This window comes from Phacochoerus africanus, chromosome 2 (genome assembly GCF_016906955.1).
Source record: "Phacochoerus africanus isolate WHEZ1 chromosome 2, ROS_Pafr_v1, whole genome shotgun sequence".
NCBI lineage: Eukaryota > Metazoa > Chordata > Mammalia > Artiodactyla > Suidae > Phacochoerus > Phacochoerus africanus.
This window is the reverse complement of record NC_062545.1, coordinates 265,172,500-265,316,678: the sequence shown is the minus strand read 5'-3', so window position 1 is coordinate 265,316,678 and position 144,179 is coordinate 265,172,500. Positions and strand designations below refer to the sequence as shown.

The window sequence follows — 144,179 nt, the reverse complement described above, 5'->3', positions numbered from 1 at the left end:
TGTCCATTGGTTTTTCTGGGGACAATACCCAGTTAACGTGTGTGTTTGATGTGTTATTGGAGCTGGAATTGGAAAGACCAATTCATTCACCAGCAATTAAGGGAAACAAAGGGAAAGGTAGCAAAAATTAAGACTTTTCATAGGACAGAGGACATGATTAAAATATTATGGCATGTTCATTGACATTCTCCACTTTCCCCAATTCCCAGCTGAGGGAAGAACAGCATGAGTAGGGAGAACCAGAGCCACGTGTCCCAGTTTCTCTCCCTGGGGCTTCCAATCCGGCCAGAGAAGCATGGCATGTTCTTTTCCCTGTTACTGGTCATGTACCTGACGATGGTACTGGGAAGTTGCTCATAAGGCTGGACCCCCACCTCCACACCCCCATGTTTTTCTTTCTCAGTCACTTGGCCCTCACAGATGTCGCATTTTCATCTATCATTGTTCCAAAGATGCTGATGAACATGCAGACTCAGGATCAATCCATCCCAAATGCAGGGTGCATTTTCCAATTTTTTTTTTCACAATTTTTGGTTGTCAATAATTTTCCTCTCAGATTGATGGCTTATGACAGCTTTGTGTGCATTTGTCAGTCTCTCCAATACATCACTATCATGAGGCAGGAACTCATGTGTCTCCTTTAGTAGCTGTGTCTCCTTTAGTAGCTGTGTCCTGGTTCCTCTGTAGTATTCATTCCCTGTTGCACAACCTCTTCTTTGTTCAACTGTTGAGTGTGAACAATAACATCCCTGACATCTTCTGTGACCTAACTGCCCTCCTGAAGTTCAGACACCTACTACAATGAACTGGCCATTTTATTATGGAAGAAAAACTTTTCATCCTGCCGTGAGTAGTATCCTGGGCTCGTATATTCATGTAGGGACCACAGTTATGAAATTCCTTTCCACCAAAAGATTCTTTAAAGTTTGTTCCCCTGTGGTTTCCATATCTTTGTGGAGTGTTTATACTAAAGGAGACTTGCCAGTGTTTACATTTTCTCCTCATCATGGGACACCGATGACAAGGATACAACTGCTTCTGTTGTGTATGCAGTAGTTGTTGCCATGCTGAAACCCTTCATCTCCATACTCAGGATCAGAGACATAAAACAGGCCTTAGAGTTATTTGTCAGGAGGGAAAACTTCTTGAAGTTATAATCACTATATCCTCTTATTGCAATCATGAACACAGTGAGATACTCTCCTAAAATTATCATGTGGTTGGCAACACTGTAACTTCAAATGAAAATTTATTCATATGTTACATATAGTGCTAATATGTCAAAAGGTCAAAAGGTCCTATTTGTTACTTACATTATTAATAATTAATTATCTTTAATTTTTTCTGCTTCATCATCTCATAAAATGTCAAAATCCTATATAAAACATACCACATAATTATGATTGTGCTTTTGTCGTTTCTCCTATTAGATACATAAATTTCTGCTTATTTATTTTTGATACAATGTTTTTGAGAACACATCAATTTAGATCATGTTCTGCTCCTTGTGGGCTGATTCTTCTGTGCAATATGTGCTGAAATTGGCTTGCATTGGCTTCAAGCTGATCATGAACATCTCTTTTCAACTCCACAGTCAATGACACCATGATGGTGGATAAAAATCAGTCACAATGGGCATAATTACACAATGGAAATTGGCTAATGCTACAGAGTAATGCACTCCTATGACAGCAAGCCATTTTTTATTAATTGAACATCACACCAGTGTATTTATAGCTGAGGGGAGATTTCTCTTTAGCCATGGCTCCTACCCACACATCTCATTTACTTCCTCTGATATTAGTTTAGATATGCCAGCTTACTTTTAGATTATGTTTACATGTATTTCTTTTCCAACACTTTAAACTTTGTCTTTATATCTGGAAAGTGTTAGTTGTCAACAGTGTAAAGTTGCATTTTGTTCTTTTTACATAGGTTGAACATTATTGTATTTCTGGAGAATTTGAATTATTAACATCCAATATAATCAGGTTGTATTTGAATTTATGTTTTCCATGTTTCTATATGTTTTCTACTTGAAACATCTGATTTCATATTTCTACTTGCTTCTCTTTATCACCTTTGCTTAAATAAATATATATTTTGTTATTCCATATCCCTTCCATTAACTTATTAATCATACATTATTACTATTTTATAATTCATTTCTATGCTTTCTGAAGAGATGATGTCTTGCATTTTTTTAATAAAAACTTATTATGGTAGGTATAATGTGATATCCAACATGAAAATTTCCATTTTAACCCATTGAGGTATACAATTAGGTGGTATTTAGTTAATTCATTACTGCTAATTTATTCTAGGGCTTCAAAAGGGAGCTATGGAATATCAATGCAATTAAGTAATTCACACCTATGAAAAAATAATGACAAACCTACCACTGAATCAATATGGAGGGTTTTCCATGATAAATTGTTAAATGGAGAAAAAGGAATGCATAAAAGAGCATCCATAGCATGCTACTTCTTATGTGAAAATGAAGGGAAAATAATATGTACATGTATCTTCCCATGGAGCAAGAAGAAACACACAGGGAATCAATTTGAAACTAATAAGATTGCTTTTCTATAGGAGTGGGGTAGGAATAGGATAGAAAAAATGGAGAGATGAGTCCATTTATTTGTATTGTTTTGACTATGTTATTTTTACCTACTAAAAAATAAAAAAGAAGGTGATGGAAAATAAAGCAAAACAGAATAAAACAAAAATGAGCCTATCTATATTTTGAGTTAGTACCATAATCACACTAAATGGGAAAATAAAATAATTAAATTAATTATTGAACACCAAATTTTGTCTATAAACTAGTCTCACACTGATGGAAAAAATGTGAGTACATTTTTTGGTAAGTAAATTTGTTGAGCTGAAATTATTTTGTTATTAATAATGGTTTCAGTTCAAGATTCTGAAATTATATGTATTAAAAATGTAGTAAATAAGTGAACTTGTCCTGGAAAAGTTAATATCTCCTGAAAGGTGTGATGTTCATGAAAAAAGAGCGGCTAGAAAGAGCACTAAAGTGTCAATCTTTAATTGAAGATACCAGTTTGAACTCATGGGTTGTAATGTGTATAAACAGATTGAAATTATATATCAATATCTGTCTGGTCCCATCTCCCATTCTTCCTGTCAAACTCCTTACCCATCTCTTATGGATAAATATTCCTTTAGTTTGCTTGTTTATAGTTTCTACATCCTGTGTTTCTTTTATATATGTTTCCTGGCTGTATTCTCTGAGATCACTTAGAAGCCTTGTAAACCAAAGACACAGGTAATGTCAAATTTGATTTTTGAAAATCATTGTCTTCTAACAGGAACCAAAGTGACTTAGAAAAATGTCTGATTCTAGGGATGGGTCCAGGACAGGGCAAGACCAGGGAAATATTGCTGAGCTTGAAAATGAAAAGTTCTCAAAGAATCATGGGTTTCTCATTTGCACTAGCTATATTTCAAGACTCCAGTAGTTACAGGAGATTGTCCTGCTGTATTGGACAACAAGGAGTTCCCATCGTGGCTCAGCTGTAATAAATTTGACTAATATACATGACATGGATTTGATCTCTGGCCTCGCTTAGTGCATTACATTTGCAGCATTGCCATGAGCTGTGGCATAGGTCTCAGAAGCTGCTCAGATCCCACTTTACTGTGGCTGTGGTATAGGCAGAAAACTACTGATAATATTCCACCTCTAGCCTGGGAATTTCTATATGCCTTGTGTGCAGCCCTAAAAAATTAAAATCAAATAAATAAATGATTAAAAAATAATAATGGTGTGGGGAGAAAGAGTGCTGGGGTGGGGTTCATCATTTAGCACCATGTGGTCTAGGTAGAGCTCATTGGGAAAGTAACATACAAAGATGTCAGTCAGGACAGTGAAGTGAGCCATGAGGATACCTGGGCAAAAGCATGGAGATTAGCACCTACAAATATTCTGAGGGGAGATGGTGCCCAGCCTATCCAAGGACATTAATATTGAGCCTCTGTTCCTGGACAGGATTAAGTCAGGAGGAATGGTGGGTGATTAGTTCAGAGATATTAGTGGACTAGATTCATAGGGCACTTAAGTCCATAGTAGGTGTATTAGTCAATATTTTCCAGAGAAGGAGAACAAATAGGGTGTGTGTGTGTGTGTGTGTGTGTGTGTGTGTGTGTGTGTGTGTTTATAGAAGAGAGAAAGATATGGAATTCCTATTGTGCCATTATGGGATGGTGGTATCTCTGCAGTGGGTTAAAGGATTCTATTGCAACAGCTGTGACATTAGTTGCTACTAAGACTCTGGTATGTTCACTGGCCTGGGAAATTCTGCATGTCATAGGATGGCCAAAAAAGAAGAAAAAAAGAGAAAGAAATTTCTTTTAAGGAATTGGCTTTGAGTTCCTGTTTGGCTAAGTGGAAATGAATCTGACTTGTATCCATGAGGATGTGGGTTCAATACCTGGTGTTGTTCAGTGTGTCAGGGATCTGGTGTTGCTGTGAGATGCAGTATAGGATAAAGTTATTGCTCTGATCCTGCATTGCTGTGGTTGAGGCATAGGCTGTCAGCTGCAGCTAAATGTGACTCCTTGCTTGGGAAATTCTATAGATCATGGGTGTGGCCTTAAAAAGCGAAAAAAAAGGAGGAAAGGAAGGAAGGAGAGTAGGTTGGCTGGCTGGAAACCCAGGGAAAATTTGCAATTTGAGTCTAAAGGCAGGCTGCTGACAGAAATGTCTTTTCTGAGCAAGTTTGTTCCTTTTGTTAAGGTCCTTAAATGATTGGAGGATGCCAACCCTCACTATGGAGCATGGTCTGCTTTATTTAGAGTCTTCACATTACAATGTTAATCTCATCCACAAATATAGCTTCATGGAAATATATAGAATTATGTTTGACCAAATATCTGGATACTGTTGCCTAGCTAAGTTGACATATAAAATTAAACATTATAGTTGAGTTTTTGGTTCTCAGTCTTCTTTGGGAACCTGCTGGAAGGGATTGTATAGATTATAACATGACAATACTTGATCTTGTTATTGTTTCTTTAAAATAACCCAGAAATGACATACAATAAACTTCACATAACTACAGTATACCATTTGACTCAGAAAACTTCATATAGAACTACCATATGATCCACCCATCCCACTCCTGGGCATATATCCTTCTAAAACTACAATATAAAAAGATACCTCCACCCCTACGTTCATAGCAGCATTGTTCACATTAGCCAAGACTTGGAAGTAACCTAGATGTCCATCAAGAGATGAATGGATACAGAAGATGTGGAACATATAGAGGATGGAATACTACTCAGTCATAGAAAAGAATGCAGTAATGCCATTTGCAGCAATATGATGCAACTAGATAGTCTCATACTAAGTGAACTAAGTCAGAAAGACAAACCTCATATGATGTCACTTACATGTGGATCTAAAATATGGCACAAATGAAACTATAATATAGTAGCAGTCTCATAGACATATATCACATCCCTGTGCTTGCCAAGGGAGAGGAGAGGGGAGTGTGATGGATAGGGAGTTGGGGTTAGTAGATGCAAACTCTTACATTTGGAATGGATAAGCTATGATGTCCTACTGTATAGCAGAGTGAACTATATCCTGTCTCTTGAGATGGACCTTGATGGAAAAGAATTTAAGAAATAGAATGTATATGTATAGGACTGAGTCTCTTTGCTATGCTGCAGAAATGGTCACAATATTGTAAATCAAATTTAATTTTAAAAAATGTAAAAAAATAAAGTATATCATTTGACTAGTTTTTACATAGGTATATACCCATGAAATTACCACCACAAGCCATAAAAATCATGAGTTTACCTGATGTCTCTGCTCCTGCCCTCTCTTTGCTCCTCCCATCTGCCCTCAAGTGAATCACAATTCAGTTTCTGTCACATGGATTAATTTTCATCTCCTAGAAATTTATTTCAGTGGAATCATACATTGTGTATTCTTTTCGTGTGGTCTGCTTTCACTGTGTCAAAGTATTTTAAGATTTATTCATGTTGTACCATTCATCAATAATTCATTCTTTTTAATAATGAGTAGTATGCCATTTTAAATATATACTACAGCTGTTGCATCCATTCATATTTAAAATATCATTTTTTTATTATTTAAATTTTTGAGTTTTAAAAATTTCTATTTATTTTTACTTTCAGTAGAATTTATTTTTTTATTGAAATATACTTCCTTTACAATATAGTGTTAGTTTCAACTGTGGAGTGTTATTCAGTTATGAATACACTTGGATTTTTTCCCTGATAGGTTGTTAAAATATATTGAGTATAACTTCCTGTGCTGTATTGTGTGTCAATTCGCTTATTAACAGTAAGTCTGTTGATGAACATCTGTGGTGTTTCCAGCTTTTGGCCATTAAATAAAGCTCTTATGAACATTCTTGTATAAATCTACATATAACTGTATACATTGTTTTACCTTGGACAAATGCCTAGTCACATGCTAAGTATTTGTTTAACTTTTTAAAAATGTTCAAACTTTTGTATTCCATGAGCAGTGTATGAGTGTTCCAGTTCATCCTATCTTCAGTGACACTGAGAGCAGCAGTCTTTTCAACTTTAGACAGTCTAATAGGAGTGTAATTATGTAAACCATTTTACAGACCTGGAGCCACTTGATTGAAGGGGTATCTATGTTGCTTTGGGAAAAAAATCCTGTTTTTTTTTTTTTAATTTCTGGAGTCTTCCTAGCTCTCTGCATAATTTTCATCACTCTGCAGCACTTGGCACCATTTACATGCCATTCCTTTTGCCTTATTTATTTATTTATTTATTTATTTATTTATTTATTTTTTGGCATTACCTTCCACTTGGATGTGTGTTGTAAGATCGGGAGTTCTGATTATATTATCTGTGATGTCTCTAGAGAATATATCAGTATTACATTTGTGAGAATCTAAATGAGTATTTAAGGGAATGAGTGAATTAATGAACAAATGAATGCTTTCGACAGTTAGGAATCACAATTGCCTGTTGTTAGCCATAGCTGATCTCTAGTGATACAAAGACATTGACCTTAGTAAACTTAACATTTAGTAACATTTAGTAAGCTTGCATTAGGTGCTCATAAAACCATTCTTCAAAATCACACAAAGACTATGATTATTATTTCCACGTTAGAGAAAGTTGTTAGGCCTTGGAAAACGTGCTCAAGATGATTATTTAGCAGGGGATGAACCCAGAGACTTTTGTCCAGAGTTTTATAATCAATCCTTCTCCAGAGCAAGGCATAGACTGTACCCTACAAAACCTTCCAGGGGAGTGGGAAGACATGTACATTTCAAGGGGTTGTGTTTTAATGTAAGCCCTTGTCAGTGTTGGAGGCAGAAGCCATTCCACTGCCTGTGACATACACTGCCCTTGGGAGAAACTGTGCTATGACACAGTTTTCACACCCGGAGACTTGACCAGACCTAAGATAACACCCATATCAGGGACACTTTCTCCTGGGAAACCAGGGGCAGTTCAGCCCCTGTTGACACTAATCATCCTCCTTCCCTAGGGGCCAGGAGGGAATTGGCCAATTGCCCAAGTGGACTGCTTTAGCTCTAGTCAGGGACTGGGGTGAATTCCCTCCAGTGTCCCTATAGGATTGAGAAAAGAAGATATCCTTGTGCATGGTTTTGAACCTGAAGAAAGGACATGAGACTTTGTAAAGGTCCTCAGGCCACCAAGGTTTGCTCTTTTTTTTTTTTTTTTTGGATCCTGGGTCTCCTGGACAGAAAGTGAGGATTCAGGTAACAGAATGAAGCAGAAGGTATTTGAACTCAGAGGACAGGTATAGCTCAGAAGGAGCCCAGAAACCCCCAAAATGGGCATGTATCTATGTGTAAGCATGTGTTTGACCATCAGAGAAGTCATGTATATTTGTGTGTATGTATGTGTTTTATTGTATGAGTTTGTGTGTGTGTGTGTGTAACTGACAAACACATTGAATGACACACACTAGGATATACAGAGGTCAGAGAAGCCTGGACATTTCCTCTGTGGGTGCTTATTCTATGTGCATCTGCTGCTTGTGTGCTGTATGTAAGACATTGTGCATTGCTTGTGATTAGAATATAAATGATTTCTTGTGTTGACAATGCCTCTGGTCTAGGATGCTTGACAGTTCTGTGTGTATAACTGTTGTGTACATGTGTATTTTGTTGTTGAATCTTGCATAGATTTATGTGAAGCTGACTTACAGCCCTATCCATATGTTCTGTCTCAATCCTCCACCACTAGTTCACACACTGTCTCCTCTTCACTATTGAGCAATTTCTCAGCCACCTCTTTGCACATGGTGCTGATGGAATCAAAGTACCATATTTATATGTTTCTCTTCTGATCACATTGCAGCTCCTGGGTGTCATTAGGAGTTCTGGGTCTCCTGCAGGAGATCTGTGAGATCCTGGGCTAAGTCTGACCCAGCAACTTTCAATGAGAAGTCTGTGCTTGGCAAGAGAGTCAAGTGCCTGGTCCCTCCTTGTGCCCTGTGAACTGAGTCAGTTAATAGCCCCAAACAACTCCCTAGTCTGGAGTAAACATCTACTGACAGAATCTTACTCAGTATTAATATTATGTTCCTCTTCCAGGCATATTGTAACACATTTCACCTTAACATGTCTACCCTCCATAAAAAGAAATGGGTGGAGTCTCTGTAGTAAAAAAAAAAATCAGAAAATCCATGTTTGAGAACAGATTGCACTATACAATATCTATGTGAGCTTGTTTAAGCAATTTAACTACTCCTGTTTGTAAAATGCAGGGGAAAAACACTGTCCTCTGCTTCCCAAACAGAAATAAATTATGATGGATTGAATGATCTTGAAGGCATATGAAAGCCACTGGCAAACTAAAGGGCTGAAAGATTATTAGTGTGGACAGTTATCTGAGCAGGAGCACTCCTTCAAATCCAAAAATATTTCTTAAGGTCTTTCCTGTTGTCAAACTAAAGAGAGGGAAGAACAGTAGGTTCATAGAAGCAAAGTTTCCAGTATATATTTAAAAGCTTGTGAGAGAAATATGTCTAGAGCTGTTACTAACCTTGTGATCATGCTAATTTCCTAATCCTTCTGAGTATGTTGATAGTGCATTTTTGTATTTTTTAATTTTTATTTTTTAAGGCTGCACCAGCAAATGTGGAAGTTCCCAGGGTAGGGGTCAAATAAGAGTTGCAGATGCTGGCCCACACCACAGCCATAGCAATGCCAGACCCAAGTCCTGTCTGCAAACTACACTGCAGCTCATGGCAATGCTGTATCCTTAGCCCACTGAGAGAGGTCAGGATTTGAACCAGTATCCTCATGGACACTAGTTGTGTTCTTAACCCACTAAGCTAAAACCAGCATTCCCAATAGTGCATTATAATATCACATCAATCCTAGGACTCTTAAAGTTCAGTGAGCCAATGATGTTAAAATGCATTTGTCTGACTTAATGTTCATTAACTGTCAGTTATTATGAGTGTGAAGATCAGTATTGGGCAATAGTGCTGGTCAATCAGGTAACAGACTTCTAAGAGACACCCCAATCCTTCAGTGTTACTAAGCTTATAGAAGACAGATCTCAAGTTTCTTCCTAGCAATGAATATCCAGATGTCAGACAACTTGGAGTTTCAGATAGAGATGCAGATAGATGGAGGTACATGCACTGAAGTAAGGTTTCTTTTTGGCAAGAAGATACACATGCATTAAGACAAGTTCAAGCAGAGAACTTAACCCAGTTACACCTGAAAAGTGTGAGAGCTCAGATAAGTTAACATAAATTTTAGGTCACCTTTTTTGTTGCTTTATGGTGTCCACCTCATAATACTGTTTTATTAAATGCCTGAACTTAATATGTTTTGGGAGGTATACAGAAAAACTCATAAAATAATGTATGTAATTTATGGTGTTTATTTTATTCAGGAAAGTTTTCTTAGTTATTAATATCTAATGTACTAGAATCCTGTTTGTTAACTCTTTGAAAGTGTGATATTGGAATCCTCACATTATGGAAGCATAAGGCCAAGAGAAATTTAGCATCCATGTCCTACAACAAGAAAGTGTTGGAACCAAAATCATAACACAGGGAATCTTGCTTCAGGTTCCAATTTAGTTTGGCCTTGGTCAGGTGTGTCCATGAGGGATAGTCTCCTGAGGGAAGTGGTCCTGTATGTCTTCATCATTTTTGTGTGTTTAGAAGGTTACTGTCAGAAACATGGTGGATTAAAAAGAAAAAAAAATAATGAATTCCCTGGTTTCCATTGAAAGGAATCATGGCGAATGTTCAGGGATTCTCACCTGCTTTCACGACACTGTGTGATAAAAGAAAAGCAGGAATATATTATTTTTCTCCATGAGAAGATGATAGACATAGTGTGGTGGCCACAATAATCCATCCAATGTCTCTGACATTTCCTAATCCTCTCTTTCCCCAGAAGATAGAAGAGGAGCATGAGGACTGAGAACCAGAGTAGCATGTCTGAATTCCTCCTCCAGGGGTTCCCTGTCTGGGCAAAACAGCAGGACATTTTATTTGCCCTGTTCCTGTGCATGTACCTGAGCACATTGCTGGGGAACCTGCTCATCATCCTGCTCATCAGGCTGGACCCTCACCTCCACACACCGATGTACTTCTTCCTCAGCCACCTGGCCCTCACAGATGTCTCCTTTTCATCAGTTACTGTCCCTAAAATGCTGATGAACATGCAGACACAGGATCAATCCATTCCCTATGCAGGGTGTGTAACACAGACATATTTTTTCTTATTTTTTGCTTGCATTGATAACCTTCTTCTTGCAGTGATGGCCTATGACAGATATGTGGCCATTTGTCACCCTCTACACTACGCCATCAAAATGAGGGAAGAACTGTGTCTTTGTCTATTGGCTGGATCCTGGCTCTTCTCCTGTTCCTATGCCCTGACCCACACCCTTCTCCTGGCTCGACTTTCCTTCTGTGATGACAATATCATCCCCCACTTCTTCTGTGACCTTGCTGCCCTACTTAAGCTGTCCTGCTCAGACACCTCTCTCAATGAGCTGGTCATATACACTGCAGGGGCTGCAGTTGTCATTTTCCCATTGAGTGGCATCCTGATCTCTTATGGCCGCATTGGGCTCTCCATCTTGAGGGTCCCCTCTACTAAAGGGATCTGCAAAGCCTTGTCCACCTGTGGCTCCCACCTCTCTGTGGTGTCTCTATTCTATGGGACAATTATGGCGCTATATCTTTCCTCCTCATCAGGCCAGTCCCATGACAAGGACATCATTGCTTCTGTGATGTACACAGTGGTCACCCCCATGCTGAACCCTTTCATCTACAGCCTGAGAAACAGAGACATGACATTGGCTCTGGGGATTCTTTTCAGAAATATTAACCTGTTTGTCAAGTGAGAATCACCCAATCATATTCTTATTTCACTTAATGCCCTTGTTAGAGAAGTCTTAAAAAGTTTTTAGTTGAGCATCCATGTCTCTAGCACATTTCCTCTCTGTCCTTAAAATGGTCATTGTTATTGGATCAATGTCTTTCCCTTAGGTTATATCACTTGTCCATTTATTCCTCCATAACCCACAATGCACATTCAAGTTTTCATCTTCAAAGCATCAAACTCCTCAGTGTATATTTGTGTGTTTAATTTTGTTTTTTTCAACATCTTATATTATTACTACATTTGGCTTTTTTACAGTTTTTTAAAGTATATATGTATTTAAGTCTTCTTAAAATCATCTATTGGGCCTGGTTTTTAAATTGTTTTGGTTATTTATTTTTTTTCTTATGAAGTAGTCTTGATTGTAATCATTATTTACCCAATACATTATTTTTTTCCTGCTGTACAGCATGTGCCCCAATTACACATACTTGTATACATTCTTTTTTCTCAAATTATCATGCTCCATCATAAGTGACTAGGCATATTCCCAGTGCTACACAGCAGGATCTCACTGCTCTTCCATTCAAAGTCAATAGTCTGCATATGTTAACCTCAAGCTCCCAATTCATCCCACTCCCTTCCCCTCCACCTTGGCAACCACAAGTCTGTTTCTAAGTCCATGATTTTTTTTGTGTGTGGAAAGGTTCATTTGTGCCATATATTAGATTCCAGATATAAGCGATATCATATGGTATTGGTCTTTCTCTTTCTAACTTATTTCACTCGGTATGAGTCTCTAGGGCCATCCATGTTGCTGAAAAATGGTTTTTAAAATTTTAATTAATCCCTTAATTAATTTGATATATATTTGACTAACAATGTTTTGTTAGTTTTAGGTGTAGAGCATGTGATTTCAGTTTTGAATATATTACATACTATATGTATTTTACAGATTTTTTCCCCTTATATGTTATTACAAAATATTGAGTATATTTCCACCTTTTATACAATTAGTACTTGTTAGTTATCTATTTTATGTATAGAAGTGTATAGATTTTGACCCAAAGCTCCTGAGTTATACCTCCCCCCTTTCCCCTTTTTTTTAACCCTGTTTATTTTCTATGTCTGTGAGTCTATTTCTTTTTGTGTATAAGTTCATTTGTATCATTTTCTTAGATACCACATATAGGCAATTTTATATGGTATATGTTTTTTTTCCAGCTGGTTTCCTTGATTTACTCGAATAACCTCTAGCTCCATCCATGTTGCTACAAGTGGCATTATTTCATTCTTTACATGGCTGAGTACTATTCTATTAAATATATGCCCCACTTCTTCTTTATCGTTTATCTGTTGAAGGACATTAAGATTGATTCCATGTCTTGGCATCTTGCCTTACAAAGCTACAATCATTCAGTTAATATTCTATTGTTTACTTTCAGAGAAGTCACAAATGCTTATCATTTTGATGCATAATCAAAGTAATAAAGTACATTTGATAGTTTGCAGTTTTGTGATTCCACCTGGTGCACTTAATTGCGTGTATCTGTGCACATTTAAATAATGTATAGTTTTGGTTTTGTATGGTTAAAAAGTGAATAATAATATTTGTTGGGCTACTGTTAAAATATAATTTGAAAGTGCATGTAAAACACTTGAAACAGAGCCTGGAACTATTGACATTGGCATGGAATCCTGTATTGGACATTTTTGATAAAAGGGGATTTTTAAGTGACTCAAAACAGTTAGGGTGCAGCGAACTACATTGAAAGCCATTGACATAGCTTCAATAATTATCTTAAAATGTAAAGACTTTCATATTCCTTTTAAGAGGTACCTCTTACTTGGTGTCTTTTCCCATTTCATCTTAGCAAATTAAAGAGGTTTGAACCTGGCTTCATCTTAGCAAATTAAAGAGGTTTGAACTTGAACACAGAGACTTCTCAGTTCTTTTTGACTCCTATGTAATCAGCGTGTGAGAAAGCAGTGGTTCAATAAATATATATTGAATGAAGAATACATGTCCATTGGTTTTTCTGGGAAAATGCTTGATTAATATGAGTGTTTGATGTGTTATTGGATTCAGAGTTGAAAAGACTGATTTATTCACCAACAATTAAGGGGAACAAAGGGAAAGTTAGCAAGAATTAAGACTTTTCATAGGTCAGAGAGCATAACTGAAATATTATGGCATGTTCATTGACATTTCCCACTTTCTCCAGTTCCCAGCAAAACAGCATGAGTAGGGAGAACCAGAGCTGATTGTCTGAGTTCCTCCTCCTCTGGCTCCCCATTTGGCCAGAGCAGCTGGTTGAGTTCCTTGCCCTGTTCCTGGTCATGTACCTGACCACAGTGCTGGGGGATCTGTTCATTATCCTACTTATCAGGCTGGACCCTGACCTCCACACCCCGTCTTTCTTCCTCAGTCACTTGATGCTCACAGATGTCTCCCTTTCAATTTTCACTGTCCCTAACATGCTTATGAACATTCAGACTCAGCAACATTAAATTACCTATGCAGGGTGCATTTATCAGATGTGTTTTTCCTTAGTTTTTGGTTGTCTTGACAATTTCCTACTTACAGTGATGGCATATGACTGGTAAATGGCCATGTGTCAGCCTCTCCACTACAGCACCACCATGAGGCAAGGGGTGTGTGTCTCCTTAGTAGTAGGGTCCTGGTTCCTCTGTTGTATCCATGCCCTGTTGCACACACACTCTTCTTGGTCCAACTATTTTTCTGTGTTGACAAAACCATCCTCCAATTTTTCTGTTACCACACTGCCCTCCAGAGTTTAGCTGTTCAGAAACATCCTTCAATGAGCTGGTCATGTTTACTGTGGAAGGAAGTTTTTTCATTCTGCCTCTGTGTAGTATCTTGGGCTCATATATTCATATAGGAATTTCTGTTCTGAGTGTCTCTTCCACCAATAGACCCTTTAAAGTTCATTCCTCCTGTGACTCCCATCTCTTTGTGGTGTCTATATACTATGGGACACTTGCTAGTGTTTCCTTTTTCTCCTCATCATGGGGCTCCAGTGACAAAGACATAATCACTTCTGTTGTGTATGCAGTAGTTGCTCCCATGCTGAACCTCTTCATCTACAGCCTCTGGAACAGAGACATAAAACAGGCCTTAGAGATATTTGCTAATAGGGCTAACTTCTTGAAGTGACAATCACTAAATCCTCTTATTGCAGTCATCAGCACAGTGAGGTAATCTCCTAAAATGATATGGTTGGCAACTCTATAACTTCAAATGTATATGCATTCATCCATCATTTATAGTTTAAATATGTCAAGAAGGACCAGTTTGTTACTTGAATTGTTAATATTCCTTATCCTTAATTTTCTTCTGCTTCTTCAACTCTCATAAAATATGTCAAAAATCATATATAAAATGTCACATAATTATGATTGTGCTTTTTTATTTTTCTCCTTTTAGATATGTCATTTTCTGCTTATTTATTTTTGATACAATATTTTTTGAGAACACACCAATTTAGCATCATGTTCTGCTCCTTGTGGACTTATTCTTCCCTGTAAGATGTGCTGAAATTTGTTGGCATTAGCTTCAAATTTATTGTGAGCATTTATTTTCAATTCTACAGTCCTCAACAACATTCTGGTGTATTGCATTCAGCCACAATGGGCATAATTACACTATGGAAATTGGCAAATGCTACAAAGTAATGCTCTCCTATGATAGTGAGCCTTTTCTTATTCATTGAACAGCACACTATTACATTTATAGTTGGGAGATTTCTCTTTAGCCATGGCTCCTACCCTCACATCTCAAATACTTCCTCTGATATTAGTTTAGATATACAGCTTTATTTAATGTAGTGTTTACATGAACTTATTTTTTAATATTTTAAACTTTCTTATGTCCTTATATCTGGAAAGTGCTAGTTCTTAGCAATATAATGCTGGGTTTTTGTCCTTTTACGTACGTTGAACATCATTGTATTTCTAGAGAATTTGATCTATTAACATCCGATAAAATTGGATTGTATTTCAATTTATGCTTTCCATGTTTCTATATGTTTTCTACTTGAGACATCTGATTTCGCATTTATACTTTCTTCTCTTTATCTCTTTTGATTATACAATACATATTTTTTTATTCCTTATCCCTGCCATTAACTTATTAATCAAACATTATTACTATTTTATATTTTTTTCTGTACTTTATGTAGAGATGATGTCTTGCTTTTTATTTTTTTATTTTTTTTTGTTGTTGTTGTTGCTATTTCTTGGGCCACTCCCGCGGCATATGGAGGTTCCCAGGCTAGGGGTCGAATTGGAGCTGTAGCCACCGGCCTACACCAGAGCCACAGCAACGCGGGATCCGAGCCGCGTCTGCAACCTACACCACAGCTCACGGCAACGCCGGATCATTAACCCACTGAGCAAGGGCAGGGACCGAACTCGCAACCTCATGGTTCCTAGTCGGATTTGTTAACCACTGCGCCACGACGGGAACTCCCAGCTTTTTCTTAATAACCATATTGTGGTAGGTATAATGTGCTCCCAAATATGAAATTTGCTATTTTAACTTTTTGAAGTATATGGTTATGGGGCATTTAGCATATTCATCTCTTCTATTTTATTCTAGGACTTCAGTGGTAACTATGGAACATGAATTCAATTGAATACTTCACAGCTATGAATAATAATGAATGGCAAACATACCTATGCATCAATATGAAGGCCTTTGAAAAATATATTATTATTTGAAAAAATCAGTGCATAAAGGAGCATATAAAGCTTGCTACTTCCTATGTGCAAATGAATGGAAAATAATATACACATGTATCTTCCCATGGAGCAAGAAGAAACACACAGGAAACTAATTTGAAACTAATGAGACTAATTACCTCCAAGGAGTGGGGTAGGAATAGGATAGAAAAAAATGGATAGATGAGTGTATTCATTTGTATAGTTTTCATTATGTTATCTTTTACCTTCTCAAATATAAAATGAAGGTGATGGAAAATAAAGCAAAACAGAATAAAATTAAAAATGAGCCTAACTATATTTTGAGTTATTACCACAATAAGTCTAAATGGGAAAATAAAGTGATTAAGTTATTATTGGACACTGAATTTTGTCTATAAACTAGTCTCACAATGATGGAAAAAAGTGTAATCATATTTTTTGGTAAGCAAATTTCTTGAGCTGAAATTGTTTTGTTATTAACAGTGGTTTCAGTTCAAGATTCTGAAATTATATGTATTCAAAAATTTAGGAAATAAGTAAACTTGTCCTGGGAAAGAGAGTGACTCATGAATGGGGGAAAGGTGTGATGTACACGGAAAAAGAGAGATTAGAAAGAACTCTATGGTCTTGAGCTAGAATAATATAACAACTTGAACTCATGGGTTGTAATGTGTATAAACAGATTGAAATTATATATCAATATCTGTCTGGTCCCATCTCCCATTCTTCCTGTCAAACTCCTTACCCATCTCTTATGGATAAATATTCCTTTAGTTTGCTTGTTTATAGTTTCTACATCCTGTGTTTCTTTTATATATGTTTCCTGGCTGTATTCTCTGAGATCACTTAGAAGCCTTGTAAACCAAAGACACAGGTAATGTCAAATTTGATTTTTGAAAATCATTGTCTTCTAACAGGAACCAAAGTGACTTAGAAAAATGTCTGATTCTAGGGATGGGTCCAGGACAGGGCAAGACCAGGGAAATATTGCTGAGCTTGAAAATGAAAAGTGCTCAATGAATCATGGGGACACATAAGCCAGCTGAAAGGGGCTCCCATTGTCCAAATCTGGAGTAATTAGACCTTCAAGATGAACAACATCAGTAATGGGTTATAACTCAAAGAGTAAATACAAATTCATGAGTCCATGATGATATAAATAAATCAATGAAAAAAAATGAATGAATGTAGAGCAAGGGAAAACTCTTTCCCATAGGAGTATACAGGCAATCAACATAGAGGAAATGATCAAATTAGAAAATTACCATTTGACCACCACATTTGCAATTGTTTATTTAATATAGTGATATTTATTTTTTCCATTATAGCTGGTTTACAGTGTTCTGTCAATTTTCTACTGTACAGAATGGTGACCTAGTAGACAGACATGTGTAGATTATTTGTTCTCAACATTATCATGCTCCGTCATAAGTCACTAGATATAGATCCCAGTGCTTCATAGCAGGATTTCTTTGCTTATACATTCCAAAGTCAATAGTCTACATCTGTTAACCCCAAGTTCCCAATACATCCCAATCCCTTCCTCTCCCCCTTGGCAGCCAGGAGTCTATAATCCAAGTCCATTATTTTTTTTTTTTCTGTGGAAACTTTCATTCAAAGAACACAAGTATTTAATGAAGCTGTAAAATTTTTGAAAAAATCTGGGAATATAAGGATTATGTTTGGTATTAATTAGGAAACATGGGTAAAGTCCTTAGCCTAGGACCCAAATGTTCATAAAAATTTTCAGCATTACAAAAAATAGTTTGTGGACTATTCCCACTTCAAGCAGCTTACTAAATTATTTATTGAAATATAAATATGATGGAGCATGATAATGTGAGAGAAAAGAATGTGTACATCTATGTATAATTGGGTAACAATGCTGTACAGTATAAAATTAACAGAACACTGTAAACAAGCCATAATGAATAAGAATACAAAATTACATAAAATGTAAAAATATTACTTGGAGGTCCTGGGCATCTCAGTTGGTAAAGCATCACACTTTTAATCTGAGGGTCCAGGCTTCAAGTCCCTGTCCAGGCACTTTGTGAAATTTAGTTTGCAAACAATATTATGTTAATTTCAGGTGTACTATATGGTGATTTAACACTTTCATACATTATGAAATGATCACCATAATTATTAATGAGTAAATCTCTGTCCCCTTAAGTTTTTACATTATTATTGATCTTATACTTAATGCTGTATATTACATCCCAACGTTTCTTTATTTTATGATGGGAGATTTGTTCCTCTTTGTCCACATCACCTATTTCATCCCTCTCCCCCAGATACTGTTCCCTCTGGCAACAACTTACTTCTCCTCCATATTTATGAGTCTGTTTTCATTTTGTTTTGTTGATTTGTTCTTTTGATTTTTAGGCTCAGGTATAAGTGAGATACCATGATATTTACTATTGTCTTTCTGCCTTATTTCACAGATAATAATAGCTGCTAGATACATCCATGATATTGGAACATGGCTGTGAACTGTCAGATGCACTTGAATAGCTTACATTGGCTACATTGTTGCTAATGAAGGTGACATTTTTGTCCCCATAATGGGATGGCACAGACAGTTGTTTTCACTTTTGGGGATTCACTTTCATGCATCTGTGTGTGGATAACCAGTTTCCCAGCTGCATTTATTGAAGAGACACACATTTTCCTTTTGTGCTTTTTTTTGTCTCCCTTGTCAAAATCAGTTGATCATATATGTGTGGGATTATTTCTAGGCTCTGTATTCTGCTTCATTTTTTATATGTGTACATTAATGTCAGTAACATACTGTGTTGATTTCTAAAGGTTTTATGTATAGTTTACAATCAAGGAATGTGATGCCTAGAGTTTTGTCCATTTTGCTCAGGATGGCTTTGGTTTTGTGGGTCTTTTGTGGTTTCACATGGATGCAATAAATGATGGTGATGGGATGTGAATTCCAACAAATTTCAGTGTCAGTGGTATGGGATCTCAGGATCTGGTGTTACTCTGTTTGTTCCTTTCTGCAGTAAATGGAGTGGCAGATTCCATTATAGGTTCTTCAAAGTTCAAGGGTGTTAATGGCCTCTCCTTCTCATGAGTAGGTTGAGGGAAGACCAATGTGTCACTGACATTGGAGACTCCTTCTGGTACACCTGTAGTTCACTCCTTTCTGTCCCTGCACTGTATCCATCTCCAGAGGAAGGCAAGAAATTGGACAATTAACTCAGTTGTATTCTCTAATCAGAAGTTTGGGTGTATGTTCCCTGGGGTCACAATCCCTTTGAGAAATATGGGTCCTGCTCATTGTTTATGTTGATGTAAACAGGTGGGAAGTGCTAAATATCCTTAGACTATGGAGGCATAAGCAATGCATCCTCAGGTCTGGACCAGCACAGATCTGAGCAAGGTGGGGAAACATCACTGGGCCTAGATGTGTGTGTTGATGTGAGGACTAGGAAAAAGATGCAGATGAAATGTTTGTTTAAATTGCTTTTATAAACATTTGTTTAAGTGGTGGATTCACACACTGACCTACATGGTGCCACCAGGCTCCAGTGGCCATAACATTAAAATTAATTAAAATGGCCTGAAATTATAATTTGGGTTTCTCAGTTGCATTAGCTATATTTCAAGTCTCCAGTAATAACAGGATAATGGTGCTACTGTATTGGACAACACAGCTATAGAGTATTTCCTTCCTTATTGTACAGTGCTAATAATAGACCATGAAGGCTGGAAATCTGCTATACACGTATGTGTGTGTTTGGATTGCTGTGTGCAGGTTGCTTTTTTTATGTTATTTGTGTGTAAGGTTTGACCAAACATAATTCTTAGAATTTGTAGTGGATTTTTTTGTGTGTAAGTGTTTATGGTTTCTGAGTTGTGTGAGCAATTGGATGTGGTCTTTGCATATTTTTTAAACAGCTTGTGAGGTGTAATTGATATACAAAACTTGCACATATTTAATTTACATAATTTTAGGAATCTGAACATGTGCACACACTTGTGAAGCTACCACGACCTTCAAGATAATTAACATATCTATCTCCTATCACAATGTCCTAGTGTCCATTTTTATGTGGTAAGAAAACTTAACATGAGATCTACTCTATTAAGGAATTTTTAGGTGCAGAGTATAGTATTTTTGTCTCTAGGCATTATGCTGTATAGTTGAATTCTAGAACTAATTCATTTTGCATAAATGCAATTTTATTTCAATTAAATAGCAACACTACTTTTCCCCCTCCCCCTAGCCCTTGATTACTGCCATTTTTCTCTGCTTCTATGAGTGTCTCAATGTGACATTATGCAATATTTGTCCTTGTAGGACTGGCTTATTTCACTTAGCCTAACACCGTCCTGTTTCATATATGTTGTCACAGATGGCAGGATTACCTTTTTTTAAGGCAAAATGGTATTCTATTGTATTCATATATTACAATTATCCATTCATTTTCGATGGGCTAGCAGCTTGTTTCCATAGCTTATCTATTGCGCACAGAGCTGCAATGCATATGGGAGAGTAGATATGTCTCTGAGATCCTGATTCCAGTCCTTTCTGGTCTACACACAGAAGTGGGATTACTGTATCATGTGGTAGTTATATTTTTAATATCTTGCAGAATATCCATACTGTTTTCCATATTGTTGGCACAAATTTACATCCCCACCAACAGTGTAAAAAGTTCTTTTTTGCAAGCTTTTTAAATCTTGCATGACAAAAGATTTCATTTTAAAGTTTTAAGCATGTTGGTATGAATCCATGCAAAACTCACTTCTGACTAGAATGAGTTTGGGTTGGAGATGGCCAAAGAAGCACCTGGGGTTTTGTTTTTTTGTCACTATGTGTCATGCTTGGTGTCTGTTTCTGTGTACTAACATACTTACAATCTACTTCTCTTCTCATTGGATGGCTGTAGAGCAGAGAACACTTCATGAGGGGTTGGAAATATGTGTATGCATTTGATCTTGTCAGTCAGCCTCTTCCTTTGTCTCAGCTCTAGACATAAACAGGCAACAAACAAAGTCCTCTTTTTGCTAAGTTGGTGGCACTATGTCAAAATGGTTTGAAGGATGCTGAAGATGTTGCAGTGTTCCTCATTGATGCTTACTGATTTCCACATTTCCATTCTGGGGAACAGTGTGGGATCAATTTTGGAACCATGTATAGTTAATCAGATGACTGTGAATTCTGATATAGGTCCTTGGTCTTACAGCATCTGTAATATCTTGGCTCTCTGGTCACCTCATCAGGAAAATTCTCATGTCACTCATTTTGCACATATGCTCAGAACTGAGCAATTTTAAAGCCATGGTAATGGGAGGGGAGAGCTTGACAATGGCAGATATGAAGGAAGCTATTTATTGGAAAATTTATAAAAAATGCAGTGAGTCAAGTGCTGTGGACCAACTAATCTTCATGGGCCATTCATTGTCTGGGCCTGTACTGTTTCCTGGATGTGAGAGCAAGACCTCAGAAGTAAACACACACTTCCAGCAACCTACTTGATCTTGCTTGATGGTCTCATATATCTTTGTCATCTTTAGTTCCTGATATCTGCTTACGCATCCTGCCCAAATAATGAGCTGATTTATTTATTTTTGTGGTCAGTTTCTTTTTGATTGCTATTTTAGTCAATATTTATTGACATATGTTTCCTAAATTAAATTTTTTTATTGTGCTAAAATATATGTAAGAAAATTTAACATTTCAAAAATTTTGTTTACATTTCTCTGGAACTGAATAATTCATTTTTTTTTGTCTTTTTGCCATTTCTTGGGCCACTCCCATGGCATATGGAGTTTCTCAGGCTAGGGGTCTAATTGGAGCTGTATCCACCAGCCTATGCCAGAGCCACAGCAATGTGGGATCCAAGCCACATCTGCAACATACACAACAGCTCATGGCAACACTGGATCCTTAACCCACTTAGCAAGGCCAGGGACCAAACCTGCAACCTCATGGTTCCTAGTCAGATTCATTAACCACTGCTCCACAATGGGAATTCCATTCACATTTTTTTAAAACAATCACCACTATCCATCTGCAGAATTTTTTATCTTCCCAAATGGAAACTCTGTACCCACTGAACAATAACTCCTACTTTTCCTTGCCACACCAGCCCCTGGCAGTCACCATTCCATTTTTTGTTTCTTTTAATTTGATTCTTCTAGGAATCTCATATGAATGGAATCTAACAGTATTTACAATTTTGTGGATGATTTTACCTACCATAATGTCTTCAATGTTCCTTCATGTTGTGGCTGTATCAAGATTTCTTTCCATTTTAAGGCTGAAGTGTCTTTCTCTGTAGGTATAGACCACATTTTATTTATTCTTTTTAAAAAAATGATTTTTATTTTTTCCATTATAGCAGATTTGCACTGTTTTGTCAATTTTCTTCTGCACAGCAAGGTGACCCAGTTACACATACATGTATACATTCTCTTTTTTTTTATCACATCCTAATGCTCCAGCCAAGTGACTAAACATAGTTCCTAGTGCTATACAGCAGAATTACATTGCTTATCCAAGCCAAATGCTGTTTCCTAAAGGACATGGGTTGTTTCCACCTTTTGACTACTGTGAATAATGCTGTTTTAAATATGGGTGTATAAATACTTCTTTGCCACTGCTTTCCATTATTTTGGGTATATAAGCAGAAGAAAAATTCCTCTATCATATGTAAATTCTATTCAATTTTTTTGAGGACCTTTCTTAATATTTTTCTTTTCCTTCCCTGCTCTTCATCCCTCTCTTACTCCTTTCGTTCTTTCCTACCTTATTTCCTTCCTACCTTTTCTTTCCTTCCTTCATTTGTGGCTTCCTCCTTCTCTTTCTTTCTTTTGTATTTCTTATAGACATTTTAATAATAAAAAGTAAGTTTATGTGTTGAACTTTATTTTTTACATGGTACATTAATCTTCCAAATAATGCTTTAAGTGGTATGTGTCTGTGTGTGTATGAGTGTGTGTGTGTGTGTGTATGTGCATGTGTGTATGGCAGACATAATACATAAGCAGTCTGAGAGTAGAGCCAAGGAAGGGACTGTGTTTATTTATTACTACCTCCCTAGTGCCTATCATGATGTCTCTACTCTGTACAAAAGAGAATGAGCTGTTCTCTATTTCCAGTGAAGGGTTTGATTGAAGTCTTACACTTTCTCCATGTGACTATGTCATTATTCAGACAGACCAAGTTGTATTCCTCTCACCAGACTGGATGTTGTACCAGAGTGTGAGTGCAGTGCAGTGAGACCTGTCTGTACAATGACTCGGTCAATCAAAGAAACATGTAACCACTTGGTAACTGATTTGCTCAGTACTTCTAAATTCAAGGGATTTCCCATTTCTCTTCACTCCCAGAAGAGAGAGAAGCAGCATGAGGAGGGAGAACCAGAGAAGTGTATCTAAATTCTTCCTCCTGGGGCTCCACATACAGCCAGAGCAGCATTGTGTGTGCTTTCCCTGTTCCTGGGGATGTACCTGACCACTGTGCTGGGCAACCTGCTCATCACCTTGCTCATAAGGCTGGACCCTCATCTCCACACCCCCATGTATTTCTTCCTCAGCCACTTGGCCCTCACAGACATCTCCTGTTCATCTGTCACTGTCCCTAAGATCCTGATGAACATGCAGACTCAGGATCAATCCATTCCCTATGCATAGTATGTAACACAGATGTATCTTTTCAAATTTTTTGTTGCCATTGATACCTTTCTTCTTGCAGTGATGGCCTATGACAGATATGTGGCCATTTGTCAACCTCTATGCTACGCCACCATCTTGAGAAAGGAGCTGTGTTTATGTCTGTTGGTCATGTGTTGGCTCCACTCCTGGACCAGTGCCCTGACCCACACACTCCTCCTGGCTCAACTGTCCTTCTGTGCTGACACCATCATCCTCCAATTCTTCAGTGAACTTGCTGCCATACATAAGCTGTCCTCCTCAGACACCTCTCTCAATGAGCTGGTCATAATCATTGTAGGGTCTGCAGTTGTCATTTTTCCTTTGAGTGACATCCTGGTCTCTGTGGCTCCCACCTCTCTGTCATGTCTCTATTCTATGGGATAATTATGGCAGTATAGATTTCTTCCACATCATGCCAGTTCCATGACAAAGTTATCATTGCTTCCATGATGTACACAGTGGTCACCCCATGCTGAGCCATTTCATCTACAGCCTGAGAAGCAAAGACATGGGGATTCTTCTCAGAAAGAGTAAACTTTTATCCAAGTGAGAATCAAATAACCACATTATTCTTTCACTCAATTCCCTTGGTAGAAAAGCCTTTAAAAGTTGTGTTTGTTCACCCATGTCTCTAGCACTTTTTCTTACTGCCTTTTAAAAAAAATTATATAGTGATTTTTATATTTTTCCATTATAGCTGGTTTACAGTGTTCTGTCACTTTTATACTGTACAACATGTTGACCCAGTTACACATAAATATATACGTTCTTTTTTCTCACATTATCATGCTACATCATAAGTGGCTATATATAGTTCTCAGTGCTACACAGCAGAATCTCATTGCTAATTCATTCCAAAGGCAATAGTCTGCATGTGTTAACCCACACTCCCAATCCATCCTACTCCCTGCCCCTCCCACTCTCCCTTGGCAACCAAAAGTCTATTCTCCAAGTCCATGATTTTCTTTTCTGTGGAAAGATTCATTTTTGCCATATATTATAATTCAGACATGACTGATATCATGTGTTATTTGCCTTCTTCTTTCTTTTTTTTTTCTTTTGTCTTTTTGCTATTTCTTGGGCTGCCCCTGCAGCATATGGAGGTTCCCAGGCTAGGGGTCGAATCGGAGCCATAGCTACCAGCCTACACCAGAGCCACAGCAACACAGGATCCGAGCCGTGTCTGCAACCTACACCACAGCTCACGGCAACGCCGGATCGTTAACCCACTGAGCAAGGGCAGGGACCGAACCCATAACCTCATGGTTCCTAGTCGGATTCGTTAACCACTGCGCCACAATGGGAACTCCTGCCTTCTTCTTTCTTACGTCACTCAGTATGAGAGTCTCTAGTTCTTAACATGTTGCTGCTAAAGTCATTATTTCATTTTTTTTTATTTCTGAGTAGTATTCAATTGTATATATATACAACATCTTCCTAATGCAATCATCTGTCAATGGACATTTTGGATGTTTCCATTTCTTGGCTATTGTGAATAGTGCTACAATGAACATGAGGGTGCATGCGTATTTTTCAAGGAAAGTATTGTCTGCAAATATGCTCAAGAGTGGGGTTGCAGTGTCATATGATAGCTCTATGTATAGATTCCTAAGGTACCTCCATACTTTTCTCCATAGTGACTGTACCAGCTTATATTCCCACAAACAGTGCACGAGGGTTCCCTTTTCTCCACACACCCTCCAGCATTTGTTGTTTGTGGACTTATGAATGATGGCCATTCTGACTGGTGTGAGGTGGTATCTCATGGTGGTTTTGATTTGCAATTCTGTAATAATCAGGGATGTTGAGCAATTTTTCATGTGTTTGTTGGCCATCTGTATATCTTCTTTGGAGAAATGTCTATTCAGGTCCTTTGCCTATTTTTCCATTGGATTGTTGGCTTTCTTGCTGTTGAGTTGTGTAAGCTGCTTTTATATTCTAGAGACTAAGCCCTTATCCATTGCAACATTTGAAACTATGTTTTCCCATTCCATAAGTTGTCTTTCCTTTTTGGTTTCCTTTTCTGTGCAAAACTTCTCAGTTTGATTAGGTCCCAATTGGTTTATTTTTGCTTTTCTTCCTATAGTTTTGGGAGACTGATTTAGAAAACATGTGTAAGGTTGATGTCAGGGAAATTTTTGCCTATTTTCTTCCAGGAAATTGATGGTGTCTTGTCTTATATTTAAGTCTTTCAGCCATTTTGAATTTATTTTGGTGCATGGTGTGAGGGTGTGTTCTAGTTTCATTGATATGAATGTAGCTGTCAATGTTTCCCAGTGATACTTGCTGAAATGACTTTTTCCCATTTTATGTTCTTGCCTTCTTTGTCAAATTATTAATTGACCATAGGTGTCTGGGTTGATTTCTGAGTTCTCTATTCTGTTCCAATGGGCCATATGTCTGTTTTGGTACCAGTACCACACTGTCTTGTGACTCTAGCTTTGTAATATTGCTTAAAGTCTGGGAGAGACATACCTCCTGCTTGGTATTTGTTCCTCAGAATTGCTTTGGCAATTCTGGGTCTTTTGTGCTTCCATATAAATTTTTGGATTGTTTGCTCTCATTCTGTGCAAACTGTCCTGGGTAATTTGATAGGGATTCCATTGAATCTGTAGATTTCTTTGGGTAATATGGCCATTTTTACAATATTAATTTTTCCAACCCAGGAGCATGGAATATCTTTCCATTTCTTTACATCTTCCTTAATTTCCTTGAATAATGTTTTATAGTTCTCAACATATAAATATTTTCCCCTTTGGTCATGTGTATTCTCAGGTATATGCTTTTTTTGTGTTCAATGTAAAAAGGTATTGTATTTTTTATTCCTTTTTCTAATATTTTCTTATTAGTATACAGAAATGCAACTAATTTCTGAATGTTAATCTTATATCCTGCTACTTTGCTGAATTTGTCAATCATGTCAAGCAGTTTTTGGGTTGAATACTTAGGGTTTTCTATATATAGTATAATGTCATTTGCATACAGTGACAGTTTTACCATTTCTCTTTCTATTTAGATGCTTTTTATTTCTTTTGTTTGTATGATTGCTGTGCCTAGGACTTCCAGTATTATGTTGAATAACAGTAGTGACAGTGGGCATCCCTGTCTTGTTCCACATTTTAGTGGTTAGAATTTCAGCTTTTCTCCATTGAGTATTATATTTTCTGTGGGTTTGTCATAAATGGCCTTATTTATCTTAAGGTATGTTCCCTCTACACAGACATTAGTAAGATATTTGATCATCAATGGATATAGAAATTTGTCAAATGTTTTTTCTCATCTATTGGGATTATCCTGTGGCTTTGATTTTTCTCTTGTTAATACAGTGTATCACATTGATTGATGTTGTATATTTTGAAGCATCCTTATGCACCTGGGATTTATCCCACCTGGTCATGGTGTATGTTTTTATTTTATGTTTTTTGATTTGGTTGCTGAAATTTTGTAGTGAATTTTTGCATCTATATTCATCAAAGATCCTGTCCTACAGTTTTAATTTTTGGTGGATCTTTGTTTTGTTTTGGAATTAGGGTGATGGTGGTGTCATAGAATATTTCTGGAAGTGTTCTTTCTTAAACCATTTGGAAGAGTTTAAGAGAAAGGTTATAGATTCTGCTTTGCCTGTTTGGTAGAAATTGCCTGTGAAGCCATCTGTTTCTGGACTTTTATTTGTAGGAAGTGTTTTTATGACATATTCAATTTGATTTCTAGTGACCAGTCTGTTCAGGTGATCTATTTCTTCTTGATTCAGTATTGGCAGGCCTCATGTCTCTAGAAAGCTGTCCATTTCTTCTAGGTAGTCAAATTCTTTAGCATAGAGTTTTTGGTATTATTGCTTTTTTTTTTGTATTTCCATAGGATACATTGTGACTTCTACTTTTTCTATGTTTTCACCCCCACCCTTTGTTTTGTTGCAATATGTGTATCTAGACAAAGTTCTCAATGCTACTCAGCAGGATCTCCATGTAAGTCTAAACTAAGTTGTGTCTGATAACCCCAAGCTCCCAATCCCTCCCACTCCCTCCCTCTCCCATCAGGCAGCCACAAGTCTTTTCTCCAAGTACATAATTTTCTTTTCTGAGGAGATGTTCATTTGTGCAGGATATTGGATTCCAGGTATAAGTGATATCACATGGTATTTGTCTTTGTCATTCTGGCTCATTTCACTCAGGGTGAGATTCTCTAGTTCCATCCATGTTGCTGCAAATGGCATGATGTCATTCTTTTTGATGGCTGAGTAGTATTCCATTGTGTATATATACCACCTCTTCCAAATCCAATCATCTGTTGATGGACATTTGGGTTGTTTCCATGTCCTGGCTATTGTGAATAGTGCTGCAATGAGCATGCGGGTGCGTGTGTCTCTACTGAGTAAAGTTTTGTCTGGATATATGCCCAAGAGTGGGATTGCGGGGTCATATGGAAGTTCTATGTATAGATTTCTAAGGTATCACCAAACTGTTCTCCATAGTGGATGTACCAGGTTCCATTTCCACCAACAATGCAGAAGGGTTCCCTTTTCTCCACAGCCCCTCCAGCACCTGTTATTTGTGGAGTTATGAATGATGGCCATTCTGACTGGTGTGAGGTGGTATCTCATGGTAGTTTTGATTTGCATTTCTCTCACAATCAGCGATGTTGAGCATGTTTTCAAGTGTTTGCTGGCCATCTGTGTATCTTCCTTGGAGCACAGTCTATTCAGGTCTTTTGCCCATTTTTCCATTGGTTGATTGGCTTTTCTGCTGTTGGGTTGTATATGTTGCGTATATATTCTAGAGATTAAGCCCTTGTCAGTTGCATTATTCGAAACTATTTTCTCCCATTCTGAAAGTTGTCTTTTTGTTTTCTTTTGGGTTTCCTTTGCTCTGCAAAAGCTTTTCACTTGGATGAGGTCCCATGGGTTTCTTTTTGCTCTAATTTCTCTTGCTTTGGGAGACTGACCTGAGAAAATATTCATGATATTGATGTCAGAGAGTGTTTTGCCTATGTTCTCTTCTAGGAGTTTGATGGTGTCCTATCCTATATTTAAGTCTTTCAGCCATTTGGATTTTATTTTTGTGCATGGTGTGAGGGTGTGTTCTAGTTTCATTGCTTTGCATGCAGCTGTCCAGGTTTCCCAGCAATGCTTGCTGAATAGACTTTCTTTGTCCCATTTGATGTTCTTGCCTCCCTTGTCAAAGATTAATTGACCGTAGGTGTCAGAGTTTATTTCCGGGTTCTCTCTTCTCTTCCATTGGTCTGTCTGTCTGTTTTGATACCAGTACCACACTGTTTTTATGACTGTGGCTTTGTAGTATTTCTTGAAGTCATACGGTGTGGTTTCTCTTCAGATCACATAAATCTTTTGGTTTTCCCTCTTTCTTTCTTTCATTCTTCTTTCTTTTTTGTATTTCTCACATTCACTCTAATGATAAAAATGAGATTTTTGTTTAGCACATTACAATGTACATGGTACATTAATCTTCTGAATAATGCTTTAAGTGTGTGAGTGTGTGTGTTTGTGTGTGTTAGACAGACACAAGCACATATGAAATCTGACAGTAGAGCCATGGAAGTTATTCTGTCTTATTTATTACTCCCTCCTGACTATCATGATGTCTTCATTTTGTAAAAAAGCTAGTGATCAGTTCCTGTTTTTCATTGAAGCATTTGATTGAAATCATACAATTTCTTCATGTGACTGTGTCAGTATTCAGACAAATCACATTTCATTCCTCTCACCAGACTGGATGCGGCACCGGTGTGTGAATGCATTGCAATGGGATCTGTCTGCACACTAACACTGTTACTCCAAAAAATCATCTGATCATATGGTAACTGCAATGCTCAGTACTTCTACGTTCCATGAAATTCTGATTTTTCTTCATACCCAAAGAGATTACATCAGCATGAGGAGGGATAATGAGAGCCATGTGGCTGAGTTCCTCCTCCCGGGGCTCCCCATCCAGCCAGAGAAGCAGGTTGTCTTCTTTGCCCTGTTCCTGGGCATATACCTCACCATGGTGTTGGAGAACCTACTCATCACCTGCTCATCAGGCTGGACCCTCATCTCCACGCCCCCATGTACTTCTTTCTCAGCCAGTTGGCTCTGACAAATATCTCCTTCCCTTCTGTCACTGTTGCTAAGATGCTGATGGACATGCAGACTCAGGATCAATCCATTCCCTTTTCAGGGTGTGTTACATAGACATACTTTTTCATAAATTTTGCTTTCATTGATAACCTTCTTCTTTCAGTGATGGCCTATGACAGGTATGTGGCTATTTGTCACCCTCTATGATATGCCATCATCATGAGAGAAGACTGTGTCTTTGTCTGTTGGCTGGATCCTGGCTCTTATCCTGTGCCTATGCCCTAACCCACACACTCTTCCCACTCAATTGTCCTTATGTTCTGACAACATCATCCCTCACTTGTTCTGTGACCTTACTGCCCTGATGAAGTGGTCTGCTCAGACACGTCTCAAAATGAGCTGGTCATATTCACTCTAGCACCCACAGTTTTCATTTTTCCACTGAGTGGTATCCTGGTCTCCTATGGCTGCATTGGGGTCTCCATTCTTAAGGTCCACTTTACTAAAGGGATTTGCAAATTCTTGTCCACTTGTGGTTCCCACCTCTCTGTGGCATCTCTATTCTGTGGAACAATGAAACCCCTGTACATTTCCTCCTCATCAGGCCAGTCCCATTATAAAGACATCGTTTCCTCTGTGATGTACAAAGTGGTCACCCACAGGGTGAATCCTTGCTTCTAAAGCTTGAGAAACAGACACATGGCTTTGTCTCTGGGGATTCTTTTGAGAAACAGTAACCATTTTGACAATTGAGAATCATGTAACCATGTTCTTATTTACTCACTGACCTTGTTAGAAATGCCTTAAAAAGTTGTGTGTTGGTCACCCATGTCTCTAGCACTTTCCTCACTGTCCTTTAAGTGGTCATTGCTATTGGATAAATCTCTTTCCCTTTAGTCATAGCTCTTGTAAATTTATTTTTCCATAACTCTAAATATGACATTACCCACAATACACATTTTACTGTGATCTTCAATGCAACAAACTCCTTTGTGTACATGTGTAAATACGTTTAATTTTTTCCATATATTGTATAAATATTAATCTTGGCTGCTTAACAGCTTTTTAAAGTATATACATATTTTAAATTTTATTGTGGTTATCTGTACCTGGGCAGTGGTTTTTCAACTTTTTAATTGATTAAACAAGTAATTATTTGGAAGTAGAGTTGACCTAAAATTTTGTGTTGGTTTCAAATATAGTTCAAAGTGATTAGATCTTTTATATAGTATGTAGTATATATGTATGTTTTCACAATATGAGTACAGTTCATGGGCTATACAATTAGTCCTTGTTAGTTATCTTTTTTATATACAGAGTGTGCATATGTTAATCCCAAACTAATAATTTGTCCATCCCCCCTTTCCCCTTTAGTAACCATAAGTTTGTTTTCTATGACTCTGTGTCTATTCCTGTTTTGTGTTTAAGTGCATTTGCATCCATATATATATATATATATATATATTTGGATTTTTAGGGTCACAACTGCAGCATATGTAAATTTCCAGGCTAGGGATCAAGTCAGAGCTTTAGCTGGCCTACCCCACAGCCACAGAAACATGGGATCCAAGACATGCCTGTGACATATACCACAGCTCAGGGCAATGCTGGATCCACAACCCAATGAGCAAGTCCAGTGATTGAGCATGCATCCTCATGGACACTATTCAGATTCATTTCCCTATTGCCACAAGAAGAAATATACGTATCATTTTTTTTCATATAACACATATAAGCAATATCATATGATATACGTCTGTCTGTGTATGGTTTACTTTGTTTAGTATCATAGTCTCTACATCCATGTCACTATTTCATTCGTTTTACAGCTGAACAATATTCTATAAAATAGCTGTACCACATCGCCTTTATCATTTATCTGTTGGTGGGCATTTGGGATGCTTCCACATCTGGCTTATTGCCTCCCAAAGCTAAAAACATTCAGTTAAGTGTCTAATATTTTGTTTTAGTATACTAAAGTCCAAAATGCTCATATTTTCAATGCCATATTAAGTACATTTGGTACTTTTGATGGTTTGCTAAACCAAAATAAACTTTAGTTTGATTGTGCTTTTGACAGTAAGGGAGCACAGAATAGTCAAGCCAATTACCAAATTTCCCCATCACAGGAAGACTAAATTTCTCCCCATAAACTGGATGTTTGTGTTGAGACCAGCCTACAGGTATTGGATTTATTTTAATATTGGAAATGAGTGTTGTATTTTCATCACATATTTCACTTCTAATTTGAAAAAGTGTTAAATGTCTTATTTTACAATTTTTGCACACAAAAATAGCTATTGCATTACTACTAAACGCAGGCAATTTTCTATATTCCGAGAATACAAGTTTAAAAAAGTATCCCCTTGTAGAGTTTACATTCCAGCACTCCTGATCCAGCTCATCATGCTCCTTTTTTTTCCATAGCAAGATTTAAACTTCTAACACAATGTAAACATAACTTATTTTTAAAATATGTCATCATAGAACTGGGCTGAATGTTCTATAATATATGTATTTCTATGTATGAAATGAAGTCTGCATTTGTGGTATGTAAAAATCTATAAATAAAGATGGCCTAAAAGGGGGAGCAAGAACTTCCTGTTGAGGCTCAGTGGTAACATATCTGACTAATATCTATGCGAACACAGGTTTAATCCTTGATGTCACTTAGTGGGTTAAAGATCCAGCAATACAGTGAGCTGCAGTATAGGTATCAGCTGTAGCTTGGTTTCAATTTGTTGTGTCTGTGGTGTAGTCAGAAATCTAGAGCTTGAATCCACACCTAACCTGGGAATATCCCTATGCCCCAAGTGTGGCCCTAAAAATAGAAAAGGGGGCAAGAGTGCTGATGTTGGGTTAATAAATTCACACTGTGTTTTCTACATAGAGCTTATTGGAAAGGTAATATCCAAAGACATTAGTGAGGACAGGGAAGTGAGCCAGGGGTGCTGCCTGTGCCAAAGCATGGAGATAAGCACATAGAAATATTCTGAGCAGACAGCACCTCCAGCCTCTTAGAGGAGACTCTGCAGCCCAGAAAAAGCTAGAACAAGCTTGGCTGGACCGTGAAAAGATCTGCCTAAATCTCAGACAGTCCTTTCAACTCAGGCTGCCCTGGGGAAGAGCCTCTTGGGTTCGCAGAGGCCCAGGTAGTATTTGTTGTATGTATCTGGGTGTTCCTGTATTTGGGGCATATATGTTGATGATAGTAACATCCTCTCCTTGGATGGATCCCTTATTCATTAAATAGTGTCCTTCTTTGTCTTTCTTTATGTCTTTTGGTTTAAAGTCTATTTTGTCTGCTATGAGTGTTGCAACTCCTGCTTTTCTGTCATGTCTATTGGCATGAAATCTTTTTCCCACCCCTTCACTTTCAATCTATATGTAACCTTTGTCCTAAGGTGAGTTTCTTGTAGGCAGCATATTGAAGGATTTTGCACTTTTATCCACACAGCCACTCTGTGTCTTTTGATTGGAACATTCAGTCCATTGACATTTAAGGTGATAATTGATACATGATTATTTATTGTCATTTTGAACGTCGTGTTCCAGTTGATTCTATGGTTCTCCATTCTTCCATTCTTTTTTTTTGTTTGTTTGGATAGTCTCCAGATATTATCTGCTTGAGTGTTTTTTTTTTTCATATTTTGCAAATGCAGTGTTTGCTTTTGGCTCGTGGTTGCCCTGTTTTTTAATTATGCTAATCCCTTCCTAAAATTGAGTGTTTTAGCCTGATGAAATTGAAAAAAAAAGAAGTCCCAGAGTCGTATTTCTGTATACCCACAATGAAAGATTAGAAAAGGAATGAAAAACACAATACATATTCAAATTGCACCTCACAAAATCAAATACCTCGGAATACACTTGACCAAGGAGGGAAAGAGCTTATATGCCAAGAACTATAAAACTTTAATCAAAGAAATCAAAAAAGAAGTAAAGAAATGGAAAGATATTCCACGTTCATGGATTGGAAAAATCAACATTGTAAAAATGGCCATACTACCCAAAGCAATCTACAGATTCCATGCTATCCCTATCAAATTACCCAGGACATTTGTCACAGAACTAGAACAAACAATCCAAACATTTTTATGCAACCAAAAAAGACCCAGAATCACCAAAGAAATCCTGAGAAACAAAAACCAAGCAGGAGGCATAACTCTCCCAGACTTCAAGAAATACTACAAAGCCACAGTCATAAAAACAGTGTGGTACTGGTATCAAAACAGACAGACAGACCAATGGAAGAGAAGAGAGAACCCGGAAATAAACTCTGACACCTACGGTCAATTAATCTTTGACAAGGGAGGCAAGAACATCAAATGGGACAAAGAAAGTCTATTCAGCAAGCATTGCTGGGAAACCTGGACAGCTGCATGCAAAGCAATGAAACTAGAACACACCCTCACACCATGCACAAAAATAAAATCCAAATGGCTGAAAGACTTAAATATAGGATAGGACACCATCAAACTCCTAGAAGAGAACATAGGCAAAACACTCTCTGACATCAATATCATGAATATTTTCTCAGGTCAGTCTCCCAAAGCAAGAGAAATTAGAGCAAAAAGAAACCCATGGGACCTCATCCAAGTGAAAAGCTTTTGCAGAGCAAAGGAAACCCAAAAGAAAACAAAAAGACAACTTTCAGAATGGGAGAAAATAGTTTCGAATAATGCAACTGACAAGGGCTTAATCTCTAGAATATATACGCAACATATACAACCCAACAGCAGAAAAGCCAATCAACCAATGGAAAAATGGGCAAAAGACCTGAATAGACTGTGCTCCAAGGAAGATACACAGATGGCCAGCAAACACCTGAAAACATGCTCAACATCGCTGATTGTGAGAGAAATGCAAATCAAAACTACCATGAGATACCACCTCACACCAGTCAGAATGGCCATCATTCATAACTCCACAAATAACAGGTGCTGGAGGGGCTGTGGAGAAAAGGGAACCCTTCTGCATTGTTGGTGGAAATGGAACCTGGTACATCCACTATGGAGAACAGTTTGGTGATACCTTAGAAATCTATACATAGAACTTCCATATGACCCCGCAATCCCACTCTTGGGCATATATCCAGACAAAACTTTACTCAGTAGAGACACACGCACCCGCATGCTCATTGCAGCACTATTCACAATAGCCAGGACATGGAAACAACCCAAATGTCCATCAACAGATGATTGGATTTGGAAGAGGTGGTATATATACACAATGGAATACTACTCAGCCATCAAAAAGAATGACATCATGCCATTTGCAGCAACATGGATGGAACTAGAGAATCTCACCCTGAGTGAAATGAGCCAGAATGACAAAGACAAATACCATGTGATATCACTTATACCTGGAATCCAATATCCTGCACAAATGAACATCTCCTCAGAAAAGAAAATTATGTACTTGGAGAAAAGACTTGTGGCTGCCTGATGGGAGAGGGAGGGAGTGGGAGGGATTGGGAGCTTGGGGTTATCAGACACAACTTAGTTTAGACTTACATGGAGATCCTGCTGAGTAGCATTGAGAACTATGTCTAGATATGCATGTTGCAACAGAAGAAAGGGTGGGGAAAAATGTAATTATAATGTATACATATAAGGACAACTTGATCCCCTTGCTGTACAGTGGGAGAAAAATAAAAAAAAAGAAAATAAAAATGAAATACTCTGAGGATAGATGATACCTGGCAAATTCCAGGGACATTAATTGGGCCTCTGTTGCTGGACAGGATTAAGTGAGGTAGGGGTGGGGGTGATTACTTCATATATATCAGAGGACCAGATTTGCAGGGCACTTAATGTCGTGGTAGGTATATTAGTCAAGATTCTCTAGAGAAGTATAATTAATAGGGTGTGTGTGTGTGTGTGTGTGTGTGTGTGTGTGTAAATAAAGGAGATTTATGTAGATCCTGTTGTGGCATTATGAGATTGGTGGTGTCTCTACACTGGGTTAAGGATCCTGTTGCCACGGCAGTGAAGTAAGTGGCTATTGAGGGTCTGATCTGATGCCTGGCCTGGTAACTTCCATATGCCACCAAAGAAAAGTAACCTAAAAGAGAAAGTTTTATTTTACAAAATTGACTAACGTAATTGTGGAAGCTATCAAGTGTAAATTCTTCAGAGTAGGTTGGCAGGCTGGAAACCCAGAGAAAAGTTGCAGTTTGAATCTGAAGGCAGGATGCTGACAGAAGTGCCTCTTCTCTGTGGGAGGTCATTGTTTTTCCTAACTGACTCTATAATGAGCACCCTCATTATGGAGGACAGTTTGCTTTATTCAGAGTCTTAAGATTACAATTTTAATCTCTTCCATAAAGATACTGGCATGGAAATACTTGATGTGTGTTTGACTGAATATCTGGGTACTGTATCTAGCCAAGTTGACATATAAAATTAAGCATTAATAGTTGAGTATTTAGTTCTCAGTCTGATTTGGGAACCCACTGGATGGGATTCCATAGGGGAATAACATGGGCATACTTGATTTTGTTATTGTTTCTTTAAAGACACCCAGAGTTTTGGAAGTATAAATGACATAAAATAAACCTCATATGGCAAAAGTATACCATTTGACTCTGAAAACTGAATATAGAACTACTATATGATCTAGCCATCCCACCCCTGGGAATATATCATGATAGGACTACAATACAAAAAGTTATATGCACCCCTATGTTCTTAGAGGCACTGTTCACAATAGCCAAGACTTGGACATAATCTCCATCATGATGAATGGATACAGATGATGTGGTACACATAGAGAATGGAATGCTACTCAGATATAGAAAAGAATGCAGTAATGGCCTTTGCAGGAACATAATGCAACTAGATAGACTCATGCTAAGTATAGTAAGTCAGAATGACAAACATGATATGATATCACTTACATGTGGAATCTATAATATGGCACAAATGAACCTATCTACTGAGAGGAAGCAGACTCATAGACATAGATAAGAGACTTGTGGCTTCCAAAGGGGAAGAGAGGAGCATGGGATGATGGGGAATTGGGGTTACTAGATGCAAACTTGAATTTAGAATGGATAAATGATAAGCTCCTACTGTATAACACAGTGAACTATATCCAGTCACTTGGAATAGAAAATTATGAAAGATAATTTAAGAAAGTTTATATATATATATATATATATATATATATATATATATACACACACACACACAGAATGTGTCACTTTATTATACTACAGAAATTGGTACAGTATTGTAAATCAACTGTATTTTAATTTTAAATGCAGTTAAAAAATTACACCATTTAACCATGTAACATATGTTTTGACATATATACACACCCGTGAAATTATCACCACAGTCATCTAGATCAGGAATTTCCCTGATGTCTACTCTCCTACCCTCTCTTTGCTCCTCCCAATGTCCTTAGGGGAACCATTATTCTGTTTCTGTCACATGGATTATTTTGCATGTCCTAGAGCTTATTTCAATGGAATCATACAGTGTGTATTCTTTTATTGCTGTCTTCTTTCACTGAATGTGACATTTTGGGATGCATTCATGTTCTACTGTGTTCCAGTAGTTCATTCTTCATATTTCATTGTATGGATTTACCGGGGCTGTTGCATCCACATACATTAATTTTTTTAATTATTATATTATTTAATTTTTTTTGTCTTTTTGCCTTTTCTAGGGCTGCTCCAATGGCATATTGAGGTTCCCAGGCTAGGGGTCTAATCGGAGCTGTAGCCGCCAGCATATGCCAGAGCCACAGCAACGCAGCATCTGAGCTGTGCCTATGACCTACACCACAGCTCACAGCAACACTGGATCCTTAACCCACTGAGCCAGGAATGGGATTGAACCCACAACCTCATGGTTCCTAGTTGGATTCGTTAACCACTGAGCCACGGCGGTAACTCCTTATTTTAAAATTTTTAATTATTTCATTTTTGTTTCTGCTTAACTTTTTAAAACTTTCATTAGACTTTATTTTTAATAAAAGTGTAGTTCAATTACAATGCTGTGTTATTTTCAAATAAAAAACAGTGATACAGTTATACACACACACATGCATATACTTCTCAGATTCTTTTCCCTGATAGGTCATTACACTATTGAATATAGTTTCCTGTGCTACATAGCAAGTCCATTCATTACTAAGAATAAATTCATTGGCAAATATTTGGTGTGTTTCCAACTTCTGGCTATTAAATACATTTCTTATGAACGTTCTTGTATAAACCTATGTATAACTTAATTTAAACTTTTACCTTGGAGAAATACTTACTCACATGTTAAGAATATGCTTAACTTTTTTCAATTGTTCAAAATGTTTTGTATTCCCATGAGCATTGTATGAGTGTTGCAGTTCCATCACATCTTCAGTGACACTGAGAGTAATATTCTTTTCAATTTTAGCCAGTCTAATAGGTGAATAATGGTGCAAACTCATTATATACCTGAAGCCAATTGATTGAAGTGGTGTCTGTGATTCTTTGGAGAAGAATCCTATAGCCCTTGAGTATTTTTTAACTCTTTCAATCTCCCAGCACCATGCATGATTCTTATCATTCTGAAGCACACATCCCAATTTACCTGCCATTCATTTTGCCTTAATTTCTTTTCTGCATCACCTACCACTTGTATGTGTGTTGTTAGGGATTTCTGATTTTATTATCGGTTTTATCTCTAGAAAATATATCAGTATTACATTTGTGAGGCCTTAATGATTATTTCAGTGAATGAGTGAATAAATGAACAGATGAATACATTCAACAGTTACCAAACACAATTGCATCTTGGGAGCCATATCTGATCTCTAGTGATACAAAGACATTGACAATAAACCTTAATATTTAGTAAGCTTTCATTGGGCTCTCATTTAATCATTCTTCCAATTCACACAGACTATGATTACTATTTCCACTTTATAGAAATTGAGTCACAGTGGCCTTGGATAAATTGCTCAAGTATGCTCACTTAGTAGGGAATGAATACAGCACCTTTCTTCCAGAGTTTTATATTCAATCCCCCTTCTCCTGAACAAGGAATAGACTGTGTCCTACATCTTCCAGGGAAGTGGGGATATATGTACATTTTAAGGGGTTTTGTGTTCTAATAAAAGTCCTTGTAGGTGTTGGGGAAACTGCACAAGCCCTTGCACTGCTGTTGGGAGAAGCTGTCCTCATTAGACAGAGGCCATAGCAAACTCCTCCTGCTTCTCATCTGGAGAACTGTCCAGAAGCCCAGAATACTACTGATATCGAGGACACTTTTTCCTGTGAATCGTGGTGCAACTCATCACTTGTGGTCCTTAATCGTCCTGCTTCCCCAGGAGGTAGAAGAAGTTGGGCAGTTGCCCCAGTGGACTGCCTCTCTAGTTGGGGACTGGGATGGATCCCCTCCAGGGTCTCTTTAGGATAGAGAAAAGGAGATCTCTTTGTGCATCATTTTTAAGCTGGAGAACCAACATGAGATTCTGTAAGGTGCTCAGGCCACCAAGGTTTGCTTGTGTTCTTTGGACTCTGGGTCTTATTGATAGAAAGTGAGGATTCAGGTAACAGAATGAAGCAGAGGGTGTTTGAACTCATAGCACAGGTGTGGCTCAAAAGGAGCCCAGAAACCACCATAGCTGTGCATGTGTGTCTGTGTGTAAATCTGTGTGTGACCATCAGAGAAGTTATGTGTAGTTTTGTGTGTGTGCATTGTGTTGTTCAAGTCTATGTGTGTATGTATAACTGACAAACACACTGAATGACAGACACTAGGATATACGGAGGTCAGAGAATCCTGGAAATTTCCCCATTGTGTTCTTATTCTTCTTGCACCTGCTGCTGGTGTGCTATGTATAAGACCTTGTGCACTGCTCATGATTCAGATATGAATTTCTTGTGTCAACAATGTCTCTGGTCTAGGATGCTTGACAATTCTGTGTGCATAACTGTGTTATGCATGTGTATTTTCTTTGAGAATTTGTCATAGATTTGTGTGAAGCTGACTCACACCCTGACTGTATTTATCTACTGAGAGTATAAGCCAGATAAATCCATAAATAATTCTATAAGTATATAAATAAATCTATAAATATATAAATAAATATCCACTTGACCATTCTATGAAGACTTTTGTATAAATATCCCACACCTTGACTTCTTCACACCAAATATATAAGCATCTGTGTGTGTGAGATATTCTCATATTTTTACTCTTCACCTGCCTGAGACCAGAATCCACACAGGTAGCTCCACAGGAAATGTAATTTGTGGAGATATTGGCATCCATTTTTCTTTGTTTGGATGACTCCTAAAGAGCCCAGTATTTTGAAACTCTGCTTCAATTTTGGTCAGTTCATTTAGAAATGAAATGCTCATTTCTGGAATCACATCCTTCGACACTCAGATATTTACCATTTCCCCACTTACTATCTTGGTGGCCTTGGGTTTGTCAGTGCTGAGTCTCAGAATCCGGTGCTCTTACATGGAATCATGCCTTTGCTGTAAGATCTTATCTGCAAGGTTCCGAGGAAGCTAGGCACATTGCAAGCACCTAGAAAACTGTAATCTGGTGGAGACCCAAACCCCTGACTCTCCATGTCCTGATTGTGCAAGGGATGGTATTTGTTTTAAGAAAGTAAAATCAGCCCCATCCATACGCTCTCTCTCTCTTTCACTCCCGGAAGTCACACACTGTCTCCTCTTCACTACTGAGCAATTCCCCAGCCACCTCTTTGCACACAGTGTTGATGGAACCAAATTTTCCTGTCTGTATTCACCTCTTTTCACATTGCTGTTCCTGGGTGTCATTAGAAGCTATGGTTCTCCTGCAGGAGATCTGTGAGATCCTGGGCTAAGTCTGACCCAACAGCTTGCAGTAAGAAGCCTGTGTTTGGCAGGAGGACCAAGTGCCTGGTCCCTCCTTGTGTCCTGTGAACTGAGACAGTTATTAACTCTGAGAAACTCCCTGGTCTGGAGCCAGCATCTACTGACAGATTCTTACACAGGGTTAATGTCATGTTCCTCCCCCAGGCATATTTTAACATTTACCTTTTCACTTTTAACATTCCCCCTTAGCTTCTCCAGCCCCCTTAAAATGAGATTGGTGGATTCTCTGTGGTGAAACATGATCAGCAAATCAACATCTGAGACCAGGTTCCATTATGCAATATCTATGTGAGATTGTTAAGTAATTTCACTACTCCTGTTGGTAAAATGCAGGAAAAAAACACATCATTCTCTGCTTCCCAGAAGGAAATAAAGGATGTTGGACTGAAGGATATTGAAGGTATATGAAAGCCATTGTCAAACTCAAGGGCTGCAGGAATATGAGTGTGGACAATTATCTGTACAGGAGGACTCCTTCAAATCCCAAAATATTTATTCTTAACTTATTGCCTATTCATGTAACTAAAGAGAGGGAGGAACAGTAGAGTCATAGAAGCAAAGATTGCAGCATATATTTAAAAGCTTGGGAGAGTAATGTGCCTAGAGCTTTTACTAAATTTATGATCATGTTCATTTCCTACTCCAAGTATGTTGATGGTACAGTTGTATATTTTTTAAATTTTTATTTTTTTTTAGGTCTGCACTTGGAACATATGACAGTTCCCAGGCTAGGGATCAAATCTGAGCTGCAGCTGCTGGCCTACACCACAGCCACAGCAATGCCAGATCTGAGTTCTGTCTTCAGCCTGCATTTCAGTTCTTGGCTATGCTGGATCCTTAACCAACTGAATGAGGCCAGAGTTCAAACTGGTATCCTCATGGATAGTAGTTGGGTTTTTAAACTGCTGAGCTGCAATGGCAACTCCCAAAAGGGAAGTTTTAATTGCATCCCTTCTAGGACTAAGGAAAACTTTCAGTGAGGCAATGATGGAAAAATGTATTTGTCTGCCATTGTGTTCATTAACTGCCAGTTATTATCAGTATGAAGATCAGTATTGGAGATAGTGCTGGTCAATAAGGAAACTGAATTCTAAGAGACACCCCAATCCTACAGTATCTCACAACTCTCAGACCTCATCTCAGATCTCAAGTATCTTCCTAATGATGAACATCCAGACCAGTGCAAACTTGGAGGATCAGATGGAGATGGAGATAGATAGAGGTCCATGCACTGAAGTAAGGTTTATTTCTTGGCAAGAAGATAAATATGCATTAAGACAAGTTCCAGAAAGGAACTTACCCCAGTGATAGGATATGAGCTCTGAAACTCACCTGAAGAGTGTGAGAACTAAGATAAGTTAGTATATATTTTAGGTCAGTTTCTTTTTGCTTTATGGTGACCACCTCATAATAATGTTGTATTAAATTCCTAAACTCGATACTTTTGTGGGTTGTATACAGATATTATATTAAAATAATATATGCAAATTTTGGTGTTTATTTTATGCAGGAAAATGTTCTTAGATATTAATGCCTAATGGATTATAATCTTTTCTTTTTAAATCTTTGAAAGTGATATTGGTATCTTCACATTTTAGAGAGATAACATGAGGCCAAAGGAGAATTAGCATCCCAAGTCCTAGAGCAAAAAAGTGGTGGGAAGAAAATCAAACACAGCAAATTTGGCTTCAGTTCCTAACTTAGATAATCCATGGTCAGGTGTGCCCTTGAGGGTTAGTCTTCTGAGGGAAGAGGATCTATATATCATATTTATTCGTCTATATCCAATTAGTGGCTTAAGTCAGAAACATGGTTAAAAATAAGAAAAAAACATGAATTCAGTAGTTTTCATCCAAAGGAATCATGCTGAGTGTTGACAGTGTGTCACTTGCTTTGGAAAAACTATGTAATAAAAAAATGCAGGCAGTTATTCTTTTTCTCCCTGACAAAATGAGAGACCTAGAGTGGTGGCCACAATCATGAAAATTGTGACTTCAATATCAATGACATTTTCCACTCACTTCCTTCCCCAGCAGACAGGAGAGGAGCATGAGGTGGGAGAATCAGAGCAGCATGTCCATGTTCTTCTTCCTGGGACTCGCCATCCAGCCAGAGCATTTTCTTTAACCTGTTCCTGGACATGTACCTGACCATGGTGCTGGCCAACCTGCTCATCATCCTGCTCATCAGGCTGGACCCTCACCTCCACACTCCCATGTACTTCTTCCTCAGCCATTTGGCCCTCACATACATCTTCTTTTCATCTGTCATGGTCCCTAAAATCCTGATGAACATGCAGACACAGGATCAGTCCACTCCCTATGTGGGATGTGTGACACAGATATATTTTTCATATTTTTGCTGGCCTTGATAACTTTCTTCTTTCAGTGATGGCCTATGACAGATATGTGGCCATTTTTCACCCTCTACACTATGCCATCATCAAGAGGGATGAGTTGTGTCTGTGTCTGTTGTCTGTATCCTGGCTCTTATCCTGTGCCTATGCCCTGACCCACACTGTCCTTCTGACTCAACTGTCTTTCTGTGATGACAACATCATCCCCAAATTTTTCTGTGACCTTCCTGCCCTGCTTAAGCTGCCTTGATCAAATACCTCCATCAAAGAGCTGGTCATGTTTACTGCAGCGTCTGCAGTTGTCATTTTTCCACTGAGTGACATCCATCTCTCTTATGGCCACATTGGAGTTTCCATTCTGAGGGTCCCCTCTACTAAAGGGATCTGCAAAGCCTTGTCCACCTGTGGCTCCCACCTCTCTGTGGTGTCTCTGTTCTATGGGACAATGATGGCAGTGTATTTTTCCTCCTCATCAGGCCAGTCCCATGACAAGGACATCATTGCTTCCGTGATGTACACAGTGGTCACCCCCATGCTGAACCCTTTCATCTACAGCCTGAGAAACAGAGACGTGACATTGGCTCTGGGGAGTCTTTTCAGAAACAGTAAACTTTTAGCCAAGTGAGAATCACCTAAACTTGTGCTTATTTCACTCACTGACCTTGTTTGAGAATCCTTAAAAAGTTGAGTTTTGGTCAGCCATGTATGTAGCACTTTCCTCTCATTTAAATTTTCATTTTATTGGATTAATATCTTTCCCTTTATTCCTATCTCTTGCCCATTTATTCCTCCACAACCCTAAAAATAACTTTTCCCACAACACACATTGAATTTGTTGTCTTCAAAGCGTCAAACTTTTTTTGTGTTTTATATATATATATATGTGTGGTTAATTTTTTTCAGTGTGTTATATTATCATTACATTTGCCTTTTTATAGATATATATATATATATATATATATATATATATATATATATGTATGTATATATATTTGGTCTCCTTATGGTCATCTATTGGGCATTATTTTTTCAATTTTTAATTTAATTATTAATTTGAAGTATAGTTGAATTACAATATTGTTATAATTGCAGGTGTAGAGAAACGTCATTCATTTTTAGCATATCATATAATATATATGTTTTTAAGGGTGTTTTCCTTTAAATATTATTACAAAATATTGGGTATATTTCCACGTTCTTTATAATTGGTTTGTGTTAGTTATCTATTTTATTTATAGCAGTGTGTATATTTTAACACTAAATCCTAATTTTCACCTCCGCCTTTCCCTTTTTGGTAACCATAATTTTGTTTCTGTGTCTATGTGTCTATTTCTGTTTTGTGTTTAAGCTCATTTGTACCATTCTTTTTGGATACGACTTATAAGTTATATAACATGATGTAAGTATTTTTCTATCTGGTTTACTTCATTTAGTAAGCTAATATCCAGCTCCATCCATGTTGTTACACATGGCATATTTCTTTCTTTATATGGCTGAGTACCATTCTATGAAATACATCATTCACTTTATCATTCATCCATTGATGGACATTTTGATTGCCACCATGTCTTTGCTTTGTGCCTTCCAGTGCTACAAACTTTCACTTAAGATTCTAATGTATACTTTTAGTAAAGTCCTAAATGCTTATCTTTTCAAGGTAGTGTCTGCTTTATAAAGTACTTTTGATGGTTTGCTATGTTGTGATTCTATCTGTTGCACTTAATTGTCTGTATCTTTGCATATTTAAATAATGTATACATTTGTCTTCTTATGGTTAAAATGTGCGAAAGAATATTTACTTGGGTAGTTCCCATCATGGCTCAGTGGTTATAGAGTTCCATTTGTGGCTCAATGGTTAACAAATATGACTAGTTCCCATGGAGATCAGTGTTCAATCTCTTGCCCTGCTCAATAGGTTAGGGATGTGGCTTGCCATGAGCTGTGGTGTGGGTTGCAGATGTGGCTTGGATCCCACATTGCTCTGGCTGTGGTATAGGTTGGCAGCTGCAGCTCCAATTCAACCTCTAGCCTGGGAATCTCTTATGCCACTCGTGTGGCCCTAAGAAGAAAAAACACATACACACAAAAAAGAATATTTATTTGGGCCAATGTGAAGATTTAATTTGAAAGTGTGTATAAAAACCTGAGAACAGTGCCTGTAAATATTTAAGCTGGTTTTGAAGCCTGGATTGGACATTTTGGATAACAGGGGATTTTAAATGATTAAAAGCAGGTAGGATGTACAACACTGTACTGAAAGCCCATGATACAGTTTCAGCACATAGTTTCAGCGACTCTCTTAAAATGTAAGGAGTTTCACATCCATTTTAAGAGGAAAGGAAGGATCACTAACTCTTACCTGGTGCCCTTTTCCCACTTTACATTTGGGCCAGTAGCTGAGGAATAGCAGGCATCCAACAGAGAGAGGTTGCCCGGGAAGAAGTACATGGTTGTGTGGACCTGGGTGTCCATGCAGATCGGCAGCACCGTCCCCATGTTTCCCAGAAGGCTCACCACATAGATGGGCAGGAAGCCCAGGAAGGGAGTGACACTCATGGCCCAGTGATCTGTGATGCCCAGAAGGATGAATTTCAGCAGGGGCACCCCTGGCCCAGGTGAAGTTCTCTGGCCTCATCCTGAAGGACAGAAAGTGAGGAGGGACAAAGCAAAGGGAGGTAAGGGCAAGGTCATGACCACCATGGGGGAGAAAGCACTTTGTCCAGATATCAGGACTTGGGTGTTAGTCCTATTTGGTAACAAAATTGCTGTGTGATCTTGGACAAGCCATATCACCTCTCAAAACCTTAGTTTCCAATGTTGAGAAATCTCTGCCATTTAAGCTTCATGAGGGAGGAAATCTTGATTGTTTTAATCAATTTTGTATCCACAGCACTGAGAACATAGCCTGGTACATAGTAAGTACTCAATTTTTATTGCACTTTGCTTTATTAAATTTGCTTTATAATGCTTTATAGGTAGTGCATTTTTTTACAAATTAAATGTTTGTAACACAATCTTTCTTTTTATATTTAAGTAGTTTTTAAAAAGTTTTATTGAAGTATAGTGAATTTCTGCTACACAACAAAGTGATTCAGTTAGACATATACACACATCCATTACTTTTCAGATTCTTTTCCCATATAGATTATCACAGAATACTGGGTAGAGTTCCCTGTTCTGTATAGGTCCCCATTGGCATGGCATCATTGTTCCAAGAACACTTGCTTACTTTGAGGCTCCTTGTCACATTTTGGTAATTCTCACACTATTTCATTATTATTATCTTTGATATTGGTGATTTTTGATCAGTGATCTCTGATGAACCACCTTCAGTTTTTCCTGGCAGGCTTAGAGGATGGTTAGTATTTTTTTAGCAATAAAGAATTTTATTTATTTATTTATTTGCATATGGATTATCCCAGGTTATGGGCTGAACTTGGAGCTACAGCTGCTGACCTATGCCACAGCCATAGCCACAGCCACAGCCACATCAGATATGAGCCTTGTCTGTGACCTACCCTGCAGCTGTGGTGATGCTGGAACCTTAACACACAGCGTGATTCCAGGGTTCAAACCTGCATCCTCACAGAGACTATTTTGGGTCCTTAAACTGCAAAGCTCAAGGGGAACTCCCAAAGCTCATGATTCTATGTGCCTTCTCCTCTCCAGATTCCCAATGAGGAAAAGAGGCAATGAAATGTGCCGAGTTTCCTGATATAAAAAGTAACTAGGTATGGGTGTTGAAATATGCTTGGAAGTCATATTCCCACCGGAGTAAGAGGTGGGAAGGGATAGTACAGTAGTGGATGGCATCTGGGGAAGATGGGCAGGAGGGGAAAGAATAAATTTTAAAGTATTCCAGGACTGATCTCTTCTTCTTTCCAAGCCTCAATTTTCTCATGTGTTTAATTATGAAAACAAAGCTGTAAGGATTGGATGAGATAATGCATGTAAAGCATCTCACACAAAGCCTGGCACACAGCAGGGTTTTCATGGAGGATCAGTAAATGAAGTGAATTGAGCTATATGTTTTGCCTTGATCCTGGAAGGAAGCAACTTGACGGCAACCAGAGGTACTCTAGTTTCCAGAAAACATAATGTTGCTTCACCCTCCTGTGCCTTTTTGCTTGTTCCTATTGCCTAGAACCCATTTCCTCCTTTCGTGTTTGACAAAAACTATCTTGGATGTAAAGCCTTCCTGCAAATGAATCAGAGGAAAGTAAACATCTCCCTTCAGTGTGCTGGCTTCACTGGAGTTTATGTCTATCACAGTGTTTCCTCATTCTATTGTAAATATTACTTATATGACTTTGTGGACTGTGATCATTGAAGTATTTGGTTCAATATGGATTCAAAAACTTTTTTGAGTCCTTGTATGTGCTAAGTATGGCCCTGTGATTCATTTTTCTCCCTCCAGGGTCTGGTATGTGACCAGTGCTCATAAATATTATTTTAATATATGAAATTGAAAAGAATGTGAAAATTAATAGCATGCAGACTTGGCTGTAAGTCTTGGTTCCTCCACTTTAGGTGTGTAACTTGGGGCAGGTCACTTCACCTACTCTAGGCTGTTTTCTCTTGTCAAGTGCAAGATATAATATCTCTGAAAGAGACAAGCAAAATGTGCAGCACCTGGAACTGAGTAAATTATCTTTCTCCTTCCTTTAAGAGGAGTTTAGGAGTTCCTTGGTGGCTCAGAGGGTTAAGAACCTGGTGTTGTCACTGCTTTGGCTTAGGTCGCTGCTGTGGCACAGGTTGGATTCCCAGCCTGAGAACATCCACATGATGCAATTGTGGACAAACAAACAGACTAGTTTAAATGTTTGGGACCTTACCAGTGGCTAGTGAGAGTGACAAAGAGCTTCCAACAGAGGACAATGTGGATAAAATTTTGATTATATTGAGCTCCTATCATGGCTCAGAGATAACAAACCCAACTAGTATCCATGAGGACTTAGGTTTTATCCTTGTCATTGCTCAGTGGTTTAAGTGTCTGCTCTTTCCATGAGCTGTGGTGTAAGTCACAGACATGGCTTGGATCCTACATTGCTGTGGCTATGGTGTAGGCTGGCTGCTGTAGCTCTGATTCAACCCTTAGCCTGGGAACTTCCATACACTATTTGTGTACTTATAAAGATAGATAAAATATTGTTTATATCATATATCAGTGAGGTTTTGCTGGTAGAATATAAAGTGAGAAATTTGGAGGAAAATTTGGCAATGAACTTCCCAAAACCATGCATACCATATGTCTTAGAATGCTTGGGATGCTGTCAGAAGTTTCTATAGACTGGTTGGCTTAGGAAACCGACATTTAGGAGTTCCTGTCATGGCTCAGGAACTAACAAATCTGACTAGGAACCATGAGGATGCGGATTTGATCCCTGGTCTCACTCAGTGCATTAAGGATCCAGCATTGCCAGGAGCTGTGATGTAGGTTGCAGAGGCAACTTGGATCTGGGAGTTGCTTTGACTGTGGCATAGCCTGGCACCTACAGCTCTAATTAGACCCCTAGCCTGGGAACCTCCATATGCCACAGGTGTTGCCATAGAAAGACAAAAAGAAAAAAGAAAAAGAAAAAAAAAGGAAACAGACATTTATTGCTTGCAATTCTGGAGGGTGGGAAACCCAAGATCAGGGTGGCAGCATGGTTGGATTCTGGTGAGATCTCAGTTACAGACTTGCTGATGGCTTCCTTCTGACTTTATCTCATTTGGTGGGGAGAGACAGAGCAGGTTGTCTAGACTCTTTTTCTAAGGTCACCAGTTCCATCACGAGGTCCCCATGCTTCTGACAGAATCTAAACATAACTATCTCTCAAAGGCTCCTCTTCCAGATACCATTACTTTGGGGGTTAGGGCTTCAACATATGAATTTTGGGGGGGTGGGGACACATTCAGTACATAATAGCTAGTAACTCCACTTCTTAGTGTTTTTAAAACTCTCCCACATGTACACAACTGGAAATATGCACAAGGGTGCCTGCAGTCTTCGACGGTTTGTAATGGCCAAACACTAGCCAAACTTAAATATTTGTCTGCAGGATCATGGGAGTTAAATGTTGATTAAATATCTATGTATCAATGTGCAGAAATCTCATAAACATATTGAGATAAAATCCTAATTTGTGGGAAAATATGTAGATTAAAGTAAAAGCACAAAATAACATATGGCTGTCTTTGTACATCTAATGTACTGCTGGTTGCTCCAACCAGAGATGGGGTCCCAGTTTAAAGGGCCTAAGGGCATCTCAAAGGGTTGCACTAGCTTTGACTCATCCCTATATTCATAGCTGATCCTTCTTAACTGTTTTCCTTTTGTTTTATGGCCACATCTTTGGAATTCAGAAGTTCCCTCTTCAGGAGAACCATGCCACAGTAGTAACTTGAGTCACAGCAGTGACAACTCTGAATCCTTAACTGCTAGGCTACCAAGGAGCTCCCTTCTTGTCTTTTAAGAGTCAGCTCAGGGGTCATCATCTTTTCCCAGGAGACTTTATCTGAACATCCAACCACATAGCCACTCATTATGAAATCCAGCTCACTGGGTTCTCTCTTTATAACCCTGCTTTATCATTTTATAATTACTTATGTGATGTTCTCTCTCACCTAAATGAACATTTGTGACCGTGCCCAATTCTTTCCTCTACTCTTCATGATGCAGAATTTTATAAAAAAAATTTTAGGGGTCCTTCCCTCCACCTTGATGGGGATCACTGCTAGATGTGAGACAGTGTCTGGGGGTAGAAAGCTGTGGACCTTCATCTCCACTCAACCTCACCTTCTCCATGAATGAAATCAGCTTGCTGGCTGAAGTCCTGCATCCAGAACCCAGCTGGTAGCAAAGCCCTTGTGTGTTTCCATATATTCGCATGGAAGCGAACACTACTTACTGTCACAAAATGAGGAGCAGGATTGCTTTAATCACAGCTCCACTTCTTCATCTGGAAAATGAGGACCATGAGATTTCAAGGCTTTGAAATTGCTTTGAAATTTGGGGGTGCAAGGATCCCAAAACATTAGATAAGCCGTTACTATGGAGTGTGTGTGTGTGTGTGTGTGCACAAAACATAGTGATTTCTCCAGTAATTTCTCTCTGTTACCTAATGCCCATGAGGAGTAATCCTGACATTCAGGAACATAATTATTTTTTTCCTTGAAGGAAAGAAGATGGAATTCCAAAGAAGGAAGGAGATAAGATACACAGTTATGAAGATGTGGAGTTGGGACTCGAACTCAGATCTGGCTTCAAACCCAATTTTCTTTGTCTCTAGGCAGAGACCCCAGTTAGATCTGTTACAAGATTACCAAGTTAGTGTTGCCACTCTCTTGCCTCAGTCCTCTCATCTTCAAATGAAGCAGACTGGGCCAGATCAATTATTTTTGGTATACTCTGTGGACCTCTGTCACTGGAATTACTGGTGGAGCTTTGTCAAAAATTGTATGGGTCTACACACTGGTCAGAAACTGATCTAAGCTGCATCTGTGACCTACACTGCAGCTCACGGTAATGCCAGATCCTTAACCACTGAGTGAGGCCAGAGATCAAACTGACATGCTCATGAACCCCATGGTGGGTTTTTAACCTACCAAGCCACAGCAGGGACTATACAGGATATTACATCTTAAGATTCTAGCTTGCTGGAGGGTTCTCAGCCTCCTCCTCATAGCTCCTTTCTCTCTACTTATGACTTTGTTTACACTTCTCCCCCCTTCCCAGGCCCTACTAAACTCATGAACACTTTTTTAGTCTAGTGAGGCTGGACTCCTAGTATTTATCAGGATGTGGCCTCCCCAGTTCCTGAGGAGCCCCTGTTCTTAACTCATTCCCCCTCAGCACACAGACATTTGATATGTCTCAGGCTGCTGTTACCATGATGGTGAAGGATTAGGGGGTTTGTAGGACATTCCTAGAAGGTGGAGGTGAGTACGGCATTCTTCCCACAGAGCAGCTTCAGTTCAGCCATGGGGTGATGATGGCAGGGGGAGGTGGAAGGGACATGGCCGACCCCAGATGTAAGAACTTGGGGCTTCTATTCTCCTTGGGCCCTGATGGAATTTTCTCTATTTTCCTGCCAACCCCTATTTCACCCTCTGCTTTCCTGAACTCCAGGGAGGCTCCCTCTCCACAGCATTTGAGGACTCCATGATAGCTGGTGGCAGGGGAATGCCATACATAATGCACTCTTTGGAGCCTGGGAAGGTTGGAAAAGTGTGGCTGGGTAGATCCCCAGGCTCTAAGTGGGGATAAGAGTAATGCTGCTGGTTTAGATGCATCCCAGGGCTCCTTTTCCCCACCTGAGCTACCCATCCCACCCCCTCTCCAATCCATTCTTGGGACTCCATATTTTCTTATTTGTTATGACATTTTACCCAAGGAAAATTCTTTCTGGGGGTCTCCTAACACTTCACATTTTCCTCTTGCCTGGAATACCCAGCCTCTTTCTTTTTCTTTTTCCTTTTTTGTCTTTTTAGGACCACACCCATGACATATGCAGCATATTGGAGTTCCCAATCCAGGGCTCTTATCTAAGCTGTAGGTGTCAGATTACACCACAGCCACAGCAATGCCAGATCATTAAGCCACTGAGCAAGGCCAGGGATCGAACCTGAATCTTTATGTATACTAGTTGTGTTTGTAACCTGCTGAGCTACAATGGGAACTCCAATGTTGTGTTCATTCCTAAGTAAAGAAAAGTGATTCCGTTATACATATATACACATTCTATTCCATTAGTTTATCACAGGATATTAAACATAGTTCCCTGTGGTATGCAGTAGGACCTTGTTATTTATCTATTCTATGTATAATTATTTGCATCTTCTAATCCCAAACTCCCAATCCATCTTTCCTCTAGCCACTTCCCCCTTGGCAGTCAAAAATCTGTTCTCTATGTCTATGAGTCTGTTTCTGGTTTGTAGACAAGTTCATTTATGTCACATTTTAGGTTCCACATTTAAGTGATATCACATGGTTTTTGCCATTCTCTTTAGGACTACTATTGATTCATTTGATATTACCAGTATTGATCCAGAAACCTGGCCGGGGGCACACACAATCAATAACTTTCTGCATGAATATTCTTTTTATGTCAATCCTAGTATACAGACAAACCCCCAAACTGCTGACTGGGGAAGTTCCATGGTGGTTCATCAGGTTAAGCAACTGACTTTGTCACTGCTGTGGCATATACCAGGCCTTCCCCCCCCCCATAAAAAATGATGGCCTGGACAACATTATCACTACCTTGCAAAGAGGCACTTGTGCTGTTATCCAGAGTGTTGTGTTTTTATACTTGATGAGTATATAAATGTATCAATTTATTAAATCACATGAGGGCACAAGTGACTATCCTGAGTTCCCAGGCTGTGGGACTTGGTATGTGATTAAGATCATGGGCTTGTGGTGGAAAAAATTGTTACTTATTTGGGAAATCATCATCCTAAATTGTGTTTTTTTCTTGCATGACCCTGCACTTTTGCTGTGAAACCTGCCTCCAATTGAATCCAGAAAACTACCAAACCAGCCACCTCCAAGCCAGTGACACCCCTTGCTGGCTATTCAGGGAACATTGCGGAAGAGGGAGACATGTGAGACCATAGGAGCTTGTCACCAGAGTGTTGGCGTCACCAAGCCAAATTTCGGTATGTTCACCTGCGTGCAGTAAACCATCTCCTGACACTGGGTTGTGGTGAAGGAAAGGAAAGCATTTTTTGCAGGGAGCCAAGGTGGCTAATGCTAAAAATACTTAATGGCTTTCATGGAATGTTTTTTAAAGACAGGGTGAGGGAGAGGGTTGCAGGTGCAGAATTAGATTGACCAGCTGGTGGACATTCCTCTGATTGGTTGGTAGGGAGGTAATCAGGAGTCAACATCATCAGTCCTTGGGTTCCACCCAGTCCATGTGCTTGTGGTTAGCAAGCAGTTAACACTTTCCACCTGGTAGGGGTTTCAGTTTCTTGCCAAACAGCTTAAAGATTAAGGCTCAGAATATTACCTGCAGCCCTTGAGGAGGAATTAAAAGTTCTTGACTTTGTTTTGTGGCTAAATTATTCTTTATTTCTCAAACCAAAAGATTGGCTTGATTGCTTCCCTTTCTGTATTTTTTTTCACTTAAATATATTCTTTGTAACTCGGGGAAGCCCTAGGAGGCTAACATTTGTCTACAAACCAGCAGCAAGCCTAGGGCCTGGGGAGGAACAAGGGAGGTTGTGGCGTTTCCTGGGAAGACCCCTTAGGGTCCTGTTGAGTTACATCCAGAGAGGTTAGGGAGAGAACAGGGAAGAGGTAACTGCTGATTGACCTGCAAATTGGACTTGGCTGATTGGAGGAACCTTGACCTTTCCTGTGTCCTTGAAATGTACACTCTGCAGTACATTGGTTGCCATGCTGGGAGCCATTTTTGAGGAGGCAGCCTTGAAGGAACTGTGTGTCTCTGAGACTCTCTGGACAACATGCGTGTCTGAACCCACTGAAGACCTCTGTAAAGGCTTTCAAGATCCTGGCCAGCAGAGGTGGAGAGCTGCTTTTGGCTACCAAGACAAGCCTGGTAAGTAAGTTTGCTTGCTTATTAAAACTGCCTTCTATCATTCAGGGGTGGGGGGATGGTGGCTGGCTCTTTTTTCAGGGGCCTGTTTGTGAACAGACAGCTCAATTTTCTGCCCCCATCCTCCATGGCAAGTGATTTATGCTTTTTGTGAATGGAGGGGCTTGTGTGTTGGTGTCTTTCCTATGCTTTTTATATTTCATAAGCATTTTCTGTAACATATTTTTCCCCTAATTAGGCTTTGGCTTTTGTTTATTGTGGGCCTGAACTGATACTACAGTTAACAGAAAATTTTCAGCAATCGTCTGCTTTATTGCGTGGTTTTCCTCTCTTTGGTTATTAAGAATAATGCTTCTATGAACCTTCATGTACAGGCTTTTACATGGATGTAGATTTTCTTAGTTATATGCCTATGAATGGAATTGCTGCGTGGTTTGGTAAGTCTGTGTTTGATGATTTTGAGAATCTTCCCACGTTTTCCAAATTGGCTGCATTATTTTAAGTTCTTACTCCCAATACAGAATGGTTCACCCTCCTCTCATTCCTTTAACATTTTTATATTGTGTGGTAAATTTTTAAAAAAATGTAACCACCCTAGTAGAAGCAAAGTGGTATTTAATTGTAATTTTGATTTGTATTCCCTGATGATTAATGATGTTGAGTATCATTCATGTGATCATTGGCCAGTTGTATTTTTTTAATTTTGAAATATGTCTATTTAAATCCTTTGCACTTTTTAAAATTTAGTTTTTTGTCTTTTGTTGAAGTGTAAGAATTCTTCATATATTATGCAAATATCATATCAGCTATATGATTTGCATATATTTTCTACCTTTTTGTGGGTTGTCTATTCACTCTCCTGATGGTATCTTTTGAAGTACAAAATGGTGATCTTGATCAATTCCTGTTGATCCATTTTTTCTATTACTTCTTGTGCAGACAAGCGGTTTGGTGTCATATCTAAGAAAGCATTGCCTAATCAAATTCTCACTCCCATGCTTTTCTCTAAGTGTCTTATAATTTAAGCTCTTACATTGAGTCCTATCATCCTTTTGAGTTAATTTTTGCATGAATTGGGAGATGAAGGTCCAGATTCAGTCTTTTCTTCTGGCTATTTATTTGTCTCAGCATGGTTTGGTTTGTTGAAAACACTATTCCTTCCCCCTTGAATTGCCATGGAAGCCTTCTTGAAAACAAATTTCCCATAAATGTGAAGAATTATTTGTGGACTCTCACTGTTATTCATTTGTCTAGGATTATGCTAGTATGGCATTGTCCTCTTAAATTGAATTCTAGTTTCTATATGACAATTATATAACTTACAGGTGTACAATATAGTGACTCATCATTTTTAAATGTTATACTCCATTTAGAGTTATTATAAAATATTGGCTATATTCCTCATGCTGTACAATATGTCCATGTGGCTTATTTTATACCCAATAATGTGTTACTCTTAACCTTCTGAACTTTTCTTGCCCCTCCCCCTTCCCTCCCCTAATTTGTTCTCTATATCTATGTCTGCTTCTTTTTTGTTATGTTCACTACTTTGTTGTGCTTATAAGAGATATCATATATTAGTTGTCTTTTTCTTCCTTTTTTCATTTATCATAATGCCCTCCAATATCATCCACGGTGATGAAATTGGCACAATGTCATTTTCCTTATGGCTGAATAATAGTCCACCTGTTGATGGAGACTTAGGTCACTTCCATATCCTGGCAATTGTAAATAATGCTGCTATGAATACTGTAGTGCATATATCTTTTTGAATTAATGTTTTGCTTTTGTTTTTTTGGGGGGAGGGATTATACACCCAAGAGTGGAATTGTTGGGTCATATGGTAGTTCTATTTTAGTTTTTGGAGAAATTACTATATTGTTTTCCATAGTGGCAGTACCAAATTTCAGTCCCACCAACAGTGTACCAGGGTTCCCTTTTCCCACGTCACTGCCAACATTTGTTATTTATGTTCTTTTTGATGATGGCCATTCTGACAGGTGTGAGGTGATATCTCATCACAGTTTTATTTGAATTTCTCTGATGATTGGCAATGTTGAGCATCTTTTCATGTGATGTACTAAGCATGAATTAATACTTAGTTTGCAGTAAGTTTTGAAATTTGGAAATGTGAGTCTACTAACTTTAGTCTTCTTTTTCAAAAATGTATTGGTTATTATGGTTCTACTGCATTTCCATGTGAATTTTAGGATCAGCTTGTTATTTTATGCAAAATATAAAGCTGAGATTTTTAATGGGGATTGTATTGAATTCAGGCTGTTTATTATTTCTACTAGGTTTTTTGGGGGGTTGATTTCTTAAGAATTAAAAAATATACAGTATCTTCCATTTGTAAGTAGAGATAATTTTCCTTCTTTACAATTCTGAGGCCTTCTTTTCATTTTCGTGGATGTGCTTGTTGGAACCTCTAGTTCAATATTAAATGGAAGTGGTAAAAGTTATTGTTATTCTTGATCTTAAAAGGGAAGGAATAGGAAGACTAGCTAAAGGGATAGTGGAGCTCTCAAGAAAATGAGATCCTGTCTGATGAATAGAGTGGGATAGTGTGAGAGGGTACTATTTGAAGATCACATGGCACGTAAATTAGGTGCGCTTGCTGTAAGGTGCCACAGAGGAGGAAATAATAGTATAAAGGCCCTGAGGGAAAATGCACATGGTATATATGAGTGAATGAGAGCTCCATTGTAGTCAGCATCCTGGTTTTGAATAATTATGGGACCTGAAATGGAGAGGAAACTCTTTTTACTTTGGCCACACCTATGGCATGTGGCAGTGCCTAAGCCAAGGACTGAAGCTGTGCCATAATTGTAACCTGTACCACAGCTTTGGTAAAGCCAGATCCTTAAACCACTGCACCATGAGGGAAGTTGCAGGACATTCTGGAAGAGAGATGTGTAAGGAGGATAACCACTTAAATATTTAATATCATTCTAAAAGTCATGTACTGTTTCAGTAAATAATAATAATAATAATAATAATAATAATAATAATAATAACAACAACATGCTGGTGTTCCCTGGTGGCACAGTGGGTTAAGGATCCAGTTGTCACTGCTGTATCTCACATCACTCCTGCACCATGGGTTTGATGCCTGGCCTGGAAACTTCTGCATGCTGCAGGTAAAGACAAAAATAAATATAAAACACACCACATACCAAAAGCCACAGAATTATAGATATTAAAATGAATTTTATGGTGTATGAATTACATCTCAGTAAGACTTCTTAAAATATAACACATCTTACTGAAATGAAAAAAAATTATTACTCAGATGAACTTTACACAGAGAAGAATTTCCAATGATAACTGGCAGAAGAATCAGAAGGAGGAATTTTTTTATCAGTTTAATTTTTATAAATTGAAAACCCACTTAGGTAAACAAATCAAAGTGAACCTAAAAGATCAAAGGTGACTGGGGACACTTTGCACTAGGAGTAGGAGAGTCCAAAGTTTAAATCTTTAATAAAAAGTTTACAGTCTTTAAAAGAGTCAAACATGAATAAATGACTAATAAGAATAAACAAAATGTATTTACAGGGATTTCCCATCATTATACAGCAGAAACTAATCTGACTAGGTACCATAATGTTGTGGGTTTGATCCCTGGTCTTGTTCTGTGGATTAATGATCCAGCATTGCCGTGAGCTCTGGTGTAGGTCTCAGACGTGGCATGGATCCTGCATTTTTGTGGCTGTGGTGTTGACCCCTAGACTGGGAAGCTCTGAATGCCACCAATGTGGCCTTAAAAAGAAGCAAAAATATAAAAAAAAATGTATTTGCAAACTTAGGAAAACAATCAGTAAACAAAAAATGCAAACAAAGAAAAGCCCATGATTTTCTTTTCTGCGGAAAGGTTCATCTGTGCCATATATTAGATTCCAGATATGTGATATCATGTGGTATTTGTCTTTCTCTTGGGCTTGTAGAATATACTTGTCATTGCAAAGGGGGAGGGGGAGGGAGTGTGGTGGGGTTCTTGGGGTTAATAGATGCAGACTATTGCCTTTGGAATGAATTAGCAATGAGATCCTGCTGTGTAGCACTGGGAAATATATCTAGTCACTTGTGATGGAGCATGATAATGTGAGTTAAAATAATGTATACATGTGTGTGTAACTGTGTCACTATGCTGTACAGTAGAAAATTGACAGGACACCGTAAACCAGTTATAATGGAAAAAAAATAAAAATCATTAAAAAATAAAAAAAGAAAAGTTGCACCATTTTTGACTTATGATAATTGCAACAGTTTAGTCAAAAATTGAACACAAAGAATGCAGAGAAATTATCACTCCCATAAGACCATCAGTTGGAATGTAAATCGTTAACTGTTTTTTTTCTTCATTAACAGTTTTGTAAACTATTTTAGAAACATGTATCATGAGACTGAAAAATGCTCCACACAGCAACTCCATGTCTTCAAATTTATTGTGAGGACATGGGAAAATCTCTCTCTCTCCATGTTTTTTTCACATTGATCTTCACTGCATTATTGCTTATAACATTGCTGATAAATAAAATGATCTAATTACCCCAAATGGAAGAAGATTGTATTAAAAACATAAGCTGCTTCTGCTATAGTATTAATTATGAATTTGATTGTAAAAACTTATACCAGTGTGGATAACAATAGTGTAGAAAACATTCATGCTTTAAGATTATGTGAAAAATTATCATCTTAGCAATATGAAATAAATGCAATAAGGACCATAAGAATTTGTGTATAGTATGCACACTGGTTTCTTTCAAGAAAGGATTTGAAAAAAAATAGTTATTTATTTATTTATTTATTTATTTTTGCCTTTTGCCTTTTCTAGGGCTGCTTCCCAGGGCATATGGAGGAGATTCCCAGGCTTGGGGTCTAATCGGAGCCACAGCCACAAGCCTACATCAGAGCCACAGCAATGGGGGATCCAAGCCGTGTCTACAACCTACACCATAGCTCATGGCAATGCTGGATCCTCGACCCACTGAGCAAGGCCAGGGATCAAACCCTCAACCTCAAGGTTCCTAGTCAGATTTGTTAACCACTGCAACACAATGGGATCTCTGTAAAAAAAGTTCTTTATATTTTAGACATTCATGATAATGACATGAATGATTTTTTAGTTGGAGGAAAAAAAAATGAACCAGAGTTTAAAAGAAAAAAGATTGATCACAGCTAACAAAAAACAAAATCACTTACCAGAGACAAAGATCTAAACACAGATATACGATCTTGGATACATCTCTTCATCTTTGTTTCCTTTTCTAGACTATTCTGGCCCACCCAGGCCACACATAGATTCTACCACTCAGTGTGATATTCTCCATGTTGATGCAGGTCCTATGAGTGAGTTTCTTCTGAGGCAGGGTCAGAATTTGTTTCAAGCCCGGTGAGTTGGCTGAGGTCCTGACATGCCTAGTCTTGCCAGAATTTGTGGTCTTGGGGAAGAATTTATAGTCCTACACGGTGCTTCTATTGGGCTTTCTTCTAGAAGCCAGCTGTTTGCTGTCATTTTGATGTTCCCAACTCTGGGTTGAGTCTTCCTGGATACATATACCTAAGCATCAAGTCAGCTGGTAGGGACTGCTGTTCACTCCCTCTCTTCAGAATGCAATTCTGGCCTTGGTCATTTGGCCCTATTTCAGTCCTGTGAAAGTCTAGGACTTCATTTGCTTGCATTTCTTGGAAGGCAAAACATCCTCTCTTGAATGAGCTTTTCACATTTATAGTGGACACATGGAGGAAAGAAAGCACACTGAAAGTCTTGGCCTCTCATTTAGGGAAGGACTTTTTATGGGGGGGAACATCTTCCACACCCAAAAAATATGCACAAGTCCTCCATGTCCCTCTTCCTCAGGCTATAGATAAAGGGGTCAGCATGGGGGTGCCTGTCATGTATACCACAGAGGCCACCATTCCAGTGTCTGCAGAGTAGGAGGAGGAGGCCTGGAAGTACACCAGAAAGAGGGTCCCGTAGAAGAGAGGGATGACTGTCAGGTGAGTGTCACAGGTAGAGAAGATTGTGTGTGTTCCCCAAGGAGAGGGGACCCTGAGGATAGGGTGGATGATGTGGGCATAAGATACCAGGACACAGGTGAGAGGGACCATGCCTGAGAGTGATCCTGCTGCAAACATCATTACTTGAAAAATGTGGGTGTCTGAACAGGCAAGTTTGAGGAGTGGGTGAAGATCACAGAAGTGTAGGATGGAATGAGAGGATCAGAAGGAGAACCGAGACATGAGAGTGAGTGAGCAGACCATGGGATGGTTGCAGAATCAAGATGTGGTGACCAGCATCAGGCACCACTGGGAAAAATGGTCAGGGTGTAGTGGAGAGGCAGATGGCCATGTAGTGGTCATATGACATCACAGCCAGCAGGAAGTCACCCAGCAGGGTCAATGCTATGAAGAAGTACATTACATGAGGAACCCAGTGTAGGAGATGGTGTGGTGCTGTGTCTGGATGTTGACCAGCACCTTGGGGACAATGGTTCAGGAGAAGCAGGTGCCAACAAAGGATTGGATGGCCAGGAGTAAGTACATGGGGGTGTGGAGGTGAGGGTCAGAGCCAATGGCCAGGATAATGATCGGTTCCCCAGTACAGTGACCAGGTACATGGCCAGGAAGAGCCCAAACAGGAGAGGCTGCTGGTCTGTGTGTGGAGAGAAGCCCAGCAGCAGGAGGTGAGAGATGCTGGTTTCATTTCTATTTTTGTTCTAAGTTAAAGAAATTAGAGCAGAATCTTTCTTAAATAAAGATAGGCTGTCAATGTTAGCATCCAAGGACATTGATTTATTTTTCTCTTACCCTTGAAAAGGTCACTGAGATTCACTAGTATGTATAACTTTTTATTTGCAAAATATACAAACAGTACAGTGGACTCTGATAATAATTCATCAGGGTAGAGTGTAATTTGAGGTTTGGACTCCTGTAATATGGAAGGTTTTCCCCATGGATGTTCTGAGTGAGACTGGCCTGGTGTTCATCTGGATAAATGTTTCCAAATTCAATTCACTTTAAAAAACTTATAGAACACTCATTTAAATATCTTTTCTTATTGCTATGCTCACCTGTGGTTCATGTATATACTATGATTTGTTGGGCAAAATCAGAAGCTGTGTGTATGTGAATGTGTGTTCACAAGCACACACATCAAGGGAGATGGAGGAAAGAATAGTTTCTTCAGAGAGGAGCCAGCTGGGTCTTAGTGGTCTCTGGCTGTGCTGGGAATGCTCTGGCCCCCTTTGCTCTGAAGACCCTTCCCGTGAATATGTGTGGCTAGGAGAACAGTGCGAACTGAAAAGCACTTTATCATGAAAGGCACACCATTTTCATTTTTATCATCAACTTCCTCCTCCTCATATTTTGTTTGAATACCTAGGCTTTGGCCTCTGGAGATGGGATGGGAATCATTTTTCCGTTCCTTATATTCATTCTGTCTTTGGTTAATTACTTCCCACTGAATCTCTGATTCTGGATTTGTACCATATGTATCTACCTCGTAGACTCACTGGCATCATTCCTGAGATAATGCATGTGGAGGGCAGGCCGTGAGCAAGGACAGTGATGTTACTGTCACTGTTAGTCACAGGTGATGAAATGTGAATGAGGGACACAGGATGTGGTGACAAATCTCTGGCTTACCTGCTCTACTGCTCTGTTCCTCATGTTCCTTTTCAATTGGGGGGAAGTTTTAGTCCCTTTGAAATTTGCTTTTCTCCTCTGTAAGATGTAGATAATATCCCTACCTGATAGGATTGCTGAAGAGACCAAAGGCTGAAACTCATGTCAGTTTCTTCATGAATCATGATTGCAGTTAAGATGTGGAATTCAAATGACCTGTGTGATGGTGTGGGGGGATAATGTGATCAGTCAGTGGTAGCCATGTATGTTTAGGGTTGTGAGTTAAAATGTAAGATATCTCTGGAGTCTGCAAGTTTCCATACTCTTTACACTTGAGATCTTGAGAAAGTTAGAAATTTTTCAGGTTTAGTTTCTTCATTGGCTCAATAGAATAATGCTGGTATTCATTGTATAGATTGATTATGAGGAGTAATTTGATAATGATGATATAATATTTAGATCAAGACTGACAGTGGTTAAGGAATCCGACTAGGAATGATGAGGTTGTGGGTTTGATCCTTGGCCTTGCTCAGTGGGGTAGTATCCAGCATTGCTGTGAGCTGTGTTGTAGGTCATGGATGCAGCTCAAGTCTGGCATTGCTGTGGCTCTGCTGTAGGTCAATGTCTACAACTCTGTTTAGATCCCTAGCCTGAAGCTCCATACACCACAGGAGCAGTCCTAGAAAAGGCAAAAAGATTTAAAAAAAGCAAATACTAAGCACTCATTAAATATGATCTATTATTACTATTTATTATTGGAAAATATTTTAATATTATTAAAATACTTAATAATTGAAATATTTAATTATTATTATTATTAAACATTTTTTAAATTAAGCTCTTCTGTCATTTTTGTGGCCCTGGTCACTGCATCATCATCACCATTGTCATCAGCCCATCAACACCACACTGGAAAGCTTTAGACCCTACTTGGAACTATGCATCAAAAAGGATTATTTTGGCATCAAGAAACCAAGTCACATTTACTGGGTTGAATAACATAATTATAAGAGACTCCAACTTATTAAGTATATCATAGGAATAAATAACTCTATCTTAGATTGTTATTTGCTAGATCAAATTTTAAGAAAAAGAAAGGATGTGAATGAATTTGATAAATGTTAAATATAAGTAGAGGCATAAGTTAGTGGTATTGACTTGGTGTGGTGGCTGAGAGTGATACTGGAAAGCATGCTTTTTCCACTGGACTGAGAGTGAATTATGCTCTGTGATTGCACAGGTGCCATGTCCTGTTCACTGATGGGACTCATGGAAGAGTGGTCTGAGACCCATTGTCCACAAAGTTCAATCCATGTTGCTTCAAATGGCATTATTTTGTTCTTTTTATGACTGAGTAGTATTGAATTGTGTATATATACCACATCTTCCTAATACAATCTGTCAGTGGACATTTGGATTGATTCCATGTATTGGCTATTGTGAATAGTGCTGCAATGAACATGCTGGTGCATGTGTTTTTTTAAGGAAAGTTTTGTCCAGATATATGCCCAAGAGTGGGACTTCTGGGTCATATGGTAGTTCTATGTATAGTTTTATAGTGTACCTAAATACTGTTCTTTATAGTGGTTGTACCAGCTTCCATTCCCACCAACAGTGGAGGAGGGTTCTGTTTTATCCACACTCCCTCCAGCATGTTATTTGTGGACTTATTAATGATGCCCATTCTGATGGTGTCAGCTGGTATGTCATGGTAGTTTTGATTTAAAATTTTCACTGATTAGGGATGTTGAGCATTATTTCAAGTGCTTGTTGGCCATCTGTATATCTTCCTTGGAGAAATGTCTATTTAGGATTTTGCCAATTTTTTAATTGGGTTGTTGGATTTTTTGCTGTTTAGTTGTATAAATTGCTTGTATACTTTAGAGACTAGGCCTTTGTCAGTTGCATATTTGAAATTATTTTCTCCCATTCTGTACATAGTCTTTTTGTTTTCTTTTTGGTTTCCTTTGCTGTGCAAAAACTTGTCATTTTGATGAGGTTCCATTGGTTTATGTTTGCTTTTATTTCTGTTGCTTTGGGAGACTGACCTGAGAAAACATTTGTGAGGTTGATGTCAGAGAATGTTTTGCCTATGCTCTATTCCAGGAGTTTGATGCTGTCTTGTCTTGTATTTAAAACTTTCAGCCATTTGGAGTTTATTTTTGTGCATGGTGTGAAGGTGCATACTAGTTTCATTGATTTGCATGCAGCTGTTCAGGTTTCCCAGCAATTCTTGCTGAAGAGACTTTCTTCCCATTTTATACTATTGCCTCCTTTGTCAGAGATTAAGTGATCAAAGGTGTCTGGGTTTATTTCAGTGTTCTTTATTCTGTTCCACTTGTCTCTCTGTCTGTTTTGATACCAGTATCACACTCTCTTGAAAACTGTGGTTTGTAATACCACTTGAGGTCTGGGAGAGTTATACCTCCTACTTGGTTTTTGTTCCTCAGAAATGCTTTGGCAATTCTGGTTCTTTTGTGGTTGAATATAATTTTTTGGATTGTTTGATCTAGTTCTGTGCAAATTGTCCTGGGTAATTTCATAGGGGTTGCATTGAATGTGTAGATTGCTTTGAGTAGTATAGCCATTTTTAAAATACTAATTTTTCCAAATCAGGAGCATGGGATATCTTTCCATTTCTTTACATATTTTATTTCCTTGATTAATGCTTTATAGTTCATGGCATAGAATCATTACCTCCTTGGTCAGGTGTATACCCAGGTATTTGATTTTTTGGGGTGAAATTTTAAAGGGTATTGTATTTTTGTATTCCTTTTCTAATATTTCATTTTTAGTATTCAGAAATGTGACTGATTTCTGAATGTTAATCTTATATCCTGCTACATTGCTGAATTTGTTGATGAGTTAAAGTAGTTTTGGGGTTGAATCCTTAGAGTTCTATGTATATATTATCATGTCATCTGCACACAGTGACAGTTTTACCTGTTCTCTTCCTATTTGGATGCCTTTTATTTTTTTTGTTTGTCGGATTGCCATGGCCAGGTCTTCCAATACTATGTTGAATAATAGTGCTGAGAGTGGGCATCTGTGTCGTGTTCCATTTTTTACTGGGAAGCCTTTGTCTCCATTGAATACTATATTTACTGTGGGTTTGTCATAAATGTATTTGATTATCTTGTTATATTCCTTCTATACCCACTTTGGAATGAGTTTTTTATAATGGAGGGATTTTGGACTTTGTCAAATTCTTTTGCTGCATCTATTGAGATTATCCTGTGGTTTTTGGCTTTTCTTTTGTTAATGTGGTGTATGATGTTGATTGATTTGCTTATGTTGAACCCACCTGGTCATGATGTATGATCTTTTTGATATGTTGTTGGATTCAGTTGGCTAAAGTTTCATTGAAAACTTTTGCATCTATATTTATCAAGGATATTGGCTGATAGTTTTCTTTTTTGGTGGCATCTTTGTCTGGTTTTGGAATTAGGGTATTGGTGGAGTCATGGAATGTCTTTGGGAGTGTTCTTTCTTCTTCAACATTTTGAAAAAGTTTAAGAAGGATGGGTAGAAATATCTCTTTGTATATTTGGTAGATTCACCTGTGAAGCCATCTGGTCCTGGACTTTTATTTGTAGGGAGTGTTTTTATGACATATTCAATTTCGTTTCTAGTGATGGGTGTGTTCAGTTGATCTATTTCCTCTTGATTCAGTTTTGGAAAGATGAAGGTCTCTAGAAAGTTGTCCATTTCTCCTAGGTTGTCAAATTTGTTGGAATATAATTGTTGATAGTATTCTCTTATGTTTTTTTTTTTTTTTTGTATTTCTGTGGTATCCATTTTGACTTCTCCTTTTTCATTTCTTATTTTTTATTTAATTTTTTCCCTCTCTTCTTGGTGAGTCTAGCCAGAGGTTTCTCAATGTGTTTTTACCTTTTCAAAGAACCACCTCTTGGTTTGATTGATTTTGTCTACTGTTTTTTGAATCTCTGTTTTATTGATTTCCTCATTGATCTTTATGATTTCTTTCCTTCTGCTGACTTTAGCTTTCCTTGATCTTCTAAGTCATTTAGGTGGTGGGTTAAGTTGTTGATTTGAGATTTTTCTTCTTTTTTGAGGAAGACATATATTGCTATGATTTCCATCTGAGCACTGCTTTTGTGGCCCCCATTGATTTTGATTGGTTATGTCTTCATTATCATTTGTCTAAAGGTATTTTTTAATTTCTTTCATGATTTCCTCATTGACCCATTGGATTTTTAGTAGCATGCTGTTTAGTCTCCATGTAGTAGGTTTTTTCTCACTTCTTGTCCTGTGGTTGATTTCTAGTTTCATGTCACTGTGGTCAGAGAAGATACTAGAAACTCTTACATTTGCTGAGGTTCACTTTGTGCCCCAGGATGCGATCAGTTCTTGAGAATGTTCCATGTGCACTTGAGAAGAAAGTGTATTCTGATTTTTTTGATGTAATGTCCTGAAAATGTAGATTCAGTCTAACTTTTCTATTGTTTCCTTTAGGATCTTTTTTCCCTCATTGATTTTCTTGCTAGAGGATCTGCCATTAATGTGAGTGGGCTGTTAAAGTCTCCTAATATGATTGTATTCCCATAAATTTCTCCTTTGTTGTCTGTTAGTATTTTTTGTAGGTATCTGGGTGCTCCTATATAGGCACATATATATTGACCATTGTAATAGCCTCTTCTTGAATGGATCCTTTAACCACTAAATAGTGTTTTTCTTTGTGTTTCTTTATGGCCTTTCTTTTAAAGTCTATTTTGTGTGATGTGAGTATTGCAACTCCTGGTTTCCTGTCTGGTCCATTGGCATGAAATTCCTTTTCCCATCCCCTCACTTTCAGTCTGTAAGTGTCCTTCCCCTAAAGTGAGTCTCTTGTATGCAGCAGATTGAAGGTTTTTGCTTTTTTATCCATTCTGCCACTCTGTGTCTTTTGTTTTGAGCGTTAAGTCCAGTGACATATAAGGTGATTATTGATAGATATTTATTTATTGCCATTTTAAACCTTGTTTTCCAGTTGATTCTATGTTTCTCTTTTCTTCATTTCTGTTTTTTGTTGGATGATTTCCATTTATTTTATACTTGAGTACTTTTATTTTCAGCTTTGTGAATGTATGTTTGGTTTGATTTGTGGTTGCCCTGTTTTGTATGTATGTTAAACTCTTCCTATATCTGCTTGCTTTAGCCTCATAGTCATATAGGCTCAAATACATCATTAAAAAAATTAAAAAATCTATTTTTTTCTTATTTCATTGCTCAAAGTTTATGATTTTGACGCCTTTTTTTTTTAGCATCTGCATGTTCCAATCTGTATGCTGGCTTATTTAAGTGTCTGGTTTCCAATTGTGGTTTCCTCCATCCTAGATATTCCTTTTTTTTAGTGTTAATTATAAGGGAACACCAATAAGACTATCATATTAGCTGATTTCTCTACAGAAACACTACAAGCCAGGAGGGAGTGGCAAGATATATTTAAAGCACTGAAAGGAAAATATCTGAAACCTAGAATGCTCTGTCTGGGTAGAATAGGATTAAAAATAGATGGGAAAATGAAGAATTTTTCCAACAAACAAAAACTAAAATAGTACAGCAATACATAACCCATTCTAAAAGAAATACTGAAAGGGCTTCTCTAAATACTTAGTTTTATTTATTTTTATTTTTTTGTCTTTTCTAAGGCCACACTCAGGGCATATGGAGGTTCACAGGCCAGTCTATCAGAGCTGTAGCCACTGGCCTATGACACAGACACATCAGAGCTCAATCCAAGCCTCATGTGTGAACTACACCACAGCTCACGGTAATGCCGGATCCTTAACCCACTGACCATACCAGGGATCAAACCGACAACCCCATGGTTCCTAGTCATGTTTGTTAACCACTGAGCCACGACAGGAACTCACAAAATTATTTAAATTATAGTTAATTTACAATTTTCTATTTCTGCTAAACAGAGAAGTGATCCAGTAATACATGTACATATACATTATATTTCTTATGGTATCTTCCATCATGATTCATCACAAATGATTGATATATCACCCTGGGCTATACAACAGGACCTCATTGCTTATCCATTCCAAAAGCAATAGTTTGCATGTACTAACCCCAAATTCCCAGTCCTTTCTCCTCTCTCCCCCTCCCCCTTTGGAACCACAAGTTTGTTCTCTATGTCCATGAGTTTGTTTCTTCTCTGTAGAAAGTTTAATTTATGCCATGTATTAGATTCCACATAAAAGTGATGTTATATGGTATTTGTCTTTTGCTTTTCTGACTTGTTTCACTTAGTATGGTCTAGTTCCATCCTTGTTGCTACAGATGGAATTATTTCATTCTTTTTATGGCTGAGTAATATTCCATAGTGTATATGTAATACATCTTCTTAATCCATTCATCTGTTGATGGATGTTTATGTTGTTTCCATGACTTGGCTATTGTGAATAGTGCTGCAGTGAACATAGGAGAACATATATCTTTCTGAATGAAAGTTTTATTGGTTATGTGCCCAGGAGTGTGATTTCTGTGTCATATTGTAGTTCCATGTTTAGTTTTCTGAGGTACCTCCATGCTGTTTTCCTTAGTGGTTGTACCATTTACATTTCCACCAACAGCATAGGAGTTTTAATTTTTCTCTACAACCTCTCCAGCTTTTGTTATTTATAAATTTATTAATGATAGCCATTTTGACCATTGTGAGGCAGTACCTAGTTGTAGATTTTATTTTCCTTTATCTAATAATTAGTGATTTTGGACATTTTTTCCTGTGCCTGTTGGCCATTGGAATGTCTTCTTTAGAGAAATATCTATTCAGGATTTCTGTCCATATAATAATTGTTTGTTTATTTACTTGTTTGTTTTCTGCTATTGAGTTTTATGGATTGTTTATATATTTTGGAGATTAAACCCTTGTTTGTTGCATCATTTAAACTAAACTATTTTCTTCCATTCTGTAGGTTGTTTTTTTGGTGTTTTTAATGGTTTCTTTTGCTGTGCAAAAGCTTGTAAGTTTGAGGAGGTCCCATTGGTTTATTTTTGTTTTTATTTCTGTTGCTTTGGGAGATTGACTTAAGAAAACATTTGTATGGTTCATATCAGAGAATGTTTTGCCTATGTTCTCTTCTAGGAGTTTTATGGTGTCTTGTTTTATGTTTAAATCTTCCAGCCATTTATATTTTATTTTTGTTCATGGTGTGTAGATGTGTTCAAGTTTCATTGATTTACATGCAACTGGCAGGAGACAGTCATTTCCCCATTTTATTCTTTTCACCTTTGTCAAAGATTAATTGACAGTAGATGCCTAGGTTTATTTCTGGGTTCTCTATTCTGTTCCATTGGTCTGTATGACTGTTCTGATAGCAGTAAAATACTGTGTGATTTCTGTAGCTTTGTTCTTCAAGATTGCTTTCACAATTTTTGGTCTTTTATCATTCCATAAGAAATTTTTTTAATTAACAAATTTTAACGCAATATTTAAAAGTTCCTTTCCATTTATAGTTATTACAAAATATTGGCTATATTCCCTGAGCTGTCCAGTACATTTTTTAGCCTATCTTACACCCCAAAATTTGTATCTCTCATTCCCCCACCTCACCAATTCAACCCCTCCTTATCAGTAACCCCTAGTTTGTTAGCTATATCTGTGATTCTGAATTTTTTATTCATTTGTTTATTGTATTTTTAGATTCCACATAAAAGTTATATCATAGTGTTTATCTTCCTCTGCATGTCATATTTGTCTCAGCAGAATGCCCCCAAATTATTAGAAACCATTCACCTGTGTATTATTTCCCAGATTTAGGAGGAGAATATTACTACCAGCAACTGAATCTCCTTTTGCGTATCCTGTTAGTCATTCCTCTTCTCTCCTTCTCAAAGTAAAATAATCCTTACTGTCTTAAAATATGTTATTTTTTTTTGCCTGTTTTAGAAGGTTATATTAATGCCCTCAGACCTGATGTATTATTTTTCTGGATCTTTTGTTCAGTCTTACATTTGCAAGGTCATCTAGGTAGTGGTATGGAGTGGTAATTTGTTCATTTCTTTTTTTCTTTTTTTTTTTGTCTTTTGTCTTTTTTGTTGTTGTTGCTATTTCTTGGGCCGCTCCTGCGGCATATGGAGGTTCCCAGGCTAGGGGTTGAATTGGAGCTGTAGCCCCCGGCCTACACCAGAGCCACAGCAACGCGGGATCCGAGCTGCATCTGCAACCTACACCACAGCTCACAGCAACGCCGGATCCTTAACCCACTGAGCAAGGGCAGGGACTGAACCCACAACCTCATGGTTCCTAGTCGGATTCATTAACCACTGCGCCACGACGGGAACTCCAATTTGTTCATTTCTATTGCTGAGAGTTACCCCATTGTAGGATGGTCTCACTCATTACTTATGCAACCTATTCTTGATAGATAATTTTGGAGGGTTATTAGGGATAATGCTGCCATTATAATTCCTATATATATTTCTTGGTGCACATGTGCATTCCCTTCCCTTTCCTACATATCTAGGAGTGGAATTTCTTGGTTTTAGAAGGTTCCCATCTTCTATTTTACTCCACTCTGTGAAATTGACTTCCAAAGAGATTGTACCAAGTTGCACTTCCATCAACAATGTGTGAGGGTGTGGTTGTAGCTCATTCTTACCACACTTGGTGGTGCCAGCCTTTTTCATTGTACTCATGTGGTGTGTGTATGCTGGGAGGAACATTTCCTGGTGGTTTGACTTTGTATTTCAGTGAGTAATCATGAGATTAAGTACCTTTTAAATACTTACTAGCATTTTTATTTCCTAATTTTGAAACTACTTGTCTAAATTTTTATTTTTCCAAAGTTCCCGTTGTGGTGCATCAGAAATTTCTTTCCTAATTTCATCTTGGTTTAGTCTGGAAATTGTAAATTTCTAAGAATTTGTCCATTTATTCTGTGTTTTATAATTTTATTGGTGTATAGTTGCCTATAGTAGCCTCTTATGATCCATTGTATTTCTGTGAATCAATTGTAACTCCTCCTTTTCCATTTCTAATTTTATTGATTTGAGTCCTCTCTATTTTTTTCTTTATATGTATGCCTAAGGGTTTATCAGCTTTTTTGATCTTTTCAAAGAACCAGCTTTTCATTTCATTGATCTTTTCCATGTTTTTTTTTTCATTTCTATTTAATTGCTTTCTGCTCTGATCTTTATGATTTATTTCCTTCCACTAACTTTAGCTCTTGTCTGTTCTTCTCTCACTAGCTGCCTAAGATGTCAAGTTATATATTTTTTTTAGCTTTTTCTTATTTCTTGAGGTAGGCTGGTATTGCTACAATCCTCCCTCTTAGAACTGCTTTTGCTGCATCCTGTAGTATTTGGAGTGACATATCTTTTTTGTCATTTGCTTCTAGGTATTTTTTAACTTCCTCTTTGATTTCTTCAGTGACCCATTTGTTCTTTAGTAGCATGCTGTTTAGTCTCCATGTGTTTGTGGGTTTTTTTGCAGTTTTTTTTCTTGTTTTTGATGTCCAGTCATATAGCATTTTGGTCAGAAAAGATGCTTGATATGATTTCAATTTTCTTAAAGGTAATGAGCCTTGGTTTCTAGCCCAGGATGTGATCAATCTTTCAGAATGTTCCATGTGCACTTGAGAAGAATGTGTATTCTGTTGTTTCTGGATGGAATACCTATTATGTCCATCTGGTCTAATGCTTCATTCAGTGCCTGTGCTTCCTGTTGATTTTCTGTCTGGATGATCTGTCCATTGCTGTAAGTGGGGTGTTAAAGTCCCCCACTATTATTGTGTTATTGTCAATTTCTCCTTTTAAGGTTGTTAGCAGTTGCCTTATATATTGTGATGATCCTATGTTGGGTGCATATATTTTTACAATTGTTATATCTTCTTCTGAGACTAATCCCATGATTAGGGATTAGGGATTAGGCAGTGTTCTTCCTTGTCTCTTACATATTCTTCATTTTAAAGTCTATTTTGTCTGATATGAGTATTGTTACTCCATCTTTCTTTTGATTCCTGTTTGCATGGAATATTTTCTTCCATCCTCTCACTTTCAATTTGTATGTGTCCCTAGAAGTGAAGTGAGTCCCTTGAAGACAACATATATATGGATCTTGTTTTTGTATCCATTCAGCCAGTCTATGTCTTTTGGTTGGGGTATTTGGCCCATTAACTTTTAAGGTAATTATTGATATGTATGTTCTTACTATGATTTTATTAATTGTTTTGGATATGTTTTGTTGCTCTTTTTCTTACCTTCTTCTCTGTTCTCTCCTCTTTTAGTTTGATGACTATCTTTACTGTTGTTTTTGAGTTGATTTTTCTTATTTGTCTGTATATCAATTGTAGCCTTTGGTTTGCAGTTACTGAGAAGTTTTGATGTGAGTCTATATATATATATATATATATATATATATATATATATATGATTGCTTTAACTTGTTGGTCTCTTAATTTCAATTGTATCACCAGTATCCTGCATTTGTAACCTCCTCTTCTCATGATTTCTGATTTGGGTAGTATAATTATTCATGGATGATATATCTTTACTGTATATATACCTTTACTGGTGAGGATTGACATTTGCGGTATTTTTGTTTCAGGTTTCAGACTTTTATTTTCTGCCTAGAGAAGTTCCTGTAGTACTTTTTGTAAAGCTGGTTCAGTGTTGCTGAATTATCTTAGCTTTTGCTTATCTGTAAAGCTTCTGATTTCTCTTTCAAATCTGAAAGAGAGCATTGCTGGGTAAAGTAATTTGGTTGGAAGATTTTTCCTTTCATCATGTTAAGTATATCAGGCCACTCCATTCTGACCTGCAGAGTTTCTGCTGAAAAATCTTCCAATAACCTTATCAGGGTTCCTTTGTATGTTATTTGTTTATTTTCTCTAGCTGCTTTCAATGTTTTCTATCTGTCTTTCATTTAGGTCAATTTGATTAATATGTGTCTTGGGGTGCTCCTCCTTGGGTTTATTTTGTATGGTACTCATGCTTCCTGGATTTGAGTGAGTGTTTCCTTTACCATATTAGGGAAGTTTTTGGCTATTATATCTTCAAATATTTTTTATGTCCCTTTCCCTCTCTCTTGTCCTTCTGGCACCCCTATAATAAAGATGTCAGTGTGTTTAGTGTTGTCCCACAGTTCTCTGAGGCTGTCTTCATTTGTTTTCAATCTTTTTTCTCTTTTCTGTTCCACAACTGTGATTTCCACTAATCTGTCCTCCACCTTATTTATTGGTTCTTCTGCTTCTTATATTCTGCTCTTGGCTGCTGATGATGAATTTTTTATTTCAGTTACTGAATTTTGCATATCTTCTTGCTTAAGTGTTATATCTTATATTTCTTTGCTCAGTGTTTCCTTTAAACTATCCATCTTTTCCTCCAGTTTATTTACAATGTCTTGCATCATCTTCAGTATCCACATTCTAAAATATTTGTCCTGTAGGCTGAGAATCTCCTGATCACTTAGTTGTTTTTCTGTTTTTTTTTTTCTTTCTCCCTTACCTGAGTTATAGTTCCCTGTCTTTCCACTTTAAAAAAGTTTTTGGTGTGGTGACCTTTTTTCAGAGAGTAGAGTTGGAACCTCTCTTACTTCTGTTATCTGATCATTTGTGTCTGAAGTTGGTACAGGGGCTTGCTGATGGGAGAAACTGGTGCCTGCCCAATGGTAGGTGGGGCAGATTCTGATCCCACCTGGTGAGTGGGGCTTTTTCTTTGGATGACATTAGAGGCTGCTCTGTAACTGGGGGGTCTTTAGGCAGCCTATTTGCTGATGAACGTGGCTCTGATCCCACCTAGATTATTGTTTGGCCTGGGGCTTCTCAGTTCTGATGGGTGGGTCCAGGTTTTCCCAAAATGGCCACCTACAGAAAATGCATGGTGATGAATATTCCCTGGAGCTTTGTCTCCAATACCCTTCCCCCACAACAAGCCACATTCACCTCCTGTTTTCCCAGGATATCCTCTAGGAACTGCAGTCAGATCTTACCAGATTCCTATGGAGACATTGCTTTGCCCTGGGAGCCAGTGCATGTGAAAATCTGTGTGTGCCTTTCAAGAATGGAATCTCCATTTCCCCCAGTCCTGTAGCACTTCTGTGCATAAGCCCCACTGGCCTTCAATACTAGGTGCTCCAGGGTCTCTTTCTCCCAATGCCATATCCCCAGGTGTGGAGATTTGACATGTGGCTCAGGACTTTCACTCATGTAGGTGAGTCTCTGTTTTAGAGATACTTTCCAGTCTTTGGGGCTTCTCACCCAGCCAGTATGGGGTTTCTTATAGCAAATAATCACCACATCCTACATTTTGGTGTGGCCTCCTCTTTATCTTCTGGAGTAGGATGTTTTTTGAAAGTTCCAGTCCATTTGGTTGACGATTGCTCAGCATTTGGTTGTCATTTTTGTGAGAGAAGTTGAGCTCCAGTCTTTCTATTCCTGACTTTTTAATACTGTTGCATTTTGTGTAAGTTATACCTTCATACTCCTTAATTTACTGAAACCAAGTTAAAAAGATAAGAATTCTCTAATGTGATATGTTCCTTTTCTTTAGAATAGGATTCCTTACAGTTGAGTTAGTATCTAGGATGTTGGAATATTGTTTTAGACAAATAAACCGTCATCAAAGTAATGAAGATGAAATTTAATGATAATCCATAGTGTATATCTATATGTAATCAGATAGCAAGAAACATTTTTTTGGTTTGTTTGTCATCTTTTCTATCATTTTCTGTAGGTTTAGAAAGTAAATGTTACTTACAGTAATGAAGCTGAAAATGTTTGCATTAATGAAGTTGCTAGTAGTATATTGTCTGATTATTTCCTAAAATCTAAATGTATTGCAAATGTTTTGGCTTGATTTTTCATTCTTAATCTTTTTTTCTGCCTATGACAACAATCCAGTAGAGGAGTATAGGGGATTGAACCCCATTTCCAAATTTGATATTGCAATGTGGGATGTATTCCTAATTGGTTCTTTCTTTCTGAGGACAGCCTGCTTAATTTTAGATTGTTAACTTGAGTTATTGTTTGCTTCACATACAGCAAGAACTGATTTTCAGATAAGACAAAGCTAAATGTATATATAGGTAATTCATTCTGGCAAATATTTTTATGTGTCTACTGTGTTTATGGAAATTTTTAGAAGTGAAAAAATCAGACAAAAATATTTCTCCTTTATTGAGCTTAAATATTAATGGGGAGAGAATAAACATAATATGTAAGTAAATGTCATGGTATTTAAGTGGTATAACAAGCAGCATTGTGAGGAAATCAAGAATGAGGGGGATAGGTTGCAATTTTTTTTTTTTTTTTTTTTTTTGCTATTTCTTTGGGCTGCTCCCACGGCATATGGAGGTTCCCAGGCTAGGGGTCGAATTGGAGCTGTAGCCACTGGCCTACGCCAGAGCCACAGCAATGCAGGATCCGAGCCACGTCTGCAACCTACACCACAGCTCACGGCAATGCCGGATCATTAACCCACTGAGCAAGGGCAGGGACCGAACCCGCAACCTCATGGTTCCTAGTCGGATTTGTTAACCACTGCGCCACGACGGGAACTCCTAGGTTGCAATTTTAAGTAGCATGGTGCGGATTGGTATCATCAAGAAGGTGGTATTTGAAAGAATTGAAGGCACCAAAGGAGAGCCATGGGGATATATGCAAGAAAACTATTCCAGGGACAGAAAACAGCAACTACAAAAGTCTAAGATGTAACATTGTCAGTTAGGTTTCAGGAACTGAAAGGAGTTGGGGTGACAGGAGGGGAGGAGAGAAGAGTAGTGTGAATCATTTCAACACCTTTGTGGAACAAGGTCCCCTAATCTTTACAATTTGCAACTTACTGTGAATTATGCATGTATGTGTTACTCCTGCTCTTCAGAACAGGAGTAACATGTTCCAGCTCTACAAGGGATCAGGGTGACTGATATAGAGAAGGGAGCTTGTTGGAAGCAGAAAGACTGTCTAGGAGCTCAAGCAACTGTGCCAATAAGAGATTGATAGGCTAGGATAATAGCAGAAGACACAGTATTTAGAGAAGTGTATTTGGTTGTAAGTCTAAAGCAACAAGATTTCCTGATGTGTTGAGGGAAAAGATAGGAGTAAAGGATTCCTATATTTTGATTTGAACAGATGGAGATATCACTAACTACAGTGGTCATGAAATAAATGGTGTCTGCTTGTGGTGAGTCTGTAAAGAATAATGAGAAAATAACCAGTGTTTTTGAAGACCTTCAAAATGTCAGGCAATATTCTAAGCATATTAGGTGATTTAAACACAAAAGACCCAGCACATCCAAAGCCATCCAGAGAAAGAAAAATGGAGCTGGAGGATTTGGCCTCCCTGACTTCAGACTATAACAAAGCTACAGTCATCAAAACCATATGGCAGAAGCACAAAAACAGAAATACATATCAGGTGAACAGTATAGAAAGCCCAGAATTAAACCCATGCACCTACAGTCAACTAATCTATGACAAAGGAGACAAGAATATACAATGTAGAAAAGACTGACCCTTCAGTAAGTGCTGCTGGGAACACTGGACATCTGCTAATAATTTTAACTTCCATGAGCTATAAATATTTATTTGAGAAAATTCAGACATTCCAAATATGTGTGAAGAAGTGGAAATTGTCTCCCTCTCTGTCCTCCTCTGTCTTTCTCCTATTCCAGTAACTACACAGATATATATTCATAAAACCCAAAGATTAATCTTCATATTTTTATACTTTGTTCTACATCTTATTATTCTATTTAATGAATTAAAAAAATATCTTATCTTTCAGCCTGCTTTAAATTTTTATATTCTATGTAATTAATCAAAATAAATTTCATTCTTTCCTCTTGGTAGGATTAGATTGTTTGCCAATTTTCATTTGTTATAAAGCTGGGAAGTTCCAATTTTCATGCCATGGACATGAGTATTACTAGTATCTATGAGGATACAGGTTCAATGCCTGGCCTCATTCAGTGGGTCTGGGATCTCCATTTTCTGTGAGTTGTGGGGTAGTTTGCAGGGGTGGCTTGGATCCTGCATTGCTGTGGTTGTGTTGTAGACCTGCAGATTCCCCAGCTATGAGTAGACCCATACCTGGGAATTCCATATGCTGAAGGTATGGCCTTAAGAACAACAAAAATAAAAAATAAAAAAAATAAAAAAGCTGGATTTGACTAAAAGAAATTCTCAGTACTCAATGTACATGTATGATCACATTTCTCTAGGTTAGACTCTTAAGAGTTGCAGAGCCTAGATGCTGGAGTCCAGCTCCAGCAGCCAGGGAAGGCACTTCCTGAAGGAGAGGGACAACGCCAGCGATTGCACTCAGAGACAGTCTCTTTGTCCCTTCTTTCAGGGTGGTGAACTGCTCAAATTTAATTGGTATAGATGACAGTTAAACAGACAGTTGTTTAACTACAGATTACACCACAGTGTTAAAAGTACATTGGTTAACTTTTACATGGTACAGCAGCTATACATCACGTTCTAAGATCTTTATCTTAACTAAATTTAGTGAGTACAATTTAAGGAAAATTAGGTATAATATATCATGTGGAAAGGAGGAGACTCAGTACAAATCATCCCATGGCCAGCCAGTCTTTAAAAGTTGAAGAGGTCACGGACACAGGAACCTGGCATTCATATATCTTGTTTTCAGACTAGTGTTTATCTTAAAAGCAGTATGGCAGGGAGACAGTATAAGAAAATATAAACCAACTTAACTAGCTATCACTTAAAAGCTTCTATAACTCATAGCTAGGTGTCTTTTGGTCATGAATAATATATGTCTAACTTCTATGAACCTCATTAAAATCTAACTCTAAAGTTTACTGTATAACTAGTTAGTAGATAAACACTGTTTTAATTAAGTTGGATATGAATAGGGAAAAGTCCTTCAGAATGAAATTCTTATTATCTTATTGTTGTAACTTTGTTAAATAACAAATCACCACAGGAAAATAAGAATGGAAAATAAGAATAATAAGCAAATAATCAGGAAAGACTGAGGAAACTGAAGAACAAGTGAATAACAGAAAAAAACTAAGTCATCTATGGGACAATTCCCACTCAGCAACACAAAATGGAAATTGTTTCCCAGAAAATTCAGTTCCACACCAATGTCAGTGGGTGAGACTTTATTGTCTTCTAGGGCCTGTCCTTGGAAGTTAACCATACAGGCAGACATCTCCTTGTTTAGGAATCTGCCCTGGGAATTGCACCTTTCAGATAGGCTCCTTTTCCTGATTAGGAGCTTGCCCTCAGAATGAAACCATTCAGGCAAGCTCCCTTCCTTGGCTCTTTGTATCTTCTTGGATCCCTGCATCTAGAATAGTTTTAAGTGATATATTTTAATCACATAACTTCAGGGATAGAAGGTATGAAGAAATATTTCAACGTCTCCACTATGGGATGGATCATTTCTTAGTTCTTCTTTCTCTGGTCTCTAGTGATTTTTAATTATATGGTTAAAAATGAGGAAATTGAAAAGGAGTAAAACCATAGAAATATAAGGAAGGAAGATAAAGTTAAGAGTAAAAGTAAAAACTTAATTTTTAAACACACACACAAAATTATTTTGGTCACGCCTGTGGCATGCAGTGTTTCCTGGGCCAGGGATTGAATCTGAGTCAAAACCAAAGACACAATCTAGAAAACACTGGATCCTTAACCTTCTAAGCCAACAGGTAATTCCCAAGGAAAATATTTAAAGGATATAAATGAGGAATTATAAAAATCATCTAGTGAAAATTAACTAAAATATACTCCTCGTCCTCTTCCCCCTCTCAAATGTTTGCAAAGACATTCAACTGCTAAAAACTCAATAATTATTTTCAGTAATATACTGAAATGTGAGGGATTTTTGAGGATAAGTCTTCATGAAATTTGTTCAGGAATTGTCTTTGGGAAAAGGATTAAAGCAGTATCTGGAAGATGAGTAAGAGATGGCACTTCCTAGAAAAGAGGAGGAATAGTGAGGGAGTGAATCATGAACTAAGCAGAAGCAGAGTAAATTGATGAGTCCTCAGCCCTGGATGTAAGTGCCCACAGCAACTTTGTCTCATTATGGGGCAACCTCCAAAAACTTGATTGTTATTCAAGTACATAGAAAACATATTCCTGTAGAAAACACTTCTTTGGTGTTAATCAAAAGGATACTGCCTGGAGTTTCCTCCTGCCCACCTGCTTCCTCAGGCCTTGTTTCATGTCTTTGTTTCTCAGGTTGTAGATGACAGGATTTAGTGTGAAGGTTAGAAGTGTGTAGACAATTTTTTCCATGTTGTCTGTGACAGTGTTGGAGGACACAGGCTGTAAATAAACATAGAAGATGATTCTGTAAAAGAGTGTTACCATAGTGACATGATGACCACAAGTAGAGAAAGCTTTGGGTTTGCCAGCAGCCGGGGGACTTTTGCAAACCACAGTGACTACTCATATATAAGAGAAAGCAATGCATTGAAAGGGGGTCCCCTGAAAAACAGATCCTTTTTCATCATTAAAACTTCATTGGCAGATATGGACAAACAACACAATTTCACTAGAGGACTGAAGTCACAGAGAAAGAGATGGATAATGTTAGAGCCATAGAAAATGAGCTCATTCAGCAGAATTACAGGTAGGAGTGAGTGGAGGTGAGGCAATGAGCAGGAGAAGGCCACCAGCAGGACACACATGTGGTGGCACATGACGGTGACATGGTGGATGGTATGGACACATAGTGGTCAAAGGCAATGACTACTAGAAGGCAACTGTCACTGTAGACCAAGGCATATATAAAATATATCTGAGTCAAACACCCAACATAAGAGATGGTCTTATGGGACAGCAAAGTCAGTAGTATCCTGGGGACAATAGTTGTTCTGAAGCCAATATCAGTGAAAGACAGGAAACTCAGGAATAAATACATGGGGGTGTGGAGCTGGGGTCCAAGCAGATGGCCAGGATGATGAGCAGTTTTCCTCTGATGGTGAGCAGGTACATGCTGAGGAAGAGGATAAAAGTGGCTTCTGGTCCTCAGGCCGGGAGGAGAGTCCCAGGAGGATGAACTCAGAGACACTGCTGATTCAGTTGACTCTTTCCATTGACATGGGTCTAGTTATATAGAAGAAGTTTTGTTTTTAAACATGCTCCAGTTCCACAACCCAAATCATGGGAACTCAGCAAGTTTTTGTTTCCTCTATTTAGTCACAAATAGCAGGTGTGCAGGGGAATGTTGTAAGCTTCCTGGTGCTTGATGTGGTCCTTCCTTCCCAAATCCATGGGTATCATATGGTATGAAATCTGGAGAGACAGAAGAGGTGTTTTCCTATAGAAGCCATCATGGGTGGATCTCTCTGATTCCAGATTTTTAGTTCCTCTTCTGAGAAAACTCTGTGTCCTCCTGAGAACATAGCATAAAGCAGAGAAATATTTGCTTTTGTGTAGTTCGGATTGTAGTTTTGGAGCTAGATCATAAGCAAACAAATATGTAATAGAATATCAGGTTGGGATACATTTGTTAACAAAAGAAAGCAGTATAAGAGGATGGAGGTGACTGGGGAGTGGAGATGGAAGGATTTTAGGTAGTGAAGTCATAGGACAGTCATTCTTTATCAAAGCAAATTCAGTTTTTATAATACCAGGGTTAATTTTTGCATTGTCTTGGATGGAAATCAGCATTGGCCAAAATAACCAGCAGGGCAAATCTAACAGGATAGTTGAATCTAGTTCAATAGTGTTTCTTTCCTCATCTGCGGACAAAATGAGAGGTTCATCTTCCTTCACTCATGGGATGCTCTCTTCCTCAATTTGTGCATGTCTCCCTTTTTGGTAATTTTTTTCTTTATCCCTTGTCCTAAATCATATGTGTACTGGATGGGTGTCCATTGGTGACTATTCAAATCATGTTTTAAAAATTATTATTTCATTTATGTATTTATGATATATAGATGTGTATATTCATGACGTATATTTTCATGTGTATATATACATATACACGTATTTTTTCTGTCTCTAATTATCTAGTGTTTCTTGCCACCATAAAAAATTCTGTAGTAACAGATCTTGTATTACCTAAAGTGATTTAAATCAATTTTTAGAGACAGCATATTCAACCATACCTTGTGAATTACATATTACACAGAAATTTTCAAACATTTTAAGACATTGCTTATTTATATATTCTTGTGTACCATTAAAATCTACAGTAAAATATGTATATTACCAAAGTGTTTAAAAATAATTTTTAGGGAGCAGCATGTTCTTTCATACATTTTATAAAGTATTTTTGTTTTTTTGTTATTTTTTTAATTTTTATTTTTAGGGCTGCACCTGTGGCATATGGAGGTTCCCAGGCTAGGGGCTGAATTGGAGATGCAGCTGCTGGCCTAAGCCACAGCCACAGCCACAGCAACACCAGATTTGAGACACATCTGTGACCTATACCACAGCTCCCTGCAAATCTGAATCCTTAACCCACTGAGCAAGGCCAGGGATTGAACCTGGATCCTCATGGATACTAGTTGGGTTTCTTGCTGCTGAGCCACAAGAGGAACTCCTCTTTCATACATTTTAAATGGACCTATTACATTGGAGTTTTTTAATGAATTTCAAAAAAAATCTTAACACATATATATATATATATATATATATATATTATTAATTCATTTAATAAATGCTTACATTTTAGTTCAGAGTTACTATACTTTTCAGACCTCAGTTTCCCCAAGTGTAATAATGGATAAAAATATCCTCATTTTCATGAGGGCTTCATGAGATAACACAGTGAACATGCTTAGAAAAGAGATAGGCATTTTGTAAACACTCAGGAGAAGCCATTGATCCTCATCAGGCCCTGAGTTCCCTTCCCTTATCTGCTGTTTCTAGATGTTCTCCAAATCAATTAATTCACATTATTCATTGCCAAATTGTCAGGCTAATTTTAGGATTTTGTGAGGAATATTTTTTAGACTTTGACCTCTGAGTAAATCAGTAATTAAAGTTTAATGTAGTCAATATTTATTGAAAATTTATTACATGTCATACTTAAGTTAAGCATCTTACTAAATCACATACTAAGGCATTGTGAGGCATGAGTTTTAGGAGAATTATATTTACAGTGGTAAAGGGGTTTGCTTAAGGTCACTAAGGAAGTGAATCATGGGCAGGATTTGAAGCCCACTCTGATTTCAGTCTCACTCTGAACTTATGCTCTCAAGCATTATGCTAACCATTCCTCTGGTTTTGGTATATTTACTGCCTGTCTCAATCATGCAAGGCGCTGTTTTCTTCAGTTTGATAATTTCTTTCCATTCCCCTTAACTGACAAACTTTCTTCTCCCATATTCAGGATCACTCCTTGTAGTTGACTGAGAGGTGACTTATCTCTCTTTGTTGTGGAGATGGTGGGATATGAAAACTTGAATATACATGATTAATTGGCCCAAATCAGGCAGGAATAACTGGACATGCATGTCCAGGGCATGTCTGGTGAGCAGAGCCATGGTCATTAAGTAGACACTGCCTGGACTGAAGTTGAAAAGTAGGGGTTGGATTTGTCTTCCACCACCTGCTCCCATGCAGGCTCCTGATGTTTTATGAATAAGAAGGAAGATACCATGTATGTAAAGCAGTTTATCACACACAGATAAATACTCAAAGATGAGTCATTTGTGAAAGGGCTGCTGGGGGAAAGTTGATTACAAAACTTAGTGGTGATTTGGTGAATTAATGAGATTGGATCTGGGTTGAAGATGTCAGGAATACCTGTGCTGACAAGGGGCAAAAAGCTGGAAGATTTTGTATCTTAGAATCAGGAACAACAGTTCTAAAAGCACAGGGTGAGAGGCTGGGAATAATTTATTTTTTGTTTATTTGTTTGTTTTTCTACTGATGGGTTTTGCTTCCATCAAAACATATAGTACAGGTGGCCTAGAGGTTAAACTGGGTAGACCTAAAACCAAGTGTCAAATGGAAATGTTACTTGTACTTTATTTATGACTTATCAATCCATGAAATATTTGAAATTATCAAGGAAAAAAGAGTAAGGTACCAATTTGATTTAGGGAGCCTCTGGGTGGCCAACTCACTGAAGCTCACCTCCATGTGCAGATATTTTCTTTTTTTTCTTTTTATTTTTTTAATTTCTTATACTGCTATTTGAGAAATCCTCATCCAAGGTACTAAGCCTCATCCCAGGCTTAGAGCTTCTCTATTTGACTATTTATTTATTTATTTATTTATTTATTTATTTATTTATTTTTATTTTCCCACTGTACAGCAAGGGGGTCAGGTTATCCTTACATGTATACATTACAATTACATTTTTCCCCCAGCCTTTCTTCTGTTGCAACATGAGTATCTAGACAAAATTCTCAATGCTATTCAGCGGGATCTCCTTGTAAATCTGTTCTAAGTTGTGTCTGATAAGCCCAAGCTCCCGATCCCTCCCATTCCCTCCCCCTCCCATCAGGCGGCCACAAGTCTCTTCTCCAAGTCCATGATTTTCTTTTCTGAGGAGATGTTCATTTGTGCTGGATATTAGATTCCAGTTATGAGTGATATCCTATGGTATTTGTCTTTGTCTTTCTGGCTCATTTCACTCAGGAGGAGAGTCTCTAGTTCCATCCATGTTGCTGCAAATGGCATTATGTCATTCTTTTTTATGGCTGAGTAGTATTCCATTGTGTATCTATACCACCTCTTCCGAATCCAATCATCTGTGGATGGACATTTGGGTTGTTTCCATGTCCTGGCTATTGTGAATAGTGCTGCAATGAACATGAGGGTGCACGTGTCTCTTTTAAGTAGAGTTTTGTCGGGATAGATGCCCAAGAGTGGGATTGCGGGGTCATATGGAAGTTCTATGTATAGATTTCTAAGGTACCTCCAAACTGTTGTCCATAGTGGCTGTTTACATTCCCACCAATAGTGTAGGAGGGTTCCCTTTTCTCCACAGCTCCTCCAGCACTTGTTATTTGTGGATTTATTAATGATGGCCATTCAGACTGGTGTGAGGTGATATCTCATGGTAGTTTTGATTTGCATTTCTCTTATAACCAGCGATGTTGAGCATTTTTTCATGTGTTTGTTGGCCATCTGTATATCTTCTTTGGAGAAATGTCTATTCAGGTCTTTTGCCCATTTTTCCATTGATTGATTGGCTTTTTTGCTGTTGGGTTGTATAAGTTGTTTATATATTCTAGAGATTAAGCCCTTGTCGGTTGCATCATTTGAAATTTTTTCTCCCATTCTGTAAGTTGTCTTTTTGCTTTCTTTTTGGTTTCCTTTGCTGTGCAAAAGCTTTTCAGTTTGATGAGGTCCCATGGGTTTATTTTTGCTCTAATTTCTATTGCTTTTGGAGACTGACCTGAGAAAATATTCATGATGTCAGAGAGTGTTTTGCCTGTTTTCCAGATATTTTCTTTCCTTGCCAACCTCCCCAGAAGATGATGGGCACCACATCTGATCAACAGGTGCACATCTACTTCTCAGCCAAAGCTCAGCTTCCTCCTGTGTCTCCCATGGAATCCTGGGCTGATTGGAAAGAGAGAAGCAGGAAAGGAGGAAGGAGCTTCTGTCCTCCTCCAAAGAAATGACATTTATCCTCCCCTGTTCTCAGACACTCATTAATTTCCTGCTGTGTGGTCTCCAGAAGACTGCTGCTTCTCCCAGCTCCAGATCTTAGGAGGCAGAGATACTCTGACTAAGCAGGGAGGGTTATCCTGGTTCTGGAAGTCCTTCTGGCTTCCAAGGAGTTGGAGGTCAGCTCTGCTGACCTCTTGGGGTATTTGTTAGGCTGAGGGTGCTGTGGTGTGATGATCTCTCAGAGGAGTTTGTCCTGGGATCTCTCCAGGCAGAGAAAGCAAAATAGGAATCACAGTTAACATAGCTGACTCCAAGGGGGCAAGTGGATCCCTGAGGCTTCCTGTTTAGATGTTGCGATGAATCTCAGAGCATCTCAACCCCATGGCAACATTTCACGGGCATGCTTCCACTGCCTCAGCTGTGAACTGGCAAGTGTGAAACAATACTTATGTAGGTGAATATTTTCATTTTAGGGGATTCCAATGTGGACCAAGTTATATTCCGGAATCAGGCAGGTCCTAAGTCAATATGGGGAGGTTGCAGTTTTCAGGGGATTCAGTGGGGGTTTATCAATGGCGTGTATGTGCTTTGCCGTGTCTGGGGAGGTTTGTGGATAAGGTTTTTTTTGTATGTGGTGTGAGGTTAATACTATTCTATGTATGTTTAAAGCACAGGGTTAGGCAAAGTGTATTGTCACATATAGGAAAGGAGCTTTGGGAAAAAATAATGCATGTTTTTTAAGAGTTTAGGCTCAAACAGTGTTTTGAAGTTTAATGTGGAGGAAATGAGATTCCCATTAGAAAGCTGGCCTCCTTACTTAGCAGTTTCTTTTATCAAGTTACTGAGCCTCTATGAGCCTCAGTTTTTCATCAGCTAAATGAGGAACGCAACTCCTCTCTGCACTAAAATGAAAAAGAAAAATTTGCTTTGAATTTTATAGAGTTTATTTTATATTATGTTGAACATCATCCACAATGTTATAGGAAGTAAATCACATTCTGCTAGTGTCCTCAGGAGAAATCAGTGTCTTGTACAACACACGTGTACCTGTTTCCTTAGTCTTGAGTTAATTTTTAATATTTACATATTAAGATGAAATACTATGGAGAGAGGAAAGTCCTGTGTTTGAGACCTGCCCCCTCCAATTACCCTTCACATGGCCTTGGTCTTTCCATTCATTTATTCAACAATTTTAAAAAAATTAGTTCCATGGAGTTCCCATCGTGGCGCAGTGGTTAACGAATCCAACTAGGAACCATGAGGTTGCGGGTTCAGTCCCTGCCCTTGCTCAGTGGGTTAACGATCCGGCGTTGCCGTGAGCTGTGGTGTAGGTTGCAGACGCGGCTTGGATCCCGTGTTGCTGTGGCTCTGGCGTAGGCCGGTGGCTACAGCTCCGATTCGACCCCTAGCCTGGGAACCTCCATATGCTGAGGGAGCGGCCCAAGAAATAGCAACAACAACAAAAAAAGACAAAAAGACCAAAAATAAATAAATAAATAAATAATTAAAAAAATAAAAAAAATTAGTTCCCACCTGTACTGAGATGTAATCCTCATATAACATTGTTTAAGGTGTACAACCAATTTTTTGAGAGATGTTTTTATTGCAAAATGATTAGCACTCTAATGTCAGTTAACACATGCATTTCTTCACATAGCTATAACATTTTTTTGTAGTGACAAATTTTTAAATCTGTTGCAGAAACTTTAAAACATGCAACATAATCTTGTTAACCCTAGTCACCATGTAGTATGTTACAACCCCAGAATTTATGTACCATATGTCTGAAAATTTGTACCCTTGACTCCCTTCACCCATCTCTCCCACCCAGGACTCCTCTCTCATGGAATCCACTCCAAGTTCTTTTTTTTTTCACTTGCACATATAAATGAGATCATACAGTGTTTTTCTCTGTCTGACTTCCTTAACTGACATAATGTTTTTCAGGTTTCAATGCATTGGTATTAATAAAGATGGCATAAAATGGAGATCAAGAATTTCCTGATGAGGTTCAGTGTAACAAATGTGAGTAATATCAAAGAGGACAGAGGTTCAATCACTGACCTCAATTTGTGAATTAAGGATCCAGCATTGCTGTGAGCTGCAGTGTAGGTGTTAGTTGCAGCTGGGATCTGACTTTGCTGTAGCTGTGGTGTAGGCAGAAAGCTACAGCTCTGAATCTCCCCCTGGCCTGGGAATTTCCATATGCTCCATGTGTGGCCCTAAAAATCCAAAAAGGGGGGAAGGAGTGCTGGTATTGGGTTCATAATTTAATATCATGTGGTCTAGGTAGAGCTCATTGGGAGGATAACATCCAAAGATGTTAATGAGGACAGAGAAGTGAGCCATGGCTGCCTGTGCAAAAGCATGGAGGTCAGCACCTGCAAATACTCTGAGGGGAAGTGGTGCCTGGTCTATCCCAGGGACATTAATTGAGCCTCTGTTCCTGGGCATGAATAAGAGGGGGAGGGTTGGTAGTTGATTAGATCAGAGGTACCAGAGGACCATATTAGTAGGGCACTTTTAGTCATGGTAGGCATATTAGTCAAGATTCTCCAGGGAAGTAGAATTCATATGGTGTGTGTGCATAAGAGAAAGAGATTTATGGATTTCCTGTTGTGGAATTATGGGATTGGTGGTGTCTATGCAGTTGGTTAAAGGATCCTTTTGCCACAGCAGTGGCGTAGGTGGCTACTGTGTGTCTGATCTGATCACTGGCCTGGGATCTTCCATATGCTACAACAGAGAAGAAACAAAAATGAGAGTGAGAGTTTTATTTTACAGAATCGTCCAACATAATTGTGGAGACTAGAAAGTGTAAAGTCTGCAGGGTAGGTTGGTAGGCTGGAAATGGAGGGAATAGTTGCATTTGGAGACTGAAGGCAGGTTGTTGAGAGAAGTGCCTCTTCTTTATGAGATGTCACTGTTTTTCTTAAGGTTCTTAGCTGACTGGATAATGGGCACCCTCATTATGGAAGACAGTCTGCTTTATTCAGAGTCTGCAGATTGAAATATTAATCTCATCCATAAAGATACTGGCATGGAAATATCTTGTGTGTTTGACCAACTATCTGGGTACTGTATCTAACCACGTTGGCATATAAAACTAAATACTATATTTGAGTTTTTTGTTCTCAGTCTGATTTGGGAACCACCTGGAAGGGATTCAATAGAGGAATAATATGACCATACTTTATTTTGTTATTGCTTATTTAAAAACACCCAGAGTCATCAAGATCAGGAATTTCCCTGATGTCTACCCTCCTGCCATCTCTTTGCTCCTCCCATCTGTCCTCAGGGGAACCACTATTCTGTTTCTGTCACATGGATTAGTTTGCATGTCCTGGAAGTTTACTTCAATGGAATCATACAGTTTATGTTCTTTTCTTACTGTCTTCTTTCACTGAGTATAATGTTTTGAGATGCATGCATGTTTCACTGTTCCAGTAATTCATTCTTATTGCTGAGTAGTATTCCATTGTATGGATATACCAGGGCTGTTGCATCCACACACTTTAAAAATATTTTTAATTATTCTATTATTGAAAAAGTTTAAATTATTTTTAATTTTTAATGTTTGTGTTTGTCTTTTTAAACTTTCTTAGACTTTACTTTTAATCAAAGTGTTGATCATTTACAATGTTGTGTTAGTTTCAAATGTACAACAAATTGATACAGTTATGCAAACACACACATACACACATATATATCTTTTCAGATTTTTTTCCCTGATAGGTTATTACAAAATACTGAGTATAGTTTCCTGTGCTACATATCACATCCATTCATTATTAACAGTAAGACTATTGGTGAACATTTGGAGTGTTTCCATCTTCTGGCTATTAAATAAAGCTCTTATGAACATACTTGTATAAACCTATATATAACTATATACATTCTTTTACCTTGGAAAAGTACATACTCATATGCTAGGTATATGTTTAATTTTTTAAATTGTTCCTACTATTTTGCATTCCCATGAGCAGTGTATGAGTGTTCCAGTTCCATCATATCTTCAGTGACACTGAGAGCAGCATTCTTTTCTATTTTAATCAGTCTAATAGGGGTGTAGTGGTGAAACCAGTTTATAGTCCTGGAGCCACTTGACTGAAGGGTTTTCTGTGTTCCCTTGGAAAAAGAATCCTGTAACACTGGGGTATTTTTTTAACTTCTTGATTCTCCCTAACTCCATGTCTGATTCTTATCATTCTGCAGCACTTGTCACCATTTAGCTGCCATTCATTTTGCCTATTTTTTTTCTGTGCCACCTCCATTATGGATGTGTGTTTGAAGAGAGGGATTTCTGTTTATTTATTATCTGTTATGTCTCTAGAGAATATAGCAGTATTAGATTTGTGGGAACCTTCATGATTATTTAAGTGAATTAGTGAAAGAATGAACAAATGAATTCATTCAACAGTTAGCAATCACAGTTACCTGTTGTGAGCCGTAACTGTAGTGATACAAAAGCATTTACAGTAAGCCTTAACACTTAGTATCCTTTCATTATGTGCTCATTTAACCATCCTTCAAAGTCACGAAAGACTGTGATTATTATTTCAGTTTTTAAGTAACTGAGTCTCAGTGGTCTTTGACAAATTGCTCAGGAATGCTTTCTTAGTAGGTGAAGAACCCAGAGTCATTTTTTTCCCCAGAGTTTTATATTCAACCCCCACTCCCCTGAACAAATCATAGAACTTACCCTACAAAACCTTCCAGGGGAGTGGGGATATGTGCACATTTTAAGGGGCTTTGTGTTCTAATGAACCTGTGTCAGTGTTGGGTGCAGAAGTCCTTCCACTACTTGTGCCATACAGAGCCCTAGGGAGGAACTGTGCTGTGACGCAGCAGAGGCCATGGGCAGTGGGGTGACTGCTGCTTCTCATTGAAAACTTGACCAGAGTACCACGAAATCACTGATATCAGGGACATTTTCTCCTGTGACACCAGACGCAGCTCAGCCCCTGTGGACCCTAATCATCCTCCTTCCTGAGGGCCCAGGAGGGAGTTGGGCAGTTGCCCCAGTGGGCTCCTTCTCTAGTCAGGACCTGGGGTGGATTCCCTCCCAGGTCTCTTTAGGAATGAGAAAAGTAGATCTCCTTGTGCATCACTTTGAAGCTGGAGAACTGACACGAGAGTCTGTACAAGTCCTCAGGCAACCGAGATTTGCTCTTTTTCATTGGATCCTGGGTCTTCTGGACATAAAGTGAGGATTCAGGTAACAGAATGAAACAGAAGGTATTTGAACTCAGAGCATAGCTATAGCTCAAGGATCCCAGAACCCTCCATAGTCAGGCATGCATGTTTGTGTGTGTGTGTGTGTGTGTGTGTGTGACAATTAGAGACATTAGTTGTATTTGTTTGTGTTGTGTTGTAGGAGCCTGTGTGTGTGTGTGTGTGTGTGTGTGTGTGTGTGTGTGTGTGTGTGTGTAACTAGCAAACACCCTGAATGACACACACTATAATATACAGAGGTCAGAGAAGCCTGGACATTTCCTCAGTCTGTGCTTATTCTACATGCATCTGCTGCTTGGGCCCTGTTTGTAAGACCTTGTGCACTGATTGTGATTAGAATATGAATGACTACTTGTGATAAGAAGGCATCTGGCCTTGGATGCTTGCCAGTTCTGGGTGTGTAGCTGTGTTGTGCATGTGTATTTTGTTTGTGAGTTTTGCATAGATTTGTGTGAAGCTGACTCACACCCTGTATTTACTTAGAGCGTAAGCCATAGAAATCTATAAATCTCCATTTGGCAAGTGGGTGTCTGTGATAATGTGTGAATTATTTTGTGTAGGAAGCCCACACCTTGAGTCTTACAGACAAGAAATAAATATTTGTTTACATGTAAGTGTGTGACATTCTCTCATTTTTTACCATCCACCTGCCTGAAACCAGAAAACACACAGGCAGCCCATAGGAAACCAACTTTGCAGAGCTTTTCACATCCATTTTTCTGTGATTTAACTACCCGAGCAGGGCACTTAGAAGCTCAAGGCTTTTGACACTCTGCTTTACTTTAGTAAAATAGTTTAGAAACGAAATGCTCATTTCTGGAATCACATTCTTTGACACCCAGATCTTTTTCTTTTCCCCAGTTAATAGCTTTGTGGCCTTGGATTTGGCACTGGTGATTCCTAGCTTCCAGCACTGTTACATGGGATCATTCTAATTGCTGACAGATCCTGTCTGTAAGGCTCTTAAGAAGTGAGACACATCATAAGCACTTAGCAAATTGTAGCCCTTGGAGACACAAAGACTTGACATTCCGCATCCTGTTGTGCTGGGGACAGTATTTTTTACGAAAACAGGAAAATCAAGCCCATCCCTAGGGTCTCTATCAACACCACTCCCCAGGTCACACACTCTCTCCTCTTCAATACTGAGCAATTTTCCAGCCACCACTTTGCACACGGTGCTGATGGAATTAAAATATCACATCTGTATTTTTCCCTTCTGATGTCATTGGAGCTCCTGGGTGTCATTAGGAGCTCTGGATCTCATGCAGGAGATCTGTGAGATCGTGGGCTAGATCTGACCCAGAAGCTTTCAGTGAGAAGCCTGTGCTTGGCAGGAGGATCAAGTGCCTGGTCCCTCCTTGTGCCCTGTTAACTGATTCAGTTAATAACCCCAAGCAAGTCCCTGGTCTGGAGCAAGGATCTACTGACAGATTCTTACACAATGTCAAGTTTCTATCCCAAGGATATTTTAACATTAACTTCTCACATTTAATAATGACTTTAGCCTCTCTACCCCCCATAAAAAGAAATGGGTAGATTCTCTGTCTAGTGAAGAGTTGATTAGAAAATCCACCTTTGAGGGAATTCCTGCTTTAACTCAGCGGGTTATGAACCTGTACAGTATCCATGAGGATGTGGTTTTGAGTCTTTGTCTCACTAAGTAGTTTAAGGATCCCATGTAACTGTGAGCTCTGGTGTAGGTTACAGATTCTGCTTGGATCTGTTGTTGCTGTGGCTGTGCAGTAGGTGGGCATATGAATCTCCAAATTGATGTGTAGCCTCTGAACTTTAATATGCCAAATGAGCAGCCCTAAAAATCAAGCCAAAAGAAAGGAAATCAGGCTTTGAAACTGCCTCTTTTATGCAGTATCTATGTGAGATTGTTTAAGTGGTTTCACTACTCCTGTTGGTAAAATGCAGGGAAAAAGCAATGTCTTCTCTACTTTCCAGACACAAATAAAGGTTGATGGATTGAATGAAATTGAAAGGATATGAAAGGCACTGGCAAACTAAAGGGCTGCATGTTTCTGGAGGCCAGCTCTGGTGGCCAGGGAGTGTACACTTTTTCCCAAAGGAGAGGGACGGACATCAGCTTTTGCAATGGAGACAGCCTCTTTGTCCCTTCTTTCAGGGCGCTGGACTGCTCAAATTTTATTGGCATAAGTGGGTGATTATATAGACAGTTTTTCACTACAGATTAAATCAGTGTTAAACGTACATTGGTTAACTTTTACATGGTACAGCAGCTATACATCATGTTCTATGATCTTTATCTTAACTAAACTTAGTGAGTACAATTTAAGGGCAATTAGGTACAATACATCATGTGGAAAGGAGGAGACTCAGTACAAATCATCCCATGGCCAGAAAGTCTCCACAAGTTGAAGAGGACACAGACACAAGAATTGGGCATTCACAAATCTTGTTTTTAGATTGGTGCTTATCTTTAAAGTGTTGTGGCAAGGAGACAGTGTAAGAAATTATAAACCAACTTAACTAGCTATCACTTAAAAGCTTCTGTAACTCATAGCTAGGTGTCTTTTGGTCATGAATAATATATGTCTAACTTCTATGAACCTCATTATAATCCTAACTCTAAAGTTTACTGTATAACTAATTAGTAGATAAACACTGTTTTAATTAAGTTGGATATGAATAGGGAAAAGTCCTTCAGGATGAAATTCTTATTATCTTATTGTTGTAACTTTGTTAAATCATAAATCACCACAGGAAGAATAAGAATGCAAAATAAGAATAATAAGCAAATAATCAGGAAATACAGAGGAAAAGTGAATAACAAATAAAACAACAGGATAGACTAGGTCACCCAAGAAGCAATCCATGTTCTCCAGCGCAAACATGGAAATTGTTTTCCCAGGAAAGCCCCAATCCTTCCCCTTAAACATCAAAGTGAGAGCTGTGTAACCTGAGGCCTGCCCTCGGCTTGTACAGTGCAGGCAGTCTTTCATCCTGACCAGAGGCCCACCTTCAGCATGGCATGCACCATTCAGGCAGGCTTTTTATCCTGACCAGAAGCTCACCTTCCGCTTGTTCCATTCAGGTGAGCTCCCTTTCTTGGTTAGGAACTTGCCTTCAGGTTTTTCTGCCATCAGGCAAGGTCCTTGTCTTGGGTCCCTGCATTTTATCAGCTCCCCCAGCTGCAGGAATATGTGTATACAATTATCTGATCAGGAGCACTCCTTTAAATCCTGAAATAGTTCTTCAGTTCTTGCCTATTGTCTAACTAAAGGGAGGGAGGAACTGTGCAGTTATAGGAGCAAATATTTCAATATATCTTTAATAACATGGGAGAAAATTATGATTGTAACAGTTACCAACTCTATAATCATGCAAGTTTTCTATTCCTTCTGAGTATGTTGTTGATAAACTTTTGTTTATTTTTTTTAGCAGCCACACCAGGAAGTTCTGGGGCTATGGGTCAAATCTGAGCTGCATCTGTAACCTATGCCACCACTTGCAGCATCACTGGATTCTTAACCCACTGAGGTCAATCATATGTCCTCACAGTGACAAAGTCTAGGGTCCTTATCATGCTGAGACATAACAAGAAACCCCCCCTCCTTGGATTATTAAAAAATGCAGTGAGGCAATCATGAAAAAATGTATTTGTCTGCCATTATGATCATTAACTCTTATATCAGTATGAAGATCAATATTTGAAATAGTGCTGGTCATTCAGTTCACTAATTTCTAAGAGAAACCCCAATCCTTCAGGATCCCTCAGCTTTCAGACCCCATCTCAGGTCTTAGGTGTCTTCCTACTGATGAATATCCAGATCTGAGCCATGTATATGGAGATAGATGGAGGTCCATGCACTGAAGTAAGTTTTCTTTCTTGGTAAGAAGATAAACTTGCATTAAGACAAATTCCACCAGAGAACTTACCACAGTGATAGGATATAAGCTCAGAAACTCACCTGGAGAGTGTGAGAGCGCAGAGAAGCTAACACGAATTTTAGGTCAGTTTATTGATCCTTTAAGCAGACCACATCATAGTACTGCTTTATTATATTCCTGAACTTTATACTGTTTTTTTTTTGGGGGGGGGGTGTATGCAGATTCTTTCATTCAATCAACTATGCCATTTTTAGTGTTTATTTTATGCAGGACAGTGTTCTTTGACATTAATGCCTAATGAATGAGAATCCTCTATTAACTCTATGAATGTGCAATATTGGCATCTTCACATTATAGAGGAACAACCTGAGGCCAAGAGAGACTCAGCATCCCAAGTCCAACAGCAAGAAAGTGGTGGGACCAAATTCATAAAGCAGGAAATCTGGTTTCATGTTCATTTAGTTGGTCCTTTGTCAGATGTGTCCTCAATCATTTAATCATGAGAGAAGAGGCCCCATAGGCCCTATTTAATCTGTTATGTCCATTTAGTAGGGTAGTGTCAGAAACACGGTTGATTAAAAACAATAAACAATGAATATGCTCTGGTTTTCATCAAAAGGAATCATGTTGATGGTGTGTCACTTGCTTTGGCAACACTATGAGATAAAAGAATTGTAGACAGTTATTCTTTTCTCCATGAGAAAGTGAGAGACCTTGGTGTGGTGGCCATGATTGTGGCTTCAATGTCTCTGATATTTCCCACTCCCCTCCTTCACTAGCAGACAGGAGAGGAGCATGAGGAGGGAGAACAAGAGCCACATTTCCAAGTTCCTCCTCCTGGGGCTCCCCATCCAGACAGAGCAGCAGGGCGTGTTCTTTGTCCTGTTCCTGGGCATGTACCTGACCACAGTGCTGGGGAACCTGCTCATCATCCTGCTCATCAGGCTGGACCCTCGCCTCCACACCCCCATGTACTTCTTCTCAGCCACTTGGCCCTCACGGATGTATCCTTTTCATATGTCACTGTCCCTAAGATGCTGATAAACATGCAGACCTTGGATCAATCCATCCCCTATGCAGGGTGTGTAAAACAGATGTATTTTTTCATATTTTTGCCTCCATTGATAACTTACTTCTTTCAATGATGGCATATGACAGGTATGTGGCCATTTGTCACCCTTTATGCTACACCATCATCATGAGGGAAGAGAGGTGTTTTTGTCTTTTGGTTGACTCCTGGCTCCTCTCCTGTGCCTATGCACAGACCCACACCCTCCTCCTGGCTCAACTGTCCTTCTGTGCTGACAACATCATCCCCCACTTCTTCTGTGACCTTGCTGCCCTGCTTAAACTGTCCTGCTCAGACACTTCCCTCAATGTGCTGGTCATATTCACTCTAGGATCTGTGTGTTTCATTTTTCCATTTAGTGGCATCCTGGTCTCTTATGGCCACATTGGTGTCTCAATCCTGAGGGTCCCCTCTACTAAAGGGATCTGCAAAGCCTTGTCCACCTGTGGCTCCCACCTCTCTGTGGTGTCTCTGTTCTATGGGACAATTATGGCCCTGTACTCTTCCTCCTCATCAGGACAGTCCCATGACAAAATCATCATTGCTTCCATGATGTACACAGTGGTCACCCCCATGCTGAACCCTTTCATCTACAGCCTGAGAAACAGAGACATGACATTGGCTCTGGGGATTCTTTTCAGAAACAGTAACATTTTTGTAAAGTGAGTATCACCTAACCAAGTTCTTATTTACTCACTGACATTGTTAATAATGCCTTAAAAATGGTGCCTTGGTCACCATGTCTCTATCACTTTCCTCACTGTCCTTTAAATTGTCATTGTTGGAGGATCAATCTCTTCCCCTTTAGTCATATCTCTTTTCCTTTTATTTTTCCATACCCTAAATATGACATTAACCACAATACACATTCAACTTTGATGGTATTCAAAACACCAATCTCCTTTGTGTATATATGTTAGTATGTTTAATTTTTTTCAATGTGTTATGTTATTATTACATTTTACTTTTTACAAATTTTTGAAGTATATATGTTCTTGATTTTATTGTGATAATCTATTCTTGGGCATTGCTTTTTAAATTGTTTAATTAATTATTTAGAAGTACACTTGTCTTACAATGTGGTGTTTCTTTCAGGTGTAGTGCAAAGTGATTAAGTTTTTTATATAATATATAGTATATATAAATATATTTTCAGGTTGTTTTCCATTATGTGTTATCACAAAATATTGAGTACTGCTCCATGGTTATACAATTGGTCCTGTTAGTTATCTATTATATATACAGCAGTGTGTATATGTTTATCCCAAACTCATAATTTCTTCATTCCCCCTTTCCCTTTAGGTAACAAGTTTGTTTTCTATATCTGTTTTTCTATATCAGTTTTGTGTATGGGTTCTTTTGTGCTTTTAGGGCAGCAGACAAGGCATGTGGAAGTTCCTAGCCTAGGAGTTGAAACAGAACTACAGCTGATGTCCTATACCACAGCCATAGCAAGGCCAAATCCAAGCCACATCTGTAGCTATACCACAGTTTAGGGCAATGCTGGATCCCTGACCCAATGAACAAAGTCAAGGATTGAACCCACATCCTCATGGATACTAGTTGGATTAATTTACATTGTGTCACAATGGAAACTGCCCATATCATTTTTTTAGATGCCAAAATAAGCAATATCATATGATGTACATTTTTCACTGTCTGGTTTACTTCATTTAGTATGATAATCTGTAGATCCATCCATGTTGCTACAAATGGCATTATTTCATTCTTTTTATGGCTGAGTAGTATTCCATTATATATATGCACCACATCTTCATCATTCCTCTGTTGATGGGCATTTGGGTTGCTTCCATGTCTTGGCTTCTTGCCTTCCAACACTACAAACATTCAGTTAAGATTCTAATGTTTTGTTTTGGTAAAGTTCAAAATGCTTATCTTGTGATTGCAGTATCAAGTTAATAAAGTACTTTTGATGGTTTACTAAACCTAATTAAACTTTAATTTGAGTGTGCTTTTGAAAATAGGGGAGCACAGAGTAGTCAATCCAATTATCCAATTTCCTCATTCCAGGAAGACTAAATCCCCCCCCTCTTAAATTGGATGTTTGTATTGAGAACAGTCTATAGCTATTGGATTGATTTTAGTCCAGGAAATGAGGGTTGTCTTTTCTCCATATATCTTACTTCTAATATGAAAAAGCTAAATGCATGAATTTATAATTTATGCACCCAAAAATATCTAGTGCATGACTACCATGTGCCAGGCAATGTTCTATGTTTTGAGTATACAGGTTAAAAAAACGTATCCCCTTTTAGAGGTTGCTTTCCAGCACCTCTGATCCAGCTCATCCTTCCCCTTTTTTTTCCATAGATGGTTTTAACCTTCTAAGTCACCCTAAACTTAACTCATTTTAAAAATTGTCTTTGTTTCTTTCCTGGGATGAAAGTTCTATGGAAGATGGGTTTCTATGTTTAGGAAATATACAAATTCTATGTTTTTCATAAGTAAAAACTTCTGTGAATATAAGGAGGCATAAAAAGGGGGAGCAGAAATTCCTGTCATGGCTCAGTGGTAATGAACCAGTCAAGTGTCTATGAGTACTAGGGATCAATACCTGGCCTCACTTAGCAGGTTAAGGATCCAACATTTCTGTGAGCTCTGGTTTAGGTCACAGACCCAGCTCCATTCCTGCCTTGCTGTGGCTGTGGTATAGGCCAGAATCTACACTTGATTCCACTCCTAGCTTAGGATTCCATATGCTAGGGATTTGCCCCTACAAAAAACAAAAACAAAAACAAGGTGGCATGGGGGAGAAAAAATTCTGGGGTGGGATTCATAATTTAACACATTGTTGTCTAGGTAGAGCTCATTGGGAAGGTAACATCCAAAAACACTTGCAAGGACTGGGAAGTGAGCCATGGAGCTGCCTGGGAAAAGCATGGAGATCAGCACCTAGAAACACTCTGAGGATAGTTAGTGACTGGCCTATCCCAGGGACAATAATGGAGCCTCTGTAGCTGTTCAGGACTAAGTGGTGGAGGGGTGGTGGGTGATTAGTTCAGAGATATCAGAGGGCCTGATTTGTAGGGCACCTGATATCATGGTAGGTGTATTAGTCAAGATTACACAGAGAAGTGAAAAAAAATAGGGTGTGTTTGTGTGTGTAAAAGAGAGTCCCAGTTGTGGCATTATGGGGTTGGTGGTGTCTCTGCAGTGGGTAAAGTATCACATTGCCACAGCAGTGGCATAGGTGGCTACTGTGGGTCTGATATGGTCCCTGGCCTGGGAACTTCCATATGCTATAGGGTTCCAGAAGAGAAGAATCAAGAGAGTTGAGAGTTTTATTTTACAGAATTGGCTAACATAATTGTGGAAGCTAGCAAGTGTAAAGTCTGCAGGGTAGGTTGGCAGGCTGAAAACCCAGGGAAAATTTGCAGTTTTGAGACTGAAGGCAGGCTACTGACAGAAATGCCTCTTCTTTGTGGGAGGTCATTCTTTTTCTTAAGGTCCTTAAATGACTGGATAATGAGCACCCTCATTATGGAGGACAGTCTGCTCTATTCAGGTTCTGCATATCACAGTGTTAATCTCACCCACAAAGATACCTTCATGGAAACATCTAGAATTAATTTTAACCAAATGTCTGGGTGCTGTACTATCGCCGAGTTGAGTAGCCAAGTTGTCTTGTCAAGTTGACATATAAAATTAAGCATTATAGTTGATTTTATTCTTTCTTTAAAATACCCTGATTTTTGGAGGTATAAATGACATAAAATAAACTTCGTATGGCTAAAATACACCATTTGACTCAGAAAACTGAATACAGAACCACTGTATGATCCAGCCATCCCCATCCTGGGCATATATCCAGATAAAACTACAATTCAAAAAGACACATGCACCACTATGCCCATAGAAGCACTGCTCACAATAGCTAGGACTTGGAAATGACATATCTTTCCATTGAGACATGAATAGATACAAAGATGTGGTATATAGATAGAATGAAATACTACTCAGCTATAGAAAAGAAAGAATACCCTTTGCAGCAACATGATATAACTAGTTAGTCTCATACTAAATGAAGTAAGACAGACAAAAATCATATGATACACTTATATGTGGAATCTAAAATATGGCACAAATGAACTATCTATACAACAGAAGCATGTTCATAGACTTGTGGTTGCCAAGGGCAAGAAGGTGTTGTGGGAAGGGTGGGAGATTGGGGTTAGTAGATGCAAACTCTTACATTTAGAATGGATAATCAATGAGGACCTACCATATCACACAGTGAACTATACCCAGTCTATTTGGATAGACCATGATGGAAGATAATATAAGAAAAGTTATGTGTATACACATACATATATATGACTGGGTCACTTTGATATACTCCAGATATTTGCACAACATTATAAATAAACTATACTATTTATTTATTTATTTATTTGGTCTTTTTGTCTTTTCCAGGGCTGTACCCATGGAATATGGAGGTTCCCAGTCTAGGGGTCTAATCAGAGCTGTAGCCTCCAGCCTACATCAGAGCCACAGCAATGCCAGATCCTAGTCATGACTGTGGCCTACACCACAGCTCACAGCAATGTTGGATCCTTAACCCTCTGAGCATGTCCAGGGATCTAACCTGCATCTTCATGGTTCCTAGTTGGATTTGTTAACCACTGAGCTGTGACAGGTACTCCCCAACTATACTTTTTAAAAAGTTTAAAAAAAATAATCTGCATCTATTTTTTAATTTTTTAAAATGTATAGTTGATTTATAATATGCAAATTCCTGCAGCATAGCAACGTAGACATGTATATGTAACTGGGTCACCATGCTATACAGTGGAAAAAAATGAATTGGGGAAATAAACAATTTAAAAATTTTAAATAAAGTGTATGCTTTGACTAGTTTTTACCTATATACACACCCATGAAATTCCCACCACTGCTGTCAAGATTGTGAATCTCCCTGATGTCTACCCTCCTGTCATCCTTGTGCTCCTCCCAACTGTCCCCCAGGGAACCACAGACCTGTTTTTGTCACATGAATTAGTTTTCATCTCCTATAAGCTTATTTTGATGGAATCATACAGTGTATATTCTTTTCTTGATGACTTCTTTCACTCAGCATAAGCATTTTTATATGCACTCATGTTCTTCTATGTATCAGTAGTTCATTCTTTGCATTGCTGAGTAGCATTCCATTGTATGGATATACCAGGGCTGTTGCATCAATGCACATGTACAATTTCTTTTAATTTTTTTATTATTGTAAAATTTTTAATTATTTATTTTAAATTTTTAAAATGTTTCTGTTTATCTCTTTTAAACTTTCATTAGACTTTTAATCAAAATGCAGTTCATTTACAAGGTTGTGTTTGTTTCATGTGTACAACAAAGTGATGTTGTACATACACGCACAGACAAATATATTCTTAACAGATTTTTTCCTGATATGTTACTACAAATTGTGGAGTATAGTTTCCTGTGCTATATAGTAAGTCTATGCATTACTAACAGTAAATCCGTGGATGAGCACTTGGGGTATTTCCAGATTATGGCTATTTCCTAAGGCTCTAATGAACATACCTGTGTAAACCTATGTATAAATATATACAATCTTTTTACTTAGACAAATACCTCGTCATGTGCTATGTAAATGTTTAACATTAAAAAAATGTTCAAAAAAATGTTCAAACTGTTTTGTATTCCCACGAGGAGTGTATGAGAGTTCCAGTTCAATCATATCTTCAATGACACTGAGAGCAGCAATCCTTTCAATTTTAGCTAGTCTAATAGGTGTGCAGTGGTTAAACCAGTCTATAGACCCAGAGCCACTTGAATGAAGGGATGTCTGTTTCTTTGGAAAGGAATCCTGTAACACTGGGGTATTTTTTTAACTTCTTTTCTTATTTTTTTTCTATCATTTATTTATATATATATATTTTTTTCTACTCTACAGCATGGTGACCCAGTAACACATACATGTATACATCCTTTTTTCTCATGTTAAGTATTCAATTGTAAGTGACTAGGCAGAGTTCCCAGTGCTACATAGCAGGATCCCATCATTAATCCATCCCAAAGGCTAATGGAACAGAATAGAGGACCCAGAAATAAACCAAGACACCTTTTATCAATTAATCTTTGACAAAGGAGGCAAGAGTATAAAATGGGAAAAATACAGTCTTTTTTAACTTCTTGAGTCTCCCTAACTCCATGCATGATTCTCATCATTTTATAGCACTTGTCACCATTTACCTGCCATTCATTTTGCCTGAATTACTTTCCTGCATTACCACCCACTTGGATGTGTGTTGTAAGAAAGTATTCCTGATTATATTATTATCTATGTCTCTAGAGAATATATCAGTATTACATTTGTGGGAACCTTAATGATTTATATTTAAGGGAATGAGTGAATGAATGAAGAGAATAATTCATTCAACAGTTACCAATCAGAATTGCCTGTTGTGAGCCATAGCTGATCTCTAGTGATACAAAGACAGACAATAAACCTTAACATTTAGTAAGCTTTCATTAGGTGCTCATTTAACCATCCTTCAAAGTCACAGAAAGACTATGATTATTATTTCCTCTTTTTAGAATTGAGTCCCAGTGGCCTTGGGTATATTGCTCAAGAATGCTTTCTTAGTAGGGGAAGTACCCAGAGTCTTTTTTCCAGAGTTATATATTCAAGCCCCCTTCTCCTGAACAAGGTATAGACTGTGCCCTACAAATACTTCCCGGGGAATGGGGAGACATGCACGTTTTAACAGCCTTTGTGTTCTAATGAAAACCTGTGTTGGGGAAATTGCAGAAGCCCTTCCACTGCCTGTGCCATTCACTGCTGTTGTGAGAAGCTGTGCTGATGACACAGAGGCCATGGGCAATGGGGACACTCCAACTTCTTATTAGAGACTTGACCAGAAGCTTAAGATACCACTGATATCAGGGACAGTTTCTCCTGTGAAACTGAGTACAGCTCAGCCCCTTTGGACCCCAATCATCCTCCTTCCCAAGAGGCCAGGAAGGAGTTGGGCAGGTGTCTCAGTGGACTGCTCCTCTCTTTGGGGCATAGGGGGTATTCCCTCTGGGGTCTCTTTAGGATGGAGAAAAGATCTCCTTGTGCATCATTTTGAAGCTGAATAACCAACATGAGAGTCTGTACAGTCCTCAGGCCTCCAAGGTTTCCTCTTTTTCTTTGGATCCTGGGTCTTCTGGACAAAAAGTGAAGATTCAGGTAATAGAAAGTAGGAGAAGCTATTTTTACTCAGAGCACAGGAATATCTCAGAAGGAGCCCAGGAACCTCCCCAGTCATGCATGTGTGTTTATGTGTAAGTGTGTGTGTGACCATCAGAGACATTAGGTGTATTTATGTCTGTGTGTGTTGTGTTTTAAGAGTCTATGTGTGTATATTTACCTGACAAATACACTGACTGAGACACAATAGGATATACAGAGATAACAGACACCTGGACATTTCCTCGGTGGGTGTTTATTTTATGTTAACCTGCTGCTTGTGCGCTGTGTATAAGACCTTGTGTACTGCTAGTGATGCAAATATCTATGACTTCTTGTGCAAACTAGGATGTTTACAGTTCTGTGTGTGTAACTGTGTTGTACATGTGTATTTTGTTTTTGAATTTTGCATGGATTTATGTAAAGCTGACTTACGCTCTGACTCTATTTATCTAGTGAGTATAAGCCAGAGAAATCTAGCTAGTGTGTGTCTGTGATAGCATGTGAGTACTTTTGTGTAGCAAACCCACACAAGACTTTCTTCACAGAGGAGATATAATATCTGTGTGTGTGTGTGTGTGTGTGTGTGTGAAAGAGAGAGAGATTCTCTCATTTTTTACCTTCCACCTGTCTGAGACCAAAATCTACACAGGCAGCTCCATATGAACCTGACTTTGCAGAGCTGTTGACATCTATTTTTCTGTGATTTGACTATTCAAGTAGGGCCCCTGGAAGCCCAGGATTTTTGACAGTCTGCTTCAATTTTGGTCAGTCCATTTAGAAAGGAAATCCTCAATTCCAGAATCATGTACTTTGACATTAAGATCTTTATAATTTCCCCTATTAATAGCTTGGTGTCCTTGGGTTTGGATGTTGTGATTCTCAGCATCCAATGCTCTTACATGGGATCATACTAATTGCTGACAGATCTTGTCTGTACGGTGCTTAAAAAGCTTGGCACATTGTATGCACTTAGGAAATTGTAGCTTCATGGAGCCCCAAACCCATTACTCTCCATGTCTTATTTTGCAGGGGATGTGTTTTATATGAAGACTGGAAAACTAAGCTGATCCATAGCCTCTCTCAAGGCCCCAGGCCTAGGACACACACTGTCTCCTCTTCACTACTGAGCTATTTCTCACCCACCTCTTTGCACACAGTGCTGATGGAATCATAGTACTAATTCTGTATTGTTCCTATCTGATCACATTAGAGCTCATGGGTGTCATTAGGAGCTCTGGTTCTCCTGCAGGAGATCTGTGAGATCCTGGGCTAAGTTTGACCCAGCAGCCTTCAAGGAGAAGCAAGTTCTTGACAGGATTTTCAAGTCCCTGCTCCCTCCTTGTGTCCCATGAACTGAGTCAATTTATAACCCCTGGCAACTCCCTGGTCTGGAGCAAACATTTACTGACAGATTCCTACACAGTGTTAATATCACATTCCTCTCCCAGGAATATTTTGTCCTTTATATTTTCACTTTTAACATTTTAACTTAGACTCTTTACCCCCCCATAAATAGAAATTGGTGGAGTCTCTGCAGTAAAAAATAATTACAAAATCAATGTCGGTGACCAGGTTACACTGCGCAATAACTATGTGAGATTGTCTAAGCATCTTCACTACTGTTGGTAAAATGCAGGGGAAAACACTGTTCTCTGCTTCCCAGACAGAAATAAAGGTGATGGATTGAATGATATTGAAGACATAGGAAAGCCATTGGCAAACTGAAGGGCTGCAGGAATATGAGTGTGGATAGTTATCTGAGCAGGAGTACTCCTTCAAATCCTGAAATAGTTCTTTAAGTCCTGACTGTTTGTCTAACTAAAAAAAATAATAACAAAATATATAGTTGTATATACTAAAAAAAAGAGAGAGAGGGAGAAACAGTAGTCATAGAAGCAAAACTTCCAGTATATATTTAAAAACATTGGAGAGAAATGTGACTAGAGCTGTTACTAATTATCTGATCATGCTCATTTCCTAGTCCTACTAAGAATGTTGATAGTGAAGTTTTACATTTTTTTTTTTTCATTTTTTAGGAGCACACATGAAACATGTGTCAGTTCCCTGGCTTAGGTTCAAATTGGAACTGCAGCTCCTGGCCTAAACCACAGCCACAGCAGTGCCAAATCTGATCCCTGTCTTCAGCCTACCCTGCAGTTCATGGCCACCCCCCTGGACCCTTAACACATGAGGGATTCCAGGGTTTCAACCACTATCCTCATGGATACTAGTTGGGTTCTTAACACACTGAGCTACAGCAAGCACTCCCAATAGTGAAGTTTTAATAGCATCCCTCCTAGGACTCTTGAAATGTTCAGTGTGGCAATCATGGAGAAAATATATTTGTCTGCCATTGTGTCCATTAACTGTCAGTTATTATCAGTGTGAAGATCGATATTGGGAAATAGTGCTGATCAATCAGGTACTGACTTCTAAGAGACACCCCAATCCTTCAGGATCTCTCAGCTCTCGGACCCCATCTTGGATCTCAAGTATATTCCTAATGAATCTGAGACAACTTGGTGTATCAGTTGTAGATGGAAATGGATGGAGGTACAGGCACTAAAGTAAGGTTTCTTTCTTGGCAACAAGATTAACATGCACTAAGACAAGTTGGAGAATGGAACTTACCCCAGTGATAGAATATGAGCTGAGAAACTCACCTGAAGAGTGTGAGAGCTCAGATAAGTTAACATAAATTTTAGGTCAGCTTCTTTGTGCTTTATGATGACCACCTCATAATACCATTTCATTAAATTCCTGAACTTGATATATTTTTGGGGGGGGGTATGTAGATACTCTCAAAAATAATGCATGAAAGTTTTGGTGTTTATTTTATGCATGAAAGTGTTCTTAGATATTAATGCCTAATGAATTACAATCATTTTGTTAACTCTTTGGCATCTTGAAATAATAGAAGCACAATCTGAGGCCATAGAAATTTAGCATCCGAAGTACTACAGCAAGAAAGTGGTGGGACCAAAATCATAACACAGGAAATCTGGCTTCATGTTCCCCAATTAGTTAGTCCTAGGTCAGGTGTGCCCTTGAGGAATAGTCTCCTGAGGGAAGAGGTCCTGTATGTTTAATTTATTCTTCTATGTCCAATGAATAGCTTGGTGTCATAAACATGGTAGACTAAAAAGTAAAAAAATGAATTTGAAGTTTTTCATCAAAAGGAATCACGGTGAATGTTGAGGATATGTCACGTGCTTTGGCAAAACTATTTCATAAAAGAAATGGAGGCATTTATTATTTTTCTCCATGAGAAAGTGGGTGACCTAGTGTGGTGGCCACAATCATGAATTCAGGGTCTCTGACACACCTGCATGTCTTTCTTCCTCAGTCACATGGCCCTCACAGATGTCTCCCTTTCAATTGTCACTGTCCCTAACTTGCTGATGAACAGGCAAACTCAGCAGAAATCTGTCCCTTATGCAGGGTGCATTTCCCAGATATATTTTTCTCACTTTTTGGTTGTCTTCACAACTTTCTTCTCCCAGTGATGGATCATGACAGGTATGTGGCCATTTGTCAGCCTCTCCACTACAGCACCATCGTGAGGCAGGAACCGTGTGTCTCCTTAGCAGCTGGTTCCTGGTTCCTCGGTTGTATCCATGCCACGTTGCACACCCTCATCTTGGTCCAACTGTCCTTCTGTGCATAAAATACCATCTCCCACTTCTTTTTTGACCCTGCTCCCCTCATGAAGTTGAGCTGTTTAGATACATCCCACAGTGAGCTGGTCATCTCTACTATGGGAGGTACACTTTTCATCCTGCCTTTGAGTAGTATCTTGTGATCATATATTCATATGTGAACCACAGTTCTGAGGGTCTCTTCCACCAAGAGACTCTTAAAAGTTTGTTCCATCTGTGGCTTCCATCTCCTTGTGGTGTCTTTATACTACTGGACACTTGCTAGTGTTTAATTTTTCTCCTCATCCTGGGACTCCAATGACAAAGACATAATTGCTTCTGTTGTGAATGCAATAGTTACTCCCATGCAGAATCCCTTCATCTCCAGCCTCAGGAACAGAGGCATAAAACAGGCCTTAGAGGTATTTGTCAATAGGGCTTACTTCTTGAAGTGACAATCACTAAAACCTCTTATTGCAGTCATGAGCACAGTGAGATGTTTCTCTTAAAATTACCATAATTTTGGCAACTCTGTAACTTCAAGTGAATATGCATTCAGTGGTCATATATAGTTTTAATATGTTGATAAGGTCCAACTTGTTACTTGTAATGATAATATCCCTTATCATTAATTTTTTGTTTGCTTTTTAATCACCTCTCATATGATATGTGAAAAATCCTATGCTGAATATGTCACATAATTATGATTGTGGTTTTGTCTTTTTGTTTTTAGATATGCAGCTTTTGCTTATATATTTTTATACTAGGTTATTGATAACACACTGATTTAGCATCGTGTTCTGCTCCTTGTGAACTGATTCTTCTCTGTAAGATGTGCTGAAATTGGTTTGCATTGGCTGCAATCTGATTGTTAACATCTGTTTGCAACTCCAAAATCAATGACACAATTGTTGTGGACTGAAATCAGCCATGATGGGCATAATTACACTGTGGAAATTGGCTAATGCTACAAGTAATTCTCTCCTATGATAGGGAGATTTCTTATTCATTAAACAGCACACCATTGCCTTTATAGTGAGGGCAGATGTCTTTTTAGCCATGGCTTCTACACTCGCATTCCATTTACATCCTCTGATATTGTTTAGATATACCAGTTTTTTAGTTTTTTGGTTTTTTTACATGTTTTTCTCTTTATTTCCCAAATTTCTCTTAAGATCGTATAATTCTTTCACCTTTTACATGTATTTCTTTTCCATCACTTTAAACTTTCTTATGTCTTTATATCTGGAAATTGTTATTTCTTAACAGTGTAAAGTTGAATTTTGCTTTTTTTTTATGTAGGTTAACAATCATAGTATTTCTGGAGAATTGAATCTATTAACGTATAATATAATCAGAAAGTATTTGAATTATTTTCATGTTTCTATATGTATTCTAATTGAGACATCTGATTTCATATTTATTCTCACTTCTCTTATAATTTCTTATTCCATATACTCCCCATTCACTTATTATTCATACATTATTATTATTTTATTATTCTTTGCTTATGTAGAGATTATGACTTACTTTTTCTTAAAAAAATTATTGTGGTATAATTTATGGCACAACATGAAATTTACTAGTTTAATCCTTTGAGTTATACAATTAGGTGGCATTTAGTAAATTCATTACTGCTATTTTGTTATAGGGATGCAAAAGGGAACTATGGAAGATCAGTGCACTTGAGTACTTCACAGCTATGAAAAAAATATTGGCAAAGATTCCTGTGAATCAATATGGAGGGATTTCCAAGATGCATTATTAAATGGGAAAAAAAACAATGCATAAAAGAGCATCTATAGCATGCTACTTCCTATGTTAAAAAGGAGAGGAAAATAATATATACACACATATTCCCATTCAGAAGAAGAAACACATGAGTAATCAATCTGAAACTAATGAGACTGCTTACCTACAGGGGGTGGGGTGGGAATAGGAAAGAAAAAATGGGGCAATGACTATATTTATTTGTATAGTTTTGACTGTGTTATCTTTTACCTACTAAAAAATAAAAACAAAGTGATGGAACATAAAGCAAGATAGAATAAAATAAAAAATGAGGCTAAGTATATTTTGAGTTAATAATCTAAAGGGGAAAATAAAAGTGATTAATAATTGAACAGTGAATTTCATCTCTAAAATACTCTCACAGAAAAAAAAGCACATTTTTTGTAAGCAAATTTTTTGAGGTGAAGTAAGTTTGTCATTAACAGTGGTTTCAGATATATATTCTGAAATTACATATATTTGAGGATTTAGCAAATAAATAAACTTGTCCTGAAAAAAGGACTGATTCCTCACTGGGGGAAAGGTGCAATGTACATGGAAAAAGAGAGACTAGAAAGAATTCTATGGTGTAAAGCTAGAATTGAAGATATCAGTTTTAACTCATGGGTTGTAATGTGCATAAACAGATTGAAATTATATATTAATATCTGTCTGGTCCCCATCTACCATTCTTTCTGTTCCACTGCTGACCCATCTCTTATGGGTAACCATGACTTTGCTTGTTTTAGTTTATACATCCTGTGTTTCTTTTATGCTTCCTGGCTGTATACACTGAGATCATTTAGAAGCTTTATAAGCAATGAAAACATATAATTCCAAATTTGATTTTTAATTATTATTTTTAAATCATTATTTCCTCAATTCATTTTTTTCCTACTGTACAGCATGGTGACCCCGTTACACATACATGTACACAGTCTATTTTCTCACATTGTCAAGCTCCATCATAAGTGACTAGACATAGTTCCCAGTGCTACACAGCAGGATCCCATTGCTTATTTGATTTTTGAGTATTAATCTCCTCTAAGAGGAAGAAAAGTTACTTAGAAAAATGGCTGATTCTAGGGCTGGGGCCAGGGCAGGATAAGGCCAGGGAAATTTTGCTGAGCCTGAAAATAAAAAGTGCTCAACGAACCATGGGAACACAGGAGCCAGCTGGAAGGGCTCCCCTTGGCCAAATCTGGAATAATTAGAGCTTCAAAATGAATAACATCAGTAATGGGTTACAACTGAGAGAATAAATAAGAATTAATGGGTCTGTGATTATATAAATAATTCAATGAAGAAACATGCAGAGTAAGGGGAAGTTCCTTTCTATAGAGAATACAGCTAATCAATATAGAAAATCTGCTCAAAATAGAAAAACCACCATTTGGCCACCACATCTGAAATAGTTTGTTCAATATAAGAATCATCAATGACTGTTAGATATACTGGGTGAAATTGTATTAAGAAAAGTGCTGTGGTTATACAACTCAAAATATCTACCAAATGAAACTCAGTTAATTACAAATGTTAATATAGTAACTTACTGTAGAGAACCTGACAAAGACCACCTCAACCAATTGTTCAAGGGTAAACTCAGTAAAAATTGGAATTTTTTTTTTCCTTTTTAGGTCTGTACCAGTGGCATATGGAAGTTCCCAGGCTAGTGGTAGAATTGGAGCTGCAGCTGGCAGCCTACCCCACAGCCGCAGGAACACAGGATCCGAGCCACATCTGCAGCCTACAATGCAGCTTGTGGCAATGCTGGATCCTTAACCCAATGAGTGAGGTCAGGGATATTAGCTGGGTTGGTAACCTGGTAAGAAACAAAGGGAACTCTGAAGAACACAAATTTTTAATGAAGATTCTGCAATTTTTGAAACAAATCTGAGAATTTAAAGCCTATATTTGGTATTAATTAGGAAACACAGGTAAGGCCCTTATTCTAGGACCCAGATGTTCATAAAATTTTTCAGCATTATGAATGACAATTTCTGAATTATTCTAGCACCAAGCAGCTTTACTAAATTCTTTATTGAAATATAATTTGCAGGGCTTCTGGAATTCCCTTGATGGCTCATTGGTTAAAAAAACCAACAAGCATCCATGAGGAAGCAGGTTCAATCCCTGGGGTAGCTCATTAGCATAAAGATCAGCATTACTCTGAGCTAAGGTGTAGGTCACAGATGTGTTCAGATCCTACATTGCAGTACCTGTGGCATAGGCTGGCAGCTGTAGCTGAGATTTAACCCCAGCATGGGAACCTCCATAGGCCATGGGTGCAAACCTAAACACACGCGCACACACACACACACACACACACACACACACACACACACACACACAGAAAAACCCACAAAACCTAGAAGTATAATTTGGAGGGCCTGAGTAGCTCAGTCAGTAGAGAATCAGACTTTCAATCTGAGGGTCCAGGCTTCAAGTCTTGTCCACATGCTGTGTGAAATATAGTTTGCAAACAATGTTATGTTACTTTCTGGTGTGTTACATGGTGATTTGACATTTTCATACATTATGAAATGATCACAATTATTAATCTAGTAACTCTCTGTCCCCAAAAGTCTTTACAGCATTAATTATCATATTCTTTATGCTGTATATTGCATCCCATAGTTTATCACTGGAGTTTTGTTTCTCTTCATCCACATCACCTATTTCATCCCCATCACCTATTTCATCCCTTTTCCCAAGATATTGTCCCCTCTGACAACCACGTGTTTCTTCTCTGCATTTATGAGTCTGTTTTCATTTTGTTTTGTTGATTTGTTGTTTTGATTTTTAGACTCCAGATATAAGTTAGGTATCATGATTTTATCATTGTCTCTCTGCTTTATTTCACAAAGCATAATACTTTCTGGAACCATCCATGTTGTTGGAACATGGCTGTGAACTATGAAATGCACCTGATTATGTCCCTTATGGCCATGTTTTTTCTAATGAAGGTGGCAAGCATTTTTAGTCCACAGGATGGGATGGCACAGACAGTTTTTTTCACTGTTGGAGATTCACTTTCATGTTTTTGTGTGTGGATATCCAGTTTCTCAGCACCATTTATTGAAAAGACTCTCATTTCCCATGGTGTATTTTTGGCTCCCATGTCAAAGATGAGTTGAGCAAATATGTGTGGATTTATTTCAGGGATCCATATTCTGTTCCTTTTTTTATACGTCTGTTTTTATATCAGTAACATACTGTGTTGATTTCTAAAATTTGTAGTATAGTTTGCAATCAGGAAGTGTGATGTCTAAAGTTTTGTCCCTTTTGCTTAAGATGATTTTGGCTTTTGTGGGTCTTTCATGGTTTCATATGGATGGAATAAATTATGGTGATGGGATATGAGCACCAACACATTTCAGGATCAGTGGTGTGTGATCTCAAGTGCTGGTCATACTCTGTTCCATTCTTCAGTGGATGGAGTGGACAATTCCATTGTAGTTTCTTCAAAGTTCAAGTGTGTACATGACCTCTCCTTCTCCTCATGTGCAGGCAGAGGGGAGGCCAAGGTGTCTTTGGCATTAGAGACATTTTCTGGAACTACTGTAGCTAGCCCCTTTGGTCCCTGCACTGGCTGAATCTCAAGAGGAAGGCAAGAAATTTGGCAATTAACTCAGTTGTTTTCTTCATTAACCAGAAACTTGGGGTGTGTTCCCAGTGGTCTCGATCCTACTGGTAAATGTGCATTTTCCTGGTCATTATTCTCCTTGCAAACAGACAGGGAAGTGGTAAATATCCTTAGGCTATGGAGGCATAAGAGATAAGTCTTCAGGTAGTAGTCTGGACCAGATCAGATTGGAACAATGTAGGAAACAATCACTTGGCTTAGATGTGTGCATTGATGCGAGGACTAGGAAAAAGAGATAGAGGAAATGTGTGTTTACATTGTCCTTATAACCATGTGTTCTTATTGACTGATTCACACATGGACCTACATGGTGCCACCAGCCTTAAGTGGCCATAATAATAAAGTAAACTAAAATGCCCTAAAATTAAAATTTGTGTTCCTCAGTTGCACTAGCTATATTTCAAGTTTCCAGTAGCCACAGGATACTGGTGCAGCTGTAATGGACAACACAGCTATAGAGTATTTCCATCCTTGTGGAAAGGCCTATTGTGCAGCGCTAATAATAGGCCATGGTGGCTGGAAATCTGCAATAGTGTTGCATGTTGCTTCTTTTTATGTTATTTGTGTTTTGGGTTTGATCACATGTGATTTTTCATCTGTGTATTGGAGTTTCTCTGTGTGTGAGTGTGTATGGTTTGTGAGTTGTGTGGGCAAATGGATGTGATCTTTGCATATTTTTTAAAAACAGCTTGTGAGGTGTATTTGTTATACACAAAACTGAACATATTTAATGTATGTAATTTGAGGAGTTTGGACATGTGCACACATGTGTGAAGCAACTACCCCACTCAATGTCATCAATATATCTGCCTCCTCTCAAAATGTCCTTGTGTCCTTTTGTTGTGGTGAGAAATCTTAACATGAGATCTAGTCTTTTAGGAAAGTTTTATGTGAACAGAATAGTATTTTTGACTTTAGTCATTATGCTGTAAACAGGTCTCAATAACTAATTCATCTCACATAACTGACACTTTATTTCAATTGAATAACAACACTCCATTTCCTCTTCCCCCAGCCCTTGGCAACTGCCATTTATTCTCTCTTTCTATGAGTTTCTCAAAGTGAAATTATGCAATTTTTACCTTTGTAGGACTGGCTTATTTTACTTAGTATAATGTACTCCTGGTTCATTCTAGTCACAAATGTCAGGATGTTCTTTTTGTTTTTAAGGAAAAATTATAATCCATTGTGTATATTCCACATTTATCCATTTATCTGTTGATGGACATTCAGTTTGTTTCCATAGCTTATCTATTGTGCACAGAGCTGCAATGCACATGGGAGAGTAGATACATCTCTGAGATCTTGACTCCAGTTCTTTCTGGTCTACACCCAGAATTGGGATTGCTGGATCATGTGGTAGTTCTATTTTGAATGTCTTGGGGGAACCTCCATACTCTTTTCCATAATGGCCACACCGTTTTTCCTCCCCACCAGCAGTGTAGATGCGTTCTTATTTGCATGTTTTTTAAGTTGTGTGTGACAAAAGATTTCATTTAAAGGTTATAAGTTAGTGGGTATGAATCCATACCAACCATGCCACTTCTGAATAGGATGCGTATGGTTGAGAGAGAGTCAAAGAGCAGCACCTGGGGTTTGGTTTTGTGTCACTATGCGTCATGCTGCGTGTATGTTTGTGTGTAAATCTTGTCTAGTTAATAAGATGGCTCTGAATTCTGATATAGGTCTCTGGTCCTACAGCATTTGTAATATCTCTGATCTTTGGTCACCTCTTCTGGCAAATTCTCATGTCCCTCACTTTGTATGTATGCTCAAAACTGAGCCATTTTAAAGCCCTGGTGATGGAAGGGGAGAGACAGAGAGACAATGGCATATATGAAGGAAGCTATTTATTGGCAAATTTATTAAAAATGCAATGAGTCGAGTGCTTTGAATCTAATCCTCAAGGGCCATCTGTTGGGGCCTGTACTGTTTCCTGGATGTGAGAGGGAGACCTCAAGATGTAAATACATATTTTTGGTGGGCTACTTGGTCTTGCTTGATGGCTTCCTGTATCTTTGTCATCTTTAGTTCCTGATGTCTGCTTACTCATCTTGCTCAAAGAATGAGCTGATTTATTTATTTTTTGTGTCACTCTCTTTTAGGTTGTTATTTGTAGTCAATGATTTATTAACTTTTGCATATTTTTTAAATTAAAACATTGTTATTGTGGTAAAATATATATAACCAAATTTAACATTTCAATAGTTTTTGTGCACATTTCTGTGGCACTAAATATTTCATGGTATTATACAACCATGACCTCCATCCACCTACAGACCTTATTTTTTTAAAGGATTGTACCTATGGCATTTGGAAGTTACTAGGCTAGTGGTTGATTCACAGCTGCAACTGCTGGTCTATACCACAGCCATAGCAATTCAGGATCCCAGCTGTGTCTGCTACCTACACTGTAGCTCACCACAGAGCTGGATCTTTAACCCACTGAGCAGGGCCAGGGATCAAACCCACGTCCTCATGGGTTCATAACCACTGAGCCACAACTGGGAGTTCCAGAATGTTTTAATCATCCCAAGTGGAATGGCTGTATCCATTGAACAGTAGATACCAATTTTCCTTCCTCCACAGCCCCTGGCAGTCACCATTCCATTTTTTGTCTCTATTAATTTGACTCAATCCATCTCATATAAATGGATTCTTATGGTATTTCCCATAAGAAACACCATAAGACTGCATGATTTTACTTAGCATAACATCTTCAAGTTCATTCATATTGTGGCTGTGTCAGGATTTATTTCCTTTTTAAGGGTGATAATATTCCATTGTATGTATAGACTGCATTTTTTTATCCATTCATTTTTTAAAGAACGTGGGTTGTTTACATCTTTTGGCTGCTGTGAATAATGCTATTTTGAAAATGGCTGTATAAACAACTCTTAGGCCTCTCATTTAAATTGCTTTGGTTATATAACCAGAAGTTAAATTTCTGAATCATATGGTAAGTCTATGTTTAGTTTTTTGAAGGACTGTCATAATGTTTGCCCTTTTCTTCCTTCCTCCCTCCCTTCCTTTTTCTTTCTTTTATTTTATTTTCTTTCTTTATATTTATTCCTTCATTCCTTTAGTCACCCTAATTATAAGTGAGTTATGTGTTGATAACTTTATTTTGTACATGGTACACTAATTATCCCAATAATGATTTAAGTGGTGTGTTTGTGTGCATATGTGTGTGTGTGTCCATGCATGAGTGGTTGTGTAAAACAGACAGAAGTACATAAGCAGTCTGAGAATAAAGCCATGAAAGGGATTGTCTATCATAACAATCCCGTATTACTCTCTCCCTACTATCATGGTGTCTCCACTATGTAAAACAAAGAATTAGCTGTTCCTTATTTCCACAGAAGGGTTTGATTGAAGTCATATACATTCTCCATGGGACCGTGTCAGTGTCCAGACAAATCATGTTGCATTTCTCTCACCAGACTGAATGAGGCATCAGTGTGTGAGTGAAATGTGATGAGATCTCTGTATGCTGAGACAGTCACTCTGAGAAGTCATGTGACCTTGTGATAACTGCTAAGCTCAATACTTCTAAGTTCCTGGAATTTCCCAGTTCTCCTCATTCCCAGAAGAGAGAAAAGGAACATGAGAAGGGAGAACCAGAGCCATGTGTCTGAGTTCCTCCTCCTGGGGCTCCCCATCTGTCCAGAGAAGCAGGGCATATTCTTTGCCCTGTTCCTGGGCATGTACCTGTCCACAGTGCCAGGGAATTTGCTTATCATACTGCTCATCAGGCTTGACCTCACCCCCATACCCCCATGCACTTGTTCCTCAGCTACTTGGCCCTCACAGTTGTCTCCTTTTCATCTGTCACTGTCTCTAAGATGCTGATGAACATGCATAAACAGAACTTATCCATTTTTTAACCAGGGTGCATCTCAAAGGTGTATTTTATATGCTTTTTGGTTGTGTTGATAATGTCCTCCTCGTGTTGATGGCCTATGACAGTTACGTGGCCATCTGTCACCATCTCTACTACACCACCATTATGAGAGAAGGACTGCATGCTATGCTGTTGGCTGGCTCTGAAAGGCTCTCCTGTGGCAATGACCTTCCTCCTGCTGGCCCAGGGGTCCTTCTGTGTTGATAACACCATCCTCCATTTTTTTCTGCAGCCTCTCCAACCTAATAAAGCTGTTCTGCTCAGACACCTGTCTCAATAAGCTGGTCATATTCACTGAATGGGCTGCAGTTGTCATTTTCCCATAGAGTGACATCCTCATCTTTTAAAGGCACTTTGGTTTCTCCATTCTAAGGATCCCCTCTACTAAAGGGATCTGCAAAGCCTTGTCCACCTGTGGCTCCCACCTCTCTGTGGTGTCTCTATTCTATGTGACAAGTATGGCAGTGTAATTTTCCTCCTCATCAGACCAGTCCCATGATAAGGACATCATTGCTTCTGTGATGTACACAGTGGTCACCCCCATGCTGAACCCTTTCATCTACAGCCTGAGGAACAGAGACATGACATTGGCTCTGGGGATTCTTTTCAAACAGAAACCTTTTATCCAAGTAAGAATCACCTAGCCATGTTCTTATTTCACTCACTGACCTTGTCAGAAATCCCTTAAAAAAGTTGTGTGTTGATCACCCATAAATCTGGCACTTTCTTAACAGTCCTTTAAATTGTCATTGTTTTTTGATCAATATCTTTCTGTTCGGTCATATCTCTTGTCCATTTATTCTTCCATAAACCTAAATATGAAATTATCTTCAACACACATTCAACTTGTGAAATTCAATTCACCAAACTCCTTTGTGTGTATGTCTTTGTTCAAATTTTGTTTTTTTTCAATTTTTATATTATTATTATATTCAGATTTTTACAGATCTTTTGAATTATACATATATATATATATATATATATATATATATATACACATACATTAAATTTTATTATGGTCATCTTGTCTTGGGCATGTTGTTTTTAATTTTTTTAAAACTTTATTTATTGAAGTATAGTTGACATACAATTTTGTCTTAGTTCCAAGTGTGTAGCAAAGATACTCAATTATAAACATATATATGTACTTATATGCAGATTCTTTCTCCTTATATATTATTAAAAATATTGATTATAGTTCCCTGGGCTATACACCCAATCCTTGTTAGTTATATATTTTACATATAGGAGTGTGTATTTGTTAATCCAAAACCCCTAATTTATCCCTCTCCCTTTTCCCTTTAGTAAGCAAACTTGTTTTCTATGTTGGCAAGTCTATCTCTGATTTGTACATAAGTTCATTTCTGTCATTTTTTTTAAAATAACACATATTAGTGGTATCATATGATATTTGTCTTTCTCTGTCTGTATTACTTTACTTAATATGATATCTCTAGGTCCATTCAGGGAGTTAAATATGGCATTATTTTATGCTGTTTTATGTCAAGTAGTATTATATTACATATATGTACAACATCTTCCTTATTAAATCTTCTATTGATGGACATTTAGGTTGCTTCCACATCTTTGATTCTTGCCTTCTGGAGCTACAAACATTAATTTCTAATGTTTGTTTTTAGTAAAATCCAGATTGTTTATCTTCTATATGCAGTATCTTGCTAATAAAGTACACTGGACGGTTTACTGAAACCTAAATAAACTTCAGTTTGATTGTGCCTGAGACAGTATGGGAGCAGAGAGCAGCCAATCAAATTACCAAGTTACTCTACTCTAGGAAGCCTGGTTTTTCCACCTAAATTGGATTTTGCTGTTGAGAAGAGTCTATAGCTGTCAGATTAATTTTAATCTTGGAAAATGAGTTTTGTCTCTCCCATAGATCTCACTTCTAATATGAAAAGTCTAAATGTGTGAATTTTTAATTTATACACACAAAAATATTTATTGCATGACTATTATGTGCCAGGCAATTTTTTACATTCAGGGAATACAAGTTAAACAAATGTATCCCCTGTAGAGTTTACATTCTAGCATTTCAGATCCAGCTCATCGTGGTCCTTTTTTTCATAGCAGATTTTAACATTCTAACACACCATAAGCTTTACTTACATTTAAAATGCCATTGCTTCTTCACTGGGATGAAAGTTCTATGCAGGATGGATCCCTATAACTGACATAAATAAATTATAAGTTTTTTGTGGGTAAAAACTGTTATTAATATAGGAGGCATAAAAAATGGGAAGCAAGAGTACTGGGGGTGTGGTTCATAATTTAACATCATGTGGTCCAGATAGAGCTCATTGGGAAGGTAATATCCAAAAAAAAAAAAAAAAACATTAGAGAGGATGCGTAAGCAAGTCATGGTGACACCTGGGCAAAAGCATGGAGATTGGCACCTAGAAATCCTCTGAGGTGAGATGGTGCCTGGCAATTAAGGAGGCCTCTGTAGCTGGACAGGGCTGAGTAGGAGAGGGATGGCATGATCCCTGGAAGCCCAATGTTTTTGACACTCTCCTTTAATTTTGATCAACTGTTTAGAAATTAAGTGCTCATTTCTGGAATCATGTACTTCTACACTCAAATCTTTATATTTTTCCCACTTAATAGCTTTATGGCCTCGTGTTTGGCCATGGTGAATGTCAGCATCCACTGCTATTACATGGGATCACGTTAATTGCTGAAAAATCTTGCATGTAAAGTGCTTAAGCTAAGCACATCATAAGAACTTAGTTAATTTTAGCTTATTGGAGACCCAAACACCTGACTCTCCATGTCTTGATTGTGGATGTGCAAATATTTGGAATGAAGACAGAATAATCAGCCCCACTCATACGCTCTCTCAAAATTAGAGCCCTACCCCACCCCCAGATCACACACATCTTCCCCTCCTCACTACTAAGCAATATCTCAGCCACCTCTTTGCAGACACTGCTGATAGACTCAAAATTCCAAGTCTGTATTGTTTCCTTCTGATTGCATTGCAGCTCCTGGGTGTCATTAGGATCTCTGGTTCTCCTGCAAGAGATCTTTGAGATCCTGGGCTACATCTGACCTAGCAGCTTTCAGTGAGAGGACTGTGCTTATCAGGACGGTCAAGTGTCTGGTCCCTCTTGAGCCCCATGAACCCCGAGCAACTCCCTGGTCTTGAGCAAGCATGTGATGACAGATTCTTAGAGAGTGTTAATGTTGGTTTCCTCTCCCAGGAATATTTTAACATTTACCTTTTCACTTTTAGCATTTCCTCTTAGCCTCTCTACAACCCATAAAGAAAAATGGGTGGACTCTCTCTGTAGTGAAATGATGATCAGAAAATCAATATTTAAGACCATGTTCCTCTATGCAATATCTATGTGAGATTGTTTAAGTGATTTCACTACTACTGTTGGTAAAATGCAGGGAAAGAAAACTCTTCTCTGCTTCACAGACTCAAATATATAATGATTGACTGAATGAAATTGAAGGTATATATAAGACATTGGCAAACTAGAATGATGCAAGTATATGGGTGTGGGCAGTTACCTGAGCAGATGGACTTCTTCAAATCCTGAAATATTTCTTCTTAAGGTCCTGCCTATTTGTCTAACTAAAGATAGGGAGGAACTAGGTCATAGGAGCAGTTTCCAAGGTATTTTCAAATGCTTGGGAGATAAATGTGACCATAGCTGTTACCAAGTTCATGATCATGATCACTTCCTACTCCTGAGTATGTTGATAGAGAAGATTTTTTTTTAGTTTTTAAATTTTGAGGGTGCTGCACCTGAGCATATGGCAGTTCCCAGGCTAGGAGTTGAGCTTCAGCTGCTGGCCTAAACCACAGCCACAGCAACAACACATCTGAGCCCTGTCTGGAGCCTAGCCTACACCACAGCTCACAGCAATGCCATATCCTTAATCCATCAAGTACGGCTAGGGATCGAACCTTTATCCTTATGGATACTATTTTGGTTCTTAACCCAAGAGTTACAATGGGAACTCCCTAGAGTGACATTTTAAAAGCACTGCCCTCCTTGTACTATTGAGATGTTCCATGAGGCAATCATGGAAAAATATATTTGTCTGCCATTGTGTTCATTAATGGTCACTATCAGTGTGAAGATCAATATTGGGAAATAGTGCTAATCAGTGAGGTCACTGAGTTCTAAGAGACACCCTAATCCTTCAGGATCTCTCACCTCTCAGACCCCATCTCACATCTCAAGTATCTTCCCATTGATGAACAACCAGATCTAAGCCAACTTGGAGGAACAAGTTTAGATGAGATTGATGTAGGTACCTGCACTACACATGTCTAAATGCATGTTTATTTCCTGGCAAGAAGGTAAACATGCATTTAGACATGTTCAAGCAGGGAATTTACCTCAGTGATAGGATATGAGCTCAAACTCACCTGAAGAGTGTGAGAGCTCAGATGATTTAACATAAATTTTAAGTGATCCTCTTGTTCCTTTATGCAAAAAACCTCAAAATACTGTTTTATGAAATTCCTAAACTTGATACTAGTTTTTTGGGGGGATACAGATCCTCTCATCAAAATATTCTGTGGAATGTTTGGAGTTTATTTGATGTGTGATAGTGTTTTTAGATATTAATGTCTAATTAATTAGAATCCCTTATATCATCCCTATACAAGTGTGATTATGTTCACATTTAGAGGAACAACATAAGGCCAAGAGAGGCTTAGAATCCCAAGTCCTAGAGTGAGAAAGTGGTGGGACCAAAATCATTACACCATGAATTGGGCTTCAGATTCAAACCTTTACTTAGTCCTTGGTCAGTTAAGCCCTCGAGAGTTAGTCTCCTGAGGGAAGAAGTTCTGTGTGTTGTATTTATTCTTCTATGTCCAAATAGTAGCTTAGTGTCAGAAACATGGTTGATTAAAGAGAAAAAAGAAAGAATTTTCAATGGTTTTCAGTGAGAGCAAACATGTTGACTGTTGGGGTGTGTCATGTGATTTGGCAACACTAGGTGATAAAAGAAATGCAGGCAGGTATTCTTTTTCTCCATGAAAATGGGAGCGAGGCTAGAGTGGTGGCCACAATAGTTTCAGTGTCCCTGACATTTCCCACTCACCTCCTTCCCTAGTAGACAGGAGAAGAGCATGAGGAGGGAGAACCAGAGCAGCATGTCCCAGTTCTTCCTCCTGGGGCTCCCCATCAGGCCAGAGCAGCAGGGCATCTTCTTTGCCCTGTTCCTGGGCATGTACCTGACCACAGTGCTGGGGAACCTGCTCATCATCCTGCTCATCAGGCTGGACCCTCGCCTCCACACACCCATGTACTTCTTCCTCAGCCACTTGGCCCTCACAGATGTCTCCTTTTCATCTGTCACTGTCCCTAATATGCTTATGAATATGCAGTCTCAGGATCAATCAATTCCCTATTCAGGGTGTGTAACACAGACATATTTTTTTCATATTTTTGCTTGCATGGATAACCTTCTTGCATTGGTGGCCTATGATAGGTATGTGGATATTTGTCACCCCCTACATTATTCCAGCACCATGAGGGATAAGCTATGTATATGTCTGTTGGCTGCATCCTCGCTCCTCTCCTGTGCTGATGCCCTGACCCACACCCTCCTCCTGGCTCAAATGTCCTTCTGTGCTGACAGCATCATCCCCCACTTCTTTTGTGACCTCACTTCCCTCCTGAAGTTGAGTTGTTCAGACACCTCCTCAATGAGCTGTTATCTTTACTGTGAGAAGAATGCTTTTCATCCTGCTTTTTAGTAGTATCCTGGGCTCATATATTTGTATAGGGACTGCAGTTCTGAGGGTCTCTTCCACCAAAAGACTTGTTAAAGTTTGTTCCACCTGTGGCTCCCATCTCTTTGTAGTGTCTTTATACTATGGGACACTTGCTAGTATTTACTTTTTCTCCTCATCCTGGGACTCCAATGACAAAGACATCATATCTTCCATCATGTATGCTGTAGTTACTACCATGCTGAACCCCTTCATCTATGGCTTCAGGAAAAGAGACATAAAACAGGCCTTAGAGATATTTGTCAGTAGGGCTAACTTTGTGAAGTAACAATCACTAAATCCTCTTACTGCAGTCCTGAGCACAGCGAGATTATCTCATAAAATTAGCATATGGTTGCCAACTCTCTAACTTGAAATGTATATGCATTCAGCTGTCATATATGGCATTAATAAGTCAATAAGGTCCAATTTGTGATTTGCATTATTAAACATCCTTTAACTTTTTTCTGCTTCTTCATCATCTCTTATAAAATATGTGAAAAATCCTATACAAAATATGTCACATAATTGTGATTTGGGTTTTGATTTTTTCTCCTTTTAGATATGTCAGCTTTTGCTTATATATTTTTTATAATATGTTATTGAGAACACAATGTTTTACCATCTTGTTCTGCTCCTTGTGGATTAATTCTTCTCTGTAAGATGTGCTGAAATTGTCTTACATTGGCTTCAAGCTGATTGTGAACATCTTCTTTCAACTCCACGCTCAATTACAATATTCTGGATGAAATCAACCACAATGGACATAAGTGAACTGTGGAAATTGTCGAGTGCTACAGTGTGATGCTCTCCTGGGATCAGGAGCCTTGATTCATTCACTCAGCAGCACACAATTGCAATTATAGTCAGAGGAGATTTCTCTTTATCACTGGCTCCTACCCTCACATCTCATTTACATCCTCTGTTATAGGTATAGATATACCACCTATCAGTTGGTGTTTACATGGCATTTCTTTTCCATTATTTAAACATTTTATTGTCCTTATGGCTATAAAGTGTTAGGGTTAACAGTGTAAGGTGGGTTTTACTCTTTTATGTAGGCTGTCAGTCATTGCATTTCTAGGGAATTTGATCTGTTAACATCTGATAAAATAACATTGTTCTGAATTTATGTTTCCTGTGTTTCTCCATGTTTTCTAGTTGAGATGTATAATTTCATATTTATTGTCTCTTCTTTTTATACCTTTGGATATCTTAAATACATATTCTGCTATTCCATATCCCCTTGATTCTAGGGCTGGCCCCAGGACACTACAAGACCAGGGAAATTTTGCTGAGCTTGAAAATTAAAAGTGTTCTATAATCATGGGGACACAGGAGTCAGCTTGATGGGGTACCATTGGCCAAATATGTAATAATTAGAGCTTCAAAATGAATAACATCAGTAATGGGTTACAACTCAGAGAATAAATAAGAATTCATGGGTCCATGATGACATAAATAAATCAATGAAGAAACAAATGAATGTAGAGTAAGGGGAAATTCCTTCCTATAGGAGAATTCAGCTAATAAACATAGAGGAAATAATCAAATTAGAAAATCACCATTTGGCCACCACATTTTCAATTGTTTTTTTTTTTTTTCAGTATGAGTCATCAATGGATGTTAGATACAGTGGGTTAAACTGTATTAAGAAAAGTGTTGTGGTTATACATTTTCAAAATATCTACCAAATGACAGTTAATTACAAGGTTTTAAATAGGTACTTGCTGTAGGGAGCCTGGAAGACACCACAGTAATCAAATGATCAAGCACAAAATCACTAGTAATTGGAAAGAAATTATTTTTCTTTTTAGGGACACACCTGTGTCATGCGAAAGTTCCCATGCTGGGGTAGAATTGGAGCTGCAGCTTCCAGCCTACTCCACAGCGACAGCAACAAGGGATATGAGCTACATCTGTCTCTTCCATTGCCACCTGCAGCAAAGCAGGATCCTTTACCCAATGAGTGAGGCTAGACATCAGACCTGCATCCTCAGGGATAGTAGTTGTGTTCTTAACCTACTGATCCAATAAGGTAACTCCAAAGAACACAGTTTTTTTTTTGCCTTTTTGCCATTTCTAGGGCCTCTCCCATGGCATATGAAGGTTTCTAGGCTAGGGGTCTAATGGGAACTGTAGCCACCTGGCCTACACCAGAACCACAGAAACACAGGATCTGAGCCACATGTGCAACCTACACCACAGCTCATGGCAATGCTGGATCCTTAACCCACTGATCAAGGCCAGGGATCAAACCTGCAGCTTCATGGTTCCTAATCAGATTCACTAACCACTGAGCAATGATGAGAACTCCAAAAAACAGGTTCTTAATTAAGCTCTGCCATTTTTGAAAAAATTCTGGGAATGTACAGCTGATGTTTAGTATTAATTAGGAAGCATGGGTAAAGTCCTTAGCCTAGAACCCAGATATTCATTAAAATGTTCAGCATTCTAGCACCAAGCAGCCTTACTTACTTATTCATTGAAGTAATTTGCAAGGGCCTGGGTACCTCAGTCAGCAGAGCATCAGACTTGTAATCTGAGGGTCCAGAGTTCAAGTTCCTGTCCAGGGGCTGGGTGAAATGTAGTTCATGAACAATATTACCTTAGTTCCAGCTGTATTACATGGTGATTTGACATTTTCATACATTATGAAATGATCACCACAATTATTAATCTAGCCACTATCTGTCCCCAAAAGTTTTGACAGTCTTATGGATCCTATTTTTTATGCTGTATATTAAATCCCCATGGTTATTTTACAACTGGAGGTTTGTTCCTCTTCATCCACATCACCCATTTCCTCCCTCTCCCCAGGACACTGTCCCCTCTGGCAACCACCAGTTGCTGCTCTGTACTTATGAGTCTGTTTTCATTCTGTTTTGTTGATTTGCTCTTTTGATTTTGATATTTATCATTGTCTCTCTGTCTTATTTCACAGAGCATTATATGTCCAAATCAATCCATGTTGTTTGAACATGGTTGTGAATTGTGAGATGCACTTAAATAGTTCCCTTATGGCCAAGTTTTTGCCAACAAATTGGCAAACATTTTTAGTTCCCAGGATGGGATGGAACAGACAGTTGTTTTCACTGTTGGTGATTCACTTTCATGGTTTTTTGTGTGGATATCCAGTTTCCCAGCATGATTTATAGAAGATACTAACCTTTCTTCATTGTGTGTTTTTGGTTCCTTTGTCAAAGATAAATTGAAAGTACATGTGTTGGTTTATTTCTGAGCTCCATATTCTGTTCCATTATTTTATAAATGACTAAATATATATTTGTACTAGTAAAAACCCATTTATAGAAACAGACTGACTAAAGAAGAAGTAGCAGATATGGTTCCATTTTTATATGTCTACTTTTTATGTCAGTAACATACTGTGTTGATTTCTAATTGTTTGAAGTATAGTTTGAAATCAGGCAGTGTGATGCCTACAGTTCTGTCCATTTTGCTCAAAATGGCTTTGATTTTGTGGGTCTTTTGTGGTTTCATATGGATGGAATAAATGATGGTGATGGGATGTGAGCTCCAACACACTTAAGGGTCAGTGGTGTGTGATCTCAAGAGCTGATCCTACTGTGGTACTTTCTTCAGTGGATGGAGTGGCAGATTCCATTGTAGGTTCTTCAAAGTTCAAGGGTGTTCATGGCCTATCCTTCTCCTCATAGGCAGGCAGAGGGAAGACTGATATGTCTCTGATATAAGAGACATCTTATGGGACTCCAGTTGTTCAAACACTTTTGTCATTTCACTGGGTCCATCTCAAGAGGAAGGGGAGAAATTGGGCAATTAACTCAGTTTTCTTCTTCTTTAACCAGATGCTTGGGGTGTGGTCTCTGGTGTCTCAGTCCTGTTGAAAGAGATCTCACTTATAATATGAAAAATCACTAAATGCCTGAATTTATCTACTGAATGACTACTATGTGCCAGGCAATATTCTACATTCTGAGAATACAAGTTAAATCAAAATATATCCCCTTATAGAGTTTAAATGCTAGCACTCCCGATACAGCTCATCATGCTCCTTTTTTCCCCCATAGGTTTTAACCTTCTAGAACACTGTGAAATTTATTTTTTTTAATTGTCATTGTTTCTTTACTTGGGTGAATGTTCCATGGAAGACATGTTTCTATGTCTGAAATAAATAAATTCTAAGTTTTCAGTAGGTAAAAACTTCTAAGAATAAAGAAGTCATAAAAAGGGAGGAGCAAGAAGTTCCTGTCATGGCTCAGCTGTTATAAACCTAATTTCCATGAGGACAAGGATTGGATCCCTGACCTTGCTTAGTGGGTTAAGGATCCAGCATTGCCGTGAACTGCAGTATAGGTCTCATTACTGTGATCTTCAGGATAGGTCTCAGATGTGGCTTAGATCCCAAGTTGCTGTGGCTGTGGTATATGCAGGAAGCTAGCCTGGGAATTTCTATATGCCATGTGTGTAGCTCTAAAAAAGTAAAATCAAAATAATGGTGGGGGACTAAGAGTGCTAGGGTGGGGTTCATAATTTCACACCACATGGTCTAGGTAGAGCTCATTGGGAAGGTAGCATCCAAGGATGTAGTTGTGGGACAAGAATGTGAGCCATGGCACTGCCTGGGCACAAGCGTAGATATCATCGCCTAGAAATACTCTGAGGGGAGATGTCTCCTGGCCTATCCCAGGGACATTAACGGAGCCTCTGTTTCTGGACAGGATTAAGTCATGAGGGATGGTAGGTGATTAGTTCAGAGATATCATAGAAACAGATTGTTAGGGCACTTAAAGTCATGGCAGGTGTATTAGTCAAGATTTTCCAGAGAAGGATAACAAATAGGCTGTATGTGTGTGTGTTTATAAGAGAGATTTATGGTGTAACAATTGTGGCATTATGCAATTGGTGGCATCTTTGCCAAGGGTTAAATTATTCATTTGCTGCAGCTGTGGTGTAGGTTGTAACTGAGGATCTGATCTGATGCTTGGCCTATGAAATTTTGTATGTCATGGGATGGCCAAAAAAGAAGAAAAAAGAGAGAAATTTATTTTAAAATATTGGCTTGGAGTTCCTGTTTGGCTCAGTGGAATTGAATCTGAATTGTATCCATGAGGATATAGGTTCAATCCCTGGCCTTGCTGAGTGTATCAGGGATCTGGTGTTTCTGTGACCTGTGGTGTAGGACAAAGTCATAACTGGTGCAAAACAAGACTCTATGTTCATTTAAGACATATTGATATTGAATTATATTGTCCCCATTTATTGAAACAATATCCTTTCCACATTTACATGCCTTGGTGCATTTGTAAAACATTATTTATCCTTATGTATATTGTTCTGTTTCAAAATTATTCACTCTGTTCAAATTATTCATTGTGCAAAATATATGTCTTTTATTTATGTCCTCATTAATTTTACCCATGAATGTTTTGTGGTTTTTATCTTGTTTTGCACTTGTTTTGTTAAATTTATCCATGTGTATTTTTTTGTTTTTCTATTGCTATAAAAGTATATAAAAATTCTCAATTCACAATGCTCACTGTGAGGAAATAGATATACCATTGATTTTGGGGTTTTGTTCACTCACCTTGTTTTATATTACCTTGTTAAACTCATGTATTTAAAATAGATTTGGATTTTTTATTTTTATTTATTTTCCCCTTTTCCTGCCTTTCTTTAGATTAATTATTTTTGGGGCTGTACCTGAGGTACATGTGTTCCCAGGCTAGGATTCCAATCAGAGCTGCAGCTGCAGGTCTACACCACAGCTACAACAATGCAGGATCCCAGCGACATCTGTAATATACACTAGATCTTGGGGCAACACAGGATCCTTAACCATCTGTATGAGGCCAGGAATCAAACCAACATCTTCATGAATATGAGGCAGGTTCATTCCCGCTGAGCCACAGCAGGAACTTCTGTATTATTCATTTTATCTCTATTATTTTCTTCATAGGTGTATATCTTATTTTTGAGTCTCAGGTATTTTCCTGCAGTCTTCTCAGATTTTGATTTTGTATTTGGGTGTGCATGTCTGGCCTATGCTAAATGCAAGAAATTTACAAATATTATACATAAATATAAGATTATATAGTTTATAACTAGCATTTGGAGTGACATTTAAGGCTGTGCTTATGTTCCCAACTCTGGTCTGTTTGGAGTGTGAATATGGGAATCAAAACACTACGAAGGAATTTGGCATTTGATACATGTGGAAAATTTATGATAGTGACTTTCCTTAATCATGCTTTTAGCTCATTCCATAAGCTCTGACTTAGGTGATCCCACAGGTGCATGAAGGTAATGCGGCTTTGTTGTTCTTTCCATGGTGTTCAACCTGGATTTCCATTTGTCATGTATTTTCCTGGACCTTTACAAAGACAGGTTCTTTTTATAAAGGAGCAAACACCATATACCACATCTTCTCTATTATGCAGCCATTAAAAAAGGGGAAGTAATGTCTTATGCAGTAACATGGATAGATTATCATACTGAGTGAACTCAGGTAGGCAGAGAAGGAAAGATATCATATGATATCACTTACATATGGATTCTAATGAAAATGATACCAAAGAACTTATTTATAAAACAGAAAGGAACTCACAGATTTCAAAACCAATGTTATGGTTACCATAGGTGGAACCATTGTGGGGAGGGAAGAATCTTAAGGGTAGGATTAACATATACACACTACTGTATAAAATAGATTATTAACTAGAACCCACTGTATAGCACAGGAGAATGTACTCTATAGTTTGCAATAATCTATGGAGGAAAAATGGATATAGGTATATGTGTGACTGATTCCCTTTGCTGCACAACAAAAACTAAAACAACATTGTAAGTCAGCTATAGTACATTAAAATAAATTAAAAAAAAGGAAATCCAGAGCAATCCAAAGGCAGTCAAGAACTAAGACAATGGAGCCTACTAAATGGATAATTTTATAGACATGAGTAAAGTTAGCATGAATAAAAGAATATATATATATATATATAGGAGTCACTATGCTTTACAGCAGAAATTGACACAACATTGTAAATTAATTAGTGCAGTAAAAATGAAAAAATAAAATGAATACATTGGGGATGTTCATGTAACCTTCATTAGATAACTTCCAAAAGAGATTTCAAGGCATAGTACAGTCTTTAATAAAATTTCATACTGAATGTGTTCACATAACAAATGCTCAGATAAAAAAATTAGGTAGATTGATGTAGGGTTTTTTTATGTGCTCAATGTATTGATATGCATGAAGTAGAAAAGCAAATATTATTATAATAAATTATGATAGAAAAATAAAGCTATATAATATGATATAAAATAAAGAGGATTTATGTAAACCTAAAATTTTCCAAATAAAACTCATTTTAGAAAGATAAAAAAATGAACAATGGAAAGGTGAAGTACTTTGACCTTGTCCTTTATTTTCATTTCTGTTTCATTTGGATCTCCAGCATAAAGCAGAATTGATTTTAAAAGCAGCAAATCTAATATGAATGTCCACCGGGGAGAAAAATGCCTCTTCACATCCCTGGCTATTACCTGTCAGGGGAAACATGAATCTGGTAGGAAGGGCCAGTATGGAGGTCTCCCCACATCTCCTTCTGGGCTCCCATGCACAGGGCATCTCCCTGGTGTTCTTTCTAAGGACAGTGTTGCCTCACAGCCCTGAGAACCATCTGCCTGAGAATCATCTGAACCCAGGTCTTGTGAATGAGCATAGCTGGAGGTGGAGCTGGGCTCTGCATCTTTACTCAGCTCCCAAGGCAATTCTAGAGAACATCCCAGTTTAGGGACCACTGCCCTAGGTCACCTGTTCTGGAGATAGGAGGAAGAAAAGTGAGCAATTAACACAGGTTTAGTGCATGTCTTGAACCCAGAGCTTGGTGCCCTGTCCCCTTGGGCCCTCCCCAAGAGGTAGAGCATAGTCTTCACCTCTCCATTTCTGAAGGGGGTGAACTCACTGAGCAGTAAGCTCCAGGCTCATGACTTTTCTCTCTGATGCTGGTGAGAGGTTCAGGACCGTGTAAGTTGTGACTACATCTGGTCTGAGGGTGTCCTACAGAAAAGGTGAGAAAACAGTCCATACTCCTGGCAGTAGATCACTTGAGCATAAATTTCAGAGCAGAACAGCATATCTCTTATCAGAAGCAGGTGTGTGTGTGTGTGTGCATGTGAATATAGGTGCTCCATACTTCTGTGAGCTCTTCCTTAAACCACTTCTTATTCGTAGTTCCTTAAAATGAATAGAGGAGACATTCTTGATTCTTTCTTTGACCTTTCTTAATAATACCTCTTTTCATTTTAGATTGTGCATGTTGAGGTCATGAGAGGTTGTTTTTTTCTGTGTGTGTACATATATATATATGTAAATATATAATTTTACTTTGTTAGACTATAGTAGATTTACATTGTTGTGTCAATTTCTGCTGGATGGGGAGTGACACAATCATAAATTTATATATATATATATATGATTTATGTACAGAGTTATATATTATATGTATTATATAACTATATATACACATTGTGTATACATTCTTTTTCTCCTATTCCAACATGTTCTACCCAGTGATATTGAATAGAGAGGTTGTTGATTCAGAAGAGGTAGGGGAATGATAAATATGAGTACTAGTAAAAATATATATAACTAGCAGTAATATTTTTAGTTTTTCTAGCAGTGGTATTTCAACACTGAGCTCCAGGACCCTTTGAATCCAAGCAACAGGTATGCATCTTTTTTCTTCCAATTTTATATAAAATGTACAATTCAACTATTTATTTTTGATCCAGTTTGAATTGAATATATGTCATTGAAACTTCCTCCAAATACAACCTATTAATGGGTTTTAGATTTCAAAAGTTCAATATTTTACAACTTGAAGATCAAGAATTGTGTTTGTTTCTAAATATACAGGAACAAAATGTAAAGTATGTAGATTTAATTTTATATCCCTCTCCTAGGCCATTTTTTTCTTTACCAATTACACATTGCTGGAAATGATGCCTAATAGGCTGACTCTCTCGTAGATGATGAAAAATTTCCACTGAGCAAATGTCTCTTCTGTATCTGCTCTTATCTTTAGTAAGTTCTCTTATTTCACATGATGATCCCATAAAATTTAAAGGATATTTGCAGGGTCCTAGCAAGGCAGACAAATCTTGAAATATTCACCAGTAGAAAAGCTTCCTTTTTATCTACCTGCCGTAAATCACAATGTGATGGTATTTGCTTCTCTGACACTCTACTCATGCCAGGAGATAGGAGAGGAACATGAGGAGGGAGAACCACAGCTTTGTGTCTGATTTCCTCCTCCTGGGGCTCCCCATCAGGCCAGAGCAGCAAGGCATTTTCTTTACTCTGTTCCTGGGCATGTACCTGACCATGGTGCTGGGGAAGTGCTTATCATCCTGCTCATCAGGCTAGACCCTTGTCTCCACACCCCCATGTACTTCTTCCTCAGCTACTTGGCCCTCACAGATGTCTCCTTTTCATCTGTCACTGTCCCTAAGATGCTGATGAACATGCAGACTCAGGATCAATCTATACCCTATGCAGGGTGTGTAACACATATCATTTTTCATGTGTTATGGTTGCATTGATAACTTTCTTCTTGCAGTGATGGCCTATGACAGGTATGTGAACATTTGTCACCCTCTTTTCTAGGCCATCATAATGAGGGAGGAGCTGTGTCTCTCTCTGTTGGCTGGATCCTGGAAAATATACTCTGCCTATGCCCTGACCCACACCATTATCCTGGCTCAACTGTCCTTCTGTTCTGACACTATCATCCCCATCTGTGACCTTGCTGCCCTGGTCAAACTCTCCTGCTCAGACACATCCGTAAATGAGCTGTTCATATTCAGTCAAGGGCCTAGGGCCAGCAGTTGTCATTTTTCCTTTGAGTGGCATCCTATGGCCTTTGACTGGCCATCCAATCCTATGGCCAAATTGGTGTCTCTATCCTGAGGTTCCCCTCTGCTAAAGGGATATTCAAAGCCTTGTCCAACTGTGGCTCCCACCTCTCTGTGGTGTCTCTATTCTATGGGACAATGATGGCTGTGTACCTTTCCTCCTCATCAGGCCAGTCCCATGACAAAGACATCATTGCTTCTGTGATGTACACAGTGGTCACCCCCATGATGAACCCTTTCATCTACAGCCTGAGAAACAGACATAACATTGGCTCTGGTGATTCTTTTCAGAAATAGTAACCTTTTAGCTAAATGAGTGTCACCTATCCATGTTCTTATTTACTCACTGACCTTGTTAGAAATGTCTTGAAAAGTTGTGTGTTGAGCACCATGTCTCTAACACATTTCTGTCTTTTAAATGATCATTGTTATTGGGTCAATCTCTTTCCCTTTGGTCATATATCTTGCCCATTTAATCTTCTGTAACCCTAAATATTACATTATCCCAACCCACAATCAACATGTGTTTTTTTTTAATTTAATTTAAATTTATTTTTCCTGCTGTACAGCATGGGGATCAAGTTACACTTACATGTATACATGTATGTTCCCACCCTTTGTTCTGTTGCAATATGAGTATCTAGACATAGTTATCAATGCTACTCAGTAGGATCTCCTTCTAAATCTATATTAAGTTGTATCCGATAACCCCAAGCTCAAAATCCCTCCCACTCATCCCTCCCCATTGGGCAGCCACAAGTCTATTCTCGAAGTCCATGATTTTCCTTTCTGTGGAGACGTTCATTTGTGCTGGATATTTGATTCCAGTTATAAGTGATATCATATAGTATTTATCATTGTCTTTCTGGCTCATTTCACTCAGTGTGAGAGACTCTACTTCCATCTGTGTTGCTGCAAATGGCATGATGTAATTCTTCTTTATGGATGAGTAGTATTCCATTGTGTATATATTCCACCTCTTCCGAATCCACTCATCTGTTGATGGACATTTGGGTTGTTTCCATGTTCTGGCTATTGTGAATGGTGCTGCAATGAACATGTGGGTGCATGTGTCTCTTTTAAGTAGAGTTTTCTCTGCATATATGCCCAAGAGTGGGATTGTGGGGTCATATGGAAGTTCTATGTATAGGATTCTAAGGTATCTCCAAAAACTGTTCTCCATAGTGGCTGTAAAAGTTTAGAGTCCCTCCAACAGTTCAGGAGGGTTCCCTTTTCTTCACAACCCCTCCAGCACTTGTTATTTGTGGACTTCTGAATGACAGCCATTCTGACTGGTGTGAGGTGGTATTCCATGGTAGTTTTGATTTGCATTTCTCTTATAATCAGCGATGTTGAGCATGTTTTCCTGTGTTTGCTGGCCATATGTATGTCTGACTTGAAGAATAGTCTATTCAGGTCTTTTGCCCATTTTTCCATTGGTTGATTGGCTTTTTTTGCTTTTGAGTTGTGTGAGTTGCTTATATATTCTAGATATTAAGCCCTTGTCCATTGCATCATTTGAAACTATTTTCTCCCATTCTGAAAGTTGTCTTTTTGTTTTCTTTTTGGTTTCCTTTGCTGTGCAAAAGCTTGTCAGTTGGATGAGGTCCCATGGGTTTATTTTTGCTCTAATTTATATTGCTTTGGGAGACTGACCTGATGTTGATGTCAGCAAGTGTTTTTCCTATGTTCTCTTTTAGGAGTTTGATGGTGTCCTGTCATATATTTAAGTCTTTCAGCCATTTGGAGTTTATTTTTGTTCATGGTGAGAGGGTGTGTTCTAATTTCATTGCTTTGCATGCAGCTGTCCAGGTTTCCCTGCCTTCCTTGTCAAAGATTAATTGACCATAGGTGTCAGGGTTTATTTCTGGGTTCTCTATTCTGTTCCATTGGTCTGTCTGTCTGTTTTGATGCCAGTACCACACTGTTTTGATGACTGTGGCTTTGTAATATTTATTGATGTCTGGGAGAGTTATGCCTCCTGCTTAGTTTTTGTTTCTCAGGAATGCTTTGGCGATTATAGGTCTTTTGTGATTCCATATAAAAGTTTGTATTGTTTGTTCTAATTCTGTGAAAAATGTCCTGGGTAATTTGATAGGGATAGCATGGAATGTGTAGATTGCTTTGGGTAGTATGGCCATTTTTACAATATTGATTTTTTCCAATCCATGAACATGGAATATCATTCCATTTCTTTACATCTTCTTTTACTTCTTTGATTAAAGTTTTATAGTTCTCAGCATATAAGTCCTTTCCCTCCTTGGTCAGGTGTATTCTGAGGTATTTGATTTTGTTAGGTGCAATTTTAAAAGGTATCATATTTTTGTATTCCTTTTATAATATTTAATTCCTGGTATATTAATATTTCATTGCTGAATATTAATTTTCTATCCTGCTACTTTGCTGAATTTATTAATCAGTTCAAGTCATTTTTGGGTAGAGTCCTTGGGGTTTTCTATGTATAGTATCATGTCATCTGCATACAGTGACCGTTTTATCTATTCTCTTCTTATATGGATGCCTTTTATTTCTTTGGTTAGTCTAAGTGCTATGGCTAGGACTTCCAAAACTATGTTGAAGAACAGTGGTGAGAGTGGGCATCCCTGTCTTCTTCCAGATTTGAGTGAGAAGGCTTTCAGATTTTCCCCATTGAGTAATATATTTGCTGTGGGTTTATCATAAATGCCTTCAATTATATTCAGGAATATTCCCTCTATGCCCACTTTGGTGAAGGTCTTGATAATTAATGGATGTTGGACATTGCCAAATGCTTTTTCTGCGTCTATTGAGATGATCATATGATTTTTGACTTTTCTTTTGTTAATGTGGTATGGTGTTGATTGATTTGCCTATGTTGAACCATCCTTGTGAACCTGCGATGAACACTACCTGGTCGTGGTGTATGATTTTTTTGATATGTTGTTTGATTCAGTTGGCTAAGATTTTGTTGAGGATTTTTGCATCTTTATTCATCAAAGATATTGGCCAATAGTTTTTTTTGTTGGTGGTATCTTTGTCTGGTTTTGGAATGAGGGTGATGGTAGCATCATAAAATGTCTTTGGGAGTGTTCCCACTTCCTCAACACTTTGAAAGAGTTTAAGGAGGATGGGTACAAGTTCCTCTTTGTATGTTTGGTGGAATTCACCTATGAAGCCATCTGGTCCTGGACTTTTATTTGTAGGGAGTGTTTTTATAACTTCTTCAATTTCCTTTCTAGTGGTCAGTCTGTTCAGTTGGTCTCTTTCTTCTTGATTCAGTTTTGGCAGTCTGTATGATTCTAGAAAATTGTCAATTTCTTTGACAAACCCCTGGCCAGTCTCAATAAAAAGAGGAGAGAAAGAACCCAAATAACCAAAATTATAAATGAAAAAGGAGAAATCACAACGGATACAGCAGAAAAAAAAAAAAAACATAAGAGAATACTATGAACAACTATATGGCAACAAGTTTGACAATCTGGAGGAAATGGATAATTATCTAGAATCCTACAGCCTGCCAAAACTGAATCAAGTAGAAACAGACCAACTGAACAGACCGATCACTAGAAATGAAATTGAAGAGGTCATAAAAGCACTCCCTACAAATAAAAGTCCAGGACCAGATGGCTTCACAGGTGAATTTTATCAAACATATAAAGAGGAATTGGTGCCCATCCTCCTGAAACTCTTTCAAAAGGTTGAAGAAGAAGGAATACTCCCAAAGACATTCTATGATGCCACCATCACCCTCATTCCAAAACCAGGCAGAGATACCACCAAAAAGGAAAACTATCGCCCAATATCATTGATGAATATAGATGCAAAAATTCTCAACAAAATCTTAGCCAACCAAATCCAACAACATATCAAAAAAATTATACACCATGACCAGGTTGGGTTCATCCCAGGTTCACAAGGATGGTTCAACATACACAAATCAATCAGCATCATACACCACATTAACAAACCAGTCAGAATGGCCATCATTAATAAATCCACAAATAACAAGTGCTGGAGGGGCTGTGGAGAAAAGGGAACCCTCCCACACTGTTGGTGGGAATGTAAACTGGTACAGCCACTATGGAGAACAGTTTGGAGATACCTTCGAAATTTATACATAGAACTTCCATATGACCCCACAATCTCACTCTTGGGCATCTATCAGGACAAAACTCTACTTAAAAGAGACACGTGCACCCGCATGTTCATTGCAGCACTATTCACAATAGCCAAGACATGGAAACAACCCAAATGTTCATCGACAGATGATTGGATTCGGAAGAGGTGGTATATATACACAATGGAATACTACTCAGCCATGAAAAAGAATGACATAATGCCATTTGCAGCAACATGGATGGAGCTAGAGAATCTCATACTGAGTGAAATGAGCCAGAAAGACAAAGACAAATACCATATGATATCACTTATAACTGGAATCTAATATCCAGCACAAATGAACATCTCCTCAGAAGAGAAAATCATAGACTTGGAGAAGAGACTTGTGGCTGCCTGATGGGAGGGGGAGGGAGTGGGAGGGAGCGGGAGCTTGGGCTTATCAGACACAACTTAGAATAGATTTCCAGGGAGATCCTGGTGAGTAGCACTGAGAACTTTGTCTAGATACTCATGTTGCAACAGAAGAAAGGCTGGGGGAAAAATGTAATTGTAATGTATACATGTAAGGATAACCTGACCCCCTTGCTGTACAGTGGGAAAATAAAACAAAACAAAAATATATATATATTTTCCTAACTTTTAAGAAAAAAAAAGAAAGAAATTTGTCAATTTCCTCCAGATTGTCAAATTTGTTGGCATATATTTGTTCATGGTATTCCCTTATTTTTTTGTATTTATGCAGTATCCATTATGATTTCTCCTTTTTCATTTATAATTTTGTTTATTTGGGTTCTTTCTCTCCTCTTTGTTGAGTCTAGCCAGGGGGGTTTGTCAATTTTGCTTACCTTTTCAAAAAAGAAGCTCTTAGTTTTATTAATTGTCTCTATTGTTTTTCGAATCTCTATTTTACTGCTTTCTTCTTTGATCTTTATAATTTCCTCACTTCTGCTGACTTTAGGACTTTTCTGTTCTTTTTCTAATTCGTTTAGGTGGAGGGTTAAGTTGTCGATTTGGGTTCTTCCTTCTTTTTTGAGAAAGGCCTGTATCACTATAAATTTCCCTCTGAGCACTGCTTTTGCAGGATCCCATTGATTTTGAGAGGTTGTGTCTTCATTATAATTTGTCTCAAGTTATTTTTTAATTTCCCTCTTGATTTCCTCATTGACACATTAGTTTTTTAGTAGCAAGTTGTTTAGTCTCCATGTAGCAGGTTTTTTCTCATTTCTTTTCCCATGGTTGATTTCTAATTTCATGGCATTGTGGTCAGAGAAGATACTTGAGATAATTTCTATGCTCCTAAATTTATTGAGATTTGCTTTGTGTCCCAATATGTGGTCGATTCTTGAGAATGTTCCATGAGCATTTGAGAAGAATGTGTCTTCTGATTTTTTTGGATGTAGTGTCCTGAAGATATCAATGAAGTCTAACTTTTCTATTGTTTCCTTTAGGATCTCTGTTGCTTTATTGTTTTCCGTCTAGAGGATCTGTCCATTGATATGAGGGTGGTATTAAAGTCTCCTACTATGATTGTATTCCCATCAATTTCTCCTTTTTTGTCTGTTAATATTTGTTGTATGTATCTGGGTGCTCCTGTATTTGGGGCATATATGTTGACGATAGTAACATCCTCTCTTTGGATGGATCCCTTAATCATTAAATAGTGTCTTTCTTTATCAAGAGCCATGATAATAAAAATGACAAAATTTAGTGATAAAGAGAATATCCTAAAGGCAGCAGGAGAAAAGCAGAATGTTACCCACAAGGGAACCCCCATAAGGATCTCAGTTGATTTCTCTACAGAAACTCTACAGACCAGGAGTTAGTGGAAAGGGATATTTAAATTGCTAAAAGGAAAATATATGCAACCTAGAATACTATATCCAGCAAGAATATCATTTAAAATAGAAGGGGAAATATTTTTTTCCAACAAACAAAAGCGAAAAGAATACACCTATACAAATCCAGGATAAAATAATTATTGGAAGGGGTTCTCTGAACCAAAAAATAAAGGAAGGAAAGAAAGGGAGGAAAAAGAAAAAAAAAGGAGGAAGAACGAAGATTGAGGAAACCACAAAAAGAGAGCAGTCAATCAAATAAGCTAGCATACAGATTTAATCACGAACATGTTTCAAACAAAATAAAATTAAAAAGAAAAAAAGTCATTGAAATCATAAAATGTGGGCAAGGGAAGTAAGGAAATAAATAGACCCTTTTTTGTTTGTTTCCCTACTTAATTTTAGTATAGTAATGAAGTGCTTGAACCTACAGGACCATCAGTCTAAACACAATTATAGGAAGGGGTTAACATACTGAAAAAACAGGGCAACCATAAGTCAAAACCAAATATTGCATTCGCAAAAAATGAAGAAAAAAAAAACACTCAAGCAGATAATAACTGGAGACCATCCAATCAAAAAAAAAAAAAAAGGAAGAATGGAGAACCATAGAATCAACTGGAACACGAAGTTCAAAATGGCAATAAATACCCATGTATCAATTATTACCTTAAATGTCAATGGACTGAATGCTCTGATCAAAATACACAGAGTGGCTGAGTGGATAAAAAGGCAAAAACCTTCAATATGCTGCCTACAAGAAACTCACCTTAGGATAAAGGATACATATAGATTGAAATCAAAGGGGTGGGAAAAATATTTCATGCCAATAGACATGACAGGAAAGCAGGAGTTGAAATACTCATATCAGACAAAATGGAGTTTAAAACAAAAGACATAAACATGTGGTTTTTAAAGCACCAAACTCCTTTGTGTGTATGTGTGTGTTTACATTTTGTTTTTTTCAATGTTTTATATTATTATAATATTTAGCTTTTTTTACAGATTTACTGAAGTAGTTATATATTGAAAATTTTATTATGGTCATCTATTGGGGATTGGTTTTTAAAATTTTAATTGATTAATAAATTAATTTAAATTATTGTCAACTTACAATGTGTAAATTTCAGTTGTAGAGCAAAATGATTCAATTTTATATATATTATATAGCATATATATAATATGTATATATTTCAGCTTGTTTTCCCCATATGTTATTAAAATACATTCAGAATAGTTCCATGTACTATACAATTGGTCCTTGTTACTTGTCTATTTTATATATAGCAGTGTGTATATGTGAAGCCCAAATTTCTAATTGTACCTGTACCCTTTCATCTTCTTCCACATAAGTGTGTTTTTCTATGTCTTTGGGTCTATTTCTTATTTGCTTATAAGTTCATTTTGTCATTTTTTTAGATACCATGTATAAGCAATATCATATTTTTTATGTTTTTCTCTGTCTGGTTTACTTCATTTAGTACGATAATCTCTAAGTCCATCCAGTTTGCTACAAATGGCATTATTTCATTCTTTATATGGATGAGTAGTGTTCTATTAAATATATGTACCACATCTTCATTATCATTCATATATTGATGCAAATTTAGGTTTATTCCATGTCTTCACTTCTCGCTTTCCAAAGCTACAAACTTTCAGTTAAGTTTCCAATATTTAATTTTAGTAAAGTCCAAAAATCTTATCTTCTCAATGCAGCATCCAGTTAATAAAGCACTTTTCTTCATTTGATAAACCTAAATAAACTTTAATTTGATTGTTATTTCAACAGTAGCAGAACACAGAGTAGTCAATCCAGTTACCAAATTTCCCCATTCCAGGTTGACAGACTTTTCCTCCTAATTTGGATGTTTGTGTTGAGACCAGTCTACAGCTATTGGATTAATTTAATCTTGGAAATGGGTGTTGTCTTTTCTCTAGAGATATCACTTATAATATGAAAAAGCTAAATTCATGAAATTAAAATGTATGCACCCTAAAATATCTATTGCATGACTACTATGTGCCAGGAAATTTTTCTATATTCTGAGAATCCAAGTTTAAAAAAATGCATCCTCTTGTAGAGTTTACATTCCAGCACACCTGATCCAGCTCATCATGCTCCTTTTTTTTATAGTTTCAACCTTCTAAGACACCAAAAACTTTACTTATTTTTAACATTGTCATCATTCTTTTTTTAGTGCACAGAACTAATTTTTTATTTTATTTTATTTTATTTACATTTTTATTGAGGTATTGTTGATTTAGTGTTACATAAGTTTCAGGTATAAATACCCAGAAATTCTTTATGTGTACTTTCCATTTCATCTTACAGAAATAAATGGACCTAACTACCCAGATATAATATAATGAATAATTTTTACTGATTCATCAAGGCATTCTTTTAAAAAGTTTTTAAACCCTTTTTATTTTTAAATCATTTCAACCCTACAGAAGAATTACAAGACTAGAGCAAATAATTCTTGCACACCTTTCAGCCTGTTAGCATTTAGCCACACTTGCTTCATCCTTCCCATATCCCACTCATTCTCACACAATATCCATGTATACACACACACACACACACACACAAAATTTGCCCAGAATGACTTGAGAGTAAGTTGAAGACATCATGACCCTTTATCCCTAAGACCAAAGACATTCTTTTGTATAACCACAGTACAGTTGTGAAAATCAGAATGTTATCTTTGAAGTGATATTGTTGTTTAATTTATTGACTGTGTGCAGCTTTTGCCTATTGTCCCAAGGAGATTCTCTGGAGCATTTTTTCCCTCATCCAGGATAGCCCTGGGTCCCATATTGCATTTAGTTGTTTTGTCTCCTTAGTCTCCATCAGCTGGGAATGGTTCTTCTGCCTTTATGAGCTTGACATTGTCGAAGAGCTCAGGAAATTTTTTTTCAGCTCTGCTCTTCAGTTTGAGCCACTTGGCTCTTTCCTCATGAATAAACTCAGCTTATAGATTTGGGGCAGGAATCCCATGGAAGGGATATTGGTTCCTTCTCAGTGCATCATATCAGGAGGCCATGATGTCAGGTTGTTTCATTACCTGTGAGAGTAACTTTGATTAAGGTGGTATCCACAGGTTTCACTGGCTTTAAATTGTTCTTTTTCTCTCTGAAAAATCATAAAATGTAACCATTAGCAAATAGGCTTCTCACACACCCCTCCCATATTCTGGGTGGGCTATATTCACTGTGTCTGGAGTCAAGTGGCTTTGTATAAAATAGTACTAGATTACAAGATGTGGAAAAATGGGAAAAAAAGGACTTTGGGGTTCTTATTGGCCATAAAATCACATTCAGATGCGTGGCACCTCTCTCCCAAGAGTTATTCTTGCTTCTCTACTTACAGAGGTATTTGCTTCTATTTCCTACCAGTCATGGAACCTCACTCAAATGGAGGTCTGAGGTTTGAGGCACCTGCCTTGGGCATCAGCAAGGATTGTCTCTATCACCCCAACAAAACTTGCAAATTCCCTTTGTTAGATTATCATCGAAAGTATTGAAATTTTGAAAATTAAAGTGAAAAATTTATTTTGAAAAAACAGTATTAAGGATCAAATGATTTGGTAGCATAATTGTGATGGATGATTTCATATCTTTATATATGTCTTTACTGGTGAGTCTTGTCAGTTGTGGTATTTTTGTTTCTGGTTGTGGCCTTTTCTTTTCAGCACAGAGAAGTTCCTTTAGTATTTGTTATAAAGTGTTGCTGAATTATCTTAGATTTTGCTTATCTGTAAAGCTTTTGATTTGTCCTTCTAATATGAATGAGAGCTTTGCTAGGTAAAGTAATCTTAGTTGGAGGATATTTCCTTTTACTAGGTTAAGTATATTGTGCCACTCCCTTCTGGCCTGCATAGTTTATGCTGAAAAATCTGCTGAAATATGGGGTTCCCTTGTATGTTATTTGTTTATTTTCCCCAGCTGCTTTCAATATTTTCTCCTTGACTTTTATTTTGGTCAGTTTGATTAATATGTGTCTTGGGGTGATCCTCCTTGGGTTTTTCTTATATAGTACTCATCATGCTTCCTGGATTTGAGTGAGTGATTCTTTTCCCATGTTAGGGATGTTTTCAGCTATTATCTCTTCAAATATTTTTTTTCTGTCCATTTCTCTCTCTCTTCTCCTTATGGCACCCCAATAATACAGATGTTCATGTGTTTAACATTGTCCATAATTCTCTGAGAGTGTCTTCATTTCTTTTCAATCTTTTTTTATCTTTTCTGTTCTGCATCAGTGATTTCCACTAGTCTGTCCTCTACCTCACATATTCACTCCTCTGCCTCCTGTAGTCTGCTTCTAATGAATTTTTATTAGAAAAATATCATATTTTGCATCTTTTCTTATGTTTTATATCTTTTATTTTTTCCTCTTCATTTTCTGTACATTATCAATATTTGCCTCCAGTTTATTTCCAATAACTTACATCATCTTCAGCATACACCTTCTAAAGTCGTTTTCCTAGAGTCTGAGAATCTCCTGATTGCTTAGCTGTTTATCTAGGTATCTTTCTTTCTCCCTTATCTGAGATGTAGTGCTCTGTCTTTTCATTTTTATAGGTTTTTGGTGTAGTGACCTTTTTGCAAACAATAGAGTTGTAGCCTTCCTTACTTCTGATATCTGCCCTTGTGGCTGAAGGTGGTATGGGGACTTGCTGTAGGCTTCCTTATGGGAGGGGCTGGTGCCTGTCTGCTGGTAGATGGGGCTGATTCCTATCCATTTGGCAGGTGTGGCTTTGTCTCTGTGTGAGATTAGAGGTGGCTGTGTGTCTGGGGTGTCTTTAGGTAGCATGTTTACTGGTGGGTGGGGCTTTGATCCCACCTGGATTATTAGTTGGCCTGGAGCTTCTCAGCACTGATGGGTGGGGCCATATTTTCTTAAAATGGCCACCTCCAGAGAAACACACACTGATAAATATTTCCAAGAGCTTCATTGCCATTGCTCTTCCCCCACAAAAATGCACAGTCAGCCTCTGGTTTCCCAGAAGATCCTCCAATAACTGCAGTCAGGTCCAACCCAGATTCCTTTGGAGCCTTTGCTTTACCCTGGGACCCAGTGCACATGAATGTCTGTGTGCACCTTTCAAGAATGCAGTCACTGTTTTCCCCAGTCCCATGGAGCTCTTACACACAAGCCCAACTGGCCTTCAATGCCAGATGCTCAGGGGGCTCTTTCTCCCTGTGCCAGATCCCTAGGCATGGGCATTTGACATGGGGCTCAGAAATCTCACTCCTATTGGTGAATCTCTGTGATACGGTTACTTTCCTGTCTGTGGGGCTTCCCACCTGGGAGGTATGGTGTTGCTTATATCATGTAATCACCCCTCCTACCTCTTGATTTGGCCTGCTCTTTGTCTTCTGGAGTAGAATATCTTTTTTTTTAAAGTTTCCAGTCCATTTGGTTGAAAGTTGCTCAGCATTTGGTTGTAATTTTGTTGTTTTTATGAGAGAAGTTGAGCTCTAGTCCTTCTATTCTTCCATTTTCATCCCATCTTAAAATTGTCATCATTTCTTTATTGGGATAAAGATGGGTTTCTACATCTGGAATAAATAAATTCTAAGCTTTTGTAGGTAAAAAAAATCTGTGAATAAAGGAGGCATTAAAAGGGGAGAGCAAGGAGTTCCCATCATAGCACAGCTGTAATAAACCTGACTAATATCCATGAGGACATGGATTTTATCCCTGGCTTTGCTTAATGGGTTAAGGATCCAGCATTGCCATGAGCTGTGGAATAGGTCTCAGATGCGGCTCAGATCCCATCTTGCTGTGGCTGTGGTGTAGACAGGAAGCTACAGCTCATAATTCATCCTGAACCTGTGAATTTCTCTATTCTGCATGTCTAGCCTTAAATATGTAAAATCAAAAGAATGGTGGGGGAGCAGGAGTGCTGGGGTGAGGTTCGTAATTTCACACCATGTAGTCTAGGTAGAGCTCATTGGGAAGGTAACATCCAAAGATGTTAGCGAGGACAGGGGAGTGAGCCATGGGGCTGCCTGGGAAAAAGCACGGATATCAGCACATAGAAATACTCTGAGGGGAGATGGTGCCAGTCCTATCCCAAGGATATTAATGGAGCCTCTGTACCTGAACAGAACTTAGTGGGGGAGTGATGGTGGATGATAGTTCAGAGATATCAGAGGACCAGATTTTTAGGGCACTTAAGGTCATGATGGGTGTATCGGTCAAGATTCCCCAGAGAAGTGGAATCAATACAGTGGGTGTGTGTAAGAAAGATATATAGTGTACCTATTGTGGCATTATGGGATTGGTGGCATTGCTGCAGTGGGTTAAAGGATGCAATATCCTCAGAAGTGGTGTAGGTGGCTATTAAGACTCTGATCTGAGCCCTGGCCTAGGAACTTCCATATGCCACAGGGTGGCCAAAAAAGAAGAAAAAAAAAGAGGAGTGAGAGAGATTTATTTTAAACTATCAGCTAATATAATTGTGGAAACTGGGAAGTATAGTATGCAGGCTATGTTGGCAGGCCAGAAACCCAGGGAAGAGTTGTGGTTTGAGTCTGAAGGCAGGCTTCTGACAGAACTGTCTCTTCTTTGTGGGAGGACATTCTTTTTATTAAGGTCCTCACCTGATTGCAGGAGGCTCACCCTCATTATGGAAGACAGTCTGCTGTATAAGAGTGTTCAGATTGTGATGTTAATCTCACCCACAAAAATAACTTCATGGAAATATCTGGACATGTGTTTGACCAAATATCTGTGTGTCATAGCCTAGCCAGTTTGACATGTAAAATTAACCATTTTAGGCTTTCCTGTCATGGCACAGCAGAAATGAATCTGAGTAGGAACCATGAGGTTGTGGGTTTGATGTTTGACCTCACTCAGTAGGTTTTCAGTCTGGCATTGCTGTGAGCTCTGGTGTAGGTTGGAGATACAGCTCAGATCTGGAGTTGCTGTGGCTGTGGCATAGACTGGCAGTTGTAGCTCTGATTAGACCCCTATCCTGGGAATCACCATATGCAGTGGGAGTGGCACTAAAAAGAAAAAATGCAAAAAAAAAAATTAACCATTATAGTTTAGCTTTTGATTCTCAGCCTGATTTGGGATCCTGCTGGAAGGGATTCAATAGAGGAATAACATGGTCATACTTGATTTTGTTATTGTTTCTTTAAAAACACCAAGATTTTTGGAGATATAAATGACACAATAAAATTCATGTAGCTAAATTATAGCATTTGATTCAGAAAAAAGCATATAGAACTACCATGTAATCCAGCCATCCCAATCCTCGACATATATCCAGATAAAATTACAATTCAAAATATGAATGTGCCACTATGTTCATTGTAGCACGGTTTACAATAGCCAAAACTTGGAAATAACCTAGATGTCCATCAAAAGATGAATAAATGCAGAAGATGCAGTACATATAGAGAATGGAATATTACTCAGTCATAGAAAAGAATGCAGCAAAGCCTTTTGCAGCACCATGATGTGACTAGTCTCATACTAAGTGATGTAAGTCAGAAAGACAACAAATATATGATATTGCTTACATGTGGAATCTAAAACATTGCACAAATTAACATATGTACAAAAGAGAAGCAGACTCATAGACATAGAGAAGAGATTTGTTGTTGCCAAGTGGGAGGAGGGGTAAGTGGGATGGATGAGGAGTTTGGGGATAGTAGATGCAAATTTTACATTCAGAATGCATAAGCACTGAGGTCCTACTGTATATCACAATGAACTATTTCCAGTCTCTTGGGATAGACCATGCTGGAAGAAAATTTAAGAAAGGTTATAAATAGATAGATACTGTGTCACTCTGCTAAACTGCAAAAATTGGCACAACATTTTAAATCAACTATAATTTTAAAAAGTTAAAAAAAGTATACCATTTGACCAGTTTTTATCTGTGAACACCACTATGAAATTGTCACCACAAGTCGATGTCTACCCTCCTGCCCTCCTCATGCTCCTCCCTTCTGTCCTCAGGGGATCCACTATTCTGTGTCTGTCATATGGATTAGTTTGCATTTCCTAGAAGCTTATTGCAATGGAATCATATTTGTATTTGTCCAAGGTAAAAGAATATATATAGTTATACATATACTTATACAAGAATGTTCATAAGAGCTTTATTTAATAGCCAGAAGCTAAAAACACCCCAAATATTCATCAATGGACTTACTCTCAGTAATGCATGAACTTACTGTATAGCACTGTGTTTATTCTTTTTTGCTGTCTTATTTCACATACCATAAGCATTATTTTATTGAATGAGTGAATGAATGAACAGATGATTTCAACACTTACTGGTCACAATTGTCTATTGTGAGCCATAGCTGATCTCTAGTGATACAAATATATTGACAATAAAACAACATTTAGTAAGCTTTCATTAGGTGCTCATTTAACCATCCTTCCAACTCACACAAAGACTATGGTTATTATTTCTACTTTATAGAAAGTAAGTCTCAGTGGCCTTGTATAAATTGCTCAAGTATGC

At 38.1% G+C, this 144,179-nt stretch overlaps 1 protein-coding gene and 7 pseudogenes across 1 annotated transcript; 6 read left to right on the top strand and 2 right to left on the bottom strand.

The window, feature by feature from the left end:
* Positions 1-10,455: 10,455 nt before the first annotated feature.
* On the top strand, positions 10,456-11,397 carry LOC125121367 (olfactory receptor 1J4-like). The gene has a single exon (XM_047769599.1). The coding sequence runs from the start codon at positions 10,456-10,458 to the stop codon at positions 11,395-11,397; it is 942 nt and encodes a 313-aa protein (XP_047625555.1).
* A 2,567-nt stretch (positions 11,398-13,964) lies between these two features.
* On the top strand, positions 13,965-14,553 carry LOC125120893 (olfactory receptor 1J4-like; annotated as a pseudogene).
* Positions 14,554-59,476: 44,923 nt separating this feature from the next.
* LOC125120892 (olfactory receptor 1G1-like) lies at positions 59,477-60,166 on the bottom strand (annotated as a pseudogene).
* Positions 60,167-78,339: 18,173 nt separating this feature from the next.
* LOC125120891 (olfactory receptor 1L8-like) lies at positions 78,340-79,280 on the bottom strand (annotated as a pseudogene).
* A 14,368-nt stretch (positions 79,281-93,648) lies between these two features.
* LOC125121366 (olfactory receptor 1J4-like) lies at positions 93,649-94,588 on the top strand (annotated as a pseudogene).
* Positions 94,589-104,464: 9,876 nt separating this feature from the next.
* On the top strand, positions 104,465-105,228 carry LOC125120890 (olfactory receptor 1J4-like; annotated as a pseudogene).
* Positions 105,229-119,209: 13,981 nt separating this feature from the next.
* On the top strand, positions 119,210-120,143 carry LOC125121365 (olfactory receptor 1J4-like; annotated as a pseudogene).
* A 9,137-nt stretch (positions 120,144-129,280) lies between these two features.
* On the top strand, positions 129,281-130,051 carry LOC125120889 (olfactory receptor 1J4-like; annotated as a pseudogene).
* The last annotated feature ends 14,128 nt before the right edge of the window (positions 130,052-144,179 follow it).

Excerpts from the sequence above, each read along its gene's own strand:
- LOC125121367 (XM_047769599.1), top strand. The coding sequence starts at position 10,456 with ATGAGGACTGAGAACCAGAGTAGCATGTCTGAATTCCTCCTCCAGGGG.